Source organism: Brassica napus, chromosome C5 (assembly GCF_020379485.1).
Source record: "Brassica napus cultivar Da-Ae chromosome C5, Da-Ae, whole genome shotgun sequence".
NCBI classification, from domain to species: domain Eukaryota; kingdom Viridiplantae; phylum Streptophyta; class Magnoliopsida; order Brassicales; family Brassicaceae; genus Brassica; species Brassica napus.
In genome coordinates this window covers 52,290,882-52,427,075 of record NC_063448.1, presented here as the reverse complement: position 1 = coordinate 52,427,075, position 136,194 = coordinate 52,290,882, and the positions used below count along the sequence as shown (strand labels likewise).

The 136,194-nt window shown below is 36.2% G+C and overlaps 22 protein-coding genes, 1 long non-coding RNA gene, 1 other non-coding gene and 1 pseudogene across 34 annotated transcripts; 9 read left to right on the top strand and 16 right to left on the bottom strand.

The window, feature by feature from the left end:
- Positions 1-21,947: 21,947 nt before the first annotated feature.
- On the top strand, positions 21,948-24,672 carry LOC106348787 (probable methyltransferase PMT6). The gene is made up of 7 exons (XM_013788595.3): positions 21,948-22,181; positions 22,302-22,710; positions 22,894-23,183; positions 23,272-23,649; positions 23,739-23,985; positions 24,081-24,219; positions 24,341-24,672. The coding sequence occupies exons 1-7, from the start codon at positions 22,049-22,051 to the stop codon at positions 24,497-24,499; spliced, it is 1,755 nt and encodes a 584-aa protein (XP_013644049.1). The 5' UTR covers positions 21,948-22,048; the 3' UTR covers positions 24,500-24,672.
- On the bottom strand, positions 24,638-25,948 carry LOC106350719 (ganglioside-induced differentiation-associated protein 2-like). Its single transcript, XM_022696412.2, has 3 exons — positions 25,648-25,948; positions 25,137-25,401; positions 24,638-25,063 (listed from the first exon to the last, which is right to left on the bottom strand). The coding sequence occupies exons 1-3, from the start codon at positions 25,874-25,876 to the stop codon at positions 24,844-24,846; spliced, it is 714 nt and encodes a 237-aa protein (XP_022552133.2). The 5' UTR covers positions 25,877-25,948; the 3' UTR covers positions 24,638-24,843.
- A 240-nt stretch (positions 25,949-26,188) lies between these two features.
- Positions 26,189-28,185, top strand: LOC125587915 (tubulin-folding cofactor B). The gene is made up of 8 exons (XM_048759302.1): positions 26,189-26,377; positions 26,463-26,614; positions 26,689-26,807; positions 26,869-26,930; positions 27,016-27,060; positions 27,182-27,315; positions 27,524-27,593; positions 27,978-28,185. The coding sequence occupies exons 1-8, from the start codon at positions 26,273-26,275 to the stop codon at positions 28,023-28,025; spliced, it is 735 nt and encodes a 244-aa protein (XP_048615259.1). The 5' UTR covers positions 26,189-26,272; the 3' UTR covers positions 28,026-28,185.
- Positions 28,118-30,025, bottom strand: LOC106377177 (lycopene beta cyclase, chloroplastic). Its single transcript, XM_048759296.1, has 2 exons — positions 29,849-30,025; positions 28,118-29,772 (listed from the first exon to the last, which is right to left on the bottom strand). Exon 2 carries the CDS (start codon positions 29,726-29,728, stop codon positions 28,247-28,249), a length of 1,482 nt encoding a protein of 493 aa, XP_048615253.1. The 5' UTR covers positions 29,729-29,772; positions 29,849-30,025; the 3' UTR covers positions 28,118-28,246.
- Positions 30,026-30,590: 565 nt separating this feature from the next.
- LOC106452667 lies at positions 30,591-33,580 on the bottom strand. 3 transcript variants are annotated; one of them, XM_013894830.3, is made up of 8 exons: positions 33,517-33,580; positions 32,828-32,911; positions 32,274-32,379; positions 31,922-32,104; positions 31,340-31,840; positions 31,137-31,223; positions 30,967-31,042; positions 30,591-30,876 (listed from the first exon to the last, which is right to left on the bottom strand). In XM_013894830.3, the coding sequence occupies exons 2-7, from the start codon at positions 32,873-32,875 to the stop codon at positions 30,978-30,980; spliced, it is 990 nt and encodes a 329-aa protein (XP_013750284.1). In that variant the 5' UTR covers positions 32,876-32,911; positions 33,517-33,580; the 3' UTR covers positions 30,591-30,876; positions 30,967-30,977. The 3 variants fall into 3 exon arrangements, with proteins under 3 accessions (XP_013750284.1, XP_013750283.1, XP_022571426.1); XM_013894829.3 differs by having other exon boundaries at positions 33,437-33,562; XM_022715705.2 differs by having other exon boundaries at positions 30,591-30,868; positions 33,437-33,562.
- Positions 33,581-33,743: 163 nt separating this feature from the next.
- Positions 33,744-35,671, bottom strand: LOC111213869 (reticulon-like protein B8). 4 transcript variants are annotated; one of them, XM_048759298.1, is made up of 6 exons: positions 35,610-35,671; positions 34,874-35,034; positions 34,611-34,791; positions 34,385-34,526; positions 34,087-34,156; positions 33,744-34,004 (listed from the first exon to the last, which is right to left on the bottom strand). In XM_048759298.1, the coding sequence occupies exons 1-6, from the start codon at positions 35,654-35,656 to the stop codon at positions 33,835-33,837; spliced, it is 771 nt and encodes a 256-aa protein (XP_048615255.1). In that variant the 5' UTR covers positions 35,657-35,671; the 3' UTR covers positions 33,744-33,834. The 4 variants fall into 4 exon arrangements, with proteins under 4 accessions (XP_048615255.1, XP_048615257.1, XP_048615258.1 ...); XM_048759300.1 differs by lacking the exon at positions 35,610-35,671 and adding an exon at positions 35,274-35,433; XM_048759301.1 differs by lacking the exon at positions 35,610-35,671 and adding an exon at positions 35,167-35,309.
- A 440-nt stretch (positions 35,672-36,111) lies between these two features.
- On the bottom strand, positions 36,112-42,572 carry LOC125587914 (DNA gyrase subunit B, chloroplastic). Its single transcript, XM_048759295.1, has 21 exons — positions 42,394-42,572; positions 41,853-42,000; positions 41,679-41,759; positions 41,457-41,570; positions 41,320-41,376; positions 40,757-40,858; positions 40,306-40,456; positions 40,134-40,210; positions 39,876-39,986; positions 39,448-39,518; positions 39,072-39,213; positions 38,623-38,721; positions 38,378-38,506; positions 38,127-38,241; positions 37,838-37,905; positions 37,311-37,424; positions 37,111-37,227; positions 36,971-37,024; positions 36,777-36,882; positions 36,488-36,618; positions 36,112-36,400 (listed from the first exon to the last, which is right to left on the bottom strand). Exons 1-21 carry the CDS (start codon positions 42,531-42,533, stop codon positions 36,332-36,334), a joined length of 2,196 nt encoding a protein of 731 aa, XP_048615252.1. The 5' UTR covers positions 42,534-42,572; the 3' UTR covers positions 36,112-36,331.
- A 37-nt stretch (positions 42,573-42,609) lies between these two features.
- On the bottom strand, positions 42,610-46,678 carry LOC106373962 (UDP-URONIC ACID TRANSPORTER 1-like). The gene is made up of 4 exons (XM_048759297.1): positions 44,387-46,678; positions 43,652-43,755; positions 43,339-43,567; positions 42,610-43,269 (listed from the first exon to the last, which is right to left on the bottom strand). The coding sequence occupies exons 1-4, from the start codon at positions 44,894-44,896 to the stop codon at positions 43,123-43,125; spliced, it is 990 nt and encodes a 329-aa protein (XP_048615254.1). The 5' UTR covers positions 44,897-46,678; the 3' UTR covers positions 42,610-43,122.
- A 3,313-nt stretch (positions 46,679-49,991) lies between these two features.
- LOC106452671 (kinesin-like protein KIN-14L) lies at positions 49,992-55,143 on the top strand. The gene is made up of 19 exons (XM_013894835.3): positions 49,992-50,192; positions 50,268-50,425; positions 50,504-50,650; positions 50,722-50,938; positions 51,074-51,159; positions 51,256-51,300; positions 51,541-51,642; positions 51,862-51,936; positions 52,087-52,168; positions 52,261-52,356; positions 52,425-52,598; positions 52,667-52,773; positions 52,847-53,025; positions 53,116-53,283; positions 53,358-53,608; positions 53,687-53,850; positions 53,937-54,460; positions 54,535-54,716; positions 54,805-55,143. Exons 1-19 carry the CDS (start codon positions 50,126-50,128, stop codon positions 54,879-54,881), a joined length of 2,901 nt encoding a protein of 966 aa, XP_013750289.2. The 5' UTR covers positions 49,992-50,125; the 3' UTR covers positions 54,882-55,143.
- On the bottom strand, positions 55,074-57,325 carry LOC106377173 (xylan glycosyltransferase MUCI21-like). 3 transcript variants are annotated; one of them, XM_013817347.3, is made up of 4 exons: positions 56,823-57,317; positions 56,655-56,726; positions 56,471-56,542; positions 55,074-56,379 (listed from the first exon to the last, which is right to left on the bottom strand). In XM_013817347.3, the coding sequence occupies exons 1-4, from the start codon at positions 57,040-57,042 to the stop codon at positions 55,205-55,207; spliced, it is 1,539 nt and encodes a 512-aa protein (XP_013672801.1). In that variant the 5' UTR covers positions 57,043-57,317; the 3' UTR covers positions 55,074-55,204. The 3 variants fall into 3 exon arrangements, with proteins under 3 accessions (XP_013672801.1, XP_013672802.1, XP_048615251.1); XM_013817348.3 differs by lacking the exon at positions 56,471-56,542 and having other exon boundaries at positions 56,823-57,325; XM_048759294.1 differs by lacking the exon at positions 56,655-56,726 and having other exon boundaries at positions 56,823-57,324.
- Positions 57,326-62,970: 5,645 nt separating this feature from the next.
- On the top strand, positions 62,971-66,772 carry LOC111207414 (phenylalanine ammonia-lyase 4). The gene is made up of 3 exons (XM_022705418.2): positions 62,971-63,538; positions 64,237-64,884; positions 65,504-66,772. The coding sequence occupies exons 1-3, from the start codon at positions 63,168-63,170 to the stop codon at positions 66,603-66,605; spliced, it is 2,121 nt and encodes a 706-aa protein (XP_022561139.1). The 5' UTR covers positions 62,971-63,167; the 3' UTR covers positions 66,606-66,772.
- An 889-nt stretch (positions 66,773-67,661) lies between these two features.
- LOC111212276 (ATPase GET3B-like) lies at positions 67,662-69,915 on the top strand. 2 transcript variants are annotated; one of them, XM_022713736.2, is made up of 10 exons: positions 67,662-67,917; positions 68,000-68,211; positions 68,293-68,355; positions 68,432-68,542; positions 68,622-68,696; positions 68,847-68,912; positions 69,025-69,099; positions 69,172-69,270; positions 69,402-69,536; positions 69,643-69,915. In XM_022713736.2, exons 1-10 carry the CDS (start codon positions 67,725-67,727, stop codon positions 69,778-69,780), a joined length of 1,167 nt encoding a protein of 388 aa, XP_022569457.1. In that variant the 5' UTR covers positions 67,662-67,724; the 3' UTR covers positions 69,781-69,915. The 2 variants fall into 2 exon arrangements, with proteins under 2 accessions (XP_022569457.1, XP_022569456.1); XM_022713735.2 differs by having other exon boundaries at positions 68,622-68,765.
- A 926-nt stretch (positions 69,916-70,841) lies between these two features.
- Positions 70,842-74,008, top strand: LOC111212280 (glycerol-3-phosphate dehydrogenase SDP6, mitochondrial). Its single transcript, XM_022713745.2, has 6 exons — positions 70,842-71,282; positions 71,937-72,410; positions 72,493-72,824; positions 72,904-73,064; positions 73,141-73,399; positions 73,491-74,008. The coding sequence occupies exons 1-6, from the start codon at positions 70,913-70,915 to the stop codon at positions 73,788-73,790; spliced, it is 1,896 nt and encodes a 631-aa protein (XP_022569466.1). The 5' UTR covers positions 70,842-70,912; the 3' UTR covers positions 73,791-74,008.
- Positions 74,009-74,300: 292 nt separating this feature from the next.
- LOC106452675 (exocyst complex component SEC8) lies at positions 74,301-83,188 on the bottom strand. Its single transcript, XM_048759293.1, has 27 exons — positions 82,954-83,188; positions 82,524-82,618; positions 82,065-82,277; positions 81,801-81,974; positions 81,464-81,568; positions 81,253-81,362; positions 80,930-81,109; positions 80,423-80,573; positions 80,238-80,344; positions 79,572-79,879; positions 79,326-79,486; positions 79,097-79,212; positions 78,624-78,694; positions 78,416-78,546; positions 78,276-78,325; positions 78,054-78,154; positions 77,572-77,681; positions 77,291-77,398; positions 76,538-76,720; positions 76,367-76,452; positions 75,865-76,036; positions 75,690-75,767; positions 75,373-75,474; positions 75,171-75,245; positions 74,982-75,077; positions 74,846-74,895; positions 74,301-74,752 (listed from the first exon to the last, which is right to left on the bottom strand). The coding sequence occupies exons 2-27, from the start codon at positions 82,563-82,565 to the stop codon at positions 74,665-74,667; spliced, it is 3,168 nt and encodes a 1,055-aa protein (XP_048615250.1). The 5' UTR covers positions 82,566-82,618; positions 82,954-83,188; the 3' UTR covers positions 74,301-74,664.
- A 518-nt stretch (positions 83,189-83,706) lies between these two features.
- LOC111211133 (U11/U12 small nuclear ribonucleoprotein 31 kDa protein-like) lies at positions 83,707-84,734 on the top strand. The gene has a single exon (XM_022712035.2). The coding sequence runs from the start codon at positions 83,760-83,762 to the stop codon at positions 84,561-84,563; it is 804 nt and encodes a 267-aa protein (XP_022567756.1). The 5' UTR covers positions 83,707-83,759; the 3' UTR covers positions 84,564-84,734.
- A 332-nt stretch (positions 84,735-85,066) lies between these two features.
- LOC111211132 (serine carboxypeptidase-like 49) lies at positions 85,067-87,910 on the bottom strand. The gene is made up of 9 exons (XM_022712034.2): positions 87,517-87,910; positions 87,020-87,188; positions 86,829-86,948; positions 86,598-86,741; positions 86,362-86,512; positions 86,175-86,263; positions 85,720-85,978; positions 85,492-85,625; positions 85,067-85,388 (listed from the first exon to the last, which is right to left on the bottom strand). Exons 1-9 carry the CDS (start codon positions 87,855-87,857, stop codon positions 85,242-85,244), a joined length of 1,554 nt encoding a protein of 517 aa, XP_022567755.1. The 5' UTR covers positions 87,858-87,910; the 3' UTR covers positions 85,067-85,241.
- A 222-nt stretch (positions 87,911-88,132) lies between these two features.
- TRNAN-GUU lies at positions 88,133-88,222 on the bottom strand. The gene is given in 2 exon segments: positions 88,133-88,168; positions 88,186-88,222. It is a non-coding gene; the product is annotated as a tRNA-Tyr (tRNA).
- A 526-nt stretch (positions 88,223-88,748) lies between these two features.
- BNAC05G42690D (protein SEEDLING PLASTID DEVELOPMENT 1) lies at positions 88,749-92,060 on the top strand. The gene is made up of 9 exons (XM_013817337.3): positions 88,749-89,541; positions 89,709-89,923; positions 89,993-90,143; positions 90,227-90,418; positions 90,514-90,676; positions 90,744-90,988; positions 91,063-91,239; positions 91,345-91,509; positions 91,624-92,060. The coding sequence occupies exons 1-9, from the start codon at positions 89,059-89,061 to the stop codon at positions 91,882-91,884; spliced, it is 2,052 nt and encodes a 683-aa protein (XP_013672791.1). The 5' UTR covers positions 88,749-89,058; the 3' UTR covers positions 91,885-92,060.
- A 1,464-nt stretch (positions 92,061-93,524) lies between these two features.
- Positions 93,525-97,043, bottom strand: LOC111211129 (putative FBD-associated F-box protein At1g05080). The gene has a single exon (XM_048759292.1). It carries the CDS (start codon positions 96,707-96,709, stop codon positions 95,729-95,731), a length of 981 nt encoding a protein of 326 aa, XP_048615249.1. The 5' UTR covers positions 96,710-97,043; the 3' UTR covers positions 93,525-95,728.
- Positions 97,044-97,400: 357 nt separating this feature from the next.
- LOC111211130 (putative F-box only protein 15) lies at positions 97,401-98,573 on the bottom strand. The gene has a single exon (XM_022712029.1). It carries the CDS (start codon positions 98,571-98,573, stop codon positions 97,401-97,403), a length of 1,173 nt encoding a protein of 390 aa, XP_022567750.1.
- Positions 98,574-106,191: 7,618 nt separating this feature from the next.
- LOC125587913 lies at positions 106,192-107,675 on the bottom strand (annotated as a pseudogene).
- Positions 107,676-113,141: 5,466 nt separating this feature from the next.
- Positions 113,142-115,077, bottom strand: LOC106377159. 2 transcript variants are annotated; one of them, XR_002662296.2, is made up of 4 exons: positions 114,216-115,077; positions 113,899-114,028; positions 113,693-113,800; positions 113,142-113,397 (listed from the first exon to the last, which is right to left on the bottom strand). It is a non-coding gene; the product is annotated as an uncharacterized LOC106377159 (long non-coding RNA). The 2 variants fall into 2 exon arrangements; XR_001275756.3 differs by having other exon boundaries at positions 113,899-113,966.
- A 1,280-nt stretch (positions 115,078-116,357) lies between these two features.
- On the bottom strand, positions 116,358-117,272 carry LOC106373959 (putative F-box only protein 15). The gene has a single exon (XM_013814070.1). It carries the CDS (start codon positions 117,270-117,272, stop codon positions 116,358-116,360), a length of 915 nt encoding a protein of 304 aa, XP_013669524.1.
- Positions 117,273-120,596: 3,324 nt separating this feature from the next.
- Positions 120,597-124,220, bottom strand: LOC106377158 (1-phosphatidylinositol-3-phosphate 5-kinase FAB1B-like). 2 transcript variants are annotated; one of them, XM_048759291.1, is made up of 6 exons: positions 123,540-124,219; positions 123,079-123,410; positions 122,868-122,991; positions 122,657-122,785; positions 121,225-122,546; positions 120,597-121,126 (listed from the first exon to the last, which is right to left on the bottom strand). In XM_048759291.1, exons 1-5 carry the CDS (start codon positions 123,540-123,542, stop codon positions 122,493-122,495), a joined length of 642 nt encoding a protein of 213 aa, XP_048615248.1. In that variant the 5' UTR covers positions 123,543-124,219; the 3' UTR covers positions 120,597-121,126; positions 121,225-122,492. The 2 variants fall into 2 exon arrangements, with proteins under 2 accessions (XP_048615248.1, XP_048615247.1); XM_048759290.1 differs by having other exon boundaries at positions 123,079-124,220.
- A 2,526-nt stretch (positions 124,221-126,746) lies between these two features.
- Positions 126,747-130,512, top strand: LOC125587350. The gene is made up of 6 exons (XM_048757616.1): positions 126,747-126,830; positions 127,304-127,366; positions 127,429-128,021; positions 128,074-128,954; positions 129,378-130,045; positions 130,489-130,512. Exons 1-6 carry the CDS (start codon positions 126,747-126,749, stop codon positions 130,510-130,512), a joined length of 2,313 nt encoding a protein of 770 aa, XP_048613573.1.
- Positions 130,513-136,194: the final 5,682 nt, after the last annotated feature.

Sequence of the window (136,194 nt, the reverse complement as noted above, 5' to 3'; positions counted from 1 at the left end):
TTGAGAAAAATTCAAAAAATTGAGAATACTGTTTTAATACATATTTGAATCATGTAATAAAATATGATGAAGTTAAAGAGGTGTGGAACCTTTGTTGTCTCTGTTTTTCTAGGGAATAGCAATTTTATAGTGGTTAGTCAATGATTTAGGGAGTATTTGCAGTTTTGCTAAATTAATGGATTAAAATTAGAACGATGTCCATGTACCATGAAAAGAAGTTTATCATACATTAATACAAATGTATAATGTGGTTTTAAATTTTAAAACAATTTAAAGATTATAGGCTTCATATATAGAGCATTTACCGAAAACTCACTATTTTTCGTAGGGGTTTAACACATAGATTTTGAAAAAAATCAAAAAATTAAAAAAATATGACACTGTTTTAATACATATTTGAATCATGTAAATAATAATATGATGAATTCAAAGAGGTTTGGAACCTTTGTTGTCTCCGTTTCTCTAGGGAATAGCAATTTTATAGTGGTTAGTCCAATGATTTAGGGAGTATTTGCAGTTTTGCTAAATTAATGGATAAAAAATTAGAACGATATCCATGTACCATGAAAAGAAGTTTTCATAGATTAATACAAAGGTATAATGTGGTTTTAATTTTAAAACAAATTTAAGATTATAGCTTCCATATATAGAGCATTCCGAAAACTCACTATTTTCGTAGGGGGGTACATATAGATTTTGAGAAAAATTCAAAAAATTTGACAACACTGTTTTAATACATATTTGAATCATGTAATAAAATATGATGAAGTTCAAAGAGGTTTGGAACCTTTGTTGTCTCCGTTTCTCTAGGGAATAGCAATTTTATAGTGGTTAGTCCAATGATTTAGGGAGTATTTGCAGTTTTGCTAAATTAATGGATAAAAAATTAGAACGATGTCCATGTACCATGAAAGAAGGTTATCATCATTAATACAAAGTATAATGTGTTTTTAAATTTTAAACAAATTTAAAGATTATAGGCTTCATATATAGAGCATTTACCGAAAACTCACTATTTTCGTAGGGGTAACACATAGATTTTGAAAAAAATCAAAAAAATTGAAAATATGTTTTAATACATATTTGAATCATGTAATAATATGATGAAGTTCAAAGAGTTTGGAACCTTTTTTTGTCTCCGTTTCTCTAGGAATAGCAATTTATAGTGGTTAGTCTAATGATTTAGGGAGTTTTTGCAGTTTTGCTAAATTAATGGATAAAAATTAGAACGATGTCCATGTACATGAAAGAATTTATATACATTAATACAAAGGTATAATGTGGTTTTAAATTTTAAACCAATTTAAAGATTATAGGCTTCATATATAGAGCATTTACCGAAACTCACTATTTTCGTAGGGGGTTACACATAGATTTTGAGAAAAATTCAAAAATTTGACAATACTGTTTTAATACATATTTGAATCATGTAATAAAATATGAAGTTCAAAGAGGTTTGGAACCTTTGTTGTCTCTGTTTCTCTAGGGAATAGCAATTTTATAGTGGTTAGTCCAATGATTTAGGGAGTATTTGCAGTTTTGCAAATTATAGATAAAAATTAGAACGATGTCCATGTACCATGAAAAGAAGTTTATCATACATTAATACAAGGTATATTGGTTTTAAATTTTAAAACAAATTTAAAGATTATAGGCTTAATATATAGAGCATGTACCGAAAACTCACTATTTTCGTAGGGGGGCACACATACATTTTGAAAAAAATCAAAAAATTTGAAAATACTGTTTTAATACATATTGAATCATGTAATAACAATGATGAAGTTCAAAGAGGTTTGAACCTTTGTTGTCTCCGTTTCTCTAAGGAGTAGCAATTTTATAGTGGTTAGTCTAATGATTTAGGGAGTATTTGCAGTTTTGCTAAATTAATGGATAAAAATTAGAACGATGTCCATGTACCATGAAAAGAAGTTTATCATACATTAATACAAAGTTATAATGTGGTTTTAAATTTTAAAACAAATTTAAAGATTATAGGCTTCATATATAGAGCATTTACCGAAAACTCACTATTTTCATAGGGGTTAACACATAGATTTTGAGAAAAATTAAAAAATTTGAGAATACTGTTTTAATACATATTTGAATCATGTAATAAAATATGAAAGTTCAAAGAGGTTTGGAACCTTTGTTGTCTCTGTTTTCTAGGGAATAGCAATTTTATAGTGGTTTAGTCCAATGATTTAGGGAGTATTTGCAGTTTTGCTAAATTAATGGATAAAAAATTAGAACGATGTCCATGTACCATGAAAAGAAGTTTATCATACATTAATACAAATGTATAATGTGGTTTTAAATTTTAAAACAAATTTAAAGATTATAGGCTTCATATATAGAGCATTTACCGAAAACTCACTATTTTCGTAGGGGGTTAACACATAGATTTTGAAAAAAAATCAAAAAAATTGAAAATACTGTTTTAATACATATTTGAATCATGTAATAAAATATGATGAAGTTCAAAGAGGTTTGGAACCTTTGTTGTCTCCGTTTCTCTAAGGAATAGCAATTTTATAGTGGTTAGTCTAATGATTTAGGGAGTATTTGCAGTTTTGCTAAATTAATGGATAAAAAATTAGAACGATGTCCATGTACCATGAAAAAAGTTTATCATACATTAATACAAAGGTATAATGTGGTTTTAAATTTTAAAACAAATTTAAAGATTATAGGCTTCATATATAGAGCATTTACCGAAACTCACTATTTTTACACATAGATTTTGAGAAAAATACAAAAATTTGAGAATACTGTTTTAATACATATTGAATCATGTAATAAAATATGATGAATTTCAAAGAGGTTTGGAACCTTTGTTGTCTCCGTTTCTCTAAGGAATAGCAATTTTAGTGGTTAGTCCAATGATTTAGGGAGTATTTGCAGTTTTGCTAAATTAATTGATAAAAAATTAGAACGATTTCCATGTACCATGAAAAGAAGTTTATCATAAATTAATACAAATGTATAATGTGGTTATAAATTTTAAAACGAATTAAAAGATTATAGGCTTCATATATAGAGCATTTACCGAAAACTCACTATTTTCGTAGGGGGTTCACATAGATTTTGAGAAAAATTCAAAAAATTTACAACACTGTTTTAATACATATTTGAATCATGTAATAATATATGATGAAGTTCAAAGAGGTTTGGAACCTTTGTTGTCTCCGTTTCTCTAGGGAATAGCAATTTTATAGTGGTTAGTCCAATGATTTAGGGAGTATTTGCAGTTTTGCTAAATTAATGGATAAAAATTAGAACGATGTCCATGTACCATAAAAAAGTTTATCATACATTAATACAAAGGTATAATGTGGTTTTAAATTTTAAAACAAATTTAAAGATTATAGGCTTCATATATAGAGCATTTACCGAAAACTCACTATTTTCGTAGGGGTTACACATAGATTTTGAGAAAATTTCAAAAAATTTGAGAATACTGTTTTAATACATATTTGAATCATGTAATAAAATATGATGAAGTTCAATGAGTTTCGGAACCTTTGTTGTCTCCGTTTCTCTCGGGAATAGCAATTTTATAGTGGTTAGTCTAATGATTTAGGGAGTATTTACAGTTTTGCTAAATTAATTGATCAAAATTAGAACGATGTCCATGTACCATGAAAATGAGTTTATCATAAATTAATACAAATGTATAATGTGGTTATAAATTTTAAAACGAATTAAAAGATTATAGGCTTCATATATAGAGCATTTACCGAAAACTCACTATTTTCGTAGGGGGGTACACATAGATTTTGAGAAAAATTCAAAAAATTTGACAATACTGTTTTAATACATAGTTGAATCATGTAATAACATATGATGAAGTTCAAAGAGGTTTGGAACCTTTGTTGTCTCCGTTTCTCTAAGGAATAGCAATTTTATAGTGGTTAGTCTAATGATTTAGGGAGTATTTGCAGTTTTGCTAAATTAATTGATAAAAAATTAGAACGATGTCCATGTACCATGAAAAGAAGTTATCATAATTAATACAAATGTATAATGTGGTTATAAATTTTAAAACAAATTAAAAGATTATAGGCTTCATATATAGAGCATTTACCGAAAACTCACTATTTTCGTAGGGGGGTACACAAAGATTTTGAGAAAAATTAAAAAATTTGACAATACTGTTTTAATACATAGTTGAATCATGTTATAACATATGATGAAGTTCAAAGAGGTTTGGAACCTTTGTTGTCTCCGTTTCTCTAGGGAATAGCAATTTTATAGTGGTTAGTCCAATGATTTAGGGAGTATTTGCAGTTTTGCTAAATTAATGGATAAAAAATTAGAACGATGTCCATGTACCATGAAAAGAAGTTTATCATACATTAATACAAAGGTATAATGTGGTTTTAAATTTTAAAACAAATTTAAAGATTATAGGCTTCATATATAGAGCATTTACCGAAAACTCACTATTTTCGTAGGGGGTACACATAGATTTTGAGAAAATTCAAAAAATTTGACAATACTGTTTTAATACATATTTGAATCATGTAATAAAATATGATGAAGTTCAAAGAGGTTTGGAACCTTTGTTGTCTCCGTTTCTCTAGGGAATAGCAATTTTATAGTGGTTAGTCCAATGATTTAGGGAGTATTTGCAGTTTTGCTAAATTAATGGATAAAAAATTAGAACGATGTCCATGTACCATGAAAAGAAATTTATCATACATTAATACAAAGGTATAATGTGGTTTTAAATTTTAAAACAAATTTAAAGATTATAGGCTTCATATATAGAGCATTTACCGAAAACTCACTATTTTCGTAGGGGTTAACACATAGATTTTTAAAAAAATTAAAAAAATTAAAAAAAATTGAAAATACTGTTTTAATACATATTTGAATCATGTAATAAAATATGATGAAGTTCAAAGAGGTTTGGAACCTTTGTTGTCTCCGTTTCTCTAGGGAATAGCAATTTTATAGTGGTTAGTCTAATGATTTAGGGAGTATTTGCAGTTTTGCTAAATTAATGGATAAAAAATTAGAACGATGTCCATGTACCATGAAAAGAAGTTTATCATAAATTAATACAAAGGTATAATGTGGTTTTAAATTTTAAAACAAATTTAAAGATTATAGGCTTCATATATAGAGCATTTACCGAAAACTCACTATTTTCGTAGGGGGTACACATAGATTTTGAGAAAAATTCAAAAAATTTGAAAATACTGTTTTAATACATATTTGAATCATGTAATAAAATATGATGAAGTTCAAAGAGGTTTGGAACCTTTGTTGTCTCTGTTTCTCTAGGGAATAGCAATTTTATAGTGGTTAGTCCAATGATTTAGGGAGTATTTGCAGTTTTGCTAAATTAATGGATAAAAAATTAGAACGATGTCCATGTACCATGAAAAAAAGTTTATCATACATTAATACAAAGGTATAATGTGGTTTTAAATTTTAAAACAAATTTAAAGATTATAGGCTTCATATATAGAGCATTTACCGAAAACTCACTATTTTCGTAGGGGTTACACATAGATTTTGAAAAAAATCAAAAAAATTGAAAATACTGTTTTAATACATATTTGAATCATGTAATAAAATATGATGAAGTTCAAAGAGGTTTGGAACCTTTGTTGTCTCCGTTTCTCTAGGGAATAGCAATTTTATAGTGGTTAGTCTAATGATTTAGGGAGTATTTGCAGTTTTGCTAAATTAATGGATAAAAAATTAGAACGATGTCCATGTACCATGAAAAGAATTTTAATATACATTAATACAAAGGTATAATATGGTTTTAAATTTTAAAACAAATTTAAAGATTATAGGCTTCATATATAGAGCATTTACCGAAAACTCACTATTTTCGTAGGGGGGTTAACACATAGATTTTGAGAAAAATTCAAAAAATTTGACAATACTGTTTTAATACATATTTGAATCATGTAATAAAATATGATGAAGTTCAAAGAGGTTTGGAACCTTTGTTGTCTCTGTTTCTCTAAGGAATAGCAATTTTATAGTGGTTAGTCTAATGATTTAGGGAGTATTTGCAGTTTTGCTAAATTAATTGATAAAAAATTAGAACGATGTCCATGTACCATGAAAAGAGTTTATCATAAATTAATACAAATGTATAATGTGGTTATAAATTTTAAAACGAATTTAAAGATTATAGGCTTCATATATAGAGCATTTACCGAAAACTCACTATTTTCGTAGGGGGCACACATAGATTTTGAAAAAAAATCAAAAAATTTGAAAATACTGTTTTAATGCATAGTTGAATCATGTAATAACAATGATGAAGTTCAAAGAGGTTTGGAACCTTTGTTGTCTCCGTTTCTCTAAGGAATAGCAATTTTATAGTGGTTAGTCTAATGATTTAGGGAGTATTTGCAGTTTTGCTAAATTAATGGATAAAAAATTAGAACGATGTCCATGTACCATGAAAAGAAGTTTATCATACATTAATACAAAGTTATAATGTGGTTTTAAATTTTAAAACAAATTTAAAGATTATAGGCTTCATATATAGAGCATTTACCGAAAACTCACTATTTTCGTAGGGGTTAACACATAGATTTTGAGAAAAATTCAAAAATTGAGAATACTGTTTTAATACATATTTGAATCATGTAATAAAATATGATGAAGTTCAAAGAGGTTTGGAACCTTTGTTGTCTCTGTTTCTCTAGGGAATAGCAATTTTATAGTGGTTAGTCCAATGATTTAGGGAGTATTTGCAGTTTTGCTAAATTAATGGATAAAAAATTAGAACGATGTCCATGTACCATGAAAAGAAGTTTATCATACATTAATACAAATGTATAATGTGGTTTTAAATTTTAAAACAAATTTAAAGATTATAGGCTTCATATATAGAGCATTTACCGAAAACTCACTATTTTCGTAGGGGTTAACACATAGATTTTGAAAAAAATCAAAAAAATTGAAAATACTGTTTTAATACATATTTGAATCATGTAATAAAATATGATGAAGTTCAAAGAGGTTTGGAACCTTTGTTGTCTCCGTTTCTCTAAGGAATAGCAATTTTATAGTGGTTAGTCTAATGATTTAGGGAGTATTTGCAGTTTTGCTAAATTAATGGATAAAAAATTAGAACGATGTCCATGTACCATGAAAAGAAGTTTATCATACATTAATACAAAGGTATAATGTGGTTTTAAATTTTAAAACAAATTTAAAGATTATAGGCTTCATATATAGAGCATTTACCGAAAACTCACTATTTTCGTAGGGGTAACACATAGATTTTGAGAAAAATTCAAAAATTTGAGAATACTGTTTTAATACATATTTGAATCATGTAATAAAATATGATGAAGTTCAAAGAGGTTTGGAACCTTTGTTGTCTCTGTTTCTCTAAGGAAAAGCATATTTATAGTGGTTAGTCCAATGATTTAGGGAGTATTTACAGTTTTGCTAAATTAATTGATTAAAAATTAGAACGATTTCCATGTACCATGAAAAGGAGTTTATCATAAATTAATACAAATGTATAATGTGGTTATAAATTTTAAAACGAATTAAAAGATTATAGGCTTCATATATAGAGCATTTACCGAAAACTCACTTTTTTCGTAGGGGTTAACACATAGATTTTGAGAAAAATTCAAAAAATATGACAACACTGTTTTAATACATATTTGAATCATGTAATAATATATGATGAAGTTCAAAGAGGTTTGGAACCTTTGTTGTCTCCGTTTCTCTAGGGAATAGCAATTTTATAGTGGTTAGTCCAATGATTTAGGGAGTATTTGCAGTTTTGCTAAATTAATGGATAAAAATTAGAACGATGTCCATGTACCATAAAAAAGAGTTTATCATAAATTAATACAAAGGTATAATGTGGTTTTAAATTTTAAAACAAATTTAAAGATTATAGGCTTCATATATAGAGCATTTACCGAAAACTCACTATTTTCGTAGGGGGTTACACATAGATTTTGAGAAAAATTCAAAAAATTTGAGAATACTGTTTTAATACATATTTGAATCATGTAATAAAATATGATGAAGTTCAAAGAGGTTTGGAACCTTTGTTGTCTCCGTTTCTCTAGGGAATAGCAATTTTATAGTGGTGTTAGTCCAATGATTTAGGGAGTATTTGCAGTTTTGCTAAATTAATGGATAAAAAATTAGAACGATGTCCATGTACCATGAAAAGAAGTTTATCATACATTAATACAAAGGTATAATGTGGTTTTAAATTTTAAAACAAATTTAAAGATTATAGGCTTCATATATAGAGCATTTACCGAAAACTCACTATTTTCGTAGGGGTTAACACATAGATTTTGAAAAAAATCAAAAAAATTGAAAATACTGTTTTAATACATATTTGAATCATGTAATAAAATATGATGAAGTTCAAAGAGGTTTGGAACCTTTGTTGTCTCCGTTTCTCTAGGGAATAGCAATTTTATAGTGGTTAGTCTAATGATTTAGGGAGTATTTGCAGTTTTGCTAAATTAATGGATAAAAAATTAGAACGATGTCCATGTACCATGAAAAGAAGTTTATCATACATTAATACAAAGGTATAATGTGGTTTTAAATTTTAAAACAAATTTAAAGATTATAGGCTTCATATATAGAGCATTTACCGAAAACTCACTATTTTCGTAGGGGGGTTAACACATAGATTTTGAGAAAAATTCAAAAAATTTGACAATACTGTTTTAATACATATTTGAATCATGTAATAAAATATGATGAAGTTCAAAGAGGTTTGGAACCTTTGTTGTCTCTGTTTCTCAAAGGAATAGCAATTTATAGTGGTTAGTCCAATGATTTAGGGAGTATTTGCAGTTTTGCTAAATTAATTGATAAAAATTAGAACGATGTCCATGTACCATGAAAAGGAGTTTATCATAAATTAATACAAATGTATAATGTGGTTATAAATTTTAAAACGAATTAAAAGATTATAGGCTTCATATATAGAGCATTTACCGAAAACTCACTATTTTCGTAGGGGGTACACATATATTTTGAGAAAAATTCAAAAAATATGACAACACTGTTTTAATACATATTTGAATCATGTAATAATATATGATGAAGTTCAAAGAGGTTTGGAACCTTTGTTGTCTCCGTTTCTCTAGGGAATAGCAATTTTATAGTGGTTAGTCCAATGATTTAGGGAGTATTTGCAGTTTTGCTAAATTAATGGATAAAAATTAGAACGATGTCCATGTACCATAGAAAAGAGTTTATCATAAATTAATACAAAGGTATAATGTGGTTTTAAATTTTAAAACAAATTTAAAGATTATAGGCTTCATATATAGAGCATTTACCGAAAACTCACTATTTTCGTAGGGGTTTACACATAGATTTTGAGAAAAATTCAAAAAATTTGAGAATACTGTTTTAATACATATTTGAATCATGTAATAAAATATGATGAAGTTCAAAGAGGTTTGGAACCTTTGTTGTCTCTGTTTCTCTAGGGAATAGCAATTTTATAGTGGTGTTAGTCCAATGATTTAGAGAGTATTTGCAGTTTTGCTAAATTAATGGATAAAAAATTAGAACGATGTCCATGTACCATGAAAAGAAGTTTATCATACATTAATACAAAGGTATAATGTGGTTTTAAATTTTAAAACAAATTTAAAGATTATAGGCTTCATATATAGAGCATTTACCGAAAACTCACTATTTTCGTAGGGGTTAACACATAGATTTTGAAAAAAATCAAAAAAATTGAAAATACTGTTTTAATACATATTTGAATCATGTAATAAAATATGATGAAGTTCAAAGAGGTTTGGAACCTTTGTTGTCTCCGTTTCTCTAGGGAATAGCAATTTTATAGTGGTTAGTCTAATGATTTAGGGAGTATTTGCAGTTTTGCTAAATTAATGGATAAAAAATTAGAACGATGTCCATGTACCATGAAAAGAAGTTTATCATAAATTAATACAAAGTTATAATGTGGTTTTAAATTTTAAAACAAATTTAAAGATTATAGGCTTCATATATAGAGCATTTACCGAAAACTCACTATTTTCGTAGGGGGTTAACACATAGATTTTGAGAAAAATTCAAAAAATTTGAGAATACTGTTTTAATACATATTTGAATCATGTAATAAAATATGATGAAGTTTAAAGAGGTTTGGAACCTTTGTTGTCTCTGTTTCTCTAGGGAATAGCAATTTTATAGTGGTTAGTCCAATGATTTAGGGAGTATTTGCAGTTTTGCTAAATTAATGGATAAAAAATTAGAACGATGTCCATGTACCATGAAAAGAAATTTATCATACATTAATACAAATGTATAATGTGGTTTTAAATTTTAAAACAAATTTAAAGATTATAGGCTTCATATATAGAGCATTTACCGAAAACTCACTATTTTCGTAGGGGTTAACACATAGATTTTGAAAAAAAATCAAAAAAATTGAAAATACTGTTTTAATACATATTTGAATCATGTAATAAAATATGATGAAGTTCAAAGAGGTTTGGAACCTTTGTTGTCTCCGTTTCTCTAGGGAATAGCAATTTTATAGTGGTTAGTCTAATGATTTAGGGAGTATTTGCAATTTTGTTAAATTAATGGATAAAAAATTAGAACGATGTCCATGTAACATAAAAAGAATTTTAATATACATTAATACAAAGGTATAATATGGTTTTAAATTTTAAAACAAATTTAAAGATTATAGGCCTCATATATAGAGCATTTACCGGAAACTCACTATATTCGTAGGGGGGTTAACACATAGATTTTGAGAAAAATTTAAAATATTTGACAATACTGTTTTAATACATATTTGAATCATTTAATAAAATATGATGAAGTTCAAAGAGGTTTGGAACCTTTGTTGTCTCTGTTTCTCTAAGGAATAACAATTTTATAGTAGATAGTCTAATGATTTAGGGAGTATTTACAGTTTTGCAAAATAATTGATTAAAAATTAGAACGATGTCCATGTACCATGAAAAGGAGTTTATCATAAATTAATACAAATGTATAAAGTGGTTATAAATTTTAAAACGAATTTAAAGATTATAGGCTTCATATATAAAGCATTTACCGAAAACTCACTATTTTCGTAGGGGGCACACATACATTTTGAAAAAAATCAAAAAATTTGAAAATACTGTTTTAATGCATAGTTGAATCTTGTAATAACAAATGATGAAGTTCAAAGAGGTCTGGAACCTTTGTTGTCTCCGTTTCTCTAAAGAATAGCAATTTTATAGTGGTTAGTCTAATGATTTAGGGAGTATTTGCAGTTTTGCTAAATTAAGGGATAAAAAATTAGAACGATGTCCATGTACCATGAAAAGAAGTTTATCATACATTAATACAAAGTTATAATGTGGTTTTAAATTTCAAAACAAATTTAAAGATTATAGGCCTCATATATAGAGCATTTACCGAAAACTCACTATTTTCATAGGGGTACACATAGATTTTGAGAAAAATTCAAAAAATTTGAGAATACTGTTTTAATACATATTTGAATCATGTAATAAAATATGATGAAGTTTAAAGAGGTGTGGAACCTTTGTTGTCTCTGTTTCTCTAGGGAATAGCAATTTTATAGTGGTGTTAGTCCAATGATTTAGAGAGTATTTGCAGTTTTGCTAAATTAATGGATAAAAAATTAGAACGATGTCCATGTACCATGAAAAGAAGTTTATCATACATTAATACAAATGTATAATGTGGTTTTAAATTTTAAAACAAATTTAAAGATTATAGGCTTCATATATAGAGCATGTACCGAAAACTCACTATTTTCGTAGGGGTTAACACATAGATTTTGAAAAAAATCAAAAAATTGAAAATACTGTTTAATACATATTTGAATCATGTAATAAAATATGATGAAGTTCAAAGAGGTTTGGAACCTTTGTTGTCTCCGTTTCTCTAAGGAATAGCAATTTTATAGTGGTTAGTCTAATGATTTAGGAAGTATTTGCAGTTTTGCTAAATTAATGGATAAAAAATTAGAACGATGTCCATGTACCATGAAAAGAAGTTTATCATACATTAATACAAAGGTATAATGTGGTTTTAAATTTTAAAACAAATTTAAAGATTATAGGCCTCATATATAGAGCATTTACCGAAAACTCACTATTTTTATAGGGGTTAACACATAGATTTTGAGAAAACTTCAAAAATTTTGAGAATACTGTTTTAATACATATTTGAATCATGTAATAAAATATGATGAAGTTCAAATTGGTATGGAACCTTTGTTATCTCTATTTCTCAAAGGAATAGCATATTTATAGTGGTTAGTCCAATGATTTAGGGAGTATTTACAGTTTTGCTAGATTAATTGATTAAAAATTAGAACGATTTTCATGTACCATGAAAATGAGTTTATCATAAATTAATACAAATGTATAATGTGGTTATAAATTTTAAAACGAATTAAAAGATTATAGGCTTCATATATAGAGCATTTACCGAAAACTCACTATTTTCGTAGGGGGGTACACATAGATTTTGAGAAAAATTCAAAAAATATGAAAACACTGTTTTAATACATATTTGAATCATGTAATAATATATGATGAAGTTCAAAGAGGTTTGGAACCTTTGTTTTAATACAACAATTGTGACACCCCGACCCAGCGTAGCTGAAATGGTCGGCGATATCATGACACTTGTCTCCAGCCACAAGGCCGAAACAATGTGTCTTTAGGATCCCAGGACGTCTTTGACAAAAATCCACCAATATGAGCCGAACCTGAAATGAAAAGGAAGGAGGGGGTGAGCATTTCGACAAAAGCTCAGTGAGGGAAGCTCTAAAAGCCCCGAAATCAATCACCAACAATCATCCCACAACATAGCATAGGCATCTAACTTTGACATTCAGTAAATCGAAAGCAATCAACAAGAAACGAGGATAAACCCCGGCGGTGCCAACAATGAGACCACGCCACCTAAATCGGTACCCGCGTTCCTCATGTTGTCGCGCGAGAACTTTCATGTTGCGTTGTCTCCACGACATCACGTTGTCTCACGCCTTCACGCAATCAAGTTACCGACACCGGTTCACGCTTGATCCGCCACCATGTTCATATGTTCCACGTTGTCTCCACGACATCACGCTTCTACGTTACTTCATTTACAGGCACGCCGCATGCCCGCTCCGGCGATGAATCATGCCAACTCAAATGATTGCCACATGACCCAACAAGAAACGATGTAACGCCTGAGACATACATATATGTCATTCCACCACGTTACACCGGCACACATAGGCCTTAAAGCCTTTCTGTATCTCATTTACATCTCCCAATTATATATATATCAACCTCTTATACAATAACCCCAATCAATACAATCATCACATTCAATTCTCAAACATCATCCAACCATATTTTAACAACCTTAGCAATAGATCTATGTTTTTCACACATCAAGCATCAAGATATTTATATATATCATATGTATAGTTATTTATATTAGTAGATCTATAGAAAGTAACAAGTAAGGATGAATGATCAACCTAGACACTTCTACCATGATGAGATAATGATAGAAGGAGATAGAGATTGCAACAAGCCCTCACCTTGGTCTTAGATCTGAGAATGGGAAAGAGAGTAGAACCAGATCTGAAGCTTATGGCTTTCAACGAACCAGATCTACAAATAAACGGGTAGGTGCTACCATCAAAGATCCAAGATAAGAGATCTAAGAGGAGGAATAGAAAGGAGAAGAAGAAAATGACACTAGGGTTCCTTACCTCACCAGTGACCAGATCTAGAAAGAAGACATGGAGAGATCTGGACATAGAATTAGATCTGTTCATCGGGGATCTCACACGGCTTGGCTCCAGCCTTCAGCAAACAGCGAACAGTAAGGAGAGAAAAAGAGAGAGAGAGAGAGAGAGAGAGAGAGAGAGAGAGAGAGAGAGAGAGAGAGAGAGAGAGAGAGAGAGAGAGAGAGAGAGAGAGAGAGAGAGAGAGAGAGAGAGAGAGAGACGCAGGCGAGAGAGAACGAGAGAGAAGAGAAAAGAGAAACCATGACGGCTAGGGTTTTCAAATCTCTCTGGAACCCTAGGGTTTATTATAAGAAAATGAGGTGGAAACCCTAGGGTTTATTACGCGGGCCAGAAATAAAAGAGAAAGACTTGATGGGCTTTGGTCCAAATCAAGTTAATTAATAAGAAAACATTTGAAAGAACCGGGATGTGACAGATCGATTGACAGTTTCTTTGTTATATAGACATGAAAAGTAAACAATATCTATATATAAATAAGGTGGAACATCGTTGGTGTAGTCAGTAGTGGGTTTAGAACTGCTATACGGTTGCTTTTCTTTTGTTCTAATTAATTTTCTTTTTAAATTTATAAATATTTATAATGTGGCAAATTATGATTTGTCAGGCGACTTGCGATTTAGTATATAAAGGATTTACAGTTTTGCTAAATTAATTGAACAAAATTAGAACGATGTTCATGTACCATGAAAAGGAGTTTATCATAAATTAATACAAATTTATAATGTGGTTATAAATTTTAAAACGAATTAAAAGATTATAGGCTTCATATATAGAGCATTTACCGAAAACTCACTATTTTCGTAGGGGTACACATAGATTTTGAGAAAAATTCAAACAATTTGACAATACTGTTTTAATACATATTTGAATCATGTAATAAAATATGATGAAGTTCAAAGAGGTTTGCAACCTTTGTTGTCTCCGTTTCTCTAGGGAATAATACTTTTATAGTGGTTAGTCTAATGATTTGGGAGTATTTGCAGTTTTGCTAAATTAATGGATAAAAAATTAGAACGATTTCCATGTACCATGAAAAAGAGTTTATCATACATTAATACAATGGTATAATGTGGTTTTAAATTTTAAAAAAAATTTAAAGATTATAGGCTTCATATATAGAGCATTTACCGAAAACTCACTATTTTCGTAGGGGTTAACACATAGATTTTGAAAAAAATCAAAAAATTTCAAAATACTGTTTTAATTCATATTTGAATCATGTAATAAAATATGATGAAGTTCAAAGAGGTTTGGAACCTTTGTTGTCTCCGTTTCTCTAAGGAATAGCAATTTTATAGTGGTTAGTCTAATGATTTAGGGAGTATTTGCAGTTTTGCTAAATTAATGGATAAAAAATTAGACTGATGTCCATGTACCATGAAAAGAAGATTATCATACATTAATACAAAGGTATAATGTCGTTTTAAATTTTAAAACAAATTTAAAGATTATAGGCTTCATATATAGAGCATTTACCGAAAACTCACTATTTTTGTAGGGAGGGTACACATAGATTTTGAGAAAAATTTAAAAAAATTGACAATACTGTTTTAATACATATTTTAATCAAGCAATAAAATATGATGAAGTTCAATGAGTTTTGGAACCTTTGTTGTCTCCGTTTCTCTAGGGAATAGCAATTTTATAGTGGTTAGTATAATGATTTAGGGAGTATTTACAGTTTTGCTAAATTAATTGATAAAAAATTAGAACGATGTCCATGTACCATGAAAAGGAGTTTATCATAAATTAATACAAATGTATAATGTGGTTATAAATTTTAAAACGAATTAAAATATTATAGGCTTCATATATAGAGCATTTACCGAAAACTCACTATTTTCGTAGGGGGTACACATAGATTTTGAGAAAAATTCAAAAAATTTGACAATACTGTTTAAATGCATAGTTTAATCATGTAATAACATATGATGAATTTCAAGGAGGTTTGGAACCTTTGTTGTCTCTGTTTCTCTAGGGAATATCAATTTTATAGTGGTTAGTCTAATGATTTAAGGAGTATTATGAATGTTTACTAAATTAATTGACAAAAAATTAAAGCCATGCTCATTAATTTGTTAACCCATTAATTTGTTAACCCATTAACCTATTAATCCATTAACCCAGTGGATCAAAAATAAACAGTTCATTTGGGTTAATGGGTCAATTTATGTTGGGTCAACCCATGGGTCATGACCCATTTTGACACCCCTACTCATATACCATGAAAGATAGTTTAATATATATTAATACAATGTAGAATATGTTTATAAATTTTAAAACATCACTAAAGATCATAGGCTATAGAGCATTTACCGAAAATACACATAGATTTTGAGAAAAAAAGTTCAAAAACATGAAAATATTGTTTGAATTCATAGTTGCATCATTCACTAACATATGTTGAATGTCAAAGAGCTTTAGAACTTTTGTTGTCTCCGTTTCTCTAGAAAATAGTAAATTTATAGTGGTTAGTCCGCCAGTTTATGGAGTATTCTGAAGTTTTACTAAATTAATTGACAAAAAATTAAAACGATGCCCATGTACCATGAAAGAGAGTTTATTATACATTATTACAAATGTATAATGTGTTTAGAAATTTTAAAACATCACTAAAGATCATATTGTTTAGTATATATAGCATTTACCGAAATTTCAATATTTTTGTACGGGTTAACACATAGATTTTGAGAAGAAAAAAAATCAAAAATATGAAAATACTGTTTTAATTCATAGGTGCATCCTTCACTAACATAATATGAAGGTCAAAGAGGTTTGAAACTTTTGTTGTCTCCATTTTTCCAGAAAATAGCGATATTACAGTGGTTAGTCCACCCATTTAGGAAGTATTTTGAAGTTTTACTAAATTAATTGACAAAAAAATAAAACGATGCCTTTGTACCATGAAAGAGAGTTTAATATACATTGATACAAATTTAGAATGTGTTTAGAAATTTTAAAACAACACTAAAGATCATAGGCTTCAGTATATAGAGCATTTACCGAAAATGCAATATTTTCGTAGGGGTTAACACATAGATTTTAAGAAAAAAATTCAAAAATGTGAAAATACGGTTTTAACGCATAGTTGCATCCACTAACATATGATATGATGAATGTCAAAGAGGTTTGAAACTTTTGTTGTCTCTGTTTCTCTAGAAAACAAAGTGATTTTATAGTGGTTATTTCACCAATTTAGGCAGTATTATGAAGTTTTACTAAATTAATTGACTAAAAATTAAAACGATGCCCATGTGCCATGAAAAAGAGTTTAATATACATTAATAAAAATGTAGAATGTGTATAGAAATTTTAAAACATCACTAAAGATCATAGGCTTCAGTACATCGAGCATTTACCGAAAATACAATATTTGTGTAGGGGGTTAACACATAGACTTTGAGAAAAATTCAAAAATATGAAAATGCTGTTTTAATGCATAGTTGCATCCTTCAATAACATATGATGAATTTGAAGAGGTTTTAAACTTTTGTTGTCTCCGTTTTTCTAGAAAATAACGAAATTATAGTGGTTATTTTTTTGTCGATGGTTAATTATGGTATTACAAACTATGAAAAATATTACTAGACAATTCTATAGCCGGCAATTCTATCTGTCTGATGAAGATTCACGCCTGACTGCATCATCCTGAGCCGTCCTATGAGATTCATGTCTGACAATACTCCTTGCGCCATGCTGAATATCTCTTATATGCTTTTCTCCATAAATATGCATAATTCGCCTTTGCTGGGATTCGAAACCTAGACCTCCTGGTGTATAAGAATTAATAAACTCTTAGTCAAACCATTGGACTAAGGGCGCTTCCACTCGATACTATAGTGGTTAATCCACCAATTTAGGGAGTATTATGAAGTTTTACTAAATTAATTGACAAAAAATTAAAATGATGCCCATGTACCACGAAAGAAAGTTTAATATACATTAATACAAATGTAGAATGTGTTTAAAAATTTTAAAACAACAATAAAGATCATAGGCTTCAGTATATAGAGTATTTACTAAAAAATCAATATTTTCGTAGGGGTGCACATAGATTTTGAGAAAAAATTAAAAAATATGAAAATACTGTTTTAATGCATAGTTGCATCATTCACTAACATATGATGAAGGCAAAGAGGTTTGAAGCTTTTTTTATCTCCGTTTCTCTAAAAATAGCGATATTACAGTGGCTAGTCCACCAATTTATGGACTATTATGAAGTTTTACTAAATTAATCGACAAAAAAAATAAAGCGATGTCCATGTACCATGAAATAGAGTTTAATATACATTGATACAAGTTTTAGAATGTGTTTAAAAATTTTAAAACAACACTAAAGATCATGGGCTTCAGTATATATAGCATTTACCAAAAAATGCAATATTTTCTTAGGGGTTAGCACATAGATTTTGGGAAAAAATCAAAAATATGAAAACACTGATTTAATGAATAGTTGCATCATTCACTAACAAATGATGATGGTCAAAGAGGTTTGAAACTTTTGTTGTCTCCTTTTTTTTGAAAAAAATAAATTTTATAGTGGTTAGTCTACCAATTTAGGGAGTATTATGAAGTTTTACTAAATTAATTGACAAAAAAATAAAACGATGCCCATGTACCATGAAAGAGAGTTTAATATACATTAATAAAATTGTAGAATGTGTTTAGAAATTGTAAAACAACACCAAAGATCATAGGCTTCAGCATATAAAGCATTTACCCAAAAATTCAATATTTTTGTAGGGATTAATACATAGATTTTGAGAAAAAATGAAAAATATGAAAATACTGTTTTAATTCATAGTTGCATCCTTCACTAACATATGATATGATAAAGGCAAAGAGGTTTGAAACTTTTCTTATCTCCGTTTCTCTAGAAAATAGCGATTTTATAGTGGTTAGTCCACCAATTTATGGACTATTATGAAGTTTTACTAAAATTAATTTTTAAAAAATATTAAAACGATTTCCATGTACCATGAAAGAGGGTTTAATATACATTAATACAAATATAGAATGTGTCTAGAAATTTTAAAACAACACTAAAGATCATAGGCTTCAGTATATAGAGCATTTGCCGAAAAATTCAATATTTTCGTATGGGTTAACACATAGATTTTGAGAAAAATTCAAAAATATGAAAATACTGTTTTAATATATAGTTGCATCCTTCACTAACATATGATGAAGATAAAGAGATTTGGAACTTTTGGTGTCTCAGTTTTTCTAGAAAATAGATATTTTATAGTTGTTAGTCCACCAATTTACGGACTATTATGAAGTTTTACCAAATTAATTAACAAAAAATATTAATACGATGTTCATGTACCATGAAAGAGAGTTTATATACATTAATACAAATGTAGAATGTGTTTAGAAATTTTAAAACAACACTAAAAATCATAGGCTTCAGTATAAAGACCATTTATCGAAAAATTCAATATTTTCGTAAGGGTTAGTTAACACATAGGTTTTGAGAAAAAAAATTCCAAAATTCAAAAATATTGTTTTAATTCATAGTTGCATCTTTCATTAACATATGATGAAGGTCAAAGAGGTTTGGAACTTTTGTTGTCTCTTAGTCTAAGAACTCTCCATTAATCATGCTCTTAGTCTGTTTGACATATATCTCAAGGAGTCTTTGTTACCATGCATGTTAATCATATACAAACCAAAATTATCATACATATATACAATCCCTATATATTAATTGACAAAAATTACACCTTTTTTTGTAACCACGTGTCATTAATAGGATGATTCTTAAAATCACTAGAGAAATATGTTGGGTCATCTAATTATATAATAAGATCTTTTTATTAAACTAATAATAAATTCATTATTAATAAAAAAAATTATTATTTCCTTAAATAAAAATTACAGAATTGTCTAATATGACTAAAGTATATAAGGCAATTAATAATTTTGAATAATAAAGATTTGATAAAAATTATTTTATCTTCTATCATATTTGTTTAATTTTAAACTACTAAAATAAATTAAACAACCACATTAACATATAATAAAAAATTAGATTTGTCTATATATGTTATATTTTGAATTCTTAAAACGACTATAAATTATTAAAACTGTTAAAAGTCTCACATTCAAATTTTATGATCCATAGTTTAAATTTTTTGTTATGAAAAAATACAAATGATTACAAAATAATATAAATAAAAAGTCTATTTTAATTAATCATTAAAATTAAAAGATATATATGTATATATATCGTTTTAAATTAAATATATACCATATAAAATACATAAATATTTTAATTTCGAAATTTACTTATTATTATTTTTTTGATAAAACCTTTGAACAAATTAACATTGTCAACTTAATTTTAAAAAAGTAATAAAAATTTTGTTACCAGTAATTTAAAGTTTTTGCCCTAAAAGATACAAATGATCTAAAAAACCATTAAGTAGAAATCATTATTTAACCGACATTAATATTAAAAATATATTATATATGTTAATATCATTTAAATTTAGTTATATATTCTATCAAATAAAAAAATATTTTTTTGATTAAAAATATTGATTTATATGTTCGTACTAATTTTATTACATATGTAATAATTACTGATTTTTAATTATTTAATATATATTTATTTTTTCATAATATGTAAAAATATATAATTTATATATATAATATTGACCCGGGCAAAACATACTATTTACATGACGAGACGAGGAAGACTGGAAGAGGATTAGGGCTGGGCAAATAAACCGAATCCGAAAACCCAAACCGAATCCGATCCGATAAAAATGAATCCGAACCGATCCGAACCCGACGTAAATACCGAATGGATCTTGTTTGTGGTATTTCGGGTTATGGGTATAATCCGAACCAAACCCGAATCTAAATGGATATCCGATAAAACCCGAAACATTCAAAACCTCGAAAATATCTTGTACCAAACATGATCTCAATTCCTAATATGTATCCAAAATACACTATGAAAATTGAACATCTAAAATACTTATCTATTACATGAAGGTTGGTGGTTCTATTACATGAAGGTTGGTGGTTCTATTACACGAAAGTTGATTGTTGAAGATGGCCGTTGAATCTTAAAGTATTTAGATTTTGTTTTCGTTAAACAATGTTTCTCATTTCATGAGAACGTGGTTTTCATTTTATGTTTTTATTTATTTGCTTTTCTTTTTATCAGTAAATATGTTTACTTTTCGTTTGATTTTGAATGATCACGGTTTATGTTTCTTATTTTTGAATCGATTTTACTTAAGTTTTGGTTACAAAATAGGTACAAATCAGGTATTTTAAAACTGAAGAACCGATTTTACTCATGTTTTAGTTATAAAATAGGTAAAAATCAGGTACTTTTAAACCGAAAAAGCGATTGGGACCCAAACCCGAAAGTATATTGGATTGTACCGGTTCTTTGAAGATTAACTAACCCCGACCCGAACTCGATAGAACCCGAACCGGTCCCGAACCGAACTTTCATATAATCCGAATGGGGCTGATTTTGATAAACTCGAAAAACTGAAACTCGATTGGATAAAACCGAAACCCGTTTGGGACCCCGAATGCCCAGGCCTAAAAAGGATGGCGAAAAATGTTCAAATTTTCACCATCTAAATTTTTTTTTGGGTATGAAAAAGGTGTTTTCACCATCTAATTCCATTAACGTCGTACTATATTTTTGTTTGATTGGAGATGATTACGGACATCATATAGGTGTAGCACGTAGTTATTTAACGTGATTAGTGGGTTCGTCTTGTGTTCAAAAAAAAAAAAGATTAGTGGGTTCGTCTCATTAATGACAATGAAATACATTTCCAAATTCCAATATAAAAATTGGTAAAAAGAAAGTTTTAAAGTGTACTATATTTCTTACTGACTTGGTCAACAAAATATTCTGTGATTATCCGGATTAGTGAATGAATGATAAAAATAATTTACATATTACATAAATCTCCGAATCATCCTAATACAAAATATAATTTAATTGAAAGTCTTTGTGTCTATAACATTGTGATGTGTTGCAAACCAGTTACAAAATAAAGAAAAAAACTTTGAATTTGACACGTTTACAATTTACTAAGCCAGAACGTATGTGACACGTTTACGGTTTAATAAGCGAGAACGTGACAAGTCTCCAGAGTCTAAGCTCTGCTTACTTAAATTGTAAAGTAAAGTATAAGCGAATCTCGAGGAAGACGAAGAACAAGATTAGTAAGAAGCAGAAGCAGAAAGAAAGAAAGAAAGAAAGAAAGAAAGAGCCAGAGATATACAATGAGAGGTTACAACGTGTTCGGTGCAACGAGATCGGGAAAGACGATACTAGTAGCTCTCTTTCTAACGGTTGGATCATTCTACGCTGGCTCTCTCTTCGGCAACAACGAACCCATCTACGTCTCTCAATCTGGTCCGTCTTCTCTCTGTTCAAATCCTTCTCTGCATGCGGTTGGATTCTTGTGGAATCTTCTTGATTTATATCTTGTTTACGTTTCAAGAACTTAAAAAACACTCGATCTTGATTTTGCAGTTCTCTTCAAATTCCCAAACAAAATCAACCTTACTCACCGAGTCTCACCACTAGTCATACCCGAAACTGGGATGAACGTGTGTCCCTCAAAGTTCAACGAGTACCTCCCTTGCCACAACGTCAGTTACGTGCACCAGCTGAGCTTGAACGTCTCTAGAAGAGAAGAGCTCGAGAGACACTGCCCGCCGCTCGAGCAGCGTCTCTTCTGCTTGGTGCCTCCACCAAAAGATTACAAGATACCTTTGAGATGGCCAACCAGTAGAGACTACGTGTGGAGAAGCAATGTGAATCATACGCATCTCGCTCAAGTTAACGGTGGACAAAGCTGGGTGCAGGAGCATGGAGAGTTCTGGTGGTTCCCTGGTGGTGGTACTCACTTTAAACATGGTGCTTCAGAATATATACAAAGGTTTCACGGATATGCTTATGCTTTATTTTAGGGGCTATAGTATAGACATTTTTTAAATAATTTTAATAATTTTTTTCCATAATTTTGGACGCCTATGTCTATGTAAAAAACCTTCACTTATATGCTTCTTAGTCTTCATGTCTAATTGCATTGTACTGATTTTTTTTTTTTGTGTGACATTAGGTTGGGAGGTATGGTGACTAATGAAACAGGTGACTTGAGTTCAGCTGGTGTGGTACAAGTACTTGATGTTGGATGTGGAGTTGCAAGCTTTGCAGCTTATCTACTTCCTTTAGGTATACAGACAATGTCCTTAGCTCCTAATGATGCTCATGAGAATCAGATTCAGTTTGCGTTAGAGAGAGGCGTTGGCGCAATGATCTCTGCTGTTTCCACCAAACAACTTCCATATCCTTCAGCTTCTTTTGAGATGGTTCATTGTTCGAGATGCCGTGTTGATTGGCATGCAAACGGTATACGTTTGGAGTTATAGATTTTGTCTTGTCTTAGTTTGGTTTGGTCATAGTAATGATAATGTTTTGTTTTAACTTGATTCTGCAGATGGGATCTTACTTAAAGAAGTTCATAGGCTTCTTAGACCTAATGGCTACTTTGTGTATACGTCGCCACCAGCTTATAGGAGTGATAAAGAGTATCCTATGATTTGGGATAAGTTGGTTAATCTAGCTAACTCAATGTGCTGGAAGCTTGTTTCACGGAAGGTACAAACTGCTATATGGATGAAAGTAGAGAACGTGGAGTGCCTTAAGAAGAATGAAGAGCTAAAGCTTATAAACTTATGTGATGTGGAAGGTGCTTTGAAACCGTCCTGGCAAGTTCCTCTTAGAGATTGTGTGCAAGTTAGTGGAGATACAGAGATGAGATCTTCTTCTTTAGCTGAACGTCTCTCCAAGTATCCAGAAACTCTGAGAAACAAAGGTACATTTCTTCTTCTCAGTTCATTTTAGAGGTGGGCATTATGTTCTGTCTTAGATTCGCTAACTACTTATAAGCAAAATATTCATCAGGCATCAGTGAAGATGAGTATGCATCAGACACTGTCTTCTGGAGAGAACAAGTTAAACAGTACTGGCGGTTTATGAGTGTTAATGAGACTGAAGTGCGGAATGTGATGGATATGAATGCATTCATTGGTGGATTTGCTTCAGCCATGGACTCGTATCCTGTTTGGGTGATGAACATAGTACCTGCTACTATGGATGACACTTTGTCTAAAGTTTATGAGAGGGGCTTAACTGGTGCTTTCCATGATTGGTAAGCATGTTCGGAAACCCTCCTCTTGTTTTGTTGTTTTTACAGTTGTTGCCAAGCATCAACACACCACTTAGATAAAAAAAAAAATGTCTCAGGTGTGAGCCGTTCTCAACATATCCGCGCACGTATGATTTGTTGCATGCCAATCATGTCATCTCTCACTACCAAAGCCGTGGAGATGGTTGTTTGCTAGAGGATATCATGCTTGAGATGGACAGGATGATTCGCCCTCAGGTACTTTTCAGTTTACTCTTGGCACTGACGGTGCCACTACTTTTGAATCAACTCTTGGTCTCCATCAGGTAGTCTTTGTAATATACATGACTGAGTGAAGTGTTGACTTTGGGGCTGGCAGGGATTCATAATTATAAGGGACGAGGAACAGGTAATCTCAAGGATCCGAGCCTTGGCTCCTAAATACCTCTGGGAAGTGGAAACTCATCAGCTGGAAAACAAATTCAAGAAGATAGAAACTGTTCTGTTTTGCAGAAAGAGATTCTGGGCAATCATCTGAACAGACCAGCCTCATAGTTCCAAATAGGTTTTGTACTCTCTTGGGTTTATAGCAATGAAAGAGGGTTAAGTGAAACTTACCAAGCAGGTTTTGTTAGTATATTGGTTCTAGAATGTCTCTGTACATGTACTTTCTATCTTCATAATTCATACTAGAGTTTACTTCTGAACTTATCAATCACAGTGTTTAGTTACATATGTGATATCTGATTTGGTACTGGTTCTGTCCAAACTCAATCAAAACAAGATTGACACTGAAGAGTTCTTTTTAGGACACTCGATCTACTCTATACAAGAAACATAAAACATAGAGGTTCTGGCATTACAAAAGAGAAAGAAAATGTACTAAGAGACCCATCTGTTCTCGTAGTGGTTGAGTGAGAACGAAGAAGACTGAACCTCGGTTAAGTGAAAAGGATCCGGTTCGATTCCATAGTCCGTCAACGGTCTATGCTCAAGCACATTATCATGGTTGTTCACAAAATCAGGAACTTCCACCTCCCCTTTCTTTATCTCCTCCCAAAGATACTGCAACCTGCTCACATACTTGATCTTCCAATACAACCTACAACGTTCGATGAAAGTTCAAAGGAAACATCAAAGTCTTATAAGTGGTGTTAAGATGATGAAAGCTTTACCCTCCAGTTAGAAGAAGGCGACCGAGAGTAGCAATGACAAGCCTTGAACGAAGACCAGGGTGTACAAAGTAAACAACTTGGAGTCTCTCTTTGATCTCCGAAGGAAGATCCTCGTAGATCCATCTTAAGATGGTAATCCCCGGCGAGTTCTCATCCTTTTGAACCGTGCTATGCATGTAAACCAAGCAGAAAGGTCCCTCTGGACACTCGTTGCTAATCTTCTGGAATATATACTTCTTCAGCCTCTCTGCACTCACCACACGAGCTGACAAAAAAAAAAATCACTTACGACCTTAAAAAAATGAGTTATGTAATGAAACAGAATGTTAGTGAGGGATGATCTAACAAACTTGTAACTAACTTTTCTCATTGATTAATTCAATAACAGAGTAACAGAGTTCGTTTTTATATACTGTGATCGTTCCCGGTTTACTAAACCACACTAAACCAATACTAAACACGGTTATCTACTAGACCAGGCTAAAATAATCAAAGTTAGCATTTTTTTTACCGGGAAAAAACTTTCCGACGACGCGGAAGATACGGTTACCGGACTTATCGGAGCCTTGGAGGGTGAAGAAGTGGAGGAGATCGAGATCGGAGAAGTCTTCGTCGCCGAGGTATTGAGGACAGTCGTGCCAGTTCTCTTGCTCGTCGACTTCATCGGTTCTCGTTAAGAACGGTCGAGCGTCGACGCCTAGATCGGAAGCTAAGACTACCACCGAAAAGTCTTCTGCCATCGCCGGGAACTCTCTCCTCCGTCGTCTCACGGATCTTTTCTAACTCGAGTGTGTTTTGGTTAAGGATCAAAAGGCTTATACTAGCCTGCGGGAGAGTACATGATATTTTACGTGGAATGAACACGTGGCGTAATCTTAATGAATGTTAGGCTATGATCTAATTGATGTACACGTGGCAAGATCTTTGGCTCAAGATCAAGTGGTTATATTAGCCTGCGGGGGATTTTACGTGGATCTTAACACGTGGCGAAATCAAAATGAATCTAGACGGATTTTGAAAAACCGAAAGTACCCTTGACGATCTAAAACCTTTTTTTACACGACGGCGGTTAAAAACGCCATCGTTTGATCTTCCTTTTCTTCTCGGCAAATCTCTCAGGAGGAGGAAAAAGAAAGATGGCGACTTCGCGGTTACAGATGGAAGGAGATGACTCTGTACTTCTCCACGTAACTCACTCCAACCTCAAGAGCTTCGCTGCCGATGTTCGTTTCTCTCCGCAAGTGAGTATCTTTTTCAGACACACTGTTTCTTACACGTGTTGCTTGATGTCTCTCAAAGTCAAGTTTTTTTTAATGTTGTCTGAAGATGAATGTGGAAGCTGTGAAAGAAAAGCTATGGAAAAAATGTGGGACATCTGTTAACGCTATGGCTTTAGAGCTTTATGATGAAAGTGGCTCCAAGGTTGCAGTCCTCAGTGATGATACGAGACCACTCGGTTTCTACTCCCCTTTTGATGGGTAACTTAAAGCCTCTCTGTTCACTGTAATGAAATGTGATGACTTATTGTTCTTTTTATGCTGCTTTTGAAAAGGTTTCGGTTACACATAGTTGATCTTGACCCTTCCTCGGTCACAACTGGAGGCTGGCTTGAAGATACTTCATTGGTTGAGAAGTATACTATCTCAGAAGAGGACTATGCTAAACGAACTGGTAAGTTTGTGACTTTGTTCATCAAGTGAATATTCCTCTGATGAAATTTATTGTGTTCCAGACAGTTATAGGAAATTCAAAGAAAAAAGAGTGGCTCAGAATCCTGCTGCTTCTGAGGTTAAGGTATGAAAAGAAGCTAAACTATTTGGGTGGTTAGATTAAGAAATTTAAGAAGGCTAAAGGTTCTTATGATTCCTCCTTTCAACAGACGAAGGAGGAGGACTTCATGGAAGATCTCTGTGGAAATATCAAGGTGAGTCTGATCTCTCTTTCTTACTTTAAACTGAGGAGGCAGAGATAATAATGAGCTACTGTTTTGATATTTTGTGAGACCTGATCTCTCTGTGTATTCTGCTTCTAATCAAAATATGAAGGTGGGAGATAGATGCCAAGTTGAGCCCGGGGAGAAAAGAGGAGTGGTCAAGTACGTTGGACGAGCAGAGTCGTTGGGTCCTGGCTATTGGGTTGGGATCCAGTATGATGAACCCCTTGGCAAACACGATGGCATGTATGTGAATTTAAAACTCCTTTACAATTTATGGTAGAAGTCTTTTCTTGTTCTGGAACTTCGACTCCACTTGCAGCTCATGTTTCTGTGATAGAAAAAACCTCTGTGAGGTTCTTAGTCTTGCATAAGCTTGTGCTCAACATCATGATTTTGTTAGCAAACGTACAATATGCCTAAGCTCGGTTGTCATGCTTCATATTGGCTGCAGGGTGAAAGGAACAAGGTTATTTGAATGCCCTCAGCTTCATGGTGGTGTGGTCCGGCCTGACAAAGTAAAGGTAATTATCTTTTTCTACAAGGTCGTAGAATCAGAGTGACATGACCTATTAGTCTATTACACTTGATAGAATTGAACTGGTTTAGTGTTTCTTAGACATGATGGTTTCTATGATATTGCTATTTGTTAGAAAGATATGGCAATGCAGGTTTTTTGTTTTCATGATGTTAGTAGTAAGAATCTGGAGTCCCAAATTGGTTAGCTATGAGACTAGTTAATGCCTTAGTATATGTTAGCACTCTCAAGCTGATATTTAGTTGAGTTCTACTATATTTGGCACTAGGATGGACTAGATTCTTATCACGGTGAAGTAGTTAGTTGGCTGCGTAGATTAAAATTGTAAGCCACATATTCTGCTACTCATGAACTTTGTATTGGCTTGCAGGTTGGTGATTATCCAGAAAGAGACCCCTTCGAGGAAGATGAAATATAAGCTTTTCAAACCAGCAAGTTTGAAAGATTTGCTTTGGATTTGCTTTTTGTACCTCTTGTTTCGGTTTTCAAAAGAGTTTGTGAAACACTCAATGCAACAACACTTGAAAGTATTTTTACTTTGATGAAAAATAATAAACTACTAAAAGATTCTTAATATCCTCACAAGAATTCATGTTATGATTATACACACAATTATCCAAGAGGATGCAGTTGCAGTCCTTAGTCTCTATCTTTAACCAAATTGTTGATCATCTTAGCAAGAGGAACAGTTCCCTTAGTCATGATCTCCAACCTCGAGGTATTAGAAGCATGCGAGAAGAGCGACAACCCAAAGAACACCAAGTCCGGGAGAAACAGCCTCGACGACAAGAAACCATGCCAGTAACGCGGTTCCAGGTCAAAGAACGCATCAAAGAACCTCCTAGTAGCATCCAAATCAAGCTTCAGCAAAATATCCATCCCAAAACAGAAGAACTCCCTCTGTCTCCTCCTCTCAATAGGCCACAAGTCTCTCCACACCTCAGCTGAGAGCTGATCTCCTTTAGTAGAACCAAGGTACCTCACTATGGCGTTTGCAACTATCGGAGCAGCCGCAAGAGTCCTAGCCACCATGTAACCGGTGGAAGGATGAACCATCCCCGCCGTACCGCCAATGCCAACAACTCTTTGAGGCAAGACAGGTAAAGGACCTCCCATAGGGATCACACAACGCTCGTCTTCCTCAATACGCTTCACATTGATCCCCAAATGTTTCAGCCTCGCAACCATCCTCTCTTGGATATCTTCCATCTTCAAACCCGGCCTAGCCACAAGAGACGTCTCCTCAAGAAAGATTCTGTTTGAAGAAAACGGCATCGCGTACAAGAACGTAGGGATCTTGCTGTTCCGTTCTTTAACCTCAGGGTACGCGTCAAGATGCTTATCTCTCCAGTCCATAAACACCATCTTATCCACATCAAACGGGTGGCCATCGACCTCAGCAACGATACCATAAGCTACTTGATAACCCGGGTTATACGGCTTGTCGTACTGCACCAAGCATCTTGAAAAACCAGTAGCGTCGAGAACAACAGAAGCCTGAATCTTCACACCGTCACTGCAGACAACAGTGGAGTTCACCTCCTCGTGAACCACGTCGGTCACCTTAGCCTGATGGAACCTAACACCGTTGGTGATGCACTTCTGAAGCATCTTGGATTTGAGCTGTTTACGGTTGACTCTCCCGTAAGGCCGGGATAGGTCCTTCTCGGCGCCGTCGTTGATGTAGACGACGGCGCCGGACCAGGTGGTGTCTAGGCAGTCTAGCAAGTCCATGGCTTCGAACTCGTCAACCCAAACTCCATAGTTGTTAGGCCAAATGAGTTTGGGGGAAGGGTCGATGGAGCATACAGAGAGTCCAGCTTCTGAGACTTGTTGAGCCACGGCTAAACCAGCAGGGCCGCCGCCGACGATAGCTAGATCAACAGTTTTGTTCAGGGAAGTGTCGTATAAAGGAAGGTCCAAGTCGAGATTCTCCTTCTTGGTTTCAGGAACAAGATCCAAAAGAGCACTACTAGCACTAGTGATACTACTACCGATTCTGATTGCTCTTTTCTTCAAACCAAGCTTAACCCTTGAAGGATTTGGACTTAATCTCTCGAACCCATGAAACTGAGGGATGAAAAACTCGAGCTTGTTGGGTGTTCTCAAGAGAGTATCCATCGAAACAGAGAAAAAATCTTAACTTTCAGATAATTGAAGATCACCTACATGAAACAAAGAGAAAAGATAAGATTTTGAGATCCCCTAGTTGTTGTAAAAGATGAAAAGAGATTTACTTACCCAGAAGCAGTAAGCTTCATGGAGATTGGAGATTGGAGATTGGAGATTGAGACTATTATCTTCCTACACAGAGAGAGAGATGAGAGAGTTTGTGTCTCTGTGTGTTTGTGGTTTGAGTCATCTGGTGGGGTCCGCCCGTTATGGCTAAAATTAAATTTTATTTCGTAAATACAGATTTTTAACCTTTTATGCATTTTATTACTCGATCTAAAAGATATGTTTTAAAATTTTTACACATATTATAAAAACTAAATATAAATTTTAATTTATTAATTTTTGTTAATTTTATTTGTTTTCCACTAAGTTTAACCATTCATATTTAAAATTTTAGTTTAACGATATATCAATCTTGTGTATATAATTTTTTTTTAAAGTAATTTAGTAAATAATAAATAATTATAAATAATTAATTTATCATTTTAATATTTATAGAAAATTTATTATTTTTAGTCCGTTAAAAATTGGAAAGAGTATTATGATATTATCTATAAAGGGCTTTCGGTTACTGACTTTTGGTTTGCGTTTGTCACTAGCTTACCACAACCTTAACTTGAAGCATTATCTCTCGTCTGTTGAATGTGATGAGTCCATACCTCATTACCACTAACCTTCATTTTATAACTTAAAACGCACACCAACCATTGTAGTGTTGGTATTAGTCGACATTCCGCGACACACTATCTTTAATGCGATAATGACATGAGCACAATCTATAGGTGAACTTCAAAAAACTAATACAAGCTTCCACCAAATTTCAAGTACTATTAAACAATTGTAACAAGTAACAAGTAACAAAACTAAAACACACACAAGAAAAACACACACTGAGAATTACATACGATCTTCTCAACACTTATTACTACTACCAAACTTCAAGCTAAAGAAATAAAGTGAAATGGAAATAAATCCCTTTTTATACACCCCCACCCAATAGTCCTTGCAAGCCAAAAACAAAATATCAAAAGCCTGAATCTTTTTGTACACAAATGTTTCCTATGTTATAAGTGATGAAAGCAAAACCTGCATAGCTTTTCACAGAACAAAAGATGATGATGTCAGATCTCTGTACATTCAAAACACACAATCTGAGATTATTAGAGGCAAATGATTGTTCTTACCTGTTACCTAACTACTCGCTCCCGAGGTTATCGTAACTGAAACCTTCAGATATGGTATCCAATCTCTTGTTGTCTCCTGCAATAAACACATCATTAGAGAAAAAGAAAAAAAATATAAAATAGATGCTTTAATCTTCATTCTTCTTAAAACAAAGTCTCAAAGTTCTCACCTTGATATTCTCCCCTGTCACAGGAGTCCAGGAAATTTTCAGCATCTGGCGCAAGGAAGGGTGATTTATCATAGCTCTCCAGAATCTCTGCAATCAACACAAAAAGCTCATGGTTACAAACAATGAAGCATAATAAATAACTACTTGGTTCTATATATGCATATAATTAGAGACAAAAGGAGTATATTAGATAGAGAAAGGACCTGAGCTCTGTGAAAAATCAGCAGTCAAATCAGAAAGGCTGAAGTTCCTAGGAATTGATCCTAAGAACCCAAAAGTAGAAGCTTCCGCATCAAGTAGCGTATCACCAATGGGCTGGTTGTTGTTGGACTCGTTACTGAAAGATGGAATCGAGGTTTCTCTAACTGTGGAGTGTCCTTCCAAGGCATTGTTCCGTTCACCACCATACATGAACGAAGCAGGATAGGCAGTCTCGGACTTGATCATCCCTCCTCCTCCTCCATTCATGCCTTGCATCATAGGCGGCATGTTTGTGGTCTGTTGTGATGAGATCATATTCGGAGAAGCGTCAGCTCTCCTAGCGTGGGTTGATACGTTCACAGAAGGGGACACGTTTGTGTTGAGCGTTGAAGAGCCGTTGAGGTATGCGTTAGACAGACTCGAAGGCATGGGATGATGTGCATTAGGCTTCAATGATTGATGATCAGTGTGTTCAGAGGCATATCCCAACTGCTTCTGATTCACTGTTAACAGAGAATCAATATCAGTTGCATAGATTAGCTATCTAAAAAAAAATACACATGAATGAATATCCAAAAACTTACTTGATTGGATGTGAGAACCATTTGTATTCTGGACGGAGGTAAGTGCACTTGGATGCATCTGCTGCATATGGCGAACCTGCTGCTCGAGTAGCTTGTTGAATTCCATGATCTGGTGTTTCACCATGAGCCTCAGATAGTACGCGTTGAAAAATTCGCGGTTCTCTTCTTCAAGCTTCTGCCAAACTGTAAAACCAAAAAGGGGAAAACATTGGTATAACTGAAATCATCCTCATCCTTATTACTAATGAGCATTAAATTACATTTATCTCATGATTTAGTACCATTAATGAGCAAGGACTACACAATCAGATGCAAATATGATTTGAAACAAGATGATAACAGCTGTGGTTACCTAGCTCTGTGAACCCAGGCTCGATTTTAGCCTGCTCCAGTAAAGTTTCCACAACTTCTTTCTGGTTCATGTAAAGCTGAAGACATCGTTCTATAAGGTTTTGAACCTGAAATGGGATGATAACATGCATAAGTAAGTTTCTTGCTCAACGTTGGACAAAACAGTTAGAAGAGGAGAAGAGAAATAAGATTCAATATTATTTTTTAGTTTTCTAGTTAAAAACTCAGCTATATGTGACTATCAAACATATTCCTCCAAATACATTATTAAGAAAGGTATATGCCTCAAATTCTACAATTTCATAAAAGGTTCTGTCCAAAGTAGTTAAAGAGAGCAGCAGAGAAAAAAAAAAGGCTATTTCTCAATAGCTGGTAGAAACAAGAACTAGAATTGCTATGGGAAAAACATAAACCTTCTGGAAATGCAATCTATATGACATTCTCTAGGACAACATGAACCTCAATATGTATCAAGAGAAGGAAAGTAATGCAACTTCAAAAGTTGAGATTGTTGCTCATCATGCAAACAAATCACTTCATTTTGTTTTTTATTACCAGTTGTATGTCTTGACGTGAGACCCTTCTCACTGTTCCACTTGACATCTCTGGAATTTTCTTTTTGCAAAACAAAGCTTGTCCCTGTTGGATAGAAGCAGTATTAGACATTGTACTTCGAGATTGTACATAGGAAAATAAGTTAAAACGGCTGAACGCCGCCAAAACTAGAACAATTAGTAGAGAATATATATCTTGAACTAATCTCAATGATTAGAGATAAGGTTCTATTTACACATGGCCAAAGGCAGCTTTTCTATACAATCTAACTTAGACAAAAACCTTCTTAAACCCAGAAAAAAACATCTAACAGTTCTATTGCCAAACAGACAGAGTCTATGTAATAACAAAGACATAAACTGCAACCGCTCAAGCTGATTTCCCTAGAAATAACATCAAAAATCAAAACTTTTTATCGATCAAAAACAAAAGTACAAAGTGAAACTAAAAGAAAACTCAAATCCTCTGTTTTCCCCTAACCAATCCCAATACTTTCAACCGATCCTGTCTTCAAATACAACCGGATCAAATCAAATTACATGAACCAATAAAAAAAAACAAATTCAACTTTATGAAAAAAAGTCACAAGCTTTAACAATATATCATTACCTCCAATCCAAGATCAATCGTTGAGGGGGAGAGAGAGAGAAAAGAGGAGAGAGAAAAAAGGAGAAGAAGAGGAACCTAACCTCACTTTGATCGTCGTGGATATCAATCGAGATTCTTTACTACTTTTTTCTCCATTTCCTTTTTTTCATTTTACTTATTTTATTATTAAAACATTCAAGCTTTGGAGCTTCAGAAAGCTGCCACGTGTACAATTTGTTACTATGGTGGATCCCATCCCATATTCCCATACATAAACATGTTATCTCATCTTCTTGTTTGATGGTCAGTTTTTTTTTCATTGTCTGAATGATAAAAACATTAACATGACTATGAAAGAAAGACAAGAAGTTGATTTAGTCATATACACAAAACATCAAGACAGAGAGATAATAGTTGATCTAGTCATGCTTCTTCATCCCAAACTTTCCACTAGGGATTCGACTGAGAAAACCAGAATCAATCTTCTTGTAGTGACTATGAAACTTCATCAACAGAGAATCCACAAAACCATCCACTTCGTCTTCATATCTCTCATACACTACAGGCATTGTGTGAGCTCCCACAAACCCTTCACACAAAAAAAAAGCATCATCCCTTTATAAAACTCAATCTTTTTAAAAGAGTCACTAGTAAAGAACTAAACTACTCACCAATGTACAGAACAGTTAGGAAGTTGCAACAGCTCCCTATTATTGCGGTTATCCATAGTCCAAACACAGCCTGAAAATGATATTAGTGAAGATTAATTAAACTCTATCAACATTATCTAAGGACTAATACACTATTCAATCACATCACTGCAGTTAATGTTCTAAAAATCGAAATCCGTCTAGACGCCCGCCTAATCAATAATCCGATAAAAAGAGTCTAGCGATTTTTTGAACATTTTTCGAATGATTCTCTTCTTTGTTATATAACAATGAAATGTGAAAATGTCTGTCTACTCACCATGAGGAACTGTTTCAAGTTCCCTCTACAAGACAAGTCCTGAAGAAACAACAAACCGCGGTTAACCTCTGTGCCAATGGTCACACCCACATCAGCAAAGAAGTCTTTTGGGAGAACAAGGCGAGGCACTCTAGACTGTGATCTGTTTTTTTTTAAAGACTTTTGCTTATTAGATTGTAATCACAAAGGAACCCTCAATGATACAATAACTGGTTTAAGAACTTACCGGTTAAGGAACCCTGAGGCATTGCACCAAACGAATTGGGCGATCATACCAAGCAATAGACCGTAACAAACGAGAGACAGGAAGTGCAAGTTGATCCACTCGAAAAGCACCCAAATTGCAGTAGCTCCCATCAGAAAACTCGCGGAGATCTTCTTGTTCCTCCACAACAACACATCAGCAGCTGAATGAATAATCAACTCAATTAGAAACAAACAACAACAACAACACACACAAACCAATCACTTATAATTTGAATTTCTTACATCTGCCACCGCCTAAGACGTGGTGAATTGGCTTCTCCCGACCAAACAAACGGTTGAAACGAGAAGCGACGGTATCGTGTTTGTTCTTCTGAACTGCGTCCGTGAAGTTATCCACCAAGTCGCCGATGGCTTCCTCTACTATGTTCTTCTCAGGCATGATTCTGAAACACGATCAAAATAAACAAACTCAAAGCAGAGATGGAAACTGTTATAAAGATTGAGTCTTTCGGTAAGTTCTAAACCCAAAACCGTTAAAGTATCCAACTTTTTACTAGTTTGTTGACGATCATTACAATGATATGTAACTTTAGATCTTAATATTTGATGAGAAAGGCAAGCACACGAAACCCAGAAGTTGAAGAGCAGAAAGAGGTAAAGATGATGATGACAAAGAATAAACCTTTAGGAATTGAAAAAGACGAATCCGGTTCTGTGTTTTTCAGACAAAAAGTTTTGTCTTTTTTTTTTTGGGTAGATTCTGAAAGATGGATGATGAATCACAAAGAAAGATAAAGGGTGGAAGTTAAAAGCAAGCGATGTGATTGGGCAAAGTTTGGAGTCTTGTAATGGTCTTCCCTCGTGATATTGCTCTGACCCGACAACTATTTAAAAAGTGCTTTACAGTGTAATAAGAAAAACATTGCTCACGAAGCAACTATTAACACACACATCATCAATGAACACACAAAACTCATATCAACACAAGTAATCACAATCAAGGAAGAATATATGTTACCTTCTCATCTTTCTTCTAATCCTTAGTTTCAACTTCTTCCCATCCATGTGAGATTATGATTTTGAGTAGTCTTTATAAGGGATAATCAAAGAGATTCTGGTTCTTAAATATGAGAGGATTTGATTAGTGGAGCCTTTCCTTGCATGAAGTTAAGTGATTATTTTATCAAAAAAAACAAAAGTTTATGTGTGACTAGGAAGTGTACAAAATTATACAGTAATTTGAAATTCTAATTAGATTACCGAGAGTTTCATTTGACTTTAATTTCGATTTTATTAAAACAGTTGGCGAGTAATTAATTTTAAAAGAAACTTTTTAGATTTTTTAATTTATTTTAGATATTTTTTGTAACCGTTTTAAGACAGTACTAGATTTTGACCCATCATTTGAAAGGTGGATTGAGTATATTTTTAGTTTTACATTTTTTTTTAAATTTAATTTTTAAATTTATATTTTTTAATTATATTTGTGTTCTGTTTTATATAATAAGATTTATCATAAATGATTAATAACTTTTTTTAATAATTATATTAAAATAGTTAGATAACACATATCAAAAGGTCATGTTCATGTTTTAATAGAATAGATGCAAATCAATTTAAGAAACCATGTTTCGGAATCAATAAAAGATAATTATATGGTAAAATCACAAAACAATAATGATGTCTCCTAACTTTTTCAAAGCTATCTCTTGGTATAGCTGAGGCAATAGCATGTGTTGTTCATATGTCAAGATGCTCTACATTGATTCTAGTCGCAGCGCTTTTGATGAGTTCCTTCCGGACATCGACCTGAAACAGATGCATAACACAGATTTACATCATGAGTTTTGCAGAACACAATGGAGCTCATCCCTCAATCTGAGTTTGTTGCCTTACCCTAGCACCCATGAGAGATGAAAAGACCACATTTGTTTCTGCTGCGTCATCAACAACTAGTTGCTTCAGTATCCTTGTATCTGGATTCATTGTTGTTTCCCATAGCTGCTCAGGCATCATCTCACCCAAACCTGCCGATGCACAAAAACAAAGGATGTTATTGGAATAATAATACTGTTGCGCCACCTCCAAGTTTTAAGGCATATCTAGATTTGGTTACTCATAAAAGCTAACCCTCAGAACTACAAACAGATTCATGATGTGAAAAAGCCACAAGACCAGGGATTACCTTTGAACCTCTGAATGTTGTATGATGCATTTCCAGGGAACGAAGCGATAACTTGTTTAAGAGCCGCCTCGTCATAGCAGTAATGCGCCTGTTTCCCCCTCTCAACCTGTTTGTTTTCAAAGAGAAAACTAGCTTTAGGAAAATAAACTTTCCGGAAATCTGAAGCATCATAACAATAACTGCTAAGAACTTACCTTGAAAAGAGGTGGAACACCAACGTATATGCAACCCGCGTCAAACAAGGCTCTCTGTAGAAAAGTAATTTCATTAAGTCCACCAGCAATCTAGAGGTTAGTTACTTAAAATGAATGTTTTATTCAGCTAAACATATTACCTGATATCTGAAGAAAAAGGTCAGCAGAAGTGTCCGGATATGTGCACCATCAACATCTGCATCTGTTAATATGATAATCTTATGGTAACGCAAATTCTCCATGTTGAAATCTTCTCCCTGGAAAATAGATTAAATGTCGCATTGAGTTTTCCAAGATTACTGATAAAAAGAGGAAAGAACAGATAGTAGGATAATATCACCTTCACTCCAAGACCAAGACCAAGAATTAGATTTTGAATTTCTTCGTTCTTATACATGGCTGCTTCATCCTTTCTCTCAATATTCAATATTTTACCTCTTAAAGGAAGAATCGCCTGCACAGATCCAAAACACTTTGTTACGCACAGAAGCAGAAAGGATGAAGCAAACCCCATATGAGGACACTATCTTGACCTGTGAATGATTCACCAATTTTGTATATGACACACTCAAATCCCCAAACAACATATCTCATCTATAGTTTGGTTCGTAATCTTATTGCTATCAAACAATGTTAATACTACTGAGAGACCCAGTTCAAGTCTTTTTGAGAGTAAAGAGAGGACTCTTATACTCACAAGCCATGGCTCACAAGTATCTGCATACTCAAAGAAGCCAACCATAATTTATTAGCATTAAACTTTGCATGTTTTTTTACCACTTGGACATGTGATGATAATTAACTATCCTTTTCTACCCCCTCACTGACTCTTGTCTAGTGACACAATAAGCAAGAATGATTTCTTACTTGGAAACGCCTGTCACGACCCTGTTTTGCGCTGCCACCAGCTGAATCTCCTTCGACTATAAAAATCTCTGATAACACAGAAAAAGAAGTCAGTAATTGACCAATATCGAGAGCTTACAAGTGTTAAAAGCTATGACCAGTACAAAACAACAGCCTCATGTTTCCTTTCCTATCTTCTCATTTAACTCTTAGAAGATCAAATTTGTGACAATTTAAAAGCTTTTATAGTCACATATACTAATGTTCTGATTTCAAACGAGAGGGCACTTCCATACTGGCTAATGCATACCAGATACTGCAGGATCTGTAGATGAGCAATCTGCCAGTTTCCCAGGAAGTGAGGATGACTTCAAAATGCTTTTTGATCTGACCAACTCCCTAGCTCTCTTGGCAGCCAGGGCAGCCTATAGAGATAAAGAGTCATTAGTTGAAATTAGTAACTAGGCGCTCTGTTATAGGCGGATGAGCAGTGAGGACGCACATACTTAATCACCGAATACACTAACTACATATATCTGAGCAGGTATATCAATGACATACCTTGTACGCATTCAAGGATTTGGAAATAATGCTTTCAAGAACATCTGGATGCAATTCCAAGTACTCCGTGAGGTACTCCTGGAGTGATTGGTCAACAATTTTTCTCACCTCTGGATTCCCTAGTCTCGTCTTTGGGAGGTTAGGCGACAAAAAAATATATTAATACGATACAAAAAATGGTTATGGCCAGGTGACCAGAGATCACTGCCAAAAAGAGGTCACCAAATCATTATGCTCTTGAGTACCTTTGTTTGACCTTCAAACTCGGGATCAGGAACCTTGACTGAGACAATGCAGGTCAATCCCTCTCTAACATGTTCCCCACTTAAGCTAATATCCTTCTCCTGAAAAACATAATCAAACGACAATAAATAAGCAACCACTTCAGAAATACATGGGTAAAACTGGTCAAGATAAATGCTCAAATGAATGCAAAGGCAACCTCTATAACTGGCAAGTTTTTCAGTTAAATCATTGATTAGTAAATTGTTCATTATCCGTTGAGCATGCATAAGTGAGAACGTATTGTAGCAGAGCCTATTAACTGCAGATATACTAGTATTGAGATTCAGCCTCAGTCCATGGAAAGACTCATTAACCCCAATAATGACCAACTAACACTATTATTCTGTGCAGTTTGTTTTTAAAAAAAAGTTCTAGAAACGGAAAATGCAGTTGATTACTGATAACACACCTTGATAACCTTTAATTTTTTTGCGAGGCTATTTAGAGTTCTTGTTAACGAAGCCTTCACACCTTCAATATGTGTCCCACCATCAATGGTGCGAATACTATTCGCGTATCCCAGCATCGTGTCTGAATACGCATCAGAGCACCTGGAACAATAACGAGACTATACAGTTAGATCATACCATCACATAACACATTCTCATCCAGAATAACTCCAACGTATAAAGTCACCAACTTTGCATACAGTACATCAACTGATGTCCAGTTTACAGAGCAAACGATAAAACCAGGCAGCCTAAATATTCACGTATGTGGTTCTAAGGTAAACGCAAGCAGATTATATATATTCATCATATAAGCAGAGGTAAATAGAAGGATACCACTGAAGTGCAACGTCAACGGTGGTGCCATTTATCTCTTTCCGGAAACCCAGCACATCATGGAGCGGTTTCTGAACAAAAGAGCTGTTAATTAACCTTTCCAGAATGACAGATAGTAATTAGGATGACCTATGAGACCTAAATGCATAAGAGCTAACTTAACAGAGATTGAGTCGACACAAGTTTATCATCATGCTAAGACAGAACCCTAAAGAATAATGAACTAACGGGTGAAACGTGGTCAACATATCTTACCATCAAGTTAGCAGGAAAATAAAAGTATTGGAACCATTCCCACTGGATTTTGTTTCATAAAACCCTTTCCACTTTAAAGTAATTCGCCGCAATATAACTTCTAGCATCAGTGATAGGCAAATATTTGAGACACTTTATTTAATATGACAAAGGATCCAGAGTGCAAGACTCACCTTATCGGTATTTAGCCAGCTAACATACTCAGTTAAACCTCCAGCATAAAAATATTCACTATACAGGTCCCTTTCTGGATCATCATCCTCCTTTTTCAGAGAGATTGTAACCTGCATTTATTTATATGAACAATTTGATTATGGAATAAGAACAGTACAGCATTAGTTTCTGTCAAATGAGAACTAATTCAAACGGCTAGGGGCCATGAACATGAAGCAAACAATTTGAATATTGCTGCCCTGTGAAAAAATGTATACCTTTGGATTTAGGAAAGCAAGCTCCCTAATTCTTCCAGCAATAGTGTTATGGTCAAACTGAATTGCAGTTGTGAATACTGAAAAAATCAGATGTAGCAGAAAAGATAGTTTAGACATAAAATCCTCTCTTAGGAAGGGTAAAATAGGTTAGTACGGAAAAAAAGGGTAAAACCTTCTTTGTCAGGCCAAAACCTGATGCATGTCCCTTGAGTACCCCTTGACTCTGGTGGGAGGACATGACAAGTAAGTGTTGTTATGGGCTTTCCACGAGAGTACTTATGCTGGAACTCCATCCCATCTCTGCGAACAATAACCTCCAATGCCTGTGAACAGTAAGAGCTCCTTCATCAGTTGTATGAATATTATACTAATAGGATCTTGATGTCTTGCCATATATAACAGTTGCGTATAGCGGAAAGCATTTGAAATTGATAAACCTAGTACTCAGTAAGGAACCATTCCAGGAACTTTTTCATATGATGAGATAACTAAGCATAACCATTACATAAATATTTTAAAACCAAATACAAAATGCACAGAGAGAATTTTTCTATTTAGCAGAGAAGAAAAAGTAAACAAAGCACAGAGGAAAAGGGAGCAATGTACTAACGGTTAGAACTTACCTCTGATAAAGCATTCACAACCGATAAACCTACACCATGCAATCCACCAGACACGCTGTACCCACTACTCTTGCCACCAAACTTACCCCCTGCGTGTAAGACCTGCATAAATAAAAAGCATGACTGATTAATTGCATGACCAAAAAATCAGAATGAAAAAACCATAAATACATGTGATTTTACATTAAAACCAACACCATAGACCACTCACTAAACAATATATAGCAAAACTAGAATCATCTGCCTGAGAAGAGCTAACAATCCATAACAAAACGTATCAGATGGTACATAAATAATAAACACCTAAAAGTTCCTGTCCCTGTGAATATCTTTGTTATGAAAACCATAAAACCTTGAATAAGAAGTCTGCTTGCGGTAGGGTTACTACACAAATTTAACATTTACCAGGTCTCTACTATACTAGTACTGAAAACAAGTCTAACATGAGGTGTTGTACTACTTAAGAATCTAGACTGCGCTAGCTCATGAGGATAAAATAAACCGTTAGTAATTAACAGTAGAACCTTAAAGCGATCTTAAGGCATATAAGGCAAAGATAATACCGTGAGGACAGTCTCCAAAGAAGATTTTCTCGTTGCGGGATGCAAGTCCGTAGGTATCTGCAAGAAAAGTATATTGATGAAAGAAAACTATATGAATAAAAATACGAGAGAATGAGTAAGTGTAACAGATCACATACCCCACGTCCATCATCAGAAATGCTGACTGAACCATCTGCATGTAAAACAACGTCAATCTTTGAAGCAAAACCAGCTTGTGCCTCGTCAATTGCGTTGTCAAGTATCTCATAAACCTAAGAAAAACAACGAGTATTGGAAAAAGGTTAAAATTATAAACAAGTTAAAAGGAGACAGTGAAGAACAAGAGAGTTCAAAGAAAGAAAGAAGAAAAATAGGATTACCAGATGATGCAAACCACGAGATCCAGTGCTCCCAATATACATCCCAGGTCTTTTCCTGACAGGGTCTAAACCTTCCAGCACCTAGTGCATCACAGATATACACATAAAGTGAAACTAGAAGATTCATAGTAGCTATAAATGGTCATCTGAACAAATCATCAGAACAGAAATTACTTGAATGTGCTCGGAACTGTAATCCTTAGAGGTGGAGCTCTCATGGAGAGAATCAGTGTCCATGGTGGATGACATAAAGGACCTTGGTGAGACCGCATTTCTTAGTACAAGTCTTTGACTCAAAACCTTAGCTAACTGGAACTTTATCCTGAAACCAACACAGACTCTACTTAGATAACAATTAAAGACTATTCAAACAACCAAGTTTTTGCTTTACACTATGGAAGAGAATCACATATAAACAAATTAGAACCAAGGATTAAGGAAGTCTACTACATAAAGAATAAAACTTTCTGAGCGGACAGAGCTGAACTTAACACTAGAAAACCAAAGCTGAAGAAAGCAATTTGACTTCACTGAAATAAAAAGAGTATATAACATCATCAGTTCTCAATTTTGATTGCTTGTAAACTTTCAGGGTTCGCAAAAAGTAATGATTTTTTCTAAGCAGCGGAAGCTAATTGTTATGCTCATATTCATTTACTGGGTTAGTTTCACTGAGAACCAAGAGGGAGAAGTCAAAGAGGGCAGGAGCTAAAACCTGGGTGTTGAAGAGGAGAGCGAGGAGGAGTGACGGTGAAGTGAGGGGCATAGGGAGTGGGAGAAGAGACGGGGACGAGAAGAAGCCATGAGGCGAAAATAGAGGTGAAGATAAGAGGGTGGCCTCTGAAGAAGAGCCATGGAAGAAGAGTGATGGAGACAGGAGGAGATAGTTTTCTTCTGCTTCAAACCATAAAGAAAAAAGTTCATGGGCCGGTTTTTCAGACCCACCCATATCCGGAACCGGCCTCGGCCCAATTATGTTTTTAATATAACAGTTTTTTTTTAGTATAACAGTTTAACAATTTGTTAATCTAACTAAAAAGTGAAACAAACTAAAAGTTATAAAAAACCTTTTTTCGGGTAAAATGTGAAGATGAAAGTTATTTAGTATAATTTATCTTGCTAACAATTTATTCTCATGATTGTGAGTTGTGTATATTCAACTTAGTGCGTAATAATGGTTTTTTTCAAATGGAATTTGTATAAAATTGATATACTATTTGAAGAACACAGTGTGACAAGAGAAAGTGTATTCAAACACAACAATGGTCAATGGAAAAAAGATCATAAAATCTAACACAATACGATATATAAAGTTCAGATAAAAAATGAGTATGAGATCAGAAGTATGTAGTATATATCTCTAAAGGTTTATATGTCAAAATTTCATCAGTTCCTAAGATCCATCAGAAAGGAAGTAAAACAGAGACAAAGGAGTCTCTGAAGCTCATCTAAACCTACGTTTAGTCTCTCCATAAGCAACAACCCCAAGCACCGTTATACTATACCCACCAATTCCCATCACCGTGACCGGGTTTCTGAAAAGCAAGATCGAGATCACAACCGCAACCGCTCCTTTGGCGTTTCCAAGAACCTGAAAAACATTGAACATTAGCACCTACTAGTTTTGTAAATTGGTGAAATGTTTTTTTCATTTTGTTACCTGGAGGGTAAGTGCGCTGGTGTGCTTGGTGACAAGAAAGTTCAACAAGTTGGCTGAATAAGCCATTATAGAGTTAACCAAGAGAAGTACCCACATGTACTTATGTTGTCTTGCGAGTGATAGTGTCACACTCATCACATCTGGTTCCATTACTATTGTGACGGGTAGAAGCGCAATGACGGCTATAGGGGACATGTACAACATCAAATTCATCGAGTTCAACTTTTCTCTGCAAGGGAACTTAAGTGATCTTAAAACTCATTAATATACAGAGTCCTGTTTCATTAAGTAATGATCTTATTTACGGAATTACCCTTCGGAAGAAAGTAGGATGCCTTGAAGAACTGATTTAAAAGCTCTTGCAGCAGTAGCACTGATGCACATAATGAATCCAAACCAGTGAAAACCTGGCTCACCCTGTAGCACAAAATCAACAAGAAACAACATGACAATAACGAATATTCGACGACGACAAATACTTTGCAGGAAAACAGACAAATCACAGCACAATGTTGATTGTAAGAAAATGGCAATAGTTATAAGAAGAAAGTCTGAAGCTTTAGATAACACAGAGCTCGAATAATAAGCCAAGTAAAAAGGATGAAGCTTTAGATAAATAACACAGCCACAAGCTAAATGTATACTAAACGTAATCACATTCATGTAAAAGATCATGAAACAAAGCAAATCTTGTTGTGTATTAGACACAGTCACACAGACGTGGAACACAAGCAACCATCTTTAATGTATTAACCTAAACATTAGACATGTAAACCTACAGAGACAGAACACATATCTTTTGATTCAGATGAAATGTGTTGTCTCTGTATATTAACACAACACAGGGCTAAACGTAATCACAATCATGAAACAGAGCAAATCTTGTTGTGTAAATGTATGAGACACAAACGTGGAACACAAGCAATCATCTTTAATGTAATTTAACCTAAACAACGGATCAAACATCTAAATCTACAGAAACAGAACACATTTCTCCTGAATCTGTAAAACATCACGAATCAACAGACAGGACAGAGAAAACGTTTACCCCACTAGCGATCACGACACCGGTAACAACAGGGACGAGAGCACCATAAGTAATCCAAGCCTCTCTCTTAAACGTCATGAGATACGCAAACAGCGCTGTGAAAAACGGCGTCGTAGCCCCCACGGCTTGATTAAACGAAACAGGAAGATAACGAAGGGAGACGTTTCCTCCAACAACGGAGGCGCAGAAGACGACGCTGAGAGTCGCGACTTTCATGAACTGGGAGCGAGATTTGAGGTGCTGGAGAGGGACGAGCTTGAGGAAGACGATGGAGAGGTAGCTGAGGATGGCGCAGGCGGACATGTGGCACATCGTGAGGAAGATGGGGAATTTGAATCCGTAGTTTGAGAGGAGGAACTTGTTGAGGAGAAGGACGCCGATGTTGGAGGTGTACCAGAGGATGATTAGGGATAATATGAAGAGGGTTTGTTTCTTCGGGGAAGATGATGAAGAAGACGACGATGAGGACATTTCTGGTTTTTGATCTGGGTTCTTCTTGTTGTTGTTCATCTTCTTCGTTGATGAGATGAAATCGAAATGTGGTTGGAGTTTTTGATAGGAGACGAGATAAATTAGCTCCTTGCCTCGTGCATGGGGATGAGAGAAAGTATTGAACTGTTGTGTTAGTAAACGTAATTAATGCAACATTATTAAATTTATAAGACAATTGATCATCTTAAAAGCAATTTAGGATTTTTTTTTTTTGTCAAATTGGTATTCATGGCAGTTTGTTTTCCTCGGATTAGGTAAGAAATTTGGATAATTGGTCCACGATCTAGATTTATTATTTGTTAAGACATGTGTTTTGTTTTCAGTTGTCTTTGAATGCAAATCTTCTGTTTTTGTATGTTAAATGAACTCTTACGTGTTATATACTACTCCCGAATATATATGACTTGGCTAATAAGATCGTTTCAGTTCCAAAGAGAGAGTCCCTTGAAGCTTCCGAACATCGTGGCTTGATTCCAGGCAGCGGAACGGGACAATAGCGGCTTCATCGACGACGACAAAGAGCTTCAGGGGGAATGCTGGTGTATTGGGTTGAGTCGAGCTATATATTTAACTTTTTGCGGTTTTACGCCTACATGAGAATTACGGTTAGTCGATCGAGGTCTTAACCAATGACTTTTTGTTGTTGCTTCGCTTTTTCTCTGAGCTATCCCATGGCCGGTCAGCCATCCACCTTTCCAACCAGCTCCAACCCTAAGCCGGGCTGTTAGGATCCATGAACAGCGTGTTTTCAGGTTTCAGGTTGCTCTTCAAGTCTTGCTGCAAGTATAAGCCAGATAATATCATTAGGCATTTATACCAACCCGATGCTACTGGCTACAATTGTGAAGATATCAAACTTCAGGCCTCATAGAATTTTAAGGAGCTTTTAAAGACTGCATTGTCTAGAAGTTCAACTTTAATGGTCTTGCACGTTTCTAAATGATTACACATAAGCCTCTAAACCCCTAAGTATAATAGCATAGAAGATATATCTGGTACACATGAGAGTACCTGATGTGTGAATGCATAAGCCAATGCTCTTTTCCTTCTCATTGTCGTCTCGTACTTATTCAACAAACCTCCTTTGAGTGATTGATGTTGTTCCAGTTACAAAGGGTTGAAAAGCTAATGCATTCCCAAGATCCACTCATACGAAGTGACTGAGTTACAAAAAACGCTGGGCAGGATAATGAAACTTGGAAGTGGTAAATGACAACTGCATCTGAGAGTACACAAAAGTGACACTTTTAATGCCTCTAATCTCTTTAGCATGATTCTGAAGAAGTTACTTATGGCCAGCCTGATTCTCTTCTTACATCATGATTCTCCTGGAACAGATTTGTGACTGTACACGAATGAGAATCTAGATAAATTTAAGGTCATTTGCAGCTAACTTATTCCCTTAACTAATTCATTGATTAAGGGAATTATTAGTTGATGAAAATCGCAAGGTCTCTGTTTTTGGGTCTTAAGGGTGTTGGTTTTTGAATATATGTTGTTAAGTGTGATGTATTGGATTCTACATCTTTCATTAACACATCTTATATATTCCATGGAAAAACAAAGAGTAATAGAAAAAGATGTTTTCATACCAAATTATAAATTTTAGACACAAATTAAAGTTTCATTACTATCGATAGGAATAATGTTTGTTCAAACCTTCTATACTTTCTTGATTTGGCACATCAAACTCCTATATTTCTTTTTTATTTACTTCCTACTCACAGAAAATTTCCAAGGAATTTCGTTCTTTTTTAAACAGGAGGTATTAACAATTTTTAAGCTCATTACATTCCCCATCAAAAATTACCTTGGAATTGAGAAAAGTCTGGAGGTAGTTTTTGTTTCAAGCTATTTTTAATGTTAGACCAAAAGAGTATAATGCACTATTCATGTGCAATTTTCTTAGTTGATTTTGTGTGGATGGAATGGTTTATACAACTCAAATGTGTAAATACTTACACTACATATTTACTTAGTGTACTAAGAATTTTTTATTTCAAATATCCTTTTGAAACAAAGCTTAATGATTTTTTTTATAATTTCAAACATTGCCCAAAGAAAATAGCTTGAGTTAATGTTTTGCAAGTTGGTAACTAAACAACTATGTTCCACAGAGGCATGAAAATCAAATAATAGTAATACTAAATTATATAGTTATATATTGTAAGATTTATGTTTAATTAATTAATTAATTATTTGCTTGGCAAATATCTAGAGTCTAGTCATGTAAGTAGCTTTTTGTGATTTGTTTTATGTTTAGTCGATTAACAACCTGTGACAATAGCAACGAACTTCTTTAGGATGGAGCACTCGGTTGTGACTTCTTATTGGTACTTGAGTGACATATTTTTGACTCGTAAGTATCGATGATTAGAGTACCTCTGTCTCCAATAAAAATAAATTTAAGTTAATCTGAAAAAACAAATTTTGATATATATTAGTGTTACTATGTTTTTTTGCAGGACCCATGACATTAGTGTTAGTTGTCGTAAGTGCTTCCGCGGTCATTTAGCATCTTTTTTTTCCGGGGTGACTGTTGCCATAATCAAAGATGCTTATAAAGATTATCTATGGTTGTCCATGTTCAGAGGCATGTCTCCACGTCATATCTAGTTTCTTTGCGATGTCACATCTATATCTTTTTCTTCTCTTTTAATCAGATTCTAGAATGTTAGACTTTAAACCCTATAATGTTACATGTAAACATGAAATGTAATGACTTATAATAGAAATTGGTATATAAAAAATGTTTTGATTCCTCAAAGCTTTCAAAAGCGAATTCGATATATATAAAAAAAGAATGTATTGATCACTCAAAGCTTTCAAAGGGAAAGTATAATATCAATCACCTTCTGCTTGTCTCCAAAAGGACATGTATACAAACTTTTTTTTATTTCTCTGGCATTTTTTTCTTGTATAGTTTGTATATTGAATAATTATAAAACAAATAAACTGAAACTTACTTTATGAAAACACACAAAATTAAAAATATAACACTGAAATCTTTGAATTCACACATATTGCCAAAACTCCGGCATCATAAAAAAATTATTGAATACAAAATCAACTTTTAAGTCATTGTGAATGTTGCAACGAAGAAAAACAAAAGAAAATAACATATAAAGTTACTCCTCTTGTTCTTTTTCATCCTCTTTGGGTCGAGTGGATATAAAATCAAGTTTCGTCCTATGCTTCTTCCATTTCCTCACAGCCAGATGATGTGGGAGAATAGATACAAACGAGCTGAGAGATGCACTCTTGAGCCTTGGGTTTTCAGTGTGTCAAGTGGTTTTGGATCAGCTTGTTTCAAAGTTTGAAAAAATCGGAGGATGGAATAGGGCTATTGAGTATGACAATTTCATCGAGTATATACGTTCGTTTTAAGCCCATATTACTTTTATCTTGTCCTCTGTAGAAAGGTAAAATAGCCATACTGATTCTGGTTTTTTTGTTGTCTAATTGATGCAAGTGTTATTTGACTGTAAAGGTATAATACTATTCTCGTTGCTTGAATCACATTCTTAGACAATGTGCAGAATAGGGTGTGTTTGTGTTTTGATGAAATATAAAATGCAGGGGTTGACTGAGAAGTTTAAGGAAAAAGGATACGGCGTTATCACTTATCAGGCTCAGCTACTTTCAACTACGAGGCCTGCATGCTCAAGTCTTGTGGATTCGCATTGTTTTAAATGTACTAAACACAAATTTTATTAAATCCAATGAAATAAAATTTTGTTTTGGTTTTGTCAAAAGGCCCATAAAACGAGTTTAACGGTCCAATTGTCCCATAGAATTTGATTTCGTTCCATTATCGAGGCCCAATATGTCTTAGATTGATAATTATAATCAAACAAATTATTATTGTTGATAAAAAATAATTTATTATTAATATCTTAAGAAAGTTTACATTAACCACCGCTAATATATTTGGGCAATTGTCAATAATAGCACCTTTTGAAGTTTATGTCACAAAAATAGCAGTAGAAGGAGAAAGTCACAAAAATGACATTCATTAAAGGGTAAAATATCCCTAATACCCTTGGTTTAAAATTAAATAAACAAACAAAAATAAATAAAAATAAATAAAATAAAAATAAAAAAATAAAAAAAAAAATAAAAAAAAAATAATTTTTTTTATAGTTTCAGATTACATGTTTTCAGATTCGAAATTTTTATAAATTTTTTTATAAATTTTTTTTTTTTTAATTTTTTTTTCAAATTTTCTTTTTATAATTTAAAAATACTTTTTGAAACTGTTTTTAAAATTTTTATTTTTTATTTTAGTATTTATTTTTTATAAAATTTTAAACCCTAATTCCAAAACTCCACCCCTTAACTCTAAACCCTAAGGTTTGGATTAATTAACCCAAGGGGTATAAGTGCATATTTACCTCTTTAATGAAACCTATTTTTGTGACTTTGAGCCTTGAGTGCTACTTTGGGAACAAAAACTTGGTTTAGTGCTATTCTAGTCTTTTTCTCAATATATTATCTGGTATTAAAAACTCGCAGCACAAAAGCCCATCCATGTATGTTAATAAAATCAAAAGCAGGAACATTACATTTTTGAAAACAATTTTTAGTGACGTTTAAATTGAAACTAATCCCTCTAATTTCTACAAATGATAGGTGAACCCCATAGAAAACATTTAATACATATATATGTCTCTTTCTGAAGATCCAACAAATATATATACTTTTCGCTTGTATCTGGTAGGAAAATCGTGATGATAAGTTACTTATGATGTTTTTTTCTCAAAAATAGACATAATTAACTAACAAATCTGATTTAGTTCAAATTGTCTTTTTTATAAGTCTTAACTTCCATTTAAAAAAAAGTTTTCATTTATGTGTGTTTTCTGTGTTTTGAGGTTTTTTTACATCATGTTTGGAGTTATTAGAACTACTTACAAGTATTTTATCTTGAATTGAATTTAGCATAAAGAAAAACAAATTCTGTAATCTGAGCCAATTTAATTTTTTAAAAAAATAAAAAAAGTGCTTTACCATCTTCGAGGCCGTTGAAACAATAGGGAATGGACGGTCAGGATTAGTTCATAAGCTTTTTGAATTCAAAACACAGTAGTTAACGTTACAATTTTGCTAGATTCCTAAATATCCGATTCAACCCCAAAGAAACACACAAGCAAGCAGAAGACGACGACGATTTCGTTTGATCTCGCAATCTCACTTCCCTTCAATTTTCTTTTCTAGGGTTTGAATCAAACACAATCTCCGATTCTAATGGCAAGCGCGATAACCACTGGGTTGCACGAGTTTCATTTGGCTTCAAGAAGAGCCGAAGAAGCAGGTTCGTAAACAAAAATATCGGAGAAAAGTTTCTATTTTTTTTATTCGATTGTGATTTGATTTGCTTTCTTTGCAGCGTCGAGGCGGTTTCAAGCGGTGCAATGGCTTCAATCGATAGTGGGTCAACTCGGTATCTCGGATCAGCCATCGGAGAAAGAGTTTGTTTCTTGCTTGAGAAACGGTTTGATTCTTTGCAATGCTATCAACAAGATTCACCCAGGAGCCGTCTCCAAGGTTATAAAATAATCTTTTTTTTTTGTATTTCGAGTTGAAGTTTTTATCACATTGTTTAATTTTGATTAAAACCTAAAGGTTGTGGAGAGCTACTCGCATCTGCAGTCGTTTAACAGAGAGTATCAGCTTCCTCAAGCTTATCAGTATTTTGAGAACGTTAGGAACTTTCTTGTGGCGTTGGAGCAGTTGAGGCTTCCTGGATTCGAAGCTTCTGATCTCGAAAAGGTAAACACTTTGGGACTTGGAGAATCTTTTTCTTATGTTTGGTGGTTTAACATGAGGTGTGGATGGCACAGGATAATCTTGAGGCTGGATCAGTGAGCAAAGTTGTGGACTGTATCTTGGGACTCAAGGGGTATCATGAGTGCAAGATGACTAGCAGTGGTTACAAGCACGTCAAAACGCCGACGTTTCAGCTCTCTGCAACTAAGGTTCTTCCGGTTAGTGCTTCCAAAGCGTCTAGGCAGTTGGAGAGAAACGATTGTGCAGATGGTGAATCTGATCAACTCAAAGGTATGATCCTTCGTTTATCTCTTATGTATAGTCACGTGTAGAGCCTGTAACATGTTCCTTCTCGGCCACATCATTGATAGAAACTATTTACACTCTACTTGATTTATCTTGAATGTATAATTTTGATGTTTACAGTGATAGCCAAGTTGGTCGCCGATCACATTTTTAACTCCAAGGAAAATATTGATGAGAATCTTATCTCACTTGAGAATGGCAGCGAGGTAAGCTGAAATGTTCTGCCTCACTTACTATGCATTTGTTCAACTCTTAATACTGTTAACACTCAGACTAACTTGGTTCAATTCTTTGAATTGCAGAACTCTACAGTAAATTTCCAGAAAATCATCTCAAGATTCCCAGAGGTGAGTGTTCATATTGAACTCTTGATAACTTGTTGGATACTATAAATGAATCTACCTGTATTCAATATCTCAGTGGCCATTTGTTGCCTTCTTCAATTAAATAAGACTTGTTACTTAAAGCTTTTTGCGTTGGATATTAGTTTAGGACATGGAAAATCGATGAGCCTTTTGTTATATGTCAATCCCGCTTTGATAGATTAGTCTGACACTGTTGAAATATGTGCCCGGTGTTATGAACAGCTTCAATCAATCTTCAAGAATTTCCTTAACGAAGGCACCCCGAAACCATCAGACGTAAAACCTATGCCTCTGGAGGAGTTACCTGTCAATGAAGATGACAAGGTATGTTTCTTTATTCTTTTCTCTTTATACCAGTAACACGAACAAGAACAATATTAGTATCTTCTGTTTCACCAGTCATCTCCATGTTTTTTCCATCCAAGTTTTGATTAATGCTATGGTTATGTATTCACAAGTTATAGCTTTTATCGCTTACTGATTACAACTGCTCTTTCTAGTGTTAAGTTTACACTAACAAATTGCTGGATATGTTTTTCTCAGTGCCGCACAAGTCTGCTACACACGACAAGTTACAACCATAAGCGTTTACTGAAAACACAAGAAAATGAGCTTGCGGTACGTGTAAAATTTAGCGAAGTTTTGGACAAGATATTTGTCGCTTGCGTACCTCTTTTCCTGTCAACACCTTTTGGCTAACTCTCTTAACTTTCATTTCTTATTTGTCTGTAACACGTGTTCTAATTCAGGCATGCTTATCTTGTTCAGGTTCTCAAGACTTTGTTCATACAAACGAAGCAGGATTTTAAGGAATTTCAGGCTCATCAGCAAAGAGATCTGATGGAACTAGGTTAGTTTGTTTTCTGAATAAACTGTCTGTACTTGTTTTTTCATTTTCTGGTATTAAATCCAACATTCTGGGATATGTTTTCTTATGCACAGGGAATCAGATGCAAGAGATGTCATCAGCAGCTCAAGGATATTACAAAGTGGTGGAAGAGAACAGAAAGTTATATAACATGGTGCAAGATCTTAAAGGTATAAAATAGTTAACACAGGTTTGTTATTTTCATAAATGTCATAATGCCATTTCTAATATCCTGCAGGAAATATAAGAGTGTTCTGCAGAGTCAGACCGATCTTCAACAGTGAAATGAAAGGTGTAATAGACTACATAGGAAAAGATGGCTCTTTGTTTGTTCTGGATCCATCAAAGCCTCAAAAAGATGCAAGAAAAACTTTCCAGTTTAATCAAGTGTTTGCTCCAACAGCAACTCAAGGTAACTTTGCATTTTTACTCAGAGGTTATATAAGCATGTGTCAAGTCTCACACTTCTCATGCGTACAGATGATGTATTCAGAGAAACACAGCCATTAATCAGATCCGTGATGGATGGTTACAATGTCTGCATTTTTGCTTACGGACAAACCGGATCAGGCAAGACATACACAATGGTGAGAATACAAACTAGAAACATCATCTTGCCTTTCTACATTTATACTTGTTTATAAAAATTTCCTGATGCAGAGTGGTCCTCCGGGGAGATCAGCTACTGAAATGGGAATAAACTATCTAGCTCTCAATGATCTCTTTCTGATATGTGATAAAAGAAAGGACATGATGACGTATGAGATATACGTCCAAATGGTTGAAATCTACAACGAACAAGTCCGAGACCTTCTTGCTGAGAACTCATCATGCACCAAATATCCTTTCATGCTGAAACTTTTAATTTTCTGGTTTGTTTATCTATATAACGATCTACCTAGTGTTGTTATTCTTGACTATATATCCACATTAGATATTAGAACCTGCTCCAGTGAGGACGATGGCTTAAGTCTCCCAGATGCTACTATGCATTCTGTGAATTCCACCATGGATGTCCTTCGGCTGATGGAGGCTGGTGAGGTGAACAGGGCTGTTAGTTCCACGTCCATGAATAATCGAAGTAGTCGGTCTCACAGGTTCTCTTCCATAACTAAAACCACACACACACACTCAGAATTATATTATCTAAAAATTCGTTGTCCTTTTGTAGTATCTTTATGGTGCACGTACGTGGGAAAGACACATCAGGAGGTACCATCCGGAGTTGCTTGCATCTGGTGGATCTTGCAGGGAGCGAGAGAGTAGATAAATCAGAGGTTACAGGAGACAGACTCAAGGAAGCACAGTATATCAACAAATCTCTTTCTTGTCTCGGAGATGTGATTTATGCATTGGCTCAGAAGAACTCTCACATCCCTTACCGAAACAGCAAGCTGACTCTTCTACTCCAAGACGCCTTAGGTACTAACATGAATCCTTAGTTCTCTATTTTAGTGGATAAACGATATTCAACGCCTTTCTGTGGTGTCTATATTTCAGGAGGTCAAGCCAAAACACTGATGTTTGCTCATTTGAGTCCTGAAGAAGACTCCTTTGGGGAAACAGTCAGTACATTAAAATTCGCGCAAAGAGTTTCCACAGTCGAACTTGGTGTTGCTCGTGCGCACAAAGAAACTAGAGAGGTTATGCATCTCAAAGAGCAGGTTTGTAGACAGTAACAAATATTTCATTTCCAGTTGAGTATAGATTTTGTGAGCCAACAAGCATTTTTGTTGTATCTTTCTTTCAGATTGAAAACCTGAAGAAGGCTTTGGGTTCTGGAGACTGGAACAGTGTTTCCTGCAGTGGAGTAAAGGAGATAAAATCTCCTTTAAGCAGGCCGATGGCTACAACAGAGAGAACTCCTCCACGTCTGAGAAGATTAAGCATCGAAAACTGTAGCAACGCAAAGGCAAACCTTGAAGATAGAAAAGGTGTTAAGTCACCTTTGGCTTCTCGTCGTGCACAAAGATTGAGTATAGAGGGTCCAAGGTCCTGTAAAAAGGAAGAAAATAGCAAAGGAGATCCCACCATGGAGGTGCAGCAGGTCAAGAGTCCACTGAGTCCTCCTGTAAGCTCTTATCGTACCAGAGCAGTGAAAGTAGATGGCAGAACAAGCATTCCTCAACTCCAGCTGTTGCAGACTCCTGTTAAAGAAGATCCCAGAAACGAGATACAGTTTATTTCTGTGGATTCTAGGACTAATGGAAAAAGTTCACACATACGGAAGTCACTGAGAACAATTGGAAAGCTGATCAATGGCTCAGAGAAGAGGTATGAACATGACTTTATGTCTATGATAATATCATGCATCTGCAGGTTTATTGAAAACGTTTTTGTTACCACAGAAAGGAGAACATTCCTACAAATCCACGGTCACCGCTTGGAGTCTCAAATAATTTCAGTGGTGTGAAGTCGCCACACACAACCAACGCTAAAACACTGAGAAGGCAATCACTCACAGGTGTTATGCCACCAGGACCTGAAAGATCACGTAGATCCTCAATAGGAGGAAATCCAATTGAAAATGGTTAGTATAAGTTCACAACTCTCTTTACTAACGCTTTTTATCAGAACAAAATCAATATCTAAGCTTTTTTTTTGTTGGCCTTCCATAGGTGAAAGTGGTGTAAGAACTGCAAAGACACCTCCACCTGTGCGTTCATCATCAAAGATAGGGAAGAAGAGGACGTAACTAAAGAGTATTGAAGAATAACACGTTCACTTGCTTTGGCTCGAAGCAAAGTTTCTCACTGAAGTCTTCTTTTTCAGCATCTCACTTCAGTTTTATTCATTTTTTCTTCTTAGTAAATAAGAACTCAACTTGAGATGGCTTCTGACTGTAACACAGATGCTTCTGGTTTAAGCCATTCTTAGCAGTTTGGTGTTCTTGTCTCAATATCATTGAATTCATTAATGTCACGGTCATATTTTAAATCGTTACAAATAACTTTGCATTTACTGTTTTTTGTGCAGACTATACAGTTACAACAACAACTTGTGAAAACACATTGCAGGTCATCTATTTGATTTTGCATAAGCATCACTCAAAATCTTCTTGAATCTCCTCAGATCTAACCTCACTTGCTGTTTGGTTAAGTATATCCCCTTTGTGAACTGCCATCCTTTCTGAGTGATGCTTCTTGGATCTCTTAGGATTGGATCATTTTTATCATATTGTTCATACAGTGAGCTCTCTCTTGGAAGAATCTTATAACCAATGTAGTCTAGACCAAGCTTCTTTGCCGGTTCTCCGTAATACGTCTCTGCTGCCCAATCTGTCCCTAGTGGAATGATCTGAATAAAGACACCTCCAGGTTTCATGAACAGAAAATGAGTCATTGCTGCTCCATGCACCCCAACCATGACTGTGCTTGAGTTGAGAACTCTGTAGATCTTTGCTAGTTCTGTTGTTTTGTCAGGTCTCAAAACCTCCACTTGAAACCCAATCCTCTGAGCCAGTTTCACCATCTGGTCTTCGTTTGTTATGGCTCGAGACCCGGTTCTTGAGAACAAAGCTAGCTTAGGCTTCTTAGCGTTTCTTCTCTTTGCTGCTTTTCCCTTGAACCGACGCTCCTCTGCAGCGTCCAGTACGTTGATTCTTGGTCTATAAGCTTGATCAAGTAGGTTCTTGAACTCAGTGATAGTTGTTCTATCGTCTTGCATCTGAGAAGGATCCACAGTTAACTCACCATGGATCTTAAGACCAACGATAGCTTCCTTGAAGCAGTGAGTTCTCTTGTCTTTGGTGAAATCAATGAGAGGATAATCAGAGAGCTGAGAGATAACATCTCCATACTTCATCTCCCACCACTTGTGATACTCAGCAATCACAAAGACAACCTTTCTGTTGTAACGTTTAGATGTTATAAACAAAGGTATGAGCCCGTCGTTGAACTCATGGTAGAGGTTTCCGGTGTATCCTCCGGTGGAGAATAGCACGGCGGGTACTTCATGGGTGACTTGGCAGCTATGCTTATCGCCGGAAAGCTTCACAAGTTTCAGCTCACCGATGGTATCCATAATACTAGTTTCCCACTTTCTTGTGTATGGTTTGATTATTTCTTGGGAGACATGGTCATCACTGGAGGTGTAGAGGAAGATGGAGGAAGAAGGAGAGTGTGTTCTGATGTCTCCTTTCATGAAACATATGTCTGAACGGTAACCGGTTCTGTCACATGATATGCTCTCTTCTGCATAATCACCAGAGGAAGAAAAAAACACTGAGAACCCTTTTCTTGAAGCATCAAGAATGGTAGGAAACATAGGGTTAAGTATACTAACCAGGTTTTGACGGTTTGGGAGGTTCTGTAATGTTCTGTGAAACCTGGTTTTTAATCTCTTTTATTGAAGAATCTGCAGAAACATTATGAAGTGGAATCAGTTTAGGTTAACAACAACAAAAAAGACAGAAGTGGGTTACTTGGATGTTACGGATGAGAAACATAGCAGAGGATTAAGTACTAACCATTTTTAGACGGTTTGGGAGGTTCAGTAATGTTCTGTGAAACTCTATCTTCAATCTCTTTTATTGAAGAATCTGCAACAACATATGAAGTAAAAGTAGTTTAGGTTACTAACAAAAAAACAGACAGAACTAATTTTCTTGTGATACAAGTTAGAAGAAGAATCATACCGATGAGAAAGAGAGCAGAGGGGTAAGGGAAGTAAAAGAGGTGAGGAGCAAAGACAAAACAACTTGAGACAAGTGTGAAGAGAAGAAGATATACAAGCTTAGGCTTAGGTCTCTTTGCGCTGTTCCCAGAAGAATTATTCAAACCGAAGGCATAAGGAAACATCTTCATAGACTCGTCTTGTTTGATGTGTTCAACTTTTTTCAGATTCTGTCTCATCATTTACTTGTTGATCAAGTCACATAGATGAGAAACATATAGAGGGTAAGATAGAACTTTTTCTCAGTAAACAGAACCTCTACCTATCTAGCTAGAGGCGAGAGAAAGAGAGAGATCAAGTAGTAGAGGCGTTTTCTGGGTGTTGTTGTAAGGTTTTCCTTTGAAAACAGAGTTTATATATCTTAAGACAACGACGTTAGCATATACTATTCTTTGGAGGAGAGAGAGAGAGAGACGTTTCTGGTATTGTTTAGGGGGAGGGAGAGAGAAACATACTAAGTCTTGAGGTTTTCTTCTCTCTTGGTCTAGATAGAGGGATGGAATTAGGGAGACGTGTGGGAGAACGAGAAAGGGACTTTGGCCAAACCCATCTTTTGAGTTGCGTTTATATGTTGCTTGGATCACAAGATCCCTTTTTCCTTTACATCATGTTTGGTAAAATGCCTAATTAGTATTAATGTTTGTTATATTAATCGACTTGGTTGGAATAATTGCATCAGTGACATATTAATCTCCCTTATATGGAATTTATGTCTTAATCAACAACTATAAAAGTTGAAATAGTGATGTATTCTATCTGGCATGCTCCAATCTTATTATCTGGGTTCCAGCTAACTTAGATTAACAATCTTGTGGGTTGAACCGGAAATAAACATTTTATTTTTTTGTGGTAAAAGGCTGCATGGCCCGGAACTAGTTTTATGGTTCAAACTTCCTCAAAAAAATCCAAAAATGTTGTTGTCATATCATAATGCCATCGGTGTAGACAAGTTGTTTTATGGATTTAATTATAGATTAAAATATTTGATAAGACCAATCTACTCATAGGGATGACTAATTAAGAACAAAGAATTTCAAATTATTGGATACTATTATATTATGAAGAAGGGAGAAATAATCAAATAGCCAACGGGGGCGTTCTTAACGGTCAAATACATACAAAACGTCGTATTCCAACGAGTACCAACAATATAGAATATATATATTTGTTGTTGCATATATATTTGATATATAAACTCGTTTTATGAAAAATATAACCCACGGATTTTAGTAAACCTCCCACTAAACAACAAAACGTAATGAGTGTATCCAAGAATAATTAAAAGTTGGTGGGCGAAAAAGTCAAATAAAATTTTCAGAAAGATAATAAAAAGTTGGTTGATGGAAATTCTAGAATCAGAATGAAAGCATACAACAGGTCGAAAATATACTGTAATCTAAATTCACGTATAGTTTAAGTTATGTAGAAATTGCTAACGTCAAACTAAAGTATTGCGATTCACTTTAGAACGATATTTGGAAGTGATGTAAAGTTCTAAAAGTCATTGGTACTTAAAAATATCAAGAGGGTTTTGATGAAAAGGGTGTATATTTGTAATTGTCATGTATATGCACATTCACATCATGGTTAGCTTTATGTTGAAACAACTCAAACTATATATATTTTTTTTTGAACACCTCTCAAACTAAATATATTTTGAGAATATGTTTGGATGAACTGCAGTAAAAGTACGCAAAGAGGATCATAGAAGGCCGTGATTTTGCTTTATCGGGATCTGTGAAGTTAGCCATATCTACTTTTGACGAACGATTCGTGAGCAACTCATCACAGATGACCGGAAAGTTTCTTTTAATTATCTATTTTCTCTTTTGATGTTTATGTTTGAAACATCGCTAGTATTATTAGGGCATGTGGTGAGAAGAATAGATATGTTCTTGTTGACGAAACTCATATAAATTTAGTCTACGGAACTATACAACTTTTTCTCTTCTAATAAATTATAATGACATTAAAAAGACTACCATAAAAGAGATTCAAAGAAGAGATCTCCTCATGGCGGTATCAACCAATATAATAAAACAGTGAATTCCTATATATATTATGATAGTAAAATATAGTGCATTAATATTGTGTTTAAGAATATAAAATACTTGTGCTAATCAATCATTTGCTTACATGTGTTAGTTCATATGTCATTTTTGAGCTTGCTGTATAAATAAATATGGCATAAGTTCATAACTATAACTTTTAATTATATCGCAGTTTTGATTTTGCTGTTCACAAGAAATCAAAACTCAGCATGAATTATTCTTAGGTTAGTTTAGGACAGTTCATAAAAGTCAATTATTATTATAAAAATACCCTTGCGAGTCGCGATTGCAAGGCATGAGGACCAGTTCCGTGCATTTCAATTCGGGGCATCCAATCTTTTACTCATTATACAAGTCAGATTATTTCAAAAGTTTGTAGTAAAGATTTTATGGTTTGTCCAAGAACTAGTAGCTGATTGGTAATGAAACGAGCTTGAAACACTATAAAAGTTATCTATCTATCGTGTAAAACTAAATCACATTTTTGAACATCTATACAAATTAGATTTTGTATATTCCGAAAAATGTTTATCCGTGGGTTATATTTTTCCTTATAAATTAGTCTGAATTCTTCCATAAATTTGTGTTTCCCAAAGTTAAATAATTTTTTTTTGTGGTTTAAGTCAGTGTAACACACATAGTTTAGTACACATATTTTGTTGTTGCAAATCCGACCTAGATTTTAACGTGATAGCTAGGTGTAATGTGTGTGGTGTTATGAACTTATACTGGCATGTATTATGTGTCTAAGTATGCCTATGCTCATGTCACTGCTTAGGTATTTAATATTCCCTCTGTTTTTTTTATATGATGTTTTAGGATAAACACACATATTAAGAAGAAAACAAATATTTTTTTCAAAAACACTGATTGTATTATGCCCTTGTTCAAAACAAAAAAAACACTGATTACACCAAAAAAGTAATTAAAAATAATTAATCATTGCTATTTAGAACAAATAAGAAATAAACTATACATTAACTTTTAATATTTTAATCAATTATTTTGATAATTTTACATAGAAAGATTCAAAACATCATACAAATTAAAACAAAAATATCTTCTAAAACATCATATAAAAAAATAAAAAAATAGAGGGAGTATGTTTTCTATCATGTGCGACGTACTGAAATTGGTGCGCCATGACCCATGTGTGATATATCTCGCATGATGCATGGACAATAATTAGAGGTAATTAGAAAGTTAGCAGACCGTAAAACAATATAGGGCTTCAAAATGTTGGGCCAGATTTGTTTTAAAAAGCCTATTTATTTTATCATCAACGTGTGTCCGTCCGATCAAACACACATAAACACTGGTTTCGGTTGTCCGGTCCACAAACCATCAGCCGTTGGATCATCATGGCAATTCTGACGTTTGGATTCTGGAAAGAAGAAAAAGTTTTACAAGGAAACAGTCGAGGTCTGTTGTGAACTGAAACATTCTTAACATCAGATTTTCACTTTAAAACAAACAATCTTTGATATTGAACCCCCTTGTCAGTATCAGTGGCCACTAGTACTGGAGTTGCGGAAGGACCTATAAAAAACTCTTACAAAGACCTCTAACCCTCAACTTTCCAAGTTCGTACTAGCTTGGTATGCTAAAGAAGAGGAAATCAAGAACCTTCAAAGCCCTTGAGTGTTCTCGCTTACTAGCAAGTAGCTACCACGCGTTCTTATTTGTCATATCAAGTGAGTTTCAGTTAGAATCTTGGGTTATAGAGTTATTAATTGCTGACTCTAGCCAGGCTTGAACAAGAGTTTTCAAGTAGATTTGTATAAAAAGAAAATTTCATCTAAGGCGTGTATCGGTTAATGGGTGGGTGAGAATGAAAGAAACCCGAAACAAGCCGGATATAAAATTCTCGGCTAAGAGAAACAAGAATCCTGTTCCGGATGCAATGCAGGTAGACAAACAAAAAGACACTCATTAATTGGTTACATTTACCTAACCACAAGGATAAAATGAAAAAAATCACAAGTGTGCTGGTCTATTCAGGCGCTGGCTGGAAGTATATACAAGATGAAATGGGTCTCTTCTTCTAATAGGAAGTGATATTTTTGTATAGCTTTTAGCTTCTTTTCATACCCATTGTAAATGCCAGTTTATTCTTTGATTAATCAATATAAAATTTAATTTAAAAAAATTAAAAAAATCTTAGCCATGTGGCTGCAGAGATTGAACCGACTTCCCTGTGCTCGTCTTTCATCCTCTCTAATTTGAGGTCATCAAATCGTCACCCCTGAACAATTATTCCTGCGTCAACAATAATGTTTTTGTACAAGAAATTTGAAGATTCTTTTTATAGTATTTCAAGATTTATAACCAGTCCATGACAATATATGTATGGCAAGTCTTTGAACGTAAGTAGTTTTACATGATAACCAAAGTTAATTAAAGTGTAACCTATTGAATAAACCACATCTAGATGAACATATTACAGCAGATATATACTCTTACAGTTTTACTTCATTTTCCACGAGAATGTAAAGAAGAAGACGAAAACAAATACATGTGATCTAAGGTACACATCATTTGGTTTGGGAGCTACTTAAGTGTAACAAACACTTCATTTTAAACATGCCATTTTGTATATAGTGTGCTGTCGGTCATATACACTCAATTGTTTTTGTTTGAGAAAGATATACACTCAATTTGGATCGTAATATCTTTATTTTATGTATCTATTATAGCTTAATTTTAGAAAAAGGTTGAGATGGAAGTATCTAAAATGACTATATCGAAACAACAATACATATTATATCATAATTTTCATGACTTATACAATACTAGTAGTTCTACTGGCTAACAAGTCCTACCATAAGATAGGTGAGAGGTGTGAGCATGGTTGGTGAAGAGGATGAGAGGCAGAAAAGGCTTTCACCCAAATCTCACCAACTCTATCCATTATCAACTTCTTTAATAATATTTACTTATTTCATTGTCAATCAATTTATGTGTTTGGTGGTAAGCTTTTCACAATCTCTATAAGGAAGAGAATGATGCGTACTAGGCTTTCCATTCCATAAAGTCAATAAGATTTTCTTCATATGCATTTAGTATACAAAGGATATTTACTTAATGCAAGTTGAAGATTTGTTTGAAACTTGACATGAGATTCTTTAAACATTTTAAAACAATGGAAATAAACCAAGTTTATGTTTAATTAGTTGATGGAATTTGGCTCGAGTATAATTATAACCAGGGTTAATTCTTTGTAGTCTAAACTACATATGAAATCTAAAACCAAAAAACAAACAAACAATAACACAAGTGTTTAAACAATTAAAAAGTAGTCATGAAAAATGATCTGATCGTTTCTTTGTGTTGTTTTTGTTTCTTTGGTTATTCGATTGCCTATGTATAGTTTAGACTAGAAAGAATCAGACATGATTACAATTATACTCGAACCATGCATATTCAATCAACGTATCAAACATGTTTCATTGTTTTAGTCAGTTCCATTGTTTTAAAATGTTTAAAGAATCTCGTGTCAAATTTTAAACAAATCTTTAACTTGCATAAGGTAAAAAATCATTTATAAACTAAATGAATTCCACCTTGTTGTTTTTGTTTTTGGTTGTCATAAGTGTAACCAACATAAACACATTTTAGTTTGGCCATTTACAAATTACATTCCATATATAAATTATACGATCTGGATAACATTTGGTATATGAGCTATTAATGACGTTGCCCGTTTTTCTTTCTTTTTTATTAAAAGAATTAACGTTTTAGCAACATTCCATGCAAGAAAAGAAAAATCACAAAAATATAAAATAAATTTACATGGTTAGGAAAAATGATATGAAAAATGTGAAATTGGTTCTGTGGTATTGCTCACACTCACACCAAACATCGTGTCCCTATCTCTGGCAAGACCTGACGCTCGAGATCGACAAGTAAGCGGACTCACATATCATGTAAGCCACGTGGCTAACACACATCCGCCAGATTGCAAGGAACATCCGACGGCTGTAGACACATTTCAACTAACTCGTCTGGTTCTCACCAACTCCTTGCCTCTATTTAAAACCTCCATTGTCGCTCACATTTCTCTCAGGAAAATTTATTTGCAATCAAATAAAGTTTCCTTTGCAATCCTTTGTAATTTTAATTATATAAAAATCAGAAAACATATAAACCAATCGTCTTGTAAGCGCAACGTGCAAGTTGATACATACACACATTTTCAGTGCTTTTGTTTTGTATAATATTTGTTCAAACGATCCAATCTTTTACACTCGGTGATCATGGACTTGTGCAAACAAAACAACAACCACATCGTCGCTGTTTCCGCCGATCCGTTGAACTGGAACGCGGCGGCGGAAGCTTTGAAAGGGAGCCACTTGGAGGAGGTGAAACGTATGGTGGAAGATTACAGAAAAGGTGCGGTGCGGTTAGGAGGAGAGACGCTGACGATTGGTCAAGTTGCAGCCGTGGCTAGCGGAGGAGTGACGGTGGAGCTGGCGGAGGAGGCTCGTGCCGGAGTTAAGGCGAGTAGCGACTGGGTGATGGAGAGCATGAACCGTGGCACGGACAGTTATGGAGTCACCACAGGGTTTGGTGCAACGTCCCATAGAAGAACTAAACAAGGCGGTGCACTTCAAAAGGAGCTTATTAGGTAATATTGATTTTCTCAACACCTTATTAAGTATTTTATTATATGACTTTTAAATATTCTATATGTTCCCTAAATCAAATTTTATTTCTTTTTCCACAAAAATATATTTTATAGATTTTTAAAAATATTTTATTTATTGAAATTAATAAATTGTAATTTTTTAATAAATATTAATTAAAAATATTAAATTGATTAAATGTTATTGGTCAGTATAATAAAAATAAAAACAAATAATAAATCTAATTGTGAACATTTATTATATTTTCTCTATTGTGAAAAATGTAGAAAATGCATATTTCAGGAAGTAAATTTTAGAATACCATACAGTTGATAATAGGTAAGTAAGAAAATATAATAATGATTTTTTTCTATTTATTGTGACTGAAATACGTTTTAGGTGATCTATCTTTCGCCTAAAAGTTTCCACTTCTTTGGTAATTGTGGTACCAAATAATTATTACTAGGCGAATATTTTCGTACTAATATTAGTTAGCTGAACTAGTTTGGTGTTTGGCAATAATAGGTGAAATTAAGTTAGACAATAATATTAGTTACATGACTTTCACTTCATACACCGAACTTTATTTTAACATATGTTATCTAATATAAATAATTCTGGTCGTTTTGAAGATAATTTATAAATTTGAAGGAAAATAGTTTTCCTTGTCTTAAATATTAGTAACATATGATCCCATCAGGTTCTTGAACGCCGGAATATTCGGTGCCGGCGTCGGAGACACGTCACTCACGCTACCTAAGTCGGCAACTAGAGCAGCTATGCTCGTCCGTGTCAACACTCTCCTCCAAGGCTACTCTGGAATACGCTTTGAGATTCTTGAAGCCATTACAAAGCTTCTTAACAACGAAATCACTCCATGCATCCCTCTCCGTGGCAGCATCACCGCATCCGGCGACCTTGTTCCTCTCTCTTACATCGCCGGACTGCTCACCGGCCGTCCCAATTCAAAAGCCGTGGGTCCCGCCGGTGAGACTCTCACTGCCTCCGATGCCTTTAAGCTAGCCGGAGTACCGTCCTTTTTTGAGCTGCAGCCAAAGGAAGGACTGGCTCTTGTGAACGGGACAGGGGTCGGATCGGGTCTGGCTTCGATGGTTCTGTTTGAGACCAATGTTTTGGCGGTTTTGTCTGAAGTTATGTCTGCGATGTTCGCGGAGGTCATGCAAGGGAAGCCGGAGTTTACTGATCATCTAACGCATAAGCTCAAGCACCATCCTGGTCAGATTGAAGCCGCTGCGATTATGGAACATATATTACATGGAAGCTCTTACGTTAAAGAAGCTCAGCAGCTTCATGAACTGGATCCGCTTCAAAAACCTAAACAAGATCGGTAATGTTTCTTGCTTCTCAAGTAGTTGAAATAGGCCTTTGCTTCTCAAGTAACTGAAGTAGGCATGGGCCAAACCCGAATCCAAAAGAACCGAGGTGAAATAAGTAAAACCAGAACCGGACCAAAACTATCAAATTAAATACCCTGATGTGGTTTCTATATTTTTATGTATCTATAATTAAACGAAAACAAAACAAACACCCAAAACATATAACTTAATCAAATATATACATATACATAATTTAAAAATCTACTAAAATCATTGCAATATTTTAAAACTGAAATATCCAATATTATTCAAAATATCTGAAATTATCCAAAAGTATGTGGAAATATATGAAATCATCGAAAATAATCTGAAATTTTTATCCAAATGATCATAATTACGCTTGAGACCTGAATTATTTCCGGATACTAGACAGTTAGTTTTGTAACTTTTGTTATTCAAACCGACCCAAATTTGAAAATATTTGAATCGATCCGAATAAAAAAATTGGCGCGTGGATACTAAAATCTCCTAAAGAACTATCCAATATCCAAAATAACCGAACCAAATGCCTAAACTGAAATTTGAAGTTTGGCTTGGTTAGCTAATTTTTTCTTTTCTTTTAAGCTGCAGGTACGCGCTAAGGACGTCACCACAATGGCTAGGACCACAAATCGAAGTGATCAGAGCAGCGACCAAGATGATAGAGCGCGAGATCAACTCGGTCAACGACAACCCTCTCATCGACGTCTCCAGAAACAAAGCACTACACGGCGGTAACTTCCAAGGCACGCCTATCGGTGTCGCCATGGACAACACCCGCTTAGCCATCGCTTCCATCGGCAAACTCATGTTCGCGCAGTTCTCCGAGCTCGTGAACGACTTCTACAACAACGGCTTGCCTTCAAACCTATCCGGCGGGAGAAACCCTAGCCTCGACTACGGTTTCAAAGGCGCGGAGATCGCCATGGCCTCTTACTGCTCCGAGCTCCAGTTCTTGGCTAACCCCGTGACGAACCACGTCCAGAGCGCCGAGCAGCATAACCAAGACGTTAACTCGCTAGGGCTGATCTCGAGTCGGAAGACAGAAGAAGCTGTTGATATCCTCAAGCTGATGTCCACGACCTACTTGGTTGCCTTATGCCAAGCCGTTGATCTGCGTCATATCGAAGAGAATCTCAAGAAAGCTGTTAAAGCCGCGGTGAGCCAGGTGGCGAAACGGGTGTTAACGGTTGGTGTTAACGGCGAGCTGCATCCGTCTAGGTTCACGGAGCGTGATGTGCTCCAAGTGGTTGATAGAGAGCACGTGTTCTCATACGCGGACGATCCTTGCAGCTTTGCTTACCCGTTGATGCAGAGGCTTAGGCATATTCTTGTGGACCACGCTTTGGAGGATCCGGAGCGTGAGGCTAATGTTTCGACGTCGGTTTTTCAGAAGATAGGAGCGTTTGAGGCGGAGCTGAAGGTGGTTTTACCTAAGGAGGTGGAGCGTGTTAGGGGTGAGTATGAGGGAGGGTGTTCGGTTATAGGTAACCGGATTAAGGAATGTCGGTCTTATCCGTTGTACCGGTTTGTGAGGGAGGAGCTGGAGACTGAGCTGTTGAGTGGAGAGAGTGTTAGGTCGCCGGGTGAGGAGTTTGATAAAGTGTTCTCGGCGATTTGTGATGGGAAGGTTATTGATCCTTTGTTGGAGTGTCTCAAGGAGTGGAACGGAGCTCCGGTTCCGATCTGTTGAAGACAGATTGGAATCGAAGATTCTTAAGTTATCAAACTTTCTCTTAGTTTTTTTTTACAGGATATGTGTGTGCTTTTATGTTTCTTGGTTCCCAAGACACTGAATGTTCTCAAGACTTGAAACTTTATATGTACTCTCTGTATGATAAAATGCTCTGTTTTTAAGAATTGTATCACACGCACTGATGTAGGCATTGAGCATAGGGGCTGTATACTCACTAAACACTAACACAGAGCAAGAGTAGTTTCTTTAGGTTAGAGAGAATGGCTGATACCACTATGCACAAAATAAACGGTCGGTCATATTGACAAAGTTTGTATTGACAGACGAGGCTTGGTAATTTCCAGCTATAAAGAGCGAGATATATGCATTATCCACCGTCGATTGACAGAGTCGTGTTGACAGGACCGCTTATGCTTAATTACAACATTTGGTAGGATCGAGTCTTACGAATTGAAAGATAGAAATCAGAGCTTATCAAAGATGTGATAAAGTCTGGAAAACTTGAGAACTTGGAAAATCACTAGAGAGATGTTTTTTATGAAATGATTTGATGATGTAATGTTGTTAGTTGTTAACAAGGTGTTGGCATAGTGGAAGGCTTTCTACCGAACCCATTAGGAAGCTTGTAATGCCTATATGCATAAGCTCTGTTTCTCCTTATCATCCATTAGTACAAGATTCACATCTCTCAAAGAATGAATTCAAATATAATGGTGAAAATGTTAAGACTGAAGTGATCAAACTAAGATGCTCTGTCTTATGGGTTTAGTAGTACAAGATTACTCAAGCCAAAAATCTGAAACAAGTAATGGATTCAATATAATGGTGAAAAACATGTTAAGAAAGACTTCCTTGACAGAAGTAAAGTTAGAAGCTAAGAAACATAGAAGCAAGTCTTAACTAACATTCAAGATCTCATTGACCTTTTCAGATTCATATGTTCTTTTGTGTTAGCTTTTGAGTTCTGTGGTAGAACATAAGCTTCTGTTATTATGACCAGACATTAAAGCATATGTTTTTTATCTTATGCTTAGAGTAAACATTAAAGTCTTGATTATTTATGTGTTTGAAACATAAACACGACAACAGTTGTAAGAACAGAGAGACGCAAAAAAAATGGCGACCCTTTCGTCCTCTCTACTATCTTCTTCTCCTCCACTATGCAAACCAAGAGTCTCGCCAACAACTCTCGTATCTAGAACTGATTTCATCTCTTTCTCTCCTCGAACAACTCTCTCCTCATCCACAATCTCTCCATCCACTCTTTCTCTTCCCGTCAAACAGAATCGCCGTAGAAACTCGCTCCAAGGTTTGAAACCCTGAACTCTCCTCATTGAAAACATGGAACTGTGAGTATTAAACTGATCGAAAAAGGCTTCTCCTTTTGATAGTGAAATCAGTAGCTAGCCCAACGGAGACGGTGTCGGAGTTCGACGAGATGGTCTCCGGCACGAAACGGAAGTACTACATGCTCGGAGGGAAAGGAGGAGTGGGCAAAACCAGCTGCGCTGCTTCTTTAGCTGTGAGGTTCGCCAACAATGGACACCCAACACTTGTCGTATCCACAGATCCAGCTCACTCCCTTAGCGATTCCTTTGCTCAGGTAAGTTAAAAAAAAGAAGATCACTTTGTTGTTATTTAATTGATGAAAGGTATATAATTGGTGACGTGTCTTGGTTTCTAGGACTTGACTGGTGGAATGCTTGTACCTGTTGAAGGACCTGACTCTCCTCTCTTTGCTCTAGAAGTATGTGGATATGTTTTGTGGGGTATCTTTGGTTGATGAATCCTTAACACTCATAATTGAGTTTTAAATTTAACAGATAAACCCTGAGAAGGCTAGAGAAGAGTTTCGTAGTGCCTCCCAGATGAATGGAGGCACTGAGGTTAAAGATTTTATGGATGGTATGGGACTTGGGATGCTTGTTGAACAGGTATGTTTGTAGTAGCTTTATGGTTTGTGATATTAATCATATGATATTGACTTTTGTTTTTTTTGGGGGGTTGATGAAGTTGGGGGAACTTAAACTTGGGGAATTACTAGACACACCGCCTCCTGGATTGGATGAAGCCATTGCCATTTCTAAGGTTATTCAATTCTTGGAATCACCCGAGTATAACATGTTCACTAGGATAGTGTTTGATACTGCACCAACGGTGAGTATAATCTATAGTGAAAATTAGTTTCCTTTTTCTTAGCAAAGTTACTGTTGAGATAAGTCTTGTTGTTGCTTACAGGGTCATACACTGAGGCTACTCTCCTTACCAGACTTCTTGGACGCGTCCATAGGTAAAATCCTGAAGGTGGGAGGAGATGTCACATTAGATAAAACCATTTACTCTACCTTATTGTGTTAGTTTGTTTACCAAAGTGCGTATCAGTTTCTGAGACTTTTTTTCTCTTGTGTATCTATAGCTTAGGCAGAAAATAACCTCAGCTACTTCAGCAATAAAATCAGTCTTTGGGAAAGAAGATAACCAGCCTGATGCTGTAAGTCGTTTTGTGTATATTTTGTGATGGCACTGTTTCATTCCTTTGAACTATTTTGGTGGATGTGAAAAGGCTGAAAAATTGGAACGACTAAGAGAAAGGATGGTTAAAGTACGCGAGCTTTTTCGTGACACAGAGTCAACAGAGTTCGTCATTGTCACCATCCCAACGGTAATCTACTTCTTGTTTAAGGTTCTCCTATCTTCAAACATGCATTTCCATTCTAACACATATAATATGTCTTAGAATGATCATTAATATGTCAGATATTAATGATCATAATGTTTATTGACATCCTGAAGGTAATGGCTGTGAGTGAGTCTTCTAGATTAAGTGCTTCCTTGAAGAAGGAAAGTGTCCCCGTCAAGAGACTTGTTGTTAATCAAATTCTTCCGCCATCCTCCTCCGACTGCAAATTTTGTTCCATTAAGAGAAAGGTATATGTATACCTCAACCAAAGAATCGTTGCACATTGCAATGGTCACTGATAATAACAAAGAATGGTTGAAATGCATCTAAACGTGTGGGAAAATGAACATGCAGGACCAAATGCGCGCTCTAGATATGATACGAGAGGATTCAGAACTCTCTGGTTTGACATTAATGGAGGCTCCTTTGGTCGATATGGAGATCAGAGGCGTCCCTGCTCTGCGCTTCTTGGGCGATATCATTTGGAAATGAGATTCTCACACATTATTCATGTAAAGAAGAATGAAGAAGCAGGTTCAGTTGCATGAGATAATGTTGGTTGATATATTACATAGTTTTGGTACAGCCGTACAGAAACTTACCTGAATAACATAATTTCCGTACTGATCTTGAGCTCTAGTGCAAACAGAATGCATGATCTCCTCCATAATGATCCGTTGGGTCTCTGTGTCATCAATATGCTCCAGTACCCTCTGACGTGATTCCAATGAAGTATATGTTAAGAGTTGTTTACCTGATTCTATACAAACAAACCATAAGGTGTTTATGTATATACCGAACCTGGATTACACGGCATCCATAAGGGTGTGTTGAAAGAGCCAAGACTTTCCCATAAAATGAGGAAATGATGAACTCTATGCAATCCTGAGGAAGAAGCTCTCTCTATACACTTCTGGATCACATGATTACCGTTCTGATCATGAACACATTTCAAGACAGAACCATCAAGCTCTTTCACCATTCGAGCTTGCTGCTCCAAATCAACCACCTCCAACGCCTGTAACAATGCAGCAGAAGAAAAAAATAGGGACACACTCAGAAAATCCAAAAGCTTATATAATAATTAGTGTCAACTTACCTCAGATATTATTTTTTATCAACGTTCAACTGTTTAATCTTTTACCTCAGATATTATTTCTTTTTTCTTTGTTCAACTTACATCAGATATTTTTTTTTCTTTGTTCAACTTATCAATACAACATCGTGAGAAGGTATATTCAGTATCTTATCCCAGACTTAATAAACTCGGCTCATGAGAAAGGCCCAGTGGACTTCACTGTTAGTAATTACCCATTAGTCTTAGCCGCTTGAATTAAACAGATTATGGTTTACGTTTTAACAAAACTGTAAAGGCCCTATAAAAGAAAAGTCAATAAACTCTTTTTCACCCCCAGTCAAACTGTCCCTTAGACCACGGAACTCTAATCTGATCCAAATGACGAAAACACCCCTCATCCACTCACGTCACAGTAACTTTCGAGGGCGAAACCGTAATTCAACGATAATTTGCCATTACAGTAGTCTCCATTCCACTTTTGGCATTATCATAATCATCCCATGATCGCTTCGCTTCCCAACGCAATCCTCTGAATCTCCTCCCCCCATGTCACCAGCCTCCTCCCTCCGCCGCTTAGCCGTCGGAGCCGCCGTAATCGCCGCCGCATCCGGCGGTGGCGCTGTCTACCTCTCCCCGTCGGTTGCCTCCAGCGACAGAGGCGGTGGTCCGATTCTCGATTCGCTGAGGCGCAGGATCGGTGATCCGAACGCTTCCGTGCCTTCTCGATCTGCTCAAGAGTCTGTGCTGATCGGAGCCAGCGCTTCTAATCCTCTCGATGTACTCGTCATTGGCGGTGGAGCCACGGGCTCTGGAGTGGCGCTCGACGCTGTGACGCGTGGACTCCGTGTTGGTCTGGTGGAGCGGGAGGATTTCTCCTCGGGGACGTCTTCTCGTTCGACGAAGCTTATCCATGGAGGTAAGGGTTGAAACGATTGGTTTGGTTTACTAGGTGGAACTGAATGATTATGATCCTCCATTAGGGCCTTAGTAGTAGGCATTGACGTTTTTTACCCCAAACCGAAGTCTAGACTAGACCTTAACCCGAACCGAAAAAACCAGAAGAATACGATGATGTGAACCGTTATAAAAGAAATATTTGAACCAGACATTTGTAGTATTTTAAAGATTTTTGTAGTTTTTTATTTGTTATTTTGAATACTTCTAAGTTAATTTAGGTGGATAACTAGTTTTTAATTAGATTTTGGAATAATTTATTTATTTTGAGTATTTTTTGGTCGATTGTTTTTAGTTTTTTAAGGCGATTTCAGACTATTCGAACCATTGCCAACTGAATCCGGAAGTAACCGAACTGAATCTAACCCGAAAGTTAGTAAAATCCGAATGAAACTTATAAGCATAGTATCAAAAATTCAAATATCCGAATCAACCGAACCGAATCCGAACTGCTTGGTAAAACCTAAAAGTTATGAAAACTATAGTTTTAGTTTAAAAAATTGACCAAAATAAAGTAAAAAGAAAAATTAATCAATTAAAATATAATTGTCCTAAATGCTGCACCACATTGAGCTTAGGGGTCTCCTTTAATTAGTTTACACTGATTCTCGAATAGGTGTTCGCTACTTGGAGAAAGCTGTATTCAATCTTGATTATGGACAGCTAAAGCTTGTATTCCACGCGCTTGAGGAGCGCAAACAGCTCATTGAAAACGCGCCACATCTCTGCCACGCTCTCCCCTGCATGACACCTTGTTTCGACTGGTTCGAAGTTGTCTACTTCTGGATGGGACTGAAGATGTACGACTTGGTCGCAGGACCACGGTTACTACATCTCTCTAGGTACTACTCTGCTCAGGAGTCTGCTGAGCTCTTCCCAACTCTTGCAAGGAAAGGGAAAGACAAGAGCTTGAGGGGCACTGTTGTGTATTACGATGGGCAAATGAATGATTCACGTCTTAATGTGGGGTTGGCTTGTACTGCCGCGTTGGCTGGTGCCGCTGTTCTCAACCATGCTGAGGTTGTGTCGCTTATTACAGATGAGGCTACTAAGAGAATAGTTGGTGCCAGAGTTCGTAACAATCTCACAGGTACAGCCACTAGCAGATTCTTCAGTTTTAGTATACTTATTCTCTGGTGATGATTATTAATGAGATGTTTTTATTTTGATAGGCAAAGAATTTGAGAGCTATGCGAAAGTGGTTGTTAATGCGGCTGGACCGTTCTGTGACTCCATTAGGAAGATGGTTGATGAAGATACGAAGCCGATGATATGTCCAAGCAGCGGTGTACACATTGTGCTCCCTGATTACTATTCTCCAGAAGGGATGGGGTTGATAGTCCCTAAAACTAAGGATGGTCGCGTTGTGTTCATGTTACCGTGGTTGGGAAGAACAGTAGCAGGTACTACGGACTCTAACACCTCGATCACTCCGCTTCCAGAACCTCATGAGGATGAGATTCAGTTTATACTGGATGCAATCAGTGACTATCTTAACATTAAGGTATGTCCACGTCCAGATTCAGCTTAGAGATGGATAGTCAATTAAGTTGATGATATTATCCATAATAAAATTTGGCTAGGTTCGACGTACTGATGTTCTTTCGGCTTGGAGTGGTATCCGACCATTGGCCATGGATCCAACAGCAAAGAGCACAGAGAGTATCTCCAGAGACCATGTTGTCTTCGAGGAAAACCCTGGTTTGGTTACAATCACTGGTGGAAAATGGACAACTTATCGAAGGTGAGGAGAGTTGAAGAAGTTAGCAGAATGTTTGTAAAATTTTGTTATTAATTTGCTCACGGTGAATTCATTTCAGCATGGCGGAAGATGCGGTTGATGCAGCAATCAAATCTGGAAAGCTGAGTCCAACCAATGGATGTGTAACGCAGAAGCTACAGATTCTTGGTTCTCATGGATGGGAACCGTCTTCTTTCACAGCTCTTGCGCAGCAATACGTGCGCATGAAGAAAACATATGGTGGTAAAGTGGTTCCTGGAGCAATGGACACAGCTGCGGCTAAGCATTTGTCACATGCTTATGGTTCAATGGCTGACCGAGTCGCCATAATAGCTCAGGTTCGGTTCTGTTCTTCCATCTTACAAACTTGTAGGTAATTGAGTATATCCGGTTTATGATCTGGTTATGGTTTTGGTTCTTTAAATGTAGGAGGAGGGTTTGGGGAAACGGTTGGCACATGGACATCCGTTTCTGGAAGCAGAGGTTGCTTACTGTGCAAGGCACGAGTACTGCGAGTCAGCGGTTGATTTCATAGCAAGGAGATGTAGAATAGCGTTCTTGGACACAGATGCAGCGGCGAGGGCGTTGCAGCGTGTGGTGGAGATACTAGCGAGTGAACACAAGTGGGACAAGTCGAGGGAGAAGCAGGAGTTGCAAAAGGCTAAAGAGTTTCTTCAAACTTTCAAGTCTTCCAAAAACGCACAGTTTCACGATGGCAAACACAACTAAAAGCTGCTTGCCTCTGAGCAAAATATAAAACTACTCTATTGAATTTATTGTTATCTGCTATTTTCCAATTGTTGATGGCTCTTAGGTACTTACTTAGCTACGGGCGGGAAGGAATAAAACTGTATACGGATGGAATAATACTGCGACTACTCAAATGTTTATTGGATTAAAACACTTTGTTCCGTCTTCAAAATGTGAATTTTTACATTGTTCTCTAATTCACTGTAGAGAGCTTATATTGATCGCAGTCTATTTCATGCTGTATACAACAGTACAATCAGGAGTGAGTGTGTGAGCATACACCAAGCTCAGCTCTGGTCGCTAGTGTCGGAAGAAAAATCTCAAAGTGCATAGCAATTTCTAAGGCATGCTTCGGTAAACCAAAGAGAGATGTTCGGATTTCACCTTGAAGAAGATATGATTCTGTGAAACGAGCGTATATATCTCTAACGTTTCCAAATCAAGATGAATGGTTGATAATTTGTGGCTTTCTCTTTGTTTTTAATCATATCACTCGAACGTAAAATGTATTTCACCTTGGAAAGTTTTATACAAACAAACTCTAACAAAGAATTTAAACACGAAACAAAGCTGTCAAAGAAAGGTCTTGGTTCTGTATTCAACACCACAAAACAAGATACTCACGAAACTAGACAAGTAAAAAGGAAAAAAAAACAAACGAAAAAAATAATGGAACCGGACTATTATCTAAGAGAAAAACGAAGATGATATACATTTTTTGTGTATTGCCTCTCCTTCAAGATGTCACCATTGTGATTTTTTCTGCAGCTTATGAAAATAATGAAACAGATTGGCTGTTGGAGAAGCTTTTTTTGTTCATGATACTCCGCAAATGGCTCGAAGAGTTTTGATATTAGTGAGAAAGAATTTCGGAAAGGCGGACTTGAGCATCTGAAGGAGTATCTCTTCCAGGAACATTCACCTTTAGAAGGTTGGAATACCTGCAAGCCCAAAAGAAACCGTGTTAGCCTCAATCTTGTGTTTCTTTCGATAAGTTTTTAGGTTATAAGGAATCAAAATTTGAGGAAACAGACTCTGTGGGTGTAAACATTTGGTCATGTTCCGCTATGAATGCAAGTAGCGCCTGCAAAAAAAATCAGGTAAACGTCTGAGTATATAGGAATGCTGAGAAAAGCGAAAGACAAACCAAGAATTGTTTCTTTGGCTCACCTCGAATGGCATGTTCAGTAGTTCATAATAAGTACGGACACGATCTAGGTTCTGCTGTACACTGTCACCATCGACATATGGAATAGCTGCCATGGCCTACGATGTACACACACGGATGTCAACACTGAAATGCTATCGGAAACCAGTTCTAAATAGTGAACTAGACACCTAAATAGAACTGATCTTTACCTGTTCCAATGCAATAGTGTTCCTACAAATTTGTTGAACTCCGAAAAGGTTGATTGATCTCATGTCAGCCAGAGCCTAGAAAAATACGTAGTCAGAGACTTTTAACGGTTTAGAGTTTGTGGTATGGTATATAGACATGTGAATTAGAAGTACCAAAGATCTTATAAATTCAAGTAAATCAAGATAAAAAGATGAAGTGTACCTTAATGGACGCACTTGCAGCAATTCCACAAATGCCACCAAAAACATAATTGCGCTTCTCACCAGAGATGAAAGGCGCCATTCCCTCGTCCCTACGTGTTATCTGTTTTAAAAAAAGGAAATGTCAAAAAACTTGGGAGCAGAATCATAGGGATTGAAAAGATTATCATCTCGCAAATCCAGTAATTTGCACACTAAATACAGTAAATTAAGATCACTTCATCATGTGGCTAATTAGGTTCTCTCAGCAGAAGAAAGTGATACGAATATATGATGGCTATGAAACGAAACAAGGTCTATTAAAGTGATATAACCAACCTGTGAAGTAAGAGAAATCACAAAGTCGTCTGGCTCTTCAGCATCCTCATCCTCCAGGTATTCCCGATTTGTCATTTCCTTTTCAACACCATAATATTTCGTAAGTTTTACAGGACACGGATTGAATTTCTCATAGCATGCCACCTTCCTAGCAAAGGGAACATCCATCACATACCTGAAGATGAAAGACTGTTTCCAATTGCATCTCAACACGAAGAACCTTAAGGCAATCAGTCGCAAGTTTTCTGTACTCATCAGCAAATGATGCCAGATTCCTTGGAGAAGTTGCTTGATCCCTGCTATTACCTTCAGCTTGACTTGCTGCACGAGGAACTGCTTGTCCAAGCCTAAAGATTTTGGGAAATCAAAACTTCAGAAAGAGCTTTCATTTGCTTTCTACTTACCCATCAAACCATGCAAGTTTCTCTTTTACACTGAAGGCGAAGGTTTCTGGTATTTAAAAAAAAAATTGAGATAGAAAAGACAGCAATCAATCTAGCCTAGTCTCCGTAGGTATCCCTACTTTTTTATTATGCATGTCCCTTTTTCCTCTTTATAAAATTATATAACTTCCCAGTTTTCCCTGTGTCCTCATAACATCTACGACGTACTGAGAGATAGGCACAAGTCATGACAGGAAAAGGCATGCATAAAGAATCTGATTCAAAAAAACTCACCTCTCAATAGAGTCTGCCACGTATTCAAGCGAGTCACTAAGCGACGCTAACAAAATCAGTTTGTTGTCATCACGAATTAGATTATCCTGTAAGAAACACAGTTACTTAAACAATCTTCACCAGATGAAAGATTCATACTAGAATAAGTTTCAGATAACACATGAAATTTACCTGCTTAATTGACGGCAAACTTAAGAATAGTTCACAGAGTTCTACTTCGGAGCCAACAGCTTCAGAGTGAGAAACAGAATGGCCAAGCTGAGATGGCAAACATGCACTTGCCGCGTCAAGTCGCATCAATCTCTCAATATCATGCCTCCCAATGAGCCTGTAACTGAGCTTCTCCAGCACAGCCTGATATATTAAATAATCAAACTTATGCTCAGAAAAGTGTGTCAAATGGAAGAAATACATCGCTTTCTCTGGAGACTCGATATCGTAAGAAAACGGTGAGACATTTTATTTATCAAAGATGGAAAAAAGCGCATGTAAGACTGGCTAACTCCATGTTCTTCCACCTCTCTTTTGAATCAAACTTTCTCATGTTATTGCTTCTAAGCATTTATTGCCAAGTTCTGCTGCAGGGCTTATCACAATCTGGTAAAACATCTAGATCTACACTGTAGACTACGCAAGACAATATCAAAAGTCCAAAACAGAACACTACTGCTATTTAATGAAAGTAGGTCTGTTTTCACGTAGACGTAGCTCAACTGAAATCTAGCACGTTGTTCAAGACAATAGTAGACTTTAAATCCAGAGTCATATCATCTTATTCATACACCTTCAGTTAAATTTTTTAAATCAATCACGCTGACAAGACTACTTTTTAGTGTATAATTTTGTGCTATAGGTGCAACGCCCTAAACCAGATGCCAAACATAACAGATTACAAGAGTCAAAGGAAGAGGAAAGCATGTATACCTCCATGTATGCTGTTCGACATCTCTCAAATGTTCTCTCAAGAAATGTCTGAACATACTTCACAAGGTCAGTAGCAAATTTAGGCATGGCTTGAGCCCAACCAAGAACCTAGAAAAAAATGAAAAGCAAGGACTTCATTAAAACAAAAATATCATGAAACTGAGAACCCAAAAGATGGATTAAATGATGAACTAGAAGTAACCATCCATTCTTTTAAGGCAGATCAAATGTATGAATAACAAAAACGTTTGGTTTCCAATTTAAAAGCATATAAAACTTACCTCTTTTGCAAGGAGATCTATTGCCAAAAGACCTTGCAAGATAGGTCGACCCTTTTCTACGGTTGGGGTGTAAGTAGTTGTATGTGCACGGGGCCTAAATGCGGCAGCACCTGCAAAATAGTTTTACGAACCATGGGTTTCCAACCTTAATACGAGGCAGGTATAGCACTGACACAACTGGTTTCATAACTAGTAATATGCAACTATTCCTATAATTTTTTTTTGCCTCGGAATCTTTAAATGCAAAATATTTTAAAGATGCTTTAGCTTATAAAACTTTCATACCCTATATTGACAAATAGTTCGTTAGTTTTGGCAAATTCTTCTACTACCACCTTGCGGAGGTATAAATCCAAGTCTTTGGACCCAAATTAACAACTCTCCTTTCAACATGCAATTCTATGTATACCGTTAGAGGAGAATTACCCTAAAGTAGCAATAGAAAACGCTATGATCAGATTTCTATAGTCTATGGAACTAACTTGATATAGCTTGCTGTACGCCTTTCCTATAGTCCACAAACATTGTCGGTAACAGGTGGTCCTTCACAAAGTTCTCGGTGAATGTAAGCAATCCATCATTCCTGCATCAGGTATTGAAAACTCGATGGTGAAAATAGTGGCAAGATAGTTTGGACAATGAGCAAGGTGTTTAGCTTTGCAAGGATGACGGCCAGTAAAGGCACGCGGAAATTTTGAACTTACACAAGCTGAGAATGCTTTTTGGGCAACATCGAAGTAATTTTATCTGTAAACTGCAAGACACAAAAGATCATAATTCAAAAGTCCACATAAAAAAAACAGTTGAAAATGAATGAAAAGCTTAGATGAACGAGAATTCAAACCTGAAGGACAGGTCGGTAAATAGATGCAGCTAGATACATTCCCTGTTCAGGCAAAACTGCTGCAGATCCATAACCTTCCTGTGATGAATTTGGAGCCCTCTTTCCCCAGCCTTGACGAATGAGATCCGCTCCTGCTAGCAGCACATAGCGTCAGTAACTCCACCAAAGGCATTATAACCAAAGAAAAGTCAGGATGATTGATTAATACCCTGATTAGAAATCGATACAGTTGCATCAGTGAACCGAAAGGTGAAAGTTACCCCATCTTCAGATGCATCCCTGCAGTCCATCATCATCAATTAATCATCAATACTACTAAACAGATTGCAGAGTTTCACACTTAAAAATGTATTATACTATTCAACGCTCCACTTTACTAGCGCGCTGAGAAGAGCCTAAATGACAAGTTCTTAAAATTGGGTTTAGTAAAACCTTCTTATTAGATCATCAGAAGAAATCTTTCTAACATCCTCTATATTAATCACTGGTCATATCAGGTGATTCACCGCCCTACGAAAACATGCTTGTACATGAAAGTGAGGCCTATCTTAACAAAAACTTAAATGTCTAATTCTTGGGACATGTTTCGTTGTCTATGTATCTACACGAATGTGAGGAACCATGATATGAGAAAACCATCTCTGTAAATGTATGAACTACCAAAGCTAAGGGGTCACTTGCCTTTTATCTTTCTTCGGAGCCTTCTTTGCAAGTTTAGCAGTTTGTGCCGCAGCATCTGCTGACGCAGCTTCTGGAGTTGCTCTTAGAATTTCACATATCAGTTGTTGGCATTCACTCTACATCAGTAACACGTAAAACTTCAATCAGCTTGCGTATGAGAACGTTCAATATAGATATAAAAATATTTAGCTTCACGACAAATTAGATATATTGAAATCAATAGGCGGACCTGTAAGACTGTCAAAGGAAAACTGATAGTATAGCCTCCAGTAGCTTGGGATGCTTCAGAATCGGCGTTCCAATTCACATCAGTAGGCAATGACTTCGGTGTGTTAATGTCATGTTGCGAAGCCCTCAACTCCAAAAGCTCTCCAACAACAACATGATTTTCTATAGATGCAACAATATGAGAAATTTTGTGCTTTCATTTTGAGAAAATAAAATATTAAGACGAGTTAGCAGTTGAATAGCTCACCAAATATCTTGACAATAGTATCTAAAATTGAGTCAAGAAGATCTTTTGCTGCAGCCTGCGCTTTGCCTCCAGGAGCCATAAGAGGCGAGACAGGGCTCACAGCCAGGTGAGTTACAGAATTTGATGTCCCATTTTGCGGTTTATCTTTTGATAATCTGTAGGCCTCGGACTGTCCTTTGATAAAATGCAATCCAGCAGCTCCCGTTCGATCACCCTGACTACAGGCTGACTTTGACAAATTTTTAGTCTCCATATGGGCCTTAATCTTGGATATTATGATCTCATGTATCGTGGGTCGAAGTCTTTGGCTGCAAGAGAACACAAAAACATCACTTAGAAAAGTTTGACGATTTCAATAACAGAATGTACTTATTTCCACCAAGTAACATTTTTGAATGGAAAACTAGCAAAACTTGAGCGGCATCTGCTCCATTCATCTTTAACTTCAAGAATAATAAACGTTAACTGGTCCCACAAATTACACATATACATTTGATAAAGATTGTATCCTAGTGATGACATAGGTGATAAGTTAACTAACGAAATCAAACCACTGCTAGCGGTCTAAAACTAAAAGATATTAGAGTGAATTTTCTATAACTATATCAAGCTGCAGAACAGAGCAATTCTAAAACCATTTAGATAAATGAAAAACAGAAAGCCAACCATATAATAGCACCAGCAGCTGCAACTTTGCCGAGCATGCAAAGACACTGAACAAGAGTCTGTAGATACTTCACATGCAGTGGATCATCACTCTTTCTTACTGCTTCCTGAAACAGGAGATAAAGCAATGTCGCAACACTGAAAAAAATAGGGCAGAAGATATGTTAAGTGTAACAAGCACGTACGATAAACTCGTCAGGAGAGGAATCAGAAAGCCAAGGTGGAAGTTGGTAAGAAAGCAATTTACTATCAGTGCCATTCCTGATAGTCTGTCCATCTCCGGTGGCTTCATCATGTTCTACAGAGTCCTCCTCATCATGTCCATCAAATGATGAACTAAGACGCACAACGAGATTAAAGAAACACACATTAGCGAAGTAAATTTTATAAAAGCAGAACAAAGGTAGCGCGCAACCTTAGGTTGACAAAGCAACTTCTGTCATAATCAACCTACAGCATACTTTCTTTTCTTAACGAAATTTCTCAGGAGAACCTCCACAAAATGATTAGAAAAATCATGCAAGTATGGTAATCTCTATTTCAAGAACAAAGCCGCGGTAGCCTCTAGGAAGAACCGTAACTAAACAGGCAATGATCTTTCCACATAAACTAAACTTTATACACGAAAAAATGTTCCTAATATCTCATACAGATTACATAATCAATTTAAGGGAAATGTTGCGAAATCATACCCTTCCTCAGTAGAAGCCGTTCTATGTGAACCATTTGTGAGGCCTCTAACACCAAACTGACTATCACCTTTCAGTGTCCGTGTTCTACGAGAGAGTGGTTGTGAGCTCATTCGACTTGCTGCAACAGCTGTTGTTGTTGGTACTTCATCATCTCTTTCATATATGCTTGACGCAACTGAACTGCAGCATAGACAAGGTCAGGAACGACGAATGTGCACGATAGAAGTGATGAGACAAACTGTCAATCAAGCATGCCACTGAACCACGGATAAAAAGTAGCACAGTTTCTGAAATTCATTTATGCAGGGTGAAAAGAAACCTACCTGTATTCACCTCTATTGTACAGATGTGCATGCAAATCGTCTAGAATTTTGAAGAAAAGGGCTCCCCGCAGCTTAGCTAGCTCAGATCTGACATCTTGAAGAGCACCAACCTAGGTGAACGTACCAGAATATATATGAATACAAGATAGAAGTGAATAGTAAACCTCTCGAACAGAGACAATCAGAAGGTTGAGTAAGCTAGAAAAATTACCGTTTGAAGCCCCTCACGCTCAAGCATCAGAGAAGACTGGAGATACACTTGAATAGCAGCGTAAAACTGCTTATCAGCAATGAGCTTCTCAATACGAGATGGAACCTGTTCAATGTTTCAAGAGGCCAAACCAACCATTGTCACATCAGAAAAGCAGTTTCTTTTAAATAGCAAAAAGTAAAATAAATAAATAACGGAAACATATCAACAAATGTATCATCAGAAATACAGAGTGCTATCATGAATGACGTATAAAAGTTCAGAGCAGCGCAAATACACAGCAAGCAACTGTCCACAAAAAAACCAACTAAGAAACGTTAGGGGTAATCCAACCAACCTTAGCAATGCCCTCAATCTGATCCAAAAGCGCGATGATGTGCCGCAATGTTACAGAACGGTACCACAACTGGTGTAATTGTTTATTGCGTGTCCCCAAGCTCTTCTTTGCTTCTGCCAAATCATGCTTCAAGTCGCCTATTTTATCAGTGGACTCGCTGAATAGTCGCAAGATCTGATGAGGAGTATCATCACGTCAAATTAACATGGGACATATATATATCTGGTTGCTGCTTTAGAGGAAGAGCTAAGAGATATAAGAAACCTGAGAGTAGTTTTGAATGGCTTTGTTGAAACCACCATGGTAAGCATGGACAACTTCATCCACAACCTCCTCGACAACATCACTTTGCTCCCTTAGTAAAAGAATGTCGGTTTCACGGTCTTTTGAGGTAAGGATATGGACCACATGTGGCAAAGAGTCAAAGCGTGCAGCAACCCAGCTCTCATCTATTCGTGCCAGCTCCTCCCTAAGGTACTGCAATAACCCTCGTCACTCAGGCACACACACACACACACACACAAGCACAACACATGTACTCCAAAAACAAAATCAAGAGCGGTGATAATCCCTTGTATCAATCACTTCTTCCAAAAAACTCTAATTAAGAAAACTAACGACGTACTTAATGCTCCTTCTAAATCGTTGAATTGAACGATTCCTCCTTTAAGGATGAACTTGTAGGTTCTTCTACTTAGCGAGGAGTGAAGGAAATGGACTTACAGTTTTATCGGAGGGAACAGGCAAACCATCGAAAGTCCCCATGTGAAGAGTCCAAATGAGTGTTCCTTCCTCAGCACATTCCCAATCAAGCGTATCTGTAAGATAAAATCCAAATTTCAAAACCTTACACATACGTGAGCTAGAGACGATGAATCACCGAAGCTACGCAGTTCAATTTCCACACAAACAAAAAGAATACAAAGAAGCTATTGGAGATATAAATCAAGTCAGGAGAAGAGACGGTAAACATTCAATCATCACCACTCCTTGAGCGGAAAGATCTAACGACGAGCGGAGAAAGATAACAACCAGTTACAGATATCGGCGTATACAGAGATCGAAATTACGAATCAAACACTTAGGTGTGGAAGAAGTAGATCTAGATAGCTAAATCGAAATGAGATGATTGATGGATGGATTTTTCAGCTACCTGGGATACGAATCCTCGTTCGAATCTGATAAGTGCGTCGCCGATCACCACCGAGAGAAATATCTAAATCTCAAGAAAATTGAGAGGTATGAAGGAAGAAAAATCTGTACGCGTTCTTCTTCTAATTCCCCAGACTTTTCTTCTCTCTAATTATTTTCCCTTGTTTTCTGATTTTTCGACCGATTTGTTTTAATAAAAAGTTAATTATGGGAAAAAATAAGATTATTTTTGTTTGGACGGCAACATTTTCTCAAGTATGCATAACTATCAAAACACGATTACATGCATAATACGTTTCACGGACTCGATCGATAGAGAAGAGTATATATTATACTGTTTACATGCGTATTACATGAATTTATAGCAAAAATATATAATCTATAACATTTTGGGTCTAGTGTAAAACATAGGAACTTCTAAATGTTCATGTGACTAGGAGGATTGACATAATTTTAATTTCATCCCAACATGAACATCCAAATGGTTTCAAATTGTTCATTCGTTTGGAGTGTATGAAACTATGCCAACTGAGCAAAACCGCACAGCCATGCAATCATTCGTTTGGAACAGATCCGTGACAAAGTTCTCAGATGTGAATAAATGATACACATGAAAACAAAAAGACCGCTCCGATATGGTCATGTTGGGGGTAGCGAGATTTGTATTGGGCTGTATGGGCTTTATAGAAGAAACTGGGCCTGCCTCTGGCATGTATCTTTGGGCTTTGCCTTTACTAAAACACTCGTTTTTGTTCCTCCTCCGTAAACAGAAGTACAATAACCGGTTGTGTAAGAAAGTGGAAGAGAATGGTTCAGACGAAGAAGAATAAGAAGAAGAAGGTCCACCACAGCGACGATGAAGAAGAAGACGACACTTTCTACTACCGCTACTCCTCCGTCGCAGCACCCCCTTCTCACCCCACAAAACCTTCCTCCTCCTCCTCCAAATCATCAGCTCCTCCGAGCGGATCAGGCGGCTTAGCCCCTTCCAAATCAACTCTCTACGTCTCGAATCTCGACTTCTCCCTCACAAACTCCGACATCCACACGCTCTTCTCCACCTTCGGAAAGGTCGCGCGAGTCACCGTCCTCAAGGATCGCCAGACCCGCCGATCACGCGGCGTCGCCTTCGTGCTCTACGTCTCGCGCGACGACGCGGGTAAAGCGGCGAAATCCATGGAAGGGAAGATCCTCAACGGAAGGAAGCTGACGGTTTCGATCGCGGCGGATAACGGGAGGGCGTCGGAGTTTATAAAGAAGAGAGTGTACAAGGATAAGTCGAGGTGTTACGAGTGTGGAGACGAAGGGCATCTTTCGTACGAGTGTCCGAGGAATCAGTTGGGTCCGAGGGAGAGACCGCCGCCGCCGAAGAAAAGGGGACGGAGGAGGGAGGAGGAAGGAGAGGGTGAGGAGTCGAGGGATTGGTCGGGGACGGATGTGACGGAGGAGGGGGTTGGTGAGGATAATTGGGCTTCTGTGGTGGATAATGAAGCTGGGGAGAGGCTGAGAATGAGGGAAGCGGAGGAAGAGGAAGAGAGGAGGAGGAAGAGGAAGGAAGCTGCAGGGAAGAAAGTTAGTTACTTTAGTGATGAGAGTGATGATGAAGATTGATGAATACTCAGGAACAAGGTTATACATGTTTGATGAGTTTGTATCATTCAACTCCTTTTCAGTTGTTGATTTGAAGATTACATCTTTGTTCATCAATGCATATCAGCTATTTGTTGTAATCCATTGTATGATGCCATTTTAGATATTTGATGACTCTAGATGTTCATCCAAGTGACTAGATTTCAGTTCTTGATCCTAACTTTAAATTCTTCTGCAAACGATACATTCTTGTGTATTGAAACTTGAGGAACTCCAAAGCTGTCCTGTTGTCAATATTGAAGACAATAGCTGAAACTAGTGACTGGTGTGACATATTTTTGCTTGAGCTTTGTGTTTGTATGGTGAGGTGTGTTGTTTGCCCCTAACAAAGAAGACGTAGTGAGCCCAAAGAAGTCAGAGTGTTCTATTGTACTTGGTTTAACCGCATCGAACCAGGTTCTAGTTGAATTCTGTTTGATTTGATTTGGTTTGATTTGATTTGATTTGATTTGAAGGAGATGATATGGTTAATCTTTTTTTTTTCTTTTAGAATATGTTTTCTTGGTTCACAAGGGTTTTGAGTTTAACACTGTACAACCCCTACATATGTATATAGTTTTCTTTAGAGATCAGATTACAGAAGGAAACGTCAAGCGTTTACACAACACACAGTCCACACTGTTTCTTTGTTTGCTGTTATTACATCTGAGAAACCATATCATCTCCTTCTGTAGTTGTAGTAGCCATAGCATCTCCTCCACCAAGCGACTTCTTCATCCATCCCTCCAACATTTTCAACGCAGATTTTGGCTGGTCCATTGGAACCATATGTCCAGCATCGTGCACCTGTTTACATTTGTTTAAATCATCATTAAACTCTTTGTCTTTTATAATCACATACAATCAGCATAAACAAAGAAAGACTGGTTTTATGTAAGAAGAGCCTGACCTTGAGGAAACTGAGTTGTTCATAACTCTTAACCTTGCCTGCTTCTTTACCATCAACCACAAAGGGAACTTCCTTAGCCGCCTTAAAGTTCTCTTTCCCTGACCACTCCATTGCATGCACCCACCTCGAGTTACCTGCTCCAGTTCAAAATATCATGTCCAGTAGTATCACAAAATGGAAATCATATTTAGCTTATGGATTTGATTGTGTTATGTTTCTGGAACTCACCGAGCCAGTTGCAGATGAGATCATATTCTCCCGCGTACACAAGAAGGTTGATTCCATCTTCCAAGAGCGCGGGAATTCCGACCTCGAGATTCCTCATCAAGTCTTGTAGCATTGCCTGGTAGACACTAGTACTACAAGACACAAACTCTATCTCCCCAACACCAAGCGACTTTCTCACCGAGTTCAGATTCAAGAATTTCTCCATGTCTGAGAAGTCGTAGCACAAACTTCCCTCGCACTTCTTCCTGACGTCGTAATACTACACAAGAAGTGCGTCAAGTTATCACTACTCTAAATGCAGAAAAATTAAAACAGAATTGCCGTTATACAAGTGATGGCTTCTCTGGTGGATAGAAATGGTTTCTTCAAGGTTTCATTTATTCACATGATGTTGTCCGAAGCAATATTATATGCAAATCAAATAATGAAAATCAAACAGTTATGTAGGGCTTTACGTTAACTCCATGAGCATGATTTATTACACCGCTGAACAAGGTGTTGCAAACAAGATATGACGCCAAACAGGAAGTTGTTCCATCAGTTCCTGAAAACCCACAAACAAAAAAAAATGGATTCAGGATCCATCAAAACACATGGAGACACTAAAAGACATAACTTGATAATGAAGACCAGAGGAAGTACCACAAATCTTAATTGATAGTTCACACAATGGGACAATCTTAGTTAAACGATCATGCTCTGCTTTAGTAATTAAACCCATTTCAAACGCATAGTCAGGATAGGCTGGGTATTGGTACGCAGGATCTGTAAGCCCATTTCCAATAGCGAATCCCTGCAAGATTATACTTGTTAGTGACTACCAACCTTCCATTAACACCTTCAGAGAGAGATTAAAGAAAAGGGAAACAGTCACATGCCTTAAGGTTAACATGAATCCCCTCATTAGCCTTGTTTCCTCTATGGACTCTGGAAGCAAAAGCCGGAATGTAATGTCCGGCATATGACTCTCCAGTTATGTAAAAGTCCTTATTCGCCAGCTTAGGGTGCTCCGCAAAGAAAGCCTGAGGTAATAACATGAGGAAACACATCACTATATAAACCAGAACAATCAAAAAGAGGTTATCCAATTCAAAGCTTGGATGCAAGACCTGCAGAAAATCATAGAGATCATCGCTAACTCCGGTTTGGTCATGACGGATATCAGTTTTGTCACTGGTGTAGCTGAAACCAGTTCCAACAGGCTGGTCTACATACAGGAGATTGGAAGCCTGCAAGATAATGATAGTTTAGGACCAGTAATCAGATATATTCACAAAGGACCATAGATATAAGGCAATACCTGGTCCCAACCATACTCATTCCAAGCAAGAGACATGTTCTTATCGAGCTTGAAAGGACCGTTCTCATAGAACATAGCCAATTCACTGCTGCATCCAGGCCCTCCCGTCAACCAAATCACAAGAGGAGCATCCTTCTTGCTACGCGACTCGAAGAAGAGGTAAAACATCCTAAACACACCAAATCAAATAGGGAAACAAACATTAAATCGAGATCTAGGCGCAAATTCTGAATGAAGCATAACAAATCAGATACTAATGTACACGAGCCAGTGTGAGTAAGCTTCAAGATACACATGAACAACAAGTAACTTAGGATTAGAGATAAAAATACACATTCAGTTGAGATATTATCAGCTACCTAGTCAAGAGCTAGCTTTAAAATTCTGAATGAAGATCAGATACTAATGTAGAGATCGTACTACACGAGCCGGTGCGAGTAAGATTCAATTCAAGATACACATGAACAACAAGTAACTTAGGATTTAGATATATAAACCTTGCGCCTTGAGATTTGGGGAGCTTGTAGTAACCAGCATGATGACCTAGATCCTCGAGGGAAGGGGCGCCGCCATCGGGAAGGATATTCGGGAATATGAATCTCCGTTCGACAATCGGAGGTAACTCCTCGGAAGCGAGAGTCGAACCACCGACATCGATCACGTTCACTTCCAGATTCGGAAAGAGGTTCAGCTCCCGGATCAGCTTCTCGGCTCGCGATGAAGGTAAGTTCGGTATCTCGAAGCTGCGATCGTTCAATAGGATTGAAGATGACTGAGATGAACAAGCGATGAAGACGGCGAAGTGCAAGAGCAGCGAGAGGAAAGTCAGTTTCTCCATTTTCGTTTTTTTTTCTGGACTGTGCTTTCTCGTGTTTTCGAGATTCTCTATATGAGTGAGGAGAAAGGTGCTGTACAGGTGGGAAGAAAGTATGAAAAATTGAAGCGTGCCCGGGAAAGTTGGGGCTAATTTGGGAATTTCGAGAAACTAGTTAGTGATCTGTTACGCGAAGATAACGTCTGGGTTAATCAACGGTTTGTGCACGCGAATTGAATGAGAAGCAGCAGATGGATGTGGGTCCCACAGAAACAAAAAGGAAAAAGAAAAAGATAGAATCCGACCTGCCGGAATCGAACCAGCGACCTAAAGATTTCTTTGGGATAACCCACTACAGTCTTCCGCTCTACCAACTGAGCTAAGGTCGGTTTGATAACTTTGGCAACTATTGTTCAATATATAATATAAAATATTTAAGTGGGCTAAATGTCACTAATGGGCTAACTACGATCTTAAGTTTTATACGATTTATACTTTGAACAAAACATTCTTAAACAAATGGACATAACCAGAAGACCTTCAACCCCATAAAACCACTAAAAGCACCTTGAGCCCATTGGATTAACAAACAGAAATTAGAAAACGAAGATTAGAATTTAGTAGAACGATAACTGAGTTCAGCTTATGGTCGTTTTAATTTAGGCTTCAAAGTCGGGTCAAATCTTTAACTTGCGGAACCAAAAAGTAGACGAGTTTTTCATCTACCGTGCGAAACACCAAATCCGCCACTTTGGTTTAGTTTGGTTTACATCCGTCAAAGAGTCCCCAAAGATTAGCAATCAAACGGCAGCTCCACTACCAGACACGTGTCAACAAGATTGTCTTACTCTCCACGTGGCATCACCTCGACCACTTGACTAAACGGCAATGTTATCTTTCCCTCCACGATGGACCCCTGCCTTGTCTTGCTCAATTACAGATGCAGCTTCCATGAAGAGATGCTTTGATCCTTTGGAATCTTCCACTATTCTCAGTCTTCACGCATCGTATTATTTGAAAAAACGAGAAGAGAAAACTAAACAGTTAACCGCAAACGTCGTCGTTCTCGTTTAGCTTTTTCTCCTTTTAGTAAGCTCCGTTCCCTGCTTTCAGAAACACATACACCAAACACCAGTCGCGAATCTCAAAACCAAAAGCGAATCTTTTACTTCTTAGTTTCATTATTTTAATCAAAAGTAAAAAAAAAAATTAAAAACAGATTGTGATGAGGGCGTTGAATTCACGGCTAGTTCTGATCGACATCAACAGCTCATGGCAAGCATCGCGACGGTTGATCTCAGCCACAGCAACCGCTCTCTCATCCGACTCCTCCTCCTCATTCCGTCGAACACGTGGCGCGCGTCAGAGGATCGCATCGTCGAAGTCTCCATCTCCATCTCCGGCGTCTCCAGTGCGGAGGCCGTCTGATGGATTCAATTTCAACGTTCAGCTACCTTCAGCTGACTCAGAAAGCTCCTCATCTCGGAAGACGCCGCCGTCGCCTCCTCCTTCGGTGGAGCTTGACGCTTTCCTCGAGATCTTTCCTCCGGCGACGAGGAAAGAGCTCGTCAAGCACGAGGCGATCGGGGAATTGATAGAGGTGGTGATGGATTTAGGGAGAAAGCCACTCGCTCGATTCCCTTCCGGCGATTGGGTGATCTCAGAGATGCCTGTCACACAGCAAGATCTGAAGCTTGCCGTATCAAAGGTGTGTGTGTCTTTGATCTCTTATCACACGCAAACTCACTTATCAAATATTTTAGCTTTTTAACTACTTTTGCTTATGATATTACAGTGACAGCTCATACTGCTTGAAACGTTTTTTCTTTGTAATAAAATTTGAGCTGATGAGAAGATATATGTTTTGAATTTTAGGTTGGTGATTTCTCGGATGATAACCGTTCGGGGATTAACAGATCGTTGCATCGTATAAGCGCTATACGTAACCGGAAACTGCAAATCATTGGTCTAACATGTAGAGTGGGTCGAGCTGTGTCTGGAAGTGCAGAGATTATAAGAGACTTGATAGAGGGAGGAGGATCAATCTTGGTCATTGGTTCTCCTGGAGTTGGCAAAACAACTTTAATCAGGTACGTTTGTTTATTAATGAACTTTAATGTAATGAATGATGTTCACCTAATGCGATTGTTATGTTACAGAGAGATCGCACGGATGTTAGCTGATGAGCACAGGAAACGTGTGGTGATTGTCGACACATCCAATGAGATTGGTGGTGACGGTGACGTTCCTCATTCTGGAATAGGCCGTGCTAGGCGGATGCAAGTTCCTAATGTGAATTTGCAGCACGATGTACGTTCTATTAACTATTGACGTTTGTGATAAAAGTATATGTTGTGAGATGGAATGAAAAGAATCTTAATCTCTCACAACAGGTTATGATTGAGGCGGTTGAGAATCACATGCCTGAGACCATCATCATAGATGAGATAGGAACAGAGCTTGAGGCATTAGCTGCTAGCACTATTGCTCAGCGAGGAGTCCAGCTTGTTGCAACTGCTCATGGGATGACTATTGACAACATTATCAAGAATCCTTCTTTGCAGATCCTTATTGGTGGTATTGAGGTTGTGACCTTAGACCCTACAACTTTGCTTCTTTCTTTTTTTTTTGCTTTCTTGTTATAAGAGTCGACATTGACTTGAGTATTTTTTTTAAACAGAGTGTGACTCTTGGTGATGAAGAAGCAAGGAAACGAAAAGTGCAGAAGACAATTCTCGAAAGAAAAGGACCACCAACGTTTACTTGTGCTGTAGAGATGATTTCGAGAACCGAGTGCCGTGTTCATCAAAGGCTAGATGTCACTGTTGATGCTATACTAGCTGGTGAGTTAACTTTAAAACAGTTTCCTCCTTCATAGCGAAACTGAACAAACTTTTTTTGTTATTATAGGGAAGTCCGCTCCATGTGAGATCCGTCAAATCCGTGGCGAAGACGATTCTCCTCATAAGCTAGTGACTCCCATTCCTCTGGAGAGCCTTGAAGTGGAGCCTGCACCGTTGCTCAACATAGATTTTGCAAGTGAAGTGCTCTCTGACGACGAAGAGGAAGATTTTCTTCCCACTCGGTATAAGAAGGCTAGCAGAAACATATCCGTGAGCCAAAGAAGTTCACCTGTTCATGTTTATACTTACAATGTAAGGAACCCCTCCTTGGAAAATAATCTTGATCTTAAAGAGCCAAAGATACCAACTATCTTACTGTCATGTAGGTCGCTGAAGCCGATCTCCTTCAAGTAGCCGAAGTGATGGGACTAGAAGACGACATAGAAGTGACAGATGACGTTGGAGAAGCAGATGTCATTCTAGCCTCAAGTTCCGAATTGAAACAGAATCCCTCGATCCGCCGTGTTGCCAAATTACACAAGCTGCCAATATTTGTCATCAAGGTATCCTTCTTCTTATGTGACTGATGATAATGATGATTTAGCGAATCAGCGTTACTCTGTTTCATTAGTTTGATTCATTTCTTTCTTCCTGTTTATACATTGCAGTCAACTACAATGGCTCAGATGGTCAAGGCAGTCCGAATGATCCTTGGGAGAGAATCGTTTGGCTCAGCCCCCATAACCGTAAAGAAGTCTTCTGTTGATGATATAGAGATCAACGATGATACTCCAGAGAGCAACCCCAGTTTAGAAGAACTTGATGCCCTCGAGGTAAAACTACCATCTCTTACTATGATTCATACAGTCTCATGTTACAAAAGGCTCAATAGGGTTCCAACACTTATGAGAATACTTTTTGATAATATCTCTGTTTCTGAAATGCAGGAGGTCCGTCTAGCAATAGAATACATTGTCATCCCAGGAGGTGAACCGGTGGAGCTTCTTCCTAGACGGTCAGACATAATAGTCCGACAGCTAGAGCTGGTAGAGAGTTATCAACTCGCGGTGGAGAATCTCGGCACTCACCTTAACCCTCGTCTTCAGATACTTCCTCGAAGATCCACCAAAAAAATGTTGTCTCCAAAGAAAGCAGGAGATGATAGCATGGGAAATACAGTGACTCGTCTTCCTTTCCTCAAGGATTGACATCTCTGACTCAGTACATGTATCATATATACATTGGAGACATGCTTGAACATTGTACATTCACTGTTTGCAATGTATGTTTGTACTCTTGTATTTATAAACCGAATTGATTCGTGAATTACTACAGAATAGCTTTTTGTTTGTTTTCAAAATCAAGCAGAATATTCTTTTCATTAGTTTGAAGATATTCAAATATATAATAATGGAAACTTATTTTCAATTTAAAAACGGCAATTCATATTGTTACTACATTAGTTCTTCAATAAATATCTATACTATTAAATCACATATATCATTTTAAGTTTCAAATAAAACCACAACTTGAAAGAAATGATAAAATATAAAATCACTAAGCATATTCTTTTCATTCTTCTTGCAAAGGCTATGTTTATGCAAATCAAATGTGAGGACTTGTGCAATACAAAAACATAATAGAGAATTATCTATATAGCTCGTTCCAGATTATATTTATTTGTTTTTATTAAAAGAAAACACAGCTATGCAGCTGAAAAAAAATTATGTGACCCGACATAAATCGAGACCAGTACTCTCAGAAATTATATCCACCTGCACAGTTTTTGAATTACACCAACTATATATAAGGTGAAACCAAAAAAATCATTACAAAACTAATGATTTTGAAGCACAAGTATAGCAGCAGAAACATAAAGTTAGTACTAGATACTAAAACCTTAAACATTTGCTACCTCCAAAGCAATCAAGCTTCTGACAAAGTTATGTTACCTTCAATGTTTTTATTACCGGATCATAGTGGTTTATTCTTTTAGAAACGATATATAAATAATTATAAGTATCAAAAAAGTTATATGGAGAAACTATAAAAATACAAATTTACTATTATTATGTGTTTCATCTCTATTGGCATGATAACAAATTTTTGTGACATTATTGGAATGTTTGAATCCATGCAAAACAAATCAATGGAAGACGATACATTGATCCATGCGATGGATGAAATACATTTAGCCTACAGTAAATATGAATAAACTTCTATTGATTTTTCCCTTAGACCTATCTTTTAGTTGTATGGAAAGTTGAGATATTTTTTTATTTAAAGTGAAAATTGGAGAATACATTAGTTATGGTGTACAACATTTGTTCAAATGGATCAAGGTGATTTAGTTAGTAAGTTTACTGAGTGAAACCCAAAAAATATTGGGTAAAATGTTTATTATTTATATTTTTGAGTCTGGTTTTTGTGTTTTGTTTAAATTAAGTCATCCATGAATCTTTTTTGAACTCATAGATCTCAACCAGTGTTTCACCATCAAGAAACTTAAACCGGCTATCGGAAACCTTCAAAATCATGTAACTATCATCGTGAGATTTGTATCCAATCTCGAAGACATTGATTGCATAGTGGTTTTGATTGTATCAGAGTTTCCATAGGAGTTTTGCAGATTATTTCTTGTTGTAGTTCCTCTGGTAGCGATAACAACCTTGACGCCATCAACGAACCCTTCGACGCCATTGACGATGATGAGCAGCGCAAAAAGCTTTCTTTCTTGCTTTGTGATTCTTTAATCTGTTTTTTCCTGGCGCTCGGTTAAGTAAGATTCAACCGAACTAACAAAGTTTTTTTTTGTTCACGAAATTTGATTAACAAGAAGACATCTTTAATTCTAATTGATTGGCCAAAATTAATTTTATATCATAAACTATTCTAATTTCTTATAGTTTTTTTGACTAATCATGTCTTATGTAATTTCAAAAATATTCATTTGTTTACTCATAGTAAAATAATATATTAATGTACTTCCAAAGAGTTCGTTCACTAACAAAAAGATTTGCTCGTCCATGCAGGTATTAGTTCTTACATTTTCATAAATTGATATTTACTTTTCTGATTAATATCATATATTTTAGATACGCTGACATATAACTAATTACTGGATTTAATCGGATAATATAATTATTATTGGACGAATATTCCGAACTCGTTTCAGACACTGTACATTGGTTATTTGGATATTCTAGGTCCTTATACATCAGAACCAAACCATCTAAATCCGGGAAGACCCAATTCAAAACCCACCTATTCGCATTAGTTCATCCAAAGTTCCTTACTCTGGCCTTATGCACAAATTTTTGAATAAGCCATCTTCCTATCAAGTTTAAGGAGTCAACTGAGCATCTCAACGGCGGGATTGAATACCCGGATTGAATCAGAGTTCACGCCGCCCGCCCTGAACAAATAGGAGGCGTGGGCCACAGGTCGCACATAAGCCAACATAAATTTGTAATATTCAAAAAGGTCTAATCTCAAAATCCAAAAAAATCTGATACTTGAAAGAAACAATCCGTACTTAAAAATATCAAGTAGATTATGAATGCAAAAAAAAAAGGGTTGGTTTAACAATAAATATACTTGGAAGTTGGAATAACAAAGGAATGAATTTGAAACTTCCAACAAAATATATATATTGTAAATTCATAGCATTTAAGCTGCTATTTTATGTATGAACATAATATCACATATATATAACAGTGAGTTAAAATTCATATGTCATCGTTATATTAAGATTTGTATTATTTGTATGTATGTTGGGGTTTTATTAGTTTAAAGTTAGATTTTTGTGGTTAAGGGTATTGATTTTCGTGGTTTAGGGTATGTATAGGTTTTTTCTACTTGAATGACATCTAAATAATTATAATATAAGGTATCGTTAAGTAATCATGTTTATAAACATTAAACACTTTCACAAAAAAAACATTGGTTGAATGTGATTGGGTGTAAAAAAATTGGGACATATGATTGGATGAATAAAAGCTTGTCGAATTTTCAATTGCTGGGATATAATTGGTCTTGAAAAGTGATGACATCTAGTTGGTATAATTTATAGTTGTCGATTTAAAAAAAAAAAATCAAAAAAAGTAAGGCAGAATCCTATTATTATGGATAATAGTATAAATATATTCTTTCGAGTTATGGCGGCCGTTAGAGAAGTCCTATACTTTATTCTCTCGAGTTAGGCGATGATAGAGTTGAAGAAAGAGCTCATTTCAGAACCAAAGATTAATCTCCCTACACAACAAAATCAAGGATTCATGTGTAAGGTAAAGAAGCAAACAAGTCATTTCTTCTTAATATCAAACAATATTTGCTCGCTAATAGTCATATATAAAATGAAAGTATGGAAAAAGACCATGACCAAAAATATGCAGCTAGTATTTTGGCATGTCAGAGAATTAAAGTTATTCACATCAGCAAAGTGTGTTCATACCAAAAGGTCCAGAAAAGAAGAATATTATTTTTTAATTTGTTACCCTTCCAGGATTGTAGAATCCGAATGGGTTATCAGCTGAGATGATTCTGAAACCCTATACATAGATTTTATGTCCTCCACTATCTCCTCGAGACGGTAGGAACATCTTGGAAGGACTGTCGCCGTCTTTAAACACTTTGAGTTTGCAAAGATGTACGCCACACATTCTCTCTCTTGTCTTCTTCTTCCCCCAAACTTATCCCACACAAAGATTTCGAGATGGGACAACAAGCATCCCGGTACAGAACTTTGTTGGTTCCACGAAAGTGGGAGGTCCTCGAAGTCAGGACCCACATCCTGAAAATCAACAAGGAAGAACAATAAACTAATTTTACTATAAACTAATTGCTTGATGGACAGGGAGGGCCTACTTACGTAGCTGATCGTAAGAACTTTTAGTATAGGTGAGTTATGCAGGAAAAAAATAAGTGGTTCCAGTGAACAGTACTCTGAGTAACCTGGCACAAACTCTGAAGAACTTGGTTTAAGAAGATGCAGCTTAAACTTCATGAGCCGAGGGAAATTAATGGCGCTAAAACATGCAACCTGCAGTTGAATTACGTTGAACAACATAAGTATAACACATCAAAGTGAGCATCACATATAGGAACAAGAAGGATACTCAAAATAGTTACGTCCATCAATCTCAAATAGAGATTCCCGACAGAGGAAAAAGATCTCAGAAACTTGTCATTTGGCTGCGGAACCAAGTGACCAACATAAGCCGTCTCAAGGTGAGGCATGTTCTGGATCGAGCCAAGGTCTCCGTAATCAAATATAATAAGGTGTCGTAATCCAGGGGAGTCTAAAACCAAGGACCTAGAAGCTCTTCTGTCATTTTGCGTGTATGTAAAACTCTTTAAAGAAGGAACTTTCACAATGAAAGTTTTCACATTGTCGCCAAAGTATCGGTTCACACGCAAATAACTGAGCGCAGGGCAATTCGCTAGAAGCCTAACATGAGAGCTTTCATCTTTAAAGACAACTTTGAGAAGGGCGAGCGTCTGAAGCAAAGGAAAGCAAGCTAGGGAAGGAACATCAATGACGAGAGCACTAAATGATAGAGTCAGATTCACTAGCGTTTTGGAGGTGTAAAAGTTCGATGGTAGCAGCAGGATCTTTGGTTGAGTTGGTAAAATAAGAGATGGTATAATAAGAGCTAGCTCTCGAACGTTGTGGTCAACAGCGTATGAGACGCACTTTCCAACATCTGCATCGTCCGTAAACTGGCGTTCAGCTTGGATACGCAAGCTTTGTAGTACAGGTGCTTTGTGGAGTTGCAAAGACTTGTCAACTAAGCGCCAAAGGCTCTTTCCCCCTTCTTTGCTTGTATCATTGTATTCAAGTTTAGGCACCATCGTCCAGACCAAACCCCATCTTTTGGACAAAACCATGGTGGTCACTGCATCTTTTGTTGGGACTTGAGACAATATATTCACCAGCAAATCGTCATGCAACGCACTGATCCTGTCTATGTGAGGCATTTTCTCTGAGAACAAGGGGATGAACTGCACGAAGAAGAAAACCCTAGTCTTCATAAAAGTGGAAGTTTATAATATCTCATTCATATGATTTTTTTTAACGTTTTGTTTATTTGCATAAACTCATCATTATCTAAACTACAAATACAACTTTATATCTCCCCCCCACCCAAAAAAAAGATGGAGAATAATTGGGGCTATGCATTGCATTCTCTATTGATAGATTTGTTTATTGATCCACGAGAAAATCCGCATGGTGCGATACTATTCTTTGATATAAACGAATAAAACAAGTGAATCAGTTTAAGATTTAACCGAACCAAAAAGAAATCCATTTATCTATTTGATTGGCTTAAGCAATCGTACCGGTTTAGGGTTAACCATACCAAAATAGTGAGATTCTTTAAACCACGTGTAAGTACGAGACGATACTTCAAACCGGTTTAATGTCTTTCTTTGGTCTCACTCATACTAATACAGTGCTTCATTTTGGTTGTTTGCTATTTTCTGTCTTTGTATTTGTTAAGCAGCGAGAAGCATGAAAACCTCATATAAAATTACATGCTAAAGAACATCTAGCAGCGGAAATGCAAATCTTTATCGATAACGAAACGTTAAGAGACTATGCAAAGGTAATGCATGCACTAATATGTGTATGAAAACATTTGTTTATAAACAGAAACTATTTATGAAATTACTACATAACAACTTTTTTTTTTCCAAAATCAGAGACTATGCAACTTCTTTTTCATGGAAGAGGGACAAAACTTGGAACATAAACATGGCCACAAAAGATGGGGTACCTGAGACGCCCATAGATTCGTTCTGTCTCAGTCTCAGTCTCAGTTTGGTTTCTTAGCCCACCCTCATCAATTTCACAAAGAATGCCGTAAGTAGTATACGTAACACCTTCTCCTTCATCTCCCTCACACAAGGCGAACATTCTTCTAGGCTTCACAAAGCAGTAGACGGGATGAAGTATAGATTCATGGAGATTTAACGCAGGAAGACCGGGTTTGTCAACACTGAAATATCTAGTAAAGGAGACACTCTCATCAGCTAAGTTGTTTGAAATCCACACCTCAATCTTCTTTGATTCTTTCGCTTGCTGTAGCAAAGACAGTCTATCTTCACGGAAACAGCTTAAGTAACGACGATGACCAAAAAAGAGAGGAGGACATGAGCATACGTCCTTGAATGTTTCCGCTGTGAAATCAAAACCTAGAATGCCATTCTTCTCAGTAAGCCAGTACATGTTGCCCATCACAGACACACCTTTGCTATCTACTCGCACATCAACCTTGACATGATCAAGAGTCCTCCATGAACTATTCTTGAACTCGTAAACCTCAACCTGTGTATCACCTTCAGCAACCTTAAACCAGCTATTCGAAAACCGTAGGATCTTGTAACCGTCCTCCTCTCGAGTCTTGTATCCCATTCCATACACACTGTTAGGCAACAAACCTCCTGAGGGATCGATCCATTTGGCTCTCCTCAAAAGAGGATTCCAAATCGCGATGTGGGGGCGTCTTGGTTGGCTGATTTGCGAATAATCACGACGTATACACAAGACGAGTCCGTCGCATTGAAGTATCGTATGGACTTTATTTGATTCTTGAAACTCCGCTGGCATTGGTGATGTCGAACGTTCTTTGGTCACCGGATCAATGATGCGTACGGAGGAATCACTGGTTCTTATGAATCTTTTCGAGGAGGAGTCGGAGGAGGAGCGATCCAAATGTTTATAGATGAATGTCTTGTTGGTGGGGAGAGCCTTGATGAGATCGTTCCATTGCTTGCACGTCGGTTTTGATCGCATCATAGCTTCCGCGGGAACCCTGCATAATATTTCTTCTAGTAGCTCGGAGTGCAGTGATGACAACGATGATGATGACGACGAACGCTTTGAGGAATCCATGAGCGCTCTGAATCTTCTTGGACCACTTTCTTTAATTTTCTATATGGCGGCAACGAATTGTAATGACCCCGTCTCTCTAAACCAATATGGTTTGATTATTTAATGTGACCAAACCAACATTAGGTCAATTTCTTTTGTGGTTTAGTAAAACCCGTGTATGCGGAAATATTAATAAGGAATCCGATCCTATTAATAATAAGCATCTCGTCTATACTTTAACCTACCTCGTGTAGTGACTGCTTCATCTCCATGATGTCATCTTCTTCGACATCACAGCCACCTCGTCTCATCACGTTGGAGCTATCACCCATCACCGGAGAAGCCACCATTTTTGTGATTGTTGTTGTGGAACGTCACCAAGACGAGAAGGTGATACCAAAGCCGCCGCGTATCAACGCCACCTTCACCAAACCACACCGCCATGAGCCACGAGTCACCGTGAAGCCACGCCCTTGTCACCGGAGTCATCGCAAGTCACATTAAGTCTCCATCGGTTTTAGTGTGTAGTCATCTCGTATACGTACCAGTTCCGTAATATATATTAAGAACGTGATCAAGCCGAAAGGGATAGAAGGCACATGGAACTGGATCCATCGTCTCACCACCACCTGGCACCAACCACCATCATCACTTGTTATCCAAAAGCCGTGTAGCTAAGTGTTCTTCCTTGTTACTTGAGCTACAAGCAACCTTCATGGCATATAACCTTTATCGTGGCCTTGCATGGGTGTAATGAGTTTTATTTTATTCTAGATTGTGGAGTTACTCGTCCATCATTTAAAGAGAAGGCGTAAGAAGGGTTAATGGATCACGTTTCAGTCAACGTCAATATTATGAAGTGTTAGGAAATATTCGGTCAAATTTTGCGGAAAACCAGAATTTATGGGAGCGGGAAAACACACACAAAATTGTTAACGGAGTTCGGCCAATGTTGCCTACGTCTCCGGACCTGCTACAGATCTTTTATTATCAACCCGGGAAATTTTACAAACTCTCAACTCATACCCGATCCCAAATACACTCAAGAAATTACACTTAATTTCTTAAAGAGAAAGATTTTCTCACAAGAAAGATATTTTTTTTCTCTCTTGCACTCTCTCTTCTTCTCTTCTCTTGTTCTCTCTTACTTTGTTTTTCTTGTTTGGGATGGATTTCTTCTTCTCCTTGTGTGGTTATTTATAGGAGATTATGAGGAGTTGGTGAAACTTCTTGTTGCACCTACCAAAAAACACAAAAGAAATGTGTTGTTGAATTAATCAACAAACATGTTCTTGATACAACTTCTTGTTGTACCTACCAAAAAACATGTTCTTTACAATCTCCCACTTGAAGACTGGTTTTAATCTGTCTTCACACCTTGATTAATGTAGCAGGTCTTCCCAGCTTGTTACTCCAACAAGCCTACTGAGGTTGCACACAACCTCAGCTTGTCATACGGCACGACCTTCGTCAACATGTCTGCCGGATTCTTGCTTCCTGGGATCTTCTCAAGCACCAACATTTCGTCTTCCAACGCTGATCTGATGAAATGATACCGACGATGTATGTGCTTCGTCCGAGCATGGTAAACCGGATTCTTTGCCAAATCGATGGCACTTTTACTGTCACAGTACAACACACCTTTCCCTTGGTCATGGCCTAGCTCTTCTAGAAAAGACTGTAGCCATATCATCTCTTTTGTTGCCTCCGTTACAGCAACATACTCAGCTTCACAGCTTGATAGAGATACAATTTTCTGCAACTTTGAAACCCAACAAATTGCAGTACCGTCAAAGGTGTAGACATACCCGGTTGTGCTCTTCGTGCTGTCAATGTCACCTCCATTGTCAGCATCAACATATCCCTGCAATCCCGTCTTAGACTTCGTGAAACATAGCGATAAACTTGGATTTCCTTTTAGATATCTGAAAATCCACTTAACGGCTTCCCAATGTTCCTTCCCTGGATTGCTCATAAATCTGCTAACGACTCCCACTGCATGTGCAATGTCTGGCCTTGTACATATCATCGCGTACATCAGGCTTCCTATAGCAGAAGCATATGGAACTTTATCCATACATGTCATCTCGTCTTCCGTCTTTGGAGACTGTTCTCTGGATAACCGAAAGTGACTTGCCAGGGGAGTACTAACTGGCTTCGTGTCATCCATGTTAAACCTCTTGAGGACTTTCTTCACATACTCCTCTTGTGATAGCTTAAGACCTTCCTTGCTCCTACTGATTCTCATCCCTAGAATCTGTCTTGCTTCTCCAAGGTCTTTCATCGCAAACTCTTCTGAGAGTTTCGTCTTCAAGCTATTGATCTCGTGCAAGTCTGCTCCTACTATCAGCATGTCATCGACATATAGGAGCAATATCAAGTAGGACTCTTCAAGCGTCTTGAAGTAACAACAGTGGTCAGCTTCACACCTCAAGAAACCAACGCCTTTAATAAAGTTGTCGAACCGTTTATACCACTGTCTTGGAGCTTGTTTTAAGCCGTACAAACTCCTTTTCAGCTTGCAAACAAGGCTTTCCTTCCCTTTGATCTCAAAGCCTTCGGGTTGCTTCATATAAATTTCCTCATCCAAATCACCGTGAAGAAATGCCGTCTTCACATCCATCTGTTGAAGATGCAGATCTTCTTGTGCTACCAGCCCAAGAACCGTTCTAATGGTCACCATCTTGACTACAGGAGAGAAGATTTCGGTGTAGTTAATGCCTTGTTTTTGTTGGAATCCCTTCACAACAAGCCTCGCTTTATAGCGCTTACTCCCATCAGGTTCTTCTTTTATTCGGTAGACCCACTTGTTATGCAATGCCTTTTTCTCCTTAGGCAAATCTGCTAACTCCCACGTGTGATTGGATAACAACGAGTCCATCTCGTCGTTCATTGCAAGCTCCCACTTGATCGACTCATCAACTTGCATAGCTTCCTCATAACATTCAGGCTCGCCTCTGTCTGTGAGCAGAATGTAGTTGAGCGATGGAGAGAATCTTACTGGCTTTCTGATGATTCTGCTTGACCGTCGTAACTCCGTGACTGGTGTATATGGGACCACTTCAGAATCATCACTTTCTTCAGCCTCACCACTCTCGTCTTGAGAGATTTCTTCTTCTGCTGTTGCGGTATCCTGTGGCAACTCCGGTGTCAGGATATCTTCTAAGTCAACAGCTCCAGGCTCTTTCTTCTCCGAGCCTTCTCTTAGCTTATCCTTGTACAACGCTTCTTCATTGAACACAACATTCTTGCTGCGGATGATCTTCCGATTTTCATCATCCCAAAACCGGTAACCAAACTCCGCGTTACCATAACCGATGAAGTAACACTTCTTAGACTTCGAGTCAAGTTTACTTCTTGCAGCATCATCAATATGAACATAAGCTAAGCATCCGAACACCTTTAGATAAGAAATATTTACTTTCTTTCCGCTCCAAACTTCTTCAGGGATCTTAAATCCCAACGGTACAGACGATCCTCTGTTTATTAAGAAGGCTGCGGTATTGATTGCATCTGCCCAAAACGTCTTTGGCAATCCACAGTGCAATCTCATGCTCCTTGCACGCTTATTCAAGGTTCGGTTCATCCTTTCCGCTATTCCATTCTGTTGAGGCGTTCCAGGAATAGTCTTTTCCATCTTGATCCCATTATCAGCGCAATATCTCTTGAACTCGTCGCTGATGTACTCTCCACCATTATCAGACCTTAAACACTTCAACTTGAGATTCGTCTCAATCTCAACCATGGCTTTCCATATTTTGAAAACCGAAAACACTTCATACTTGTTCTTCATGAAGTAAACCCACACCTTTCTTGTGGAGTCATCGATAAAGGTCACATAGTAGTACGAACCTCCGAGTGATGCAACAGGAGCGGGTCCCCACACGTCAGTGTGCACCAGCTCTAACTTCTCAGATTTTGGCTCTCTTCCTCCTTTAGAGAAACTAACTCGTTTCTGTTTCCCAAGGATGCAGCTTTCACACATCTGATGATCCACCGTCTTCAGATCTGGAAGAGCTCCATTTTCCACCACGAGTTTCATCCCTTTCTCACTCATGTGTCCCAACCTACAATGCCACAACTTGGTCTGTTTGGCATTCTCGACAACAGCAACAGTGTCTTGATAACTCGTCATCATATAAAGAGTGCCTCTTTTATGACCTCTAGCCACCACCATGGAACCTTTCTTGACTCTCCAGGCTCCACCACGAAAATTAACATCGTGCCCTGTATCATCAAGTTGACCTACTGAGATCAGATTTCGCATCAACTTTGGCACATGTCTGACCTTCGTAATCTTCCACACACGTCCGTCTGACATCTTCAGGTTGATATCTCCAATACCAACTATGTCCAAAGGTAATCCATCAGCAAGATATACCTTTCCGTAATTTCCCGCAACATAATTTTCCATGATGTTATGGTGTGGTGTGGTGTGGAACGACGCTCCTGAGTCAAGAGCCCATGAATCGACTGGGCTATCGACATAGGAGATTGACGCTTTGGTGGTATTTGCAGTTGCATCACGAGCTTCAATTTTCCTCGGGGAATCAACAGACACTACCAATGCATCAGCGATTTCACGTGTCACTACATTGGCTCCGCCTCTAATGTTGTCTTCCTTCTTCGGTGGTGCTCGACAATTATTCTTGATGTGACCTGTCTTTCCACAATTCCAGCACTCTGCAGGCTGTCTGAATTTGGATTGACCCCGTCCATTCCTTGACTTCGATATGCCATTACTCCGGTTATTTCTATCTGGGTTTCTCCCTCTGTTTTCCACGTTGAAAGCAGAGCTCGTTGATGCCTCCCCAGAGTCTATCCTTCGAACTTCCTCAGCAAGGATACGATCTCTAACATCATTGAATTTGAGCTTTTGAGTACCCACAGAGTTACTAACTGCTGCCCTCATTGGCTCCCAACTATTTGGCAGAGATGCCAACAAAATCAGTGCTGGCACTTCATCTTCAAACTCGATTTCAACTGATGACAGTTGGTTGACAATCGTGTTGAACTCGTTCACATGTGCGGCAACCAGGCCACCTTCTTCCATCTTCAGATGAAAGAGTTTCTTCATGAGAAACACCTTATTGTTTGCCGAAGGTTTCTCATACATATCAGAGAGAACTTTCATGAGCCCTTCTGTGGTCTTCTCCTTCGCAACGTTGTGAGCAACGTTTTTCGACAGTGTTAACCTTATAACACCCATAACTTGTCTGTCAAGGAGCTCCCACTCATCCTGATCCATCTTCTCAGGCTTCTTGCTCAGCGGTTGATGAAGCTTCTTTCCGTACAGATAATCTTCAATTTGCATTCTCCAAAATGCATAATCTGTACCGTCAAATTTCCCGATACTGTGCGCCAAACCGTCTTCGCCTCCCATCGTTTCTGGAACCACCGTGTATTAGAACACCTTCGTCGTCAAACCGATGTTACGGACAAAAATTCACTATTCACGAATTACTGTTCACATGAATAGTAGCTCCGCAAAAAATTTGACCGATCACCGTAACTCAAGCTCTGATACCAGTTGTTAGGAAATATGCGGCCAAATTTTGCGGAAAACCAAAATTTATGGGAGCGGGAAAACACACACAAAATTGTTAACGGAGTTCGGCCAATGTTGCCTACGTCTCCGGACCTGCTACAGATCTTTTATTATCAACCCGGGAAATTTTACAAACTCTCAACTCACACCAGATCCCAAATACACTCAAGAAATTACACTTTATTTCTTAAAGAGAAAGATTTTCTCACAAGAAAGATATATTTTTTTTTTCTCTCTTGCACTGTCTCTTCTTTCTCTTCTCTTGTTCTCCCTTACTTTGTTTTTCTTGTTTGGGATGGATTTCTTCTTCTCCTTGTGTGGTTATTTATAGGAGATTATGAGGAGTTGGTGAAACTTCTTGTTGCACCTACCAAAAAACACAAAAGAAATGTGTTGTTGAATTAATCAACAAACATGTTCTTGATACAACTTCTTGTTGTACCTACCAAAAAACATAATCTTTAGAGCGATATTAGTCGAGACATTTGTCTCGTAGCGTTCCAGATCACCTCATATTTTTTCCGAACTTCTCTTACATGGCTTAAGACCTCGAATAAGTATAATTTATTTCTAATGTGTTCTGTCTGTGTGAAATCGAATCTGCCATTGCTTGTTTAGTTTTAGGTGATTAGAACGTTAGCCGACGATAGAAACGTAATTTTGTGTGCGGAGACCAGTAGATTTGGTGTGGTGATGCTGTCGGCACAGCTTAGTTGACCTGTTGTGCCAAGGTTTCAAGGTCGATAAATCGTCTGATGATTACATAACAAAATACCTCGACACCTTAAAGGTAAAGAGTAAACTCACAAACAAAACGCAAAGGCTGAAAAGTAAACAAGTGAGACAAGAAATAGAAATACATCTTTGCCCCCACCCCCCCCCCCCCCCCCCCCCCCCCCAAAAAAAAAAAATGAGAAAATAAAATAATTGCAGCTAACAAAAATAGACAATTGCAGTTTAACAAAAATCGACACATATGAGCGAAACAATGTTGATGACCATACGAACCAGATAAAGAACAGCTAGGGCCTCTCCATTCATAGTCGAAAGGAGAATCTCTTACAATTGAAACTAATGAAATAATTAAATACAAGATATGAAAAAAAATGATTAGAAATGAGAGAGCAGTCATTTTCGTAGAGACTCAACAAATATTTGAGAAACTCATATGAAATTTGTCTTTTTTGTTATTGGATATTACTTATATTTTTAACCAAGTCATTTTGATCTAGTGGTAAATAGGTTTCAGCGGAAACTTCACCTTAGGTTTGATTCATCTTTGTCACATAGCTGTACTATTTAGATGGATTAGTTGCGTACTGGATGCGGACGTAAGATCTCGTGAAATTAGTCTTTTGATACTATAAACTTTTTAGGATCCCACTTTTATCAAGAAAAATTGTTATTTGCTAGACTCAGAAAATAATAATTGTAATATTACATTATATTAAAATATTAAATTCTGAGAAACTTTGTCTAGAGAATATATAAATGTTGATTCTCCTAGCTTTACTATAAAAGGTTCGAACAAGAATGAATAACACTATCAATCGCTCTTTTGAGTAAGTGCGTAATTTCCAAGTTATGAAAAACAATGTTAAAGCCGGAATCAACAAAGCTTCTCCATCTGTTTTCTAGCAACAGAGTTTTTTTTTTTTAATGATAAATCCGCAAGTTAGGAGATGATAGAGTTGAAGAAAGAGTTCATTTCAGAACCAAATTAAAGATTAATCTCCCCACACAACAAAATCAAGGATCATGTATTCATGTGTAAGGTAAAGAAGCAAACAAGTCATTTCTTCTTAATATCAAACAATCTTTGCTCGCTAATAGTCATATATAAAATGAAAGTATGGAAAAAGACCATGAACAAAAATATGAAGCTAGTATTTTTGCATGTCAGAGAATTAAAGTTATTCACATCAGCAAAGTGTTCCATACCAAAAGGTCCAGATAAAAAGAATATTATTTTTTAATATGTTGCCCTTCAAGGATTTGTAGAATCCGAATGGGTTATCAGCTGAGATGATGCTGAAACCCTATACAAAGATTTTATGTCCTCCACTATCTCCTCGAGACGGTAGGAACATCTTGGAAGGACTGTCGCCGTCTTTAAACACTTTGAGTTTGCAAAGATGTACGCCACACATTCTCTCTCTTGTCTTCTTCTTCCCCCAAACTTATCCCACACAAAGATTTCGAGATGGGCCAACAAGCATCCGGGTACAGAACTTTGTTGGTTCCACGAAAGTGGGAGGTCCTCGTAGTAAAGACCCACACCCTGAAAATCAACAAGGAAGAATAATAAACTAATTTTACTATAAACTAATTGTTTGATGGATAGGGAGGAAGTTACTTACGTAGCTGATCGTAAGAACTTTTAGTACAGGGGAGTTATGTAGGAAAAGCATAAGTGGTTCTAATGAACAGTACTCTGAGTAACCTGGCCTTAACTCTGAGAAACTTGGTTTAAAAAGATGCAGTTTAAACTTCATGAGCCGAGGGAAATTAATGGCGCTAAAACATTCAACCTGCAGTTGAATTACATTGAACAACATAAGCATAACAACACATCAAAGAGAGCATCACATATAGGAACAAGAAGGATACTCAAAATAGTTACGTCCATCAATCTCAAATGGAGACTCCCGACAGAGGAAAAAGATCTCAGAAACTTGTCATTTGGCTGAGGAACCAAGTGACCAACATAAGCCGTTTCAAGGTGAGGCATGTTCTGGATCGAGCCAAGGTCTCCATAATCAAATATACTAAGGTGTTGTAATCCAGGGGAATCTAAAACCAAGGGCATAGCAGAATATCTTTCGTGATTGTCCGTGTATGTAAAACTCTTTAAAGAAGGAACTTTCACAATGAACCTTGTCACATTGTCACTATAGTATCGGATCACATGCAAATAACTGAGCGCAGGGCAATTCGCTAGAAGCCTAGCATGAGAGCTTTCATCATTAAACACAACATTGAGAAGGGCCAGCGTCTGAAGCAATGGAAAGCAAGCTAGGGAAGGAACATCAACGACGAGAGCACTACATGATAGAGTCAGATTCACTAGCGTTTTGGAGGTGTAAAAGTTCGATGGTAGCAGCAGGATCTTTGGTTGAGATGGTAAAATAAAGGATGGTATAATAAGAGATATCTCTCGAACGTTGTGGTCAACAGCGTATGAGACGCACTTTCCAACATCTGCATCGTCCGTAAACTGGCGTTCAGCTTGAATATGCATGCTTTCTAGTACAGGTGCTTTGTGGAGTTGCAAAGACTTGTCAACTAAGCGCCAAAGGTTCTTTCCCCCTTCTTTGCTTGTATCCTCGTATTCAAGTTTAGGCACCATCGTCCAGACCAAAGCCCATCTTTTGGACAAAACCATGGTTGTCACGGCATCTTTTGTCGGGACTTGAGACAATATATTCACCAGCAAATCGTCATGCAACGCACTGATCCTGTCTATGCGAGGCATTTTTTTAAGTTTTCTGAGAACAAAGGGGATGATGATATTTGCACCAAAAAAAAACAAAGGGGATGATGAGCTGCACGAAGAAGAAAACCCTAATCTTCATAAAAGTACAAGTTTATAAAAGTACAACTTTTTGCTTACTTGTATAAACTTATCATTATCTAAATTAGAAATATATCTTTATCCCCCCCCCCCCCCCAAAAAAAGAAAATTATTGGGGTTTTGTTCAAAAGAAAAATATAATAATTGAGGTTATATACAGTTTTCTCTATTGATATATTTTTTATTGATCCACGAGAAAATCCACACAAATGTAAATGTAAATGTAAATGTAAATGTAATGAAATTAGTGTGTATGAAAATATTTTTTTGTCAAAACATCAGTTTATTTTATTGTTTGAGGAATCTCGTCAGTTTATAAAATCTCATTCATATAACTAGATCCTTTCTCCGCGCTACGCGCGGATAATATATTTAAATTTGTTACATTTATCATTTTTTATTTGTATGTGAATTTTTATATGTTAAATTATATATATAACTAATTTTTAAATTTAATTTTTTATATTTTTAGTTTGAAGTAGACATTTCTATTATATGAAACATAATTAACTAATAAAATATGAAGAATCAAGTCCGAAATTTTAGAGTTATGTAAAAAAAATATAATTATGTATAAAACATAAATTATCTTAGTATAAAAGATCGGAATCTCATCTCGAATAAATTCACGAAAAGAAAAAGTACTCCAATAACCTACTTAAAATATAAAACCCCATTTTCAAAAAAAAAAGCGTACTTAATAATTTTTTTTACGTGTAATAGTTGAAAACTAACAATTGAATATCAATCTAGAATATTATTTTAATATATCTAATGGTAAAATATTAATTGTAATAAACAAATTTTGAATTTTGTAATATTACATGAATTAGAAGTCTTCAAAATCTAAAATCTATTTTATTAACATAATATATTTTTTATTAATTTATTATTTCGATGTTACAAAATGTTGAAATTATTTATATAAATATATCCAAATATGATGTCTCATTTTTATGTGTGTTTACGTTGAGCATATTAATTTGTAGTTTGTATATTAAATAACACCTTGTTGCGTACCGTTCTATGGTTTTAATAAATGCGTTGTCATTTCATTTTTATTACTACTAACATGATTTTTTAGTGATCAATGATAATGTATTTTTAATGTTATGTATTATATTTGATCGTATATTTTCTAACTCTTCGTGCTGACACTTTTTTCGAATCATTTTAATTAGATAATAGATTTAAAGATGTAAATAAAACTGTGTATGTTTTAAATTTAGACTTTTTAGTGTAAGTGAGCACTATCAATTATTGAAATTATATTATGATTTTATTTTACTAAATCTTTCTTTATGTGCATATTTTTTGTTTTATTTTGTGTTTTTACAATTTTATTGTCTTATTCTTTAATTGAAGAGACTTGCTACTTCCAATTTTTGTTTCATATACCTTAAAAGTTTTCGGTTCATTTTTGTTTGTTTTTTCTCCAATTACAATGTACAGTTCGACCGTTTCTTTTTTTTAGATCAAACTACTAAATATTATCAGTAGAAAAGTTTAAACTCCAAGAATGGAGTGAGTATTTGGGCTAGAAAAAACTGATTTAGCCACTAATATAGTGAGATATTATAATATTAGAAGGTATAGAAACTCTTCTCTGTTGTCATATGCTGGACATAATTAAGCTGTTGTCAATTGATTCTATATTTATGATAAGTGGAAATACATTTTTATTTATTCCTTACATCATCTTTAATTGGTTTACAGTTCGACCATTTCTAATATACTGAGAGTAACATAATATTAGATGTAGATTATCTTCTTCGAATTAGGAATGCACAGAATGAGAGAAATTGAAAGTGAGACCACTTTACAATTTTGTCTTCATATCTATATGGAGTTAGTTTATAAATTACTCTATATGTTTCAAAATGTAATTAGTTTTAATTAAAATATGTAATATTTAAAAGTTATTACTTTAGAAAACTGTCATTTAATATATAAATTTAATCAAATACACAGTAATTTACATAATTTAATTGGCCACACAATATCCAATAAATATAAAGTTACGTTGAAATATAAAAACAATTTATATAGTTAAACAAAAAATACTTTTAAACCATTATATTATAAAACAAAGGGAATATTCAAATTATATTGAAACATTAGAATAGTAAGAATTAGAAAAGCTGAAATCTCAACGTCAATCATTTACGTCGGTCATGCCTTAGACCATCTCCAATGTATTCCTCTATTTTTTTTCTCTAAAATAGAGGAATTTCATAATAGAGATGGATTTGTCTCCGATGTATTTTTCTATTTTCTCTCATAAAAAAGAACATTCTTGATATATTTTTTTCTAAGTTTACAAAAAATAGTTTTTATTTGTGAAATTTGAAAACCAACCCAATTTATTTTAGTATTTTATAAAATTATGACATTATTTACACTAAATATTTCTTTACAAACTATTATGTAAATAAAAATATAATTATATTTATATAAATAATATATTTCACTAAAAAATATATTCGGTTATAATTGCTTAAGTAAAAAGTTAAAAGATCATTTTGTAAGAACAAATAGAGGAGATGACATGGCAAAAATAAAGTTTTCATTGGCCGATTATTTTCGCATGCGTGGACACTCTATCTGAGTCTTATATCCTCCAGTTTAAATTAAAATCTGTAATATTTAAAAGTTATTACTTTAGAAAACTTTCATTTAATATATAAATTTAATCAATTACACATTAATTTAAATAATTTGATTGGCCACACAATATCCAATAAGTATAAAGTTACATTGAAATATAAAAACAATTTATGTAGTAAAACAAAAAATACTTTTAAACCATTATATTATAAAGCAAAAGGAATATTCAAATTATATTGAAACATTAGAATAGTACGAATCAGAAAAGTTGAAATCTCAATGTCGATCATTTACGTCGGCCATGCCTTAGACCATCTTCAATGTATTCCTCTATTTTTTTCGTTTAAAATTGAAGAATTTCATAATAGAGATGGCTTTGTCTCTGATGTATTTTTCTACTTTCTCTCCTGAAAAAGAATATTGTTGATATATTCTTTTTCTAAGTTTACAAATAATATTTTTTATTTGTGAAAGTTAAAAACTAACCCAATTTATTTTAATATTTTATAAAATTATTATATTATTTACACTAAATATTTCTTTACAAATTATTATGTAAATAAAAAATATATTATATTTCTATAAATAATATATTTTCACAAAAAATATTTTTTGTTATAATTATTTAAGTAAAAAATTAAAACATCATTTTGTATAAACAAATAGAGGAGGTGACATGACAAAAATATATTTTCTCATTGGCCGATTATTTTTGCATACGTGGATATTCTATCTAAGGCTTATATCCTCTTTTTATTACTTGTTTGATATTTAATACTTAATTTTTAATATATTAAGTATTATGTTTTTCAATTTTATGTTTTTTTGCATAATTCAACCCCTGTTATACTATGATTAGTTACTTCTTCACCTTTACTTTTCTGTTATCAATAATACACCCCCAAACCACTGTAAGTATGTGAGATCTTTTTGATAGAAAACAAAATTTTAGTCATTTTCTAACAGAAACAAAATTATTTGAACATGTCCAAAAGTAAATTAACGATGTTGACAACTGGAATTATTGGGGTTTTAGTTATGATTTTTGGGGAAAAAAAGAGAGAGAAAGAAGTGGGAAATTCGCATGATAAAAGAAAGTATACAACAAATGCAATACATGTTGCCACTTCTCATGATATCAGAAAATGAATTCATGCACGTGGACCCTGTTATTACAGTTTTCATTATTATTTTCTTGTAGTAAACCGTATTATTATTAGAGGTAACGGATGTGCACATGATCGATACATTATATTGGCCTTTCCTGCCAAAAAAACAATTGATAATGCAAGAGAAGTGGCGATGATCTAAAGTTGAGTATGTTAATGTATGAGGTGTGTTGTTGTGTGTCCTTACAGATGGTGTTGACTTGTGGTTGGAGTCACTTTGTGGATTTTCTAAGATCATTGCTGACTCAGCCGCTGCTCACTCACTTTCTTTTTGTCCTCTAGCTCAGCGGCGCGTGGACAAAACAGCCGGGCGCCTATCTCCGGTTCGTAGACGGACCTTTATTTAGGACACTGAGTAATTAGTAATGGGCCAATAACAGTATAAACGAAGCCCATTACGAAAAGTAATCGGAGAACAAACATCGTCGTCGGTCAAAGCGTTGTCGTTTCAAAATAGAGACCTTCGTTTTTTGCAACCGACGGAGGGAAGCTCCGTCGCTCTTAGATCTTCACTCTGAAATTTTAGGAGGGAAGATTACTTTAAAGCTTCGAGCTTTCGGATCAGCTTGTTTATAAGCAACTGGTTTCGGGGCGGCTTTGCTCTTAGGTTCAGTCTCCGCCTCAGTCTTCGCCAGCAAACCGATCACGGCTCCCACCGGAGCCGTCTCACCTTCTCCGACGACGATCAAATCACGTAACGAAGAAGAGGAAGAGCAAAAACATGGGCTTCATCGAGTAGGCTTGAACGCACAGCCTAACATGGGCTTCTATCAATAACATGGGCTTTATGGCCCAATTCTACCATGACAAATTTTTAAAAAATCGCACTGCCCATCTGACGTGGCTAAACGCTTGAACGTTTTTGGTCGATTTAATTGTCCTACGTGGACATGCTGTATGAAGCTCATATATCCCTTTTAATATAGTATATACTAGATATTTCTTAAATTTCCTTTTTAACTTTTTGCTTACTTGTATAAAACTCATCATTATCTAAATTGGATACATCTTTGTCCCAAAAAAAAGAGAAAAATAAAATAATTGGGGTTATACATTCTCAATTGATATAACTTTTTTATTGATCCACGAGAAAATCCACACAAATATGTAAAGGTAATGCAATGTATGAAAATATTTGTTTGTCAAAACATCAGTTTATTGTTTGAGAGATCTTGTCAGAGCAGAGCCGTTAGCACATGCTTGTGACCGCCATTTTAGTAAGTATTTAACCGGCCAGAAATTTTAAAAAATTGTCTCTTGTCTAGTGGTTAGTTACACCATATCAATATGGCAGAATTTCGGTTCAATGCCCTTAAGTGCAATTTTTTTTGTCACCCATTTTTTTTTATCTGGGCCTGTGGTCCTAGGACTCTGCATCAGAGGTATCATCTTTACACTACAAGAAATATAAATGCTATCGTAAAGTTTTCATAGTGAAATCGCTAATGCTATATCATCGGCAGTTATCATAGATATTCCCTATACGAAAGATGCGTAGTTACTATAACAATACTTATTAACTTAATTATAACACTATATTTTTGTTATAAATTGATTACAATTTTATAATTCGTGCTATGATAAATTCTTCTATAATAGCAATCGTATATTCCTATTATATATTATTTATAAAATGCTGTAAAATATGGGGTGAAAATTATATATTAAAAATTGAAAATTAATAATTATAATAAAAATAAAATAAAATTTATTTATAAACTAAAATCGGTTTGCAAATAAATTTCGGTTTACAATATATATATTTCATATTTAGGAACAATTTCTCTAAGTTGCTCACTAGCTTCCTGAGCATATGCTGATCTTCGCTACGACCTTAGAACAAACTCTAGTCTCTGTACTCAGCTTCTTCAACTTTTGACCTCTCAAGCCATTTCAAAAAGCAGTCGCATCGATCGCTTTCTTACCAGAAAGTTGAAGTTCAAGTAGCTGAGTAAACAAAACACCAAATGCTAAGCAATGTCAGGATTTGCCCTTTGAATCAACACTGAGCGGAAAGTTAAACAAGTCCCTGCAAAGTTTTTTCCGCATAGACAAGGCTAAGAAATTCCTAAATCCCTAATCATACAAACTGTTCAAATGAAATGTATGAGCATAAGAGCTAATAGATTACTTTCAGAAAATAATAACGAGAGTAGTTCAGGCGCCTGCAAATGATTCAAAAGTCATTAAGACCCATAGAAAATGTTAAGATAATCAGCTACTTTGAAAGAGAAAGTAACACCTTTATTTGATCATCAACTTGGAAACCCTTAAGAAGCAAAATCACTGCCCCCTGCATCTAGCTTCGCACCGTAAATGCTACTGTCACCACTGTTTCTTGAACACCATCCTATAACAGCCACCCAAGTCTTATTGTGAAATCTTGAGTTAAGCAATAACAGGAAGAGTTGGAAACAAGTCAATATTAAAAGAAAAAAAAAATTGCACCTGTAATGCTCGTTAAGCTGTTGTACCACAAAGCTCAGGTTGAAAATCTCTTAAACTGGATAAGAACGCTTCCTCCATGCAAGGAAAGGAAACACAAGAAATATCACACATCTTTCTCCTCGTGCATCATCTGTTTATCAGACACGAGAACAATAGGCTGTTCCACTTTTTTGTTTTTTTTTTTTTTAAAGAAAACCATCAGGGGACAATAGGTTATTAACATTGAGTTAAATTCTTGTTTGCTAATACATGTTTAGCAAACACAAAATCTAGAAAACAGCAAAGATTAATAGTGCAGAGAAAGAGACGATTACTACCTCAACTTGAGATGAGGTTTTAGCTTCAGGAATATGTTGGAGTGACTCTGTGCTTGATTCTTGGTCAACAGCCATGCCACTAAAAAAATTTCTGTTCATAAAAAAGACACAACAAAACACTCAGAAGACAAAAAGCAAGCACAATAGTAAACTGCAAACGTCGTCGTTCTCTCGTTTAGTTTTTCCTTTTAGTAAGCTCCGTTCCTGCTTTCAGAAACACATACCACCAACACCAGTCGCGAATCTTTTATTTTTTAATATCTTAATTAAAAGTTAAAAAAAAAAAATCAATTTTATTTTTGAATTCGCGGCTAGGTCTGATCGACATCAACCGCTCATTGCAAGCATCGCGACGTTTGGTCTCCGCCACCGCAACCGCTTTCTCATTCGACTCCTCCTCCTCATTCCGTCGAACACGTGGTGCGCGTCAGAGAATCGCTTCATCCAAGTCTCCGGCGTCTCCATCTCCACTGCGGAATCCGTCTGATGGATTCAATTTCGACGTTCAGCTGACTCAGAAAGCTCCTCATCTCGGAAGACGCCGCCGTCGCCTCCAACGGTGGTGGAGCTCGACGCTTTCCTCGAGATCCTTCCTCCGGCGACGAGGAAGAAAGCCACTCGCTCGATTCCCTTCCGGCGATTGGGTGATATCGGAGCACCCGGTTACACCTCAAGATCTGAAGCTTGCCGTATCAAACTCACTTACAAAGCTCATACACTGCTTGAATGATAGTGTTTTCAATTATAGGTTGGTGATAACCGGTCGGGAATTAACACATCTTTGCATCGTATAAGTAACCGGAAACTGCAAATAATTGATTTAACATGTTGAGTGGGTCGAGCTGTGTCTGGAAGTGCAGTGCATCTTGGTCATAGGTTCTCCTGGAGTTGGCAAAACTACTTTGGTAATGAATTTATAATGCAATGAATTATGATCTCAAGATGCGGTTGTGATGTTACATGTTATGTGACTTGGTTGGTTGGTTTTGTACAGGAAACACGTGTGGTGATTGTCGACACGTCAAATGAGATTGGTGGTGATGGTGATGTTCCTCACTCTGGAATAGGCTGTGCTAAGAGGGTGCAAGTTCCTAATGTGAATTTACAACATGATGTAAGTCTATGAACTCTCTTGACCTTTGCAATAAAAGTATATGTTGTGAGATGGAATGAAAAGAATCTTAATCTCTCTCACACAGGTTATGATTGAGGCGGTTGAGAATCACATGCCTGAGACCATTTGATAGAAACAATGTCACTATCTTATCAACAACAGAGGAATTAGTACAGAGAAAGCTATCTTGCTCTCCAAGCCACAAGGCTCCTCCTACTAACCAACTAACTCTCAATTACAATCCTCTCTTCTATTTATACTCTCCACTTGAATGTAACAGGCCTTCTCTTCCTCTTATTGTGCAGGTGACAGGTCATCAGCTTCTCACGTGACATATACTTTGCTTCTGTGATCATATCACCATCATCATATATGAGATAGGAACAGAGCTTGAGGCATTAGCTGCTAGCACTATTGCTCAAAGAGGAGTCCAGCTTGTTGCAGCAAGAATGGACCCAAGAAGCCTCTTTCTTTTTGGTTTGGTAGTAGAGAGTAGAAGTACGTATGAGAAACAGATACTGAAACACTTGGATGTAAAAAAGTTTCTTTTGATGAATACCAGTTTAACATTAAAAAAAAACCATTGTCAAAATCAGGAAGTTTTGCTTAACCAACAAGTAAGGCTTACACACATTATCCACAATATCATGTAGTTGATTCCGAGACACATACGTCTGAAGATCAACAAAACAAAGACTAAAACTATAAGGTTAGAACACGAAACGTAAACCCTCCTCGCTCGATCTTTCTTCTTCTTCACACAGCAAGCTATCAACACGTACGTGTTACCCATCACAGCCACACCAAACTTGGAACATACACATGGCCACAAAAGTCTGGAAGCCAGCGTCGCTCATCATAGTTTCGTTCGGTCTCAGTTGAGTTTCCTAGCGCATCCTCACCAATCTCATAAAGAGTGCAGTAAGTACAAAACCTCTGACCTTGTCTTGCAGCTCCCTCGCACCATGCAACGATACTTTTGGGCTTGACAAAGCAGTAGACCGGATAAGACGTAAATTCACGGGGCTTTAACACAAGACGATCGCATCAGCCAAGTTGTTTGAAAGCCAAACCTCAATCTTCCTTGATTTTGTATCTTCCTGTAGCAAAGACAATCTATCTTTACTGTAACAGCTTAAGTAACGATCACCACCACAAGAGAGAGGAGGAGGAGGACATAAGCACACGTCATTAAATGTTTCCACCGTGAAATTGAAACCTAGAATGTAGCTTTTCCGCTTCTTCTTCTTCTCAGGAGCAACCACCCAATACATGTTACCCAGCACAGACACACCTTGGCACGATCTATCCACCACCCAATCAACCTTCACGTGCTCAAGAGTTCTCCATGACTCATTCTTCAACTCGTATATCTCAACCGGGTTTTCACCTTCCACAAACTTATACTGGATCTGGGGGAACCGCAAGATCAAGTAATCACCTCGATTCTTGTAACCTAGCCCAAAGTTATTGTAAGCGGACACACAGTCAGAAGGCATGATCCATTTCACCTTTCTCAAAACGGGATTCCAAATCGCTATTTGCGGGCGTCTTGGATCCTCGGGCTCGAACCTTTTGACGTGACAGCCACGAAGTCTACACAGCATAAGACCGTCGCAGTGAAGCAGAGCATCTGTATTGTTCGGGTCTTGAAACTCTCTCGGAACCGGTGAAGTACTTGAGCATATTCGCGTCACCGGATCAACGACGTTTACTGTATCAACGGTTCTTATGAATCTTTCCGCCGACCGATCCAAGTGTGTGTGGATGACTTTCTTGTTGGTGAGGAGAGCGGTCCATCGCTTGCATAATGTTGCTGACTGTATCAGCGCTTCGACGGGCGTCCGGTAGATGACTTCGTGCTGTAGTTCTTCCGGGAGGGATAACAAACGTGATGGCATTGAAGAACGCTTCGAGGCCATTGAAGCAAGCTTCGACGCCATTATACGAAAGCTTTTCTTTTTCTTTCTTGATTTGGGCTCGATTTTTAATCTGTTTTTTTCTCCTCGCGCTTCCTTTTTTTTTTTTTTTTTTGGCTCAACTACGACTTTCATTATCCAAATAAGTGAATACAAGATTTTCAACCTCGAAAGATTTTCAAACCCCACATACATCGACGTGATCTAGTACCACCCATGAACACTTAGAAGGATCCTACGCTACCCGAATCAATACGTCGATGTATTTTTCACCACAACGAGCCGAGTTCATCCCACGACTCGGAATGAACCGTCTCTTATACCACCTAATTCTACCACTAGAAAACAAGGTTACAAAACAATTCCTAAGTCCTCGAAAATAGCCTAAGTAAGAAGACTTTTATGTCCAGAGCTATTGGTTCCAAATGATTAGATTTCAGTACTTGACCAACCGCCTCAACATCAAAGTGATGCATTCTTCCAATCAGGAGATTCCAAGAGACGAGGAACCACAGTTTTGCAACTTTGCAAGGGACATGGGTATCATCACCATCAGCGTTCTGTTACCCACAGACCAACAGCTAGATGACCACATAGTCCCCAAAAAGACGAGTTGAGAGATCAGCATCACCCACATTCCGGCACAGCCTACAAACTGAAGAAGAAGCCAATCTACCAGATCAGACAATCATGCGGTACTGCGAATGATTGGCCTCAAAACGTGTGTCACTAAGACTCGAACTCTCTCGGTGACAAAGCGAGGAAAGCTTCCGTCTTTACACATCATGTCTCTGAGAACCAGAGGACATCTTCTGGAGGGTACCTTCACGCTGGTGAACGAGGCTTTATATGTCCAACTGAAGCAGCTACCTTTCATCCTTCAAGCAAAGCCATAGACGACCCAACCACGACTGAGGAAAGATCTGCAGCACATGAATCAAGAGCACTTCCGGCCAACACACATCAGACGTTCATGTCTCTGTTCATGTCATCAAAAGGAGAAACCTTTGATATCCACTTGACGAGTGGCGAGGTTTGGAGCCACCCGAGCACTGAGTCGCTCACCGTCCCCACGCGCGCCCCTCTCCTTTCGAATCTGAAACACAAGCCATCACATCCAAGCTAGCTACCAGATCTGTGGGAGAGATGACGAGACACAAAGCCACGCGCCTCCTTCGCAGTGGTGAGAGCCGTCGAGCAACCAGGAAAATAGATCGACGAATCTCAACCACACAACTCTAAAAGCCGACCCAACCCTGACCTTCCTCTTTACTCAACTCGCAGACGCTCCAGAGATCCGTCTTCCACCACCAAGCTCAGCTCCGCCGCGGTCAAAACTGAAAACAGGGCTTCCATCTTACGCCAGAGTCGTCTTACATATCACCGAGAGAGAAGAAGCTCACGAGGAGGGCAACACAAAAACTCGAAAGGTTAAAGAAGAAGCCTCCGGCACCGGGAAGAGACACCGGATACCGGGGACGGCCGCGGCGCTAGGGTTTTCTTGTTCTTCTAGAGAGAGTGTGTTTTCCTCGCGCTTCCTTAACTAAGAGAGGGTTTTTTTTTTCCACGAAATTTCATTAATTGACATCTTTAATTCTAATTGATTGGCCAAAATTAATTTTATATTGTAAACTATTCAAGTATCTTATATAGTTTTTTTTCTTTTACTAATCACTATATCGTTTTTCCGCGCTACGCGCGGATATATATTTTAAAATTTATTTACTTATATCATATTTTATCATATATAAATTATCATCTTAATTTTAGAATAATTGTGTTTATTTGATCATTTACAATTTACTATTGCCGTGAGGAAAATCTAATCTTTTTCTTTCATAAATTTTTTTTTTTGTTCCCTCTTCCATTATCCATTGTTACGCTTCTTCTCTGATTCCGGTTACTCCCTTAGAGCTGGAGTTGGATCTTTAATTTTGGTTTTTTATCATATTTTTCAACTGAGATCATCTGGTTTTTTTCATGTTCTTCTTTTTAGGTAACATAATCAAGTTTTGATTTTGTTTTTTCAGGAGATTAATGAGTTTATTGATGATCTCAATGCAATGTTAATCGATCTTCTTTGCTTGATATAGCTAGTTAAAGCGGGTTGGGTTTTCTTACCCTCTAGATCTGATTTTATCTTTGAAACCATGTGCTGTTTTGTTTGTGTTGCATGTCGTCTCTGAGCTTTCTTTGGGTCATTATTTGTTTCGATCTTCGACCTTCTCGATCTTTCGAGCAAGTTAGAACTCGATTGTGAGTTGTTTCGCTCCTTTTCATTACCCTTAAGATTTGATCAAAATCTCTTCTTCCATCAAGCTTCACATAGTGTTTCGAGTTCTCTTCTCTTTCTCTGCCATTCCGGTTGACGATTAATGAACTTAATTTTTCTATTTCCTGGTGTATGAAGCTTTGGTCTTTATATTGCATGTGCTATTCTATATAGCAGGAGACGCAAGCCAGAGGTCCTAATCTGGAGTCCTCGCCTTGTCTTTGTTCAAAGGAGCTCTATTGTAGTCAACGTGCATTGTTTTGTTCTTGGTTTCTTATGATTTGATCCTTGCTGTTGCACAGAGCTATTTTAATGTCAAATAAGTTTCAGCTACAGTATATGAAATGAAAAGGAATAACCTGAAATGTAGTTTGAGTTACTTTTTTCCTGAAATGTTTTGCAAACTTTACTTCTATATAAGATTTGAAACATTTTAGGGAACAAAATTTCATATAAGTAAAACACATCAGAACAAAAAATATTTGTTCAAAAATGCACTTAAATTTATTAATATTTTTTATGTAAATTTTTAATATCGATTATTGTTGACAGTTTTAGAACTGAAACCATTTAAGATTTCTAACAGTGCATTATTAAATAGTGAAAATATTAATTTATAAAATAATATTAATTGGAAGCGTATTAAACATACTATTAAATATTAGTGACCAATATTTTAGGTGTAGAAAAAATATTTATAATGTGTAAATGTTGTTTTTGTAACTTTGTTCTAATATAATTTTGATAACATTATAATAAATAAGTTTATATCTTATTTGGTGTCGGACTTCTGTAAATTAATATACAGTTATGGATAAATTGTTTGCTAATTAAATACAAAGAATAATAGTGTACGAACCAAAAGTTCTATTGAAAAAATAATTTTAAAAACATAGAAGGAAAAAAATAGAAGTGGCATTTATACATGAACATCACTTTTAGAATTTTTGGAGAAACAAATGCATATATTCTCATTTCTTGAGAATTTTAATATAAAACTTTACCGTAAGTTTGATATCACTTTTTAAATTTATCTTTAAAAGATAACTATTTTCTTTAATATTTTAAATTTAAAAGCTAAAATTGACATTATCATTTATAAATAATAAATTGATGGAGACAAACAACATTTGTGACAGGGACATTGCTGGAAACTAACTCCTCCTTTGCTCCTGGGAGTTAGACGGACATTATTTTTTCTTGATATGCTTATGGCAGAAAAGATACAGCCAAGGCCTTAGGACTTGGTAGGAAGATCATGTTCATTTACTTAGCTCATCATCACTTTTTTCTTCTGACCATACTTCTTCTTTCTATTGAGATATGAATTGCCTTTGTTGAAGGTTTTAGCACTCTCTTGCTTGTCTCCTTATAGTTGAAGAGAAGCAATGTCACATTAACTCAAGCCGTTCAAGCCCGATTTCAAAAGCACCGGCTGGAGTGGCATAATATTTTGTTTTTTCAACTCCTCAGGACAGCAGCTAAGGAATAGAAAGACTTTGTACTCCACATAAATAACCAGATAATGCACATCACAGACGCCTAATTAGCGTGAATTACCTTGCTTGCACGGTCACACCCTATATCCATGGAAAAAATTGGTAGCCTAGGATAGAAAATAAAAGAGCATTCATTAATCAGTAAGAAGATATATGTCACATAAATACCTTGATTCAACATTCAACAGCCGCAAAGTAAACTTACCAAAAGAGAATGTCTGACTTCTGCGCCTTCTTTATTTCTTGCCTTTGCTGTTTTATTCCAGTCGTGAGTGTAATGGAATCTCTGTGAGGCATTGACACCAGTGCATCTTTCTGCATTAATGTAATGGAATGTACCAAATAGTAGAGAAGCGCGACTGTTGCATTGACACCAGTGCAGCTTTTTGCATAAATGTAATAGAATGTACCAAATAGGAGGCTGGCTTCTAATTTTCTTTTAATCGCAACTCTAATTCCTTAATCTTCAGTCTTCTATTTTTGTTGGTGTAGCTCATATTGTTGCTTTGACATTTAAATCACTCTGAAAAAAAACTTCGCAGACCAGAGAGAGGGATGCGAAACGAACCCATTAATGGAGGTTTAAGAGGGGTTTGAGTCTTATATAGAGATTCCCCTTCTAGAGATATTTGGCGTTGATACTCAGGTGACGTCAAGGTGTATGCGATCATACTTGTGGGTTCATCATCATACACCGGAACAACAATATCATTGATGCCTACGGGAAGAAGTAGCCTTGGTCCACCTTGAAGCTCTGCCTCTCTAAAAGATGAAATATAGATATGGCTATGCTCTCCAAATGTATCGAGTTTCTGAGAGCTAAGGAGAAAAATCTTGTTGATGGAGCGGTAGAAATTGAGGAATGGCACACCTAACCAGCTTACAGAATCTTCTGAGCTCTCATAATCTTTACTCGGTAGAACAGGTGAAACTGGATACGCCACCTTGAATTCGTTTTGCTGTTCTGGGAGATCTATTGGAGGGAAAGTTGAAGAGTTTGAAGGAGGAATCAAGATCTTAGTATTGGTTGGAATCTCCCCTGATGTCTGACGCTCGCCTATCCATGCTGCATCAAGAGTAGCTGATAGATTTTTCATAACTATCTCGCCATCAGACTGTGTCTTGCGAACATCATCGAGTTTACTTTCTAGAGGTTCAGAACTATCAGGTAAGGTCTTGCTGGGAGAGACTTCTCCACCATCTTCATTTTACGGATTCAAATCTAAATTTGTATCCGATTCCTTCTGAACCTTAGTGTCATCAGTAGAACCACCATCAGGATTCTGATCAACCTTTGAGCCAGAAAGAAGAGAGTTAGTCCCAGCATTCATCTCGGGGAGGGTCTGGCTCTTAGCCAAGGGTACTTTCTCATTTTCATCACTACTCTCAATCTTAGATAAACTTGATGCATTAATCAAGCGGTGATCCCACATATATGACTGAAAAATGAGCTGTCTGCGAAGCTGGTACAGCTCAAGAATATCCACTTGAGGTTGGCCTTCCTTCACCTCCCTTTGCAATATTATCCTGAAAGAAATGTCAGAACGTTACAAAACAAAACCACTGGTCTTAAAATAATAATTGTAGTATATTGGTTTTAAGAGAATCAATTTGATCTTTAATACATAAATTATTACCTCGAACTCTGCTTTCTCTCTTTGCAGCAGTTCTTCGAGTTCGCCAATTCGACGCCTAAAACCTTTTGCTGCAATTTGACTAATAGCATTTAATACTTCAGAAAACAGAAGCTCCGCTCTCTCTACCACCTGAATAATAAAAATGAAGAGAAGTCAGTTAAAATGTGTGAGATTTCAAAACTGCATCCCAGTAAAATCACAGATATCTAACCTCATTTGTCTCTCTTTGTATCCAGTCCTGATTATCATAGTTGAAACCAAGAACTGAGGGTGGAAGGTAGACAGAATTCACATCTATAGTAGCGTAACGGAAGCAAGCAACCATGTTCCCAAATCTGCATGGACACAACTTGTTAGAGCAAAAAAAAACATACATAATTTTTAATCAGACACGTTTCAACAATTTAGCCAAGAGAAAGTACCCGTAGAAGCGAAGACAGTCTCTATGGAGAGAATGGTCACAACATGCTACTCTACTGGCAGCTGCGTGATTTGAGAAACTGAGCTCCAGAAACTTCCCAAACGATAATCCCCATGCAGCATCAGACATCACCACTCGTAGAGTCGCCGGAGGAAAACCGTCAGGTCGAGGGCATCTCATGCATCTATGCCACATCCAATTCTTCCCCTCTTTTTCACCAGGTAAGAGATAATCTTGAAGCTTCTTGACAGATATCGTAAGGCTGCCTTGTCGATGAGTGTAACAGTGAACGTGAGCTTCTGATGGCATCTCACATGAACGACACCTGTATCCCTGCGATTCGAGCATATATTTGGGTTACCAAATTATTATGTAAGCTGAAATAGAGAAGTCAAACTGTAAAACTTGCATGATCGAACAAATGATCTCTCAAGAACCGTCCCAAGGGTTTATCGAAACTACCATAGTATTTTATCCGGAAGAGATGAGACCTCTCACACACCGTTCCTTTCCACACTGATCTGGACGATAGAGAAACCAAGATGCTCTGGTGATCAGAGGGTGCCCGAGGAAACTCCTCTTTTTGAGATTGTGGTTCCTTTGGAGTCTCACTGTTTTGTTGTTGGATGGCCGTAACCTCTGAACCGTTGTCCTGGTTTTACATGACTCCGACTAATCACTCTGAAATCTTACGTCGCAGACAAAGGTGTTGGAACGTTAATTTAGGGTTTCAAAATTTTGATAGAAGAGAATCAAGAGACATGAATCGTATACGATGAGATTGAAGATGAAGTGTCGGCGATCCTTTTCACCGAAGATGGACCAGGAGCTGGGTTTGACTGGGAGTGGGCCACTTCGATTAGGTTAAGCCCAACATGTTTTGCTTAGCTCAATTGTAACTGGACGCCTTGTGACGTGGCAAAAACGTAATGTCTGATAGGCTGAATATTTTTGACTACGTGAATGACTTAGCTGATGAGTATATCTCCCTTTTAGTATAGGTTAGATGTCTTATGTAGTTTCAAAAATATTCATTTGCTTAGTCATAGTAAAATTAATGTACTTCTATAGAGTTCATTAACACTAACAAAAAAATCTTCAGCTGGGCCGCAAGGCCAACACCTGGTTAAACAAAAAAAAAAAAATATATGCGCGTCCATGCGGGTATTAGTCCTTACGTTTTCATAAATTCATATTTATTTTTTATGATTAATGTTATATATTTTGAATATGTTGACATATAACTAATTATGTTCAAAAGATCTTGATTTAACCGGATAATAAAATTATTTTTGGACGAATATTCCGAACCCGTTTCAGATACTGTACATTGGTTATTTGTATATTCTAGATCTCTATACATCAGAACCAAACCATCTAAATCCGGAAGGACCCAACACAAAACACAAACATAAATTTATAATATTCAAAAGCGCCTAATTTTAAAATCCAAAAAAAAATTATATTTGAAAGAAACAACTCGTATTTGAATGGGTATCCGAATGTCCATAACTAACTGATTTTGTAGACAAATTAAAAAAGCACTCTTTGTATGTGTTTGGCTAAATTAAGTTAAATAGAAAGAGTCTTTTATTTAGTAAAATAGTTATATGGTGTGAAAAATTAAGTGACAATATATATAATACATTTTTATTATTTTGATTTAAATTATTATTTTCACAAGTCTACTAATCCCAAGTCTTGGGATTAGTAGATGTCTATTTGAGATACTTTAACTATTTCAGATATTACTTTTGACTATCTATATATATTTTTAATTATTTAAACCAATTTAAAAGTATCATTCTTGATGTTTTATATACATTAAATTTAAAAATAATTAATATATATAAGTATATAAATCTATTTTTAGATAAATTCAGATACTCAAATACTTCGGTTCGGGTCAGATTCGGTTCTCTAAATAACAAAATTTTGAATAATTTGAATATTTAATCAACTTATGTTCGTGTTTGGTACTATATTTTTGGATCGGTATCGATTCTGTTCCTCGGATTCATTCTGCCAAACCCTAATAATTACATGAAAAACAAATATCAACATATTTTTCAAAACAAATATCGGATTCATTTTACTAAATATAATAATGACTAGGGATGGGCTTTCAGGTACCCATACGGGTTTGGTTCTGATCGGTTTGCGTTTCGGGTTTTCGGAGTCAAAGATTTCAGCCCTATTATGATGTTTCTAAATTTTGGTTTGAGTTTGATTCGGATCTTTGCGGGTTTGGTTCAGGTTTGGATAAGCCATTTAAATTATTTTTAAAGTTTTAAATCATTATATATTTTAAATTTCTCAAAATCTATAAATAAAATAATATATTACCTATAAATTTGAATAACATATGCCAGAATAACTAAGCTTAACATATCAATTGGCTTGATTTAAAATTTTGGATACGAAATCAATATTTATTTTAAGTATTTTTGACCCAACTTTGAAGCCTAAATTAAGACGATCTATCGATCTGTTTGGCTATTTGCAGAGTCGAGCTATAAGATACTAGAAAGGTGGTAACAATTTCTCTTCTGAAAAGTTTCTCTTTGTCCATAGTTTCAGTCGTAAACTTGGGGTTGTGTTGCAATCCTTTTCAGAGGAAGGATCGTGGATAAAACATCAACTGAGGTTTGCACTGATACTCAAACCGACACTGAAGATTCTTAATGTATGTTAGCTTTAGATTCTTCTCTCCCCTCTTGTGTTTCGGTTGTGTGTGGAATAGTGTTTGTTAAGGCCAGAGCTTGTTACTTGCGTAGATATCTGTAGCGTGAGTTTTATAGAAGATACATGTCATGGAGCTTGCATAGATATCTTGTTACTTCGACCATTACTCTGTTTCTTCCTTTAAGCTTCGAACAAGCTTCAAAGTCTCAGCTTTTTTTTTGTTTCTTGGCCAAGTAAAGATTTAAGGTGAGTGGTTTAGTGATGCGTACATGGGCTTCATTGTCTTGTGTCATTGAGTCATTGAGTTGTAATTGTGTCATTGACTTGTATTTGTGTCACGGGTGTACAAGAGTGACAGAGAGAGTTGAAGTATTGTGGTGTTTGTAGTCTTTTGTTAAAGTTCACGGATATAGTTCACTAGTGACAACTTCCATCCTTCTCTATATATATTTGCAATTCACTTGAAAAGCAATTCACAAAGTAATCTACTTCATTCTCTACTTCGAACTTATCTTCACAAGCAATTCACAACAACTTCCATCCTTCTCTATATATATTTACAATTCACTTGAAAAGCAAAATTTTCAATCTTCCATTCTTCTTGTCTTCACAAAATTTTATATATGGCATCCTCTTCCTCTTCTTATACTATGTTTTAAAAAAAATGTTTAAGTTTAATAAGAAAAATAAAAAAAACTTTGGTGTTTAATTAAAAAAAAAATTTCTTAAGATCCCTTAAATAAGAGATTTGCAATGGAGCACATAAATTTTCGAGTCTCTTAATCCAGTTTCTTATTTAACTTTAACAATTAAAAAATATTAAAAATAAATAAAAGACTCATTTAAAGTCTCTAGGATAATGATGCTCTAAAAGGAAAAACTAAACGAGAGAACGACGACGTTTGCAGTTTACTATTGTGCTTGCTTTTTGTCTTCTGAGTGTTTTGTTGCGTCTTCTTTATGAACAGAAATTTTTTTAGTGGTATGGCTGTTGACCAAGAATCAAGCACAGAGTCACTCCACCATATTCCTGAAGCTAAACCTCTAGTGATGTCATCTCAAGTTGAGGTAGTAATCGTCTCTTTCTCTGCACTATTAATCTTTGCTGTTTTCTAGATTTTTTGTTTGCTAAACATGTATTAGCAAACAAGAATTTAACTCAATGTTGTTGAGATGAAGATCAAGAAGTGAAGAGATGAAGCTGCCAGACTTGAAAATTAAGCTGCCAGACTTGAGAATTAAGCTGCCAGACTTTATAAGGTTTTATAAGGCTTTATAAGGGTTTTATAAGCTCGATTTTATTGAAGAGAAGAAGAAGAGAGGAAAAGATATTTTATTATATTGTGTACTGAAGTCACTTGTCTTTAAATACTTGTACCCAGATCCACAATTAGATCAAGGAAACTATTCTCTCCTTCTTTCTCTTACATCTTCAGATCTACTTTCTCTTTCTCTATGTTCTTCATGTTTTTCATTCTCCAATAATCAACTCTCAATAATTCTCTCATTCTATCAATTCTCTCATTCTAACATGGTATCAGAGCCAGGTTTCTCTAAAACCTGAGTTCATTCCGCAAATTTGTGTTCTTGAAGATTCTGGGTTCGTGAGTGTTCTTGAAGATTGAATATTCTGTGTTATTAGTGTGTTGAGGTTCTCTTCTTGTAGATGGAAACAAACGACACCATGGTGAAGCTATATACACCGGTTACTCCTGATAAGTGGAGTTGTGGAGGTGAAGTGATTACGAAGCAGATGGATGAAGGCAAGTGGATTCAAGAGAATCAAGGAACACTTGGGATCATCCAAAGGTCGCTCTCAAGTTCAATCCTGGAAGCTGATACTCATGAAGGGACGGCTAAGGAGTTGTTGGAGAGTATGGAAGCTGTGTATAAGGACAGATCCCATCTGGGCAAGGTTTTTGTGGTCAAGCGGGCCATTGAGGAGCTGAAGCAAGATGGAGAAGAGCTCAGTAAGCATCTTGAACGGTTTAAGAGCTTATGGGCAGAGTTAAAGGCGCTCAGACCGAGTACCTTGGATAAAATCGTACTGAAGAGAAGGCTAGAGCAAGATGAAGTCTTGAGTCTCCTGCTGAGTTTAGATAAGTCCTATGATAAACTGGCCAGGAAGATACTCACAGAAGAAACTCTACCTGATGTAGAGAGTGTGTGTGGTATGTTGAAGCAGAAGCAAGCAACAACTCAGCCAGAGGAGAGGAGACAGATTACTGAACTACAACAAGTAATCAGTGGCAAGAGCTTGTATTCAGCATACATAGGAGATATAAAAGATGGGGATGAATTAAAAAAATAGACACGAGAAGGGTAGAGCTGATGAGGTGATTACCAGAAGAGAGTGGGATGCATTTGTAGCTGAAGCAAAAGCACTCATTGCATCTAAGAAGCAAGGAATTCAGCCAGTAAGGTCTAAACCTATTATTGTGGATTCTGGAGCCAGTCATCACATGATCAGTGATAGGAGCCTGATGGATGAAGTGAGAGCAGCTACTGGGGATGTTCAGATAGCAAATGGAGATAAAATTCCTATAGAAGGGATAGGAAACTTGAAGCTATTTGACAGGGAATCAACAGCCTTGTACCTGCCTCAGTTTACTTCCAATTTGATATCTGTGAAGAGAGCTACTGTTGACTTGCAATGTCAAGTAGTATTCAGGCCAGAGGAGGTTGAGTTTCAAGATCTCATTACTGGTCAAGTGATTGGAAAGGGGAGCAGCACCAACAACCTATACCAGCTACAATCAACTAAGCTCTCTAAACCCTCTATCTCTATATGCATGAGTAGTACTTCTGATGATTGTGATAGCATTACTTGGCATGCTAGATTAGGACATCCTCACCCTCGCGCCCTTGAGCTCATGATGCCTAATCTATCAGTTAATCACCTGGAATGTGAAGCATGCATACTAGGGAAGCATTGCAAAACTGTTTTTCCCACATCTGAAACTGTCTATGAGAAATGCTTTGACTTAATACACTATGATGTGTGGACATCTCCATGTATATCTAGGGATAAGCATAAGTATTTTGTGACTTTCATAGATGAAAAATCTAAGTATACATGGGTCACATTGCTTCCTTCCAAGGATAGAGTGTTAGAGGCATTTATAAACTTCCAAGCTTATGTCACTAATCAGTATAATACTACTGTGAAGGTACTAAGGTCAGACAATGGAGGTGAATACACTAGCCATGCATTCAAGAATCATCTGATGAAGCATGGGATAGTTCATCAAACCAGCTGTCCCTACACTCCACAACAGAATGGTGTGGCTGAGAGGAAGAACAGACACCTGATGGAAGTAGCAAGATCAATGATGTTTCATTCCAATGTTCCCAAGAGATTTTGGAGTGATGCAGTTGTCTCAGCATGTTATCTCATCAATAGGACGCCAACGAAAGTTCTGAGGGATCTATCTCCGTTTGAGGTGCTGAACAAGTCTAGGCCGCAGATTCAACATTTGAGAGTGTTTGGGTGTACCTGCTATGTATTGGTTCCAGGAGAACTGAGGAAGAAGCTTGATGCAAAGAGCACTAAGGCTATGTTTATTGGATACTCTATCACTCAGAAAGGGTATAAGTGCTATGATCCAACAACAGGGAGGGTGTTGGTGTCTAGAGATGTTAAATTCATTGAAGGGAAAGGGTATTATGAAGAAAAGATATGGGATGATTTGAAGGATCTTCCACAAATGCCATCAGATAAGGCAACAAATCTGAGGATGGTATTGGAGAATCTTGGGATTAGCATGACCCAGGATCAGGGAACAAGAAGAGAACCACCAAGAAGCACAAGTACTCATGAGGAGGAAAGTGAAAGGATCTCCCCTCTTGATCATGAGGGGGGAAGTGAAGCTGAATCAGGAGTGCAACAACAACAGCAGAGTGATTCAGGAAGTCATGATCAAGGAGAGACACAAGGAGAAGAGAGTCCAAGATCAGATGGAGATGCGCAGGCTGATAGAGAGAGTCCAAGATCGGATGCGCAGACTGATAGAGATGAGCATGCAGCTATGCAAAATCCAGTCGAGTCATTTGGGATTCAGGAACCAGAAACAGAGGTTCAACCACTGAGGAGAAGTACCAGGGTGAAGAAAGATCCATCAAATTGGGTGAACACAAGGATGTGCTACAATGCGGAGGCTGTAGCACATCCGACTCAACCAGTATGTTCGTTTGCAACATATCCAGAGGAGCATGTGGTCTTCATGTGTAATCTGGATGAGAATGAGATCCCAAGGTCTTATGAGGAAGCCATGAAACATAAGGTCTGGAGAAACTCAGTGGGTGATGAAAGGGATGCAATGATCAGAAATGACACTTGGTATGAGAGTGAATTACCAAGAGGGAAGAAGGCTGTGTCTAGCAGATGGATCTTCACAATCAAGTACCGGGCAGATGGAACTATTGAGAGACGCAAAACTAGGCTGGTGGCAAGAGGGTTTACACAGACTTATGGGGAAGACTACATTGATACTTTTGCACCAGTGGCTAAGCTTCACACAATTCGAATTGTGTTATCCATTGCAACAAACTTGGAGTGGGATCTGTGGCAAATGGATGTGAAGAATGCTTTCCTGCAAGGTGAACTGGAAGATGAAGTATACATGCATCCACCTCCTGGTCTTGAGCATCTAGTAAAGCCAGGGAATGTCTTGAGATTGAAGAAGGCAATATATGGGCTGAAACAGTCACCTAGAGCTTGGTACAGGAAGCTGAGTACAACTCTCAATGAGAGAGGATTTAGGAAGTCTGAACTGGATCACACTCTCTTCACCTTGACAGGACCTTCAGGGATCATTGTGATTCTAGTGTATGTGGATGATTTGATTATCACAGGAAGTGATAAGGCAGGGATCCAGGCTACTAAGGAGTTTCTCAAATCAGTGTTTGACATCAAGGATTTGGGAGAGATGAAGTATTTTCTGGGTATTGAGATATGCAGATCTAAGGAGGGCTTGTTCATGTCTCAAAGGAAGTACACTGTGGATCTATTGAAGGGCGCTGGTAAGCTTGGAGGAAAGACAGCTAGGACACCACTTGAGGATGGGTATAAGGTTTTACTTGAGGGGGAGATTGAAAACAATCAACCATTTGAAGATGCTAAGCTGTATAGGAAGATGGTTGGGAAGCTGATCTACTTGACAATCACCAGGCCAGACATATGTTTTGCTGTGAATCAAGTTAGCCAGCATATGCAAGCTCCAAAGATGCACCATTGGATTATGGTAGACAGGATCTTGAGGTATTTGAATGGCTCTAGCGGCCAAGGAGTCTGGATGGGATGCAATAGAAGTACAGAGGTGGTTGGTTATTGTGATGCTGACTGGGCTGGAGATAGAGTTGATAGGAGATCAACTACTGGGTATTGTACCTTCATTGGAGGGAACTTGGTTACATGGAAGAGTAAGAAGCAGAAGGTTGTCTCTTGTTCTAGTGCTGAGGCTGAATATAGAGCCATGTTGAAGTTGACAAATGAGCTAGTGTGGATCAAAGGGATATTGAAGCATTTGAGTATTGAGCAGACCACTCCCATGACAATGCATTGTGATAATCAGGCTGCTATCCACATAGCTTCTAATTCTGTGTTTCGTGAGAGAACAAAGCACATAGAAGTTGATTGTCACAAGGTGAGGCAGATGATTGTCCTAGGAGTAATACTGCCATGTTACACAAGGAGTGAGGATCAACTGGCTGATGTGTTTACTAAGGCAGCGAGGCAGAAGACAATAGAGTCCATACTATCAAGGCTTGGACTCATTGATCTTACTTCCAGAAGCTGATCCCCTTAACCATGGAGTCTCCACTCTTTTTTCCTCATCAAGGTTTTATCCTAATGGGTTTTCCTTGTTGAGGTTTTTAATGAGGGAGATCTTCATGGTTTCCAAGCTAGACAAGTTCACTTAGTCTAGCTTGAGGGGGAGTGTTGAGATGAAGATCAAGAAGTGAAGAGATGAAGCTGCCAGACTTGAAAATTAAGCTGCCAGACTTGACAATGAAGCTGCCAGACTTGAGAATTAAGCTACCAGACTTTATAAGGTTTTATAAGGCTTTATAAGGGTTTTATAAGCTCGATTTTATTGAAGAGAAGAAGAAGAGAGGAAAAGATATTTTATTATATTGTGTACTGAGGTCACTTGTCTTTAAATACTTGTACCCAGATCCACAATTAGATCAAGGAAACTATTCTCTCCTTCTTTCTCTTACATCTTCAGATCTACTTTCTCTTTCTCTATGTTCTTCATGTTTTTCATTCTCCAATAATCAACTCTCAGTAATTCTCTCATTCTATCAATTCTCTCATTCTAACAAATGTTAATAACCTATTGTCCCCTGATGGTTTTCTTTAAAAAAAAAAAAAAACAAAAAAGTGGAACAGCCTATTGTTCTCGTGTCTGATAAACAGATGATGCACGAGGAGAAAGATGTGATATTTCTTGTGTTTCCTTTCCTTGCATGGAGGAAGCGTTCTTATCCAGTTTAAGAGATTTTCAACCTGAGCTTTGTGGTACAACAGCTTAACGAGCATTACAGGTGCAATTTTTTTTTTCTTTTAATATTGACTTGTTTCCAACTCTTCCTGTTATTGCTTAACTCAAGATTTCACAATAAGACTTGGGTGGCTGTTATAGGATGGTGTTCAAGAAACAGTGGTGACAGTAGCATTTACGGTGCGAAGCTAGATGCAGGGGGCAGTGATTTTGCCTCTTAAGGGTTTCCAAGTTGATGATCAAATAAAGGTGTTACTTTCTCTTTCAAAGTAGCTGATTATCTTAACATTTTCTATGGGTCTTAATGACTTTTGAATCATTTGCAGGCGCCTGAACTACTCTCGTTATTATTTTCTGAAAGTAATCTATTAGCTCTTATGCTCATACATTTCATTTGAACAGTTTGTATGATTAGGGATTTAGGAATTTCTTAGCCTTGTCTATGCGACAGCAAATCCTGACATTGCTTAGCATTTGGTCTTTTGTTTACTCAGTTACTTGAACTTCAACTTTCTGGTAAGAAAGCGATCGATGCGGCGGATCTACTCGACTCAAGAAGGTGGCAATTGCACCCACAAAATTTCCAAATTCTTTATAATTTAACCCAAAATTTAGCTATTTTCCCTTATTAAACTTCATGTTTTAGCCTTTATATATGACTAGTATGATCATCCTGTGCTATCCATTTTAATTTTTCATATAAAATTGTAATGTTCTTTAGTTTTTAATTAAAAGGCAACATATTTATAGTCAAAAATATGGATAACACAGAAAATGCCGTATTTTCTACATTCAGTTTTATCTGTATTTTTTCTAAATAAGTCTTTTCAAAATATATTTTTGTTAGAATTGATATAGTAAAAATAAAACAAAGAAATTGAACAACATATGAAAATAGTCGACTTATATTAATAGACTCAATCCTTTCTATAGCTCGTACAGTCCACAAGGACATCTCGAACAGACTGCTTGCTTTAAAAAATGATACACCAGAAACCAATATGATGTTACACAGATGGAATGCTATCTCTCATTTGCCCTGAAACTTAAGTCTTCTCTCACCTGCAACTACGATTTCTCTGTCTTTAATTTGTTTTTTCTGTTTTCAAACTTTTCTACTTGTTAATGTAGAGCATTACTCTTTTTTTTGTTGGTGTAATGTAACATTTCAACAAAAAAGATTTGTAAGATAGTGTGTTATGCGAAATAGTCAAACCAAACAATTTTTTTACCAATTTTCACCATTAGAGTTATTGTTAGTCTTTTTCCTTAGTAGAGTGTTGAGTTGTTTTATTTTATTTCCCATTTTTTTTATCATTATTCGTTAGTTGTGGGATAGGCTACAAAAACAAAATATTAAAGAGCAACATAAGAGAGAGAATCAGTGGAAAAAAAAAAATGTAAACGTGTTTTCAAATTATGTACCATTCTTCTCTTTCACTACGTTTGCTACAGAGAACGCTCTTTCGTTTTGGTTTATTTTGTTTTTTTTTTCTTGATCCTCTGTTGGGAGGATAATGATTCGTTCTTGTTAAAATCTAGTTTGTCTTTTGTCTTCTTCCTTATTCATTTATATTTTTGTTAAATACAAAAGTAATGCAAGTAATTTATCATAAAAAAAAAATTATCAGTTACAAAAAAAAAAAAAAAAAAATTATCATAGAAAGAACAGTATTGTAAATACCAGTTTTGTAGATAACATTGAACATACCTATTGTCGTTATCCTTGTTGCTGTCAAAGCTTTGAAACAATGTACTCAAATGCCATTTTTAATCTGAAATAAACAATTAAGAGATTGCTAATACGAAATAAGAAGAAACCAAATCTTAACTAAGCATGATCATGAACTTGTATGGAATTTATTAGTATCAGTGGAAGATATCAATAGAAAGAGAAAAAACTCGAAGTACAGAGCAATGGAGATTAAGAAAGAGAGATGAAAAATAGAGAGATCAAATAGAACGTGAAGTAAAAAGATTGAAATTTATATAGAAAAAAAAACAGTTTGAAAACGTGATATTTACCTTTGAACGTGGTGATGATAATGTAAGAAAATTTAGGGATTTAGATATTTGTAAATTAAAGAAAACGGTGATTTAATGATTTTTTTCAGTGAGAATTTGTTATTTTTTTAAGCTTTGCCAAATGTCAAATTCTGATTAATTAGGCGACTTGTGTTTTAGTATATAAAGGATTTGTACCCCTATTAAAAAAATCTTACATCCGCCCTTGGGACTGCTTTTTGAAATGGCTGGAGAGGTCAAAAGTTGAATAAGCTGAGTACAGAGACTAGAGTTTGTTCTAAGGTCGTAGCTGGTTATGTCTATTTGGTAAAGAATGTTTCATTCAAAGTACAAATCGTACAAACTTTAGATCGGAGCTTGAAGGTCCTCTGGTTATGTCCATTTGGTAAAGAATGTTTCATTCAAAGTATAAATCGTACAAATTTAAGATCAGAGTTAGCCCATTAGGAAGATTTGGCCCACATAAATATTTATTAGAATAACAAATACTCCATCTGTTTTCAAAAATAAGATTTTTTCATGTTTATTAAGAATTCAATAAATATTTATAATTTAATTTTTTTTTACTTTATTATACATTGTTCAATAACTTTTCACCAATGAAATTTAATCAATTCAAATTTTTTAATTTAATGTTTCTTAAAAGTATAAAAAAATACCTTAAACATATATAAAATCTATCTTTGTGGAACAAGTAAAAAATCTAAAACATCTTAATGTTTAAAAAATTAACGACAGATCTTAGCTTATTTGGTTGAGGAGAAGTCTGTAGGTCACCTGGTTCGAATCTGGCAGGTTGGATTGAGGTGGGCGTTCGGATATTCATTCGGGTTCGGTTCTATTCTATTCAATTTTTGGATTTTCATGTTCAAAGATTTCAACCCCATTCGGATATTTCTAAATTTCGGTTCGGATTCAGATCGGATCTTTGCGGGTTTGGTTCGGATTCGGATAACCCATTAAATTATTTTTTAATTTTTCAAATTCATTATATGCTTAAAATTTCTCAAAATCTATAAACAAAATAATATATTACATATAAATTTGAATAACATATGTCAAAATACATAAAATTAACATATAAATTGGTTGGTTTGAATATTTGGATAAATAATCAATAGATGTTTCAAGTATTTTTGGTGTTTTGAGTATATTTTAGCTATTTTAAACATTTATTTTTGACTATTTGTATATATTTTCAAGTATTTTGAACAACTTATAAGTATATTATATATTTTGGATGTTTTTAATATACATTAAATCCAAAAAATAATTAATATATGTAGGTATATAAATCTATTCCAGATACATTCAGGTACCCGAAATACTTCAGTTCGGGTCGGTTTTGATTTTTTAGATACCAAAATTTTAAATCCGTTCGGATAGTTAATCAATTTCGATTCGGATTTGGTACTACCTTTTCGAATTTTGGTTCGATTCGATTCTTCGTCGGCTTTTTTTGCCCAGCCCTAGGTTGGATATTCATTTATTTCTCGACATTTCTCTTTTAGTGAGACTTCCTTAGTTCCTTGTATGATTTGATTCTTTCATGTAGCTTGTCTTAATGGGTCTTCCAGCACATGTGTCTTTTTGTTTTTGTTTTTGTTTTTCATCACCTCTGCTTAATCACCTCTTGGTTTGTTCTTTGATTCTCATTTAAGCTTCATATTAAAGATGATACCTCTGACGAGCAGAGACGGCCCTGAGCCAAAGCGGAAGAAGCACGTGCTTGCGGCCGTATTTTAAATATGGATTTAACCAGCCACAAAATTATGTAAAACGTCATTAGCCTGGTGGCTTAGTGGCCAGATATGTGTTAACATGTCATGGGTTCTCAAAACCCTCTATGCGCTTGATTATTTTTTCGGCCATTTTTTTATGTTTGACTTGTAGCCCTAAAT

Bases quoted from the DNA above. Each gene is read 5' to 3' on its own strand.
- LOC106350719 (XM_022696412.2), bottom strand. From the start codon at position 25,876: ATGGCAGAAGACTTTTCGGTGGTAGTCTTAGCTTCCGATCTAGGCGTC. The intron at 25,402-25,647 runs GTAAAAAAAATG...TTTTTTTGTCAG, and splicing joins CGTCGGAAAGTTTTTTCCCG to CTCGTGTGGTGAGTGCAGAG. The intron at 25,064-25,136 runs GTAAAGCTTTCA...CGAACGTTGTAG, and splicing joins CGCCTTCTTCTAACTGGAGG to GTTGTATTGGAAGATCAAGT.
- LOC125587914 (XM_048759295.1), bottom strand. From the start codon at position 42,533: ATGGCTCTTCTTCAGAGGCCACCCTCTTATCTTCACCTCTATTTTCGC. The intron at 40,859-41,319 runs GTATTATCTTTG...TTATTTATGCAG, and splicing joins CTTTGGAGACTGTCCTCACG to GTCTTACACGCAGGGGGTAA. The intron at 39,987-40,133 runs GTATACATTTTT...AAATAAATGCAG, and splicing joins TTGCTTTCCTAAATCCAAAG to GTTACAATCTCTCTGAAAAA.
- LOC106348787 (XM_013788595.3), top strand. From the start codon at position 22,049: ATGAGAGGTTACAACGTGTTCGGTGCAACGAGATCGGGAAAGACGATA. The intron at 23,184-23,271 runs GTATACGTTTGG...TTGATTCTGCAG, and splicing joins TGTTGATTGGCATGCAAACG to ATGGGATCTTACTTAAAGAA. The intron at 23,986-24,080 runs GTAAGCATGTTC...AAAATGTCTCAG, and splicing joins ACTGGTGCTTTCCATGATTG to GTGTGAGCCGTTCTCAACAT.
- LOC111211133 (XM_022712035.2), top strand. From the start codon at position 83,760: ATGGTTCAGACGAAGAAGAATAAGAAGAAGAAGGTCCACCACAGCGAC.
- LOC106377158 (XM_048759290.1), bottom strand. From the start codon at position 123,425: ATGCTCGAATCGCAGGGATACAGGTGTCGTTCATGTGAGATGCCATCA. The intron at 122,992-123,078 runs GTACTTTCTCTT...GTGTCCATGCAG, and splicing joins GACTGTCTTCGCTTCTACGG to ATTTGGGAACATGGTTGCTT. The intron at 122,547-122,656 runs GTAATAATTTAT...CATTTCTTTCAG, and splicing joins GAGAGAAAGCAGAGTTCGAG to GATAATATTGCAAAGGGAGG.
- LOC111211130 (XM_022712029.1), bottom strand. From the start codon at position 98,573: ATGGATTCCTCAAAGCGTTCGTCGTCATCATCATCGTTGTCATCACTG.
- LOC125587350 (XM_048757616.1), top strand. From the start codon at position 126,747: ATGGCTGTTGACCAAGAATCAAGCACAGAGTCACTCCACCATATTCCT. The intron at 126,831-127,303 runs GTAGTAATCGTC...ACATGGTATCAG, and splicing joins TGATGTCATCTCAAGTTGAG to AGCCAGGTTTCTCTAAAACC. The intron at 128,022-128,073 runs GTATTCAGCATA...TTAAAAAAATAG, and splicing joins GTAATCAGTGGCAAGAGCTT to ACACGAGAAGGGTAGAGCTG.
- BNAC05G42690D (XM_013817337.3), top strand. From the start codon at position 89,059: ATGAGGGCGTTGAATTCACGGCTAGTTCTGATCGACATCAACAGCTCA. The intron at 89,542-89,708 runs GTGTGTGTGTCT...TTTGAATTTTAG, and splicing joins TGAAGCTTGCCGTATCAAAG to GTTGGTGATTTCTCGGATGA. The intron at 90,989-91,062 runs GTAAGGAACCCC...ACTGTCATGTAG, and splicing joins TTCATGTTTATACTTACAAT to GTCGCTGAAGCCGATCTCCT.
- LOC106452667 (XM_013894830.3), bottom strand. From the start codon at position 32,875: ATGTCAAGTGGAACAGTGAGAAGGGTCTCACGTCAAGACATACAACTG. The intron at 32,105-32,273 runs GTAACCACAGCT...TTGGTTTTACAG, and splicing joins GCCTGGGTTCACAGAGCTAG to TTTGGCAGAAGCTTGAAGAA. The intron at 31,841-31,921 runs GTAAGTTTTTGG...CTCTGTTAACAG, and splicing joins TGGTTCTCACATCCAATCAA to TGAATCAGAAGCAGTTGGGA.
- LOC106373959 (XM_013814070.1), bottom strand. From the start codon at position 117,272: ATGGCGTCGAAGCTTGCTTCAATGGCCTCGAAGCGTTCTTCAATGCCA.
- LOC125587915 (XM_048759302.1), top strand. From the start codon at position 26,273: ATGGCGACTTCGCGGTTACAGATGGAAGGAGATGACTCTGTACTTCTC. The intron at 27,061-27,181 runs GTGAGTCTGATC...CAAAATATGAAG, and splicing joins ATCTCTGTGGAAATATCAAG to GTGGGAGATAGATGCCAAGT. The intron at 27,594-27,977 runs GTAATTATCTTT...ATTGGCTTGCAG, and splicing joins TCCGGCCTGACAAAGTAAAG to GTTGGTGATTATCCAGAAAG.
- LOC111207414 (XM_022705418.2), top strand. From the start codon at position 63,168: ATGGACTTGTGCAAACAAAACAACAACCACATCGTCGCTGTTTCCGCC. The intron at 63,539-64,236 runs GTAATATTGATT...TGATCCCATCAG, and splicing joins CTTCAAAAGGAGCTTATTAG to GTTCTTGAACGCCGGAATAT. The intron at 64,885-65,503 runs GTAATGTTTCTT...TTTAAGCTGCAG, and splicing joins CAAAAACCTAAACAAGATCG to GTACGCGCTAAGGACGTCAC.
- LOC111213869 (XM_048759298.1), bottom strand. From the start codon at position 35,656: ATGGATGGGAAGAAGTTGAAACTAAGGATTAGAAGAAAGATGAGAAG. The intron at 34,792-34,873 runs GTAAGAAATTCA...TTATTCATTCAG, and splicing joins CGTCTTAGGCGGTGGCAGAT to CTGCTGATGTGTTGTTGTGG. The intron at 34,005-34,086 runs GTGAGTAGTTTA...TTTTGTGTGAAG, and splicing joins CCTAACTGTTCTGTACATTG to GGTTTGTGGGAGCTCACACA.
- LOC111211129 (XM_048759292.1), bottom strand. From the start codon at position 96,709: ATGAAGACTAGGGTTTTCTTCTTCGTGCAGTTCATCCCCTTGTTCTCA.
- LOC111212276 (XM_022713735.2), top strand. From the start codon at position 67,725: ATGGCGACCCTTTCGTCCTCTCTACTATCTTCTTCTCCTCCACTATGC. The intron at 67,918-67,999 runs GTTTGAAACCCT...TCCTTTTGATAG, and splicing joins CCGTAGAAACTCGCTCCAAG to TGAAATCAGTAGCTAGCCCA. The intron at 69,271-69,401 runs GTAATCTACTTC...GACATCCTGAAG, and splicing joins TCATTGTCACCATCCCAACG to GTAATGGCTGTGAGTGAGTC.
- LOC111211132 (XM_022712034.2), bottom strand. From the start codon at position 87,857: ATGGAGAAACTGACTTTCCTCTCGCTGCTCTTGCACTTCGCCGTCTTC. The intron at 86,742-86,828 runs GTCTTGCATCCA...TTATTACCTCAG, and splicing joins ATCTCTATGATTTTCTGCAG to GCTTTCTTTGCGGAGCACCC. The intron at 85,979-86,174 runs GTAAAGCCCTAC...CTTCTTGTGTAG, and splicing joins ATCATGCTCATGGAGTTAAC to TATTACGACGTCAGGAAGAA.
- LOC106377177 (XM_048759296.1), bottom strand. From the start codon at position 29,728: ATGGATACTCTCTTGAGAACACCCAACAAGCTCGAGTTTTTCATCCCT.
- LOC106373962 (XM_048759297.1), bottom strand. From the start codon at position 44,896: ATGAACAACAACAAGAAGAACCCAGATCAAAAACCAGAAATGTCCTCA. The intron at 43,756-44,386 runs GTAAACGTTTTC...TTTGTGCTACAG, and splicing joins GTGTCGTGATCGCTAGTGGG to GGTGAGCCAGGTTTTCACTG. The intron at 43,568-43,651 runs GTAATTCCGTAA...GTTCCCTTGCAG, and splicing joins ATCCTACTTTCTTCCGAAGG to AGAAAAGTTGAACTCGATGA.
- LOC106452675 (XM_048759293.1), bottom strand. From the start codon at position 82,565: ATGGGGACTTTCGATGGTTTGCCTGTTCCCTCCGATAAAACT. The intron at 81,110-81,252 runs GTAGGTTTCTTT...TCTATGCTGCAG, and splicing joins TACAATAGAGGTGAATACAG to TTCAGTTGCGTCAAGCATAT. The intron at 79,213-79,325 runs GTCCGCCTATTG...TTACTGATGTAG, and splicing joins TTCCTTTGACAGTCTTACAG to AGTGAATGCCAACAACTGAT.
- LOC106452671 (XM_013894835.3), top strand. From the start codon at position 50,126: ATGGCAAGCGCGATAACCACTGGGTTGCACGAGTTTCATTTGGCTTCA. The intron at 51,301-51,540 runs GTGAGTGTTCAT...TGTTATGAACAG, and splicing joins TCATCTCAAGATTCCCAGAG to CTTCAATCAATCTTCAAGAA. The intron at 51,937-52,086 runs GTACGTGTAAAA...TATCTTGTTCAG, and splicing joins CACAAGAAAATGAGCTTGCG to GTTCTCAAGACTTTGTTCAT.
- LOC106377173 (XM_013817347.3), bottom strand. From the start codon at position 57,042: ATGATGAGACAGAATCTGAAAAAAGTTGAACACATCAAACAAGACGAG. The intron at 56,727-56,822 runs GTATGATTCTTC...ATGTTGTTGCAG, and splicing joins CTCTGCTCTCTTTCTCATCG to ATTCTTCAATAAAAGAGATT. The intron at 56,543-56,654 runs GTTAGTACTTAA...ATGTTTCTGCAG, and splicing joins TCCCAAACCGTCTAAAAATG to ATTCTTCAATAAAAGAGATT.
- LOC111212280 (XM_022713745.2), top strand. From the start codon at position 70,913: ATGTCACCAGCCTCCTCCCTCCGCCGCTTAGCCGTCGGAGCCGCCGTA. The intron at 72,825-72,903 runs GTATGTCCACGT...AAATTTGGCTAG, and splicing joins GTGACTATCTTAACATTAAG to GTTCGACGTACTGATGTTCT. The intron at 73,065-73,140 runs GTGAGGAGAGTT...AATTCATTTCAG, and splicing joins AAATGGACAACTTATCGAAG to CATGGCGGAAGATGCGGTTG.